Raw genomic sequence first — 117,478 nt, 5'->3', positions numbered from 1 at the left:
AATTTCAATGAGAGCTGTTCAAAGGAGGCAAATGTATTCTGAATGTACAGATCAGAAAAAGACCTAATACCCAAAGAGGCCCACAAATAAAAAGCACCATCAGCTAACGAAGGCTGAAAAGAGGGATTTTTCACAATGGGTGATTGAAGGGGAAAAAAGGTCAACTTAAAGTAACGACGAAATTGATACCATATTTTCAAGGTAACTTTGACAATAGAGTTATTATAAGAACCTGCACTCGGAGGCTGCTTTTGGGCATAAATCAGGGCTGGTAAAGAGGCTGAGACACAGGAAGAAGTCTCCAAACTGAGCCAGGCCGGGGCATTATTCGTGTCCTCCCCCTGTAGCCAATACCTGAGAATACGAATATTACATGCCCAATAATAGAACATAAAGTTTGGTAAAGCCATCCCCCCCATCTTTTTCGGTCTTTGAAGATATGTCTTGCGTATTCTGGGGTTTTTTTTGTTCCAGATGAACCCAGATAGAATCTTGTCTATTTTAACAAAAAAGGAAATTGGAATAAATACAGGGACACACTGAAAAAGAAAAGAAAATCTGGGGAGGATATTCATTTTAATTGTATTTATGCGCCCTGCTACAGACAGATGGAGTAGAGACCATCTGTCCAAATCCTGCCTAACTTTCTCCACAAGTGGGTCGAAATTAAGCTTGAAAAGAGCATGAAAATGACTTGTAATTTTAACCCCTAAATATGTGAAGTTGTCTGATACAACTCGAAAAGGCAGTGCTGTGCACTGATATTTCTGTGCAGCAGCATTCAGGGGAAACAGTTCGCTATTAGCAAGATTCAGTTTATAGCCAGAAATAAGGCTAAACTGTTCAAGTATTGAAAGTACCAAAGGGAATGAGGATGCTGGCTCTGAGATATAAAGAAGCAAGTCATCTGCATATAAGGAGACTCTTTGTTCTATACCATTTCTAAAAACCCCGGTGATACCTGGGTTTGATCTTAGCGATATGGCTAGGGGCTCAATTACGATTGCAAATAGCAATGGCGACATAGGACAGCCCTGCCTAGTCCCCCTAAACAGGGGAAAGAAGTCAGAGCATGTGCCATTTGTTTTGACAGCGGCAAGCGGGGAAGTATAAAGAAGTTTCAACCAGGAGATGAATATTTTACCAAAGCCGAATTTATCTAAAACATAAAAGAGGTATCCCCACTCTACCCTGTCAAAAGCCTTCTCAGCATCTAAACTGATCCCAAACTCAGGGCTGTTGGAGTCTGAGGGATTGTAAAGGACATTAAACAAACGTCTAAGGTTAGAGAAGGCGTATCTCCCTTTAATAAAGCCTGTTTGGTCCAGATTGATTAGAGATGGTAAGACTGCTTCTACACGCCTCGCTAGAAGTTTAGCAAGGATTTTATAATCCACATTTAACAAAGAAATGGGACGGTATGAGCCACATTGTAGTGGATCCTTATCCTTTTTTAGGATCAGGGATATAGATGCCTGCAGTAGAGAGGGTGGGAGGGATCCAACTTCCAGTGAGTGCTTATACATATTTATCATGAGCGGAGCCAGTTTAGGCATGAATTTACGATAGAACTCAACCGGAAACCCGTCCTGTCCGGGACACTTAGAACACTGCAGTTTGCTGATAGCTTGCATGATCTCTTCTACAGTTACTGGTCCCTCCAGCTGGAGGCTGTGTGTCTGATCGATTGATGGGAGCTTAAGATGATTGAAAAATGAGTCCAAAGCCTCCGTACTAAATGCACACTCAGACGCATAGAGAGATGAATAAAAGTCTCGAAATTGGTCATTAATTATTCTAGGATCCATAGAGACACCACTTAATGTCTGAATCCGAGGAATGGAGTGTGCAGCTGCTGCACTACGGAGCTGATGAGAGAGCAGTTTACTGGCCTTATCCCCATATTCATACTGGGAGTACTGACATTTCAGCAACATCTCTTCAGCCCGAGCAGAGGACAGGTGATCAAACTCAGTCTGCAAAGACAGCCTATCATTATAGACCTCTGGTGCCGGGCAAACGGCATACAACTCGTCTAATTGCGATATGCGTATTATGAGCTCGGACAATTTTGCTTTCCTTTGGTTTGCCTCAAAACCAGCATAAGATATAATATGTCCCCTGATAAAAGCCTTAAATGTTTCCCACAAAATAGAGGGTGATATTCCGGGTGTAGTATTTGTCTCTATAAATAAGTCTATCTTGGAATTCAGAAATGTGGTGAACTTATCGTCTGACAGCGAGCGTGTATTCAAACGCCATGGAGCTGGCGGAGAACATTGGCCCACTGCCAAATCTAGAGTCAACGGAGCATGATCTGAAATGACAATAGCACTATGAGAGCAAGAGCGAATCTGTGAAGTAAGTCGACTGTCCAGTAGGAAGTAATCAATACGAGTGTATGTATGATGAACAGGGGAGAAAAAGGTGTATTCTCTACGTGTAGGGTTGAGGAAACGCCAGGCATCAATAACAGAGAATTCTTTAAGGAACGTATTAATAATTTTGGAAGAGTTGGATTGCCTACCAGGCTTATTTGAGGATCGATCCAGCGGCCCGAGCCAGCAATTAAAATCGCCACCAAGAACCAAATAGTGGGAAGAGAAATCAGAAATTTTAGTGAAAAGAATACTAAGAAAATTTGGATCGTCCCAATTGGGAGCATAAACATTGGCAAAAATAAATTTAGTGTTCCAAATACTACCACTCACAATAATGAATCTACCATTCTGGTCCGCTATAACCTTAGAAGAAACAAATGGCACTGATTTGTGTATTAAAATAGCAGCACCACGAACTTTGGAATTAAATGTAGAGTGATAGAGTTGACCCACCCACCCCTTGCGAAGTCTAAAATGATCTGAAATTTTTAGGTGTGTTTCTTGTAAGAACACAACCTGGGCGCCCAAAAATTGCAAATGATGAAGGACCTTGCTCCTTTTAATAGGTTGGTTCAGGCCTTTACAATTCCAGCTACAGAACTTAAATGAGTAATCTGCTTGTTGATTATTAATATTTAATTGCGGTGCCATATTAAAACATAGGTTGAGAAAAGCCACAGCTGACCAATGAAAAACACGCAAAAAACAAAATCAGTGTACAGAACAGTACAACATAAAAACAAAAAACACCCAAACTTCCCCCTAAATGCTGAAGCATCTTCCCTAACAAGATGCGCGCACCCCTCGCTAAACACACCCCTGAGCACTTCCTCCCAACCATTCGAAGTCCCAGTTGAGTTTAAGCTCCGTGCATTACAAGGCAAAGACAAATCAAGGATTATATGAGAGTATATTAGAACGAGACACATCCTAAAAAAAAAAAAAAAAAAAAAAAAAAAATTATTTCAAAGAAATTAAGCAAGATGGACATATCAGCCCATGGACTAAGACACTTATGTACCCTGAGAGGCTGGGCCCCCCAGGATCTTATTGGCAAAGTCCGTGGCAGACGCAGGATCAGTAAACTTACGTATAACTCCATCTGGAAGTGTCACCCTCAGTTCCGCAGGGTAGAACAGGCAGAACTTGATCCCAGGACAGGAATGCAGAAGGCGCTTGACACCAGTAAACTGTGAACGCTTTTTAGCCACTGCAGGTGTAAAGTCTGGAAAAATGGAAATCCTTCTGCCCTGGTAAAGTAGAGGAGAATTTGCCCCTGCAAGACGTAGCAGCTGTTCCTTGACATGGAAGTAATGGACTCTAATGAGAAGTGGGCGAGGAGGCGTTCCCTCTCTGGGCTTTGACCCAAGGGACCTGTGAACCCGATCTAACAAGGGTGCTTCATTCAGTTTCAGAAGATCTTGCAGGAGATGGGAAATAAACTCCCTAGGGTTGGAAGACTCCAAACCCTCGGGGATGCCAACAAGGCGAATATTGTTACGCCTTGATCTTCCTTCTAGATCCTCACATTTAGCTTGGAGTTGTCTGACCTCCTCCGTTAGGACCTTTACAGCAGATTGAAGAGAAGTCAGGTCGTCACTGCAGGTTGTAGCTGAAAGCTCCAAATCTTTAATGGTAGTCCCTTGAGCATTAACGGTGGCCTGTAGGGTGGTTATAGCAGCTTTAAACTCAGCCTTCACAGATGATATTTCTGACCGCAGTGTATGGGTAACCGTGTCAATCTTGCATTCAAGCTTGTCGCAGATGTCCCGTTTCAGAGCCTCCAATGCTCTGGTAAATGTGGCTTCACCGAGCGGTGCGCCCGCACCCTGCTCGTAGCTGCTCTCTGTGATAGCCGCGTCACGTTGGGATTCGCGGCCCAGCTCCGGGCTCTGAGAACCACCCGCGCCGGCTTGACCCCGTTTTCGACGGTGCTCCCTCTTATCTGCCATTGTACAAAAAGAAAAATGAAGAGCAAATGGTGAGGCTTTTAGTGGGAGAACTTGATTGCCCGGACGCAACTGCTACGGTCACCACAGCCAACCAGGAAAGAAGCTCCTACGGCCTTTCCCAGAAGTTGTCAAAAGTAGGTTTCCCGACCTCAGAGAGTGAAAAAATAAAAAAAATAAATAAACGAGCGGATGCTCGGCGGCAAGAACGGTTATTTAGAGCCTACAGGGCTGATATAGTAAATGCGGATGCGTCTTAAACCAATATTTTTGTCATTGCTTTGCGGAGCCCCGGGAGACACGTCTTCACACCATAGTCTTCTTGCATTTCTGTGTGTTATATGTACAGGACAGAGAAACGGCGATGAGCTCATTACGATTACAGCACCAAATTCCAGTTGTTACATAACAAATCTGAACATTACATCTAGATGAGCTAAAGTAACCTTGTTTTTCTTTGTCAATCATCATTTTTCAGATGCAGCAGGCCTATGTAAGCCAAGACAAAGCAATGACTGTGAATAAGAGTTCAGAAAAAAGGGTGATTCACCAAACCAGATGCTTGAAGAGGCTCACTTTTCATCAATCAACTCTCTTTGAAGACACCATACCCAGATCTGGTAACTGGAAACCAGCAGCTGTAGTAAAAATACACAAGTTCAAAGAACTTTAAGGTGAAGTGGTATTTATTTATTTCTCATTTGGTCTTAGATAACAACAAGAAAGACCAAAGTGGAATGTCATCTGCAGCAATAATAACCTCAGGTAAATATTAACATTATATTGCACAATATGAACAATGTTAAGTTAATGAGTAAGTAAATGATTATTTTCTTAAAATAAAGAACAACTGGAGGAGAAAGAGATACAAGAAGAGTCTCTGGAGAAGATGAAGAGTGAAGACAAAGTAGGAGAGAGAAAAGAAAAAGTACAGCAGGAGCCTCTTAAGAAGATGAAGAGTGAAGCCAAAGTAAGAGAGAGAAAAGAAAAAGTACAGCAGGAGCCTCTGAAGAAGATGAAGAGTGAAGCCAAAGTAAGAGAGAGAAAAGAAAAAGTGCAGCAGGAACCTCTGGAGAAGATGAAGAGTGAAGCCAAAGTAAGAGAGAGAAAAGAAAAAGTGCAGCAGGAGCCTCTGGAGAAGATGAGGAGTGAAGCCAAAGTAGGAAAGAGAAAAGAAAAAGTGCAGCAGGAGCCTCTGGAGAAGATGAGCGGCAAAAGGAAAAGGAAGGAAGAAAAGATACAGGCAGAGCCTCTGGAGAAGATGAAGAGTGAAGCCAAAGTAGGAAAGAGACAAGAAAAAGTGCAGCAGGAGCCTCTGGAGAAGATGAGCGGCAAAAGGCAAAGGAAGGAAGAAAAGATACAGGCAGAGCCTCTGGAGAAGATGAAGAGTGAAGCCAAAGTAAGAGAGAGAAAAGAAAAAGTACAGCAGGAGCCTCTGGAGAAGATGAGCGGCAAAAGGAAAAGGAAGGAAGAAAAGATACAGGCAGAGCCTCTGGAGAAGATGAAGAGTGAAGCCAAAGTAGAAAAGAGAAAAGAAAAAGTACAGCAGGAGCCTCTGGAGAAGATGAGCGGCAAAAGGAAAAGGAAGGAAGAAAAGATACAGGCAGAGCCTCTGGAGAAGATGAAGAGTGAAGCCAAAGTAGGAAAGAGAAAAGAAAAAGTGCAGCAGGAGCCTCTGGAGAAGATGGGCGGCAAAAGGAAAAGGAAGGAAGAAAAGATACAGGCAGAGCCTCTGGAGAAGATGAGCGGCAAAAGGCAAAGGAAGGAAGAAAAGATACAGGCAGAGCCTCTGGAGAAGATGAAGAGTGAAGCCAAAGTAGGAAAGAGAAAAGAAAAAGTGCAGCAGGAACCTCTGGAGAAGATGAAGAGTGAAGCCAAAGTAAGAGAGAGAAAAGAAAAAGTACAGCAGGAGCCTCTGGAGAAGATGAAGAGTGAAGGGGGAAAAAGGACTCTGAAAATAAGGTGCAATTTATTCCATTGCTCCCAGTAAGCCCAAGAAATGCCTTATTTGAGGGCTTTTGCATTGTATTTGTTTTTGAAGATCCCACTTTTTTATTACATAAAAGAGTTGTTAATAAAAAGTGATCATCTAATACTGTGTCCAATGAGTTACTGTCACGTTTATTTTCTGGAATCACAAGTGCTCTCAGACTTGACATTATATATTTCCACCATATGTGAGATCAGTCAAATTAAGAAAGGAGACATGCTTCTTGAAGAAGTAAAAGTCCAAGCTTAAGACATATTTTCAGTATGTAAATGTTGAAGTTTTGGGGTATGTTGTACTATACAGTCAAACCATTTGATGCCATTTGGTCCTATATCTACACAAATTTCAGTTGTAAAATCACAAGGCTAATAAGTTCACATAAACTTCATAACTTAATCAGAATGTACATAGAGGTCCTACCACTGGGGGAAAGACCAAGCACCACAATCTACCACATTTTCTGAACCACTTGCTCTCATCCACATAGGGAGCCGCATTGAACTTGTTAATCTAACAAAAGAAAAAGTGACCTCAATTTTGCAGCGGTTTGCAGATTTGTTCTCCCACCTGCCCGACTTTAAATGGTAAATGGCCTGCATTTGTATAGCGCTTTTCTAGTCCTTAAGGACCCCAAAGTACTTTACACTACATTCAGTCATTCACACACTGGCAATGGCAAGCTACATTGCAGCCACAGCTGCCCTGGGGGGCACTGACAGAGGCGAGGCTGCCGGCCACAGGCGCCACCGGGCCCTCTGACCACCACCAGTAGGCAAACATGGGGTTAGTATCTTGCCCAAGTATATTTGGCATGCAGCCAGGAGGCAGCCTGGGATCGAACCACCGACCTTCTGATTAGTGGCTGACCTGCTCTGCCACCTGAGCTACAGCCACCCCAGAAACTTACTTTGCTCAAAGAGCGCTATTTTGAAACACAGCCTGGGGTGATAATGCACTCATAGCCTGACTCGAGCACAACAGGCAAATTGTTCAGAAGAAAATGGGCAAAATGTTGAAACTGGGAGTGATAGAAGAGTAACACATTGTGTAGTGTTTCCTCACTTGTAGGGAACAAAGATCCTATGGAACGCCAGGACTGCCATAATGAATTAATTAAATACACCATTAAATAATTAATTAAATGTGGCAATAATTAATTAAAATCAGAAATAATTAATTACATAAATATTTACGACACATGTAATTAATTAATTATTGACACATTTAATTAATTATTTATTTATTTCACTTGGGTTTTTCTCCACATCACTTGCTGCTTCACCATCTGTAGCTGTAGCGCCACTGTCACCTCATCCGCCTGCAGTCACCCTTCTGCCATCTTCTTCACCGGCTGCTATGTCGCCACCTGGACCTGCCCTGCGTGAGCAGGAGCTCGGCGAGCCGGAGGAGCCCGCGAGGCAGCAAGAGGAGCAGGAGCACCTCAGCGAGCAGGAGCCGGAGCTGGAGCTCAGCGGGCAGGAGCTCGGAGAGCGGGAGAAGCCCGCGCCGCCAGCTGCGCAGCTCAGCGAGCCGGAGCAGCTCAGCGAGCCACCAGCTGAGGAGCCAGCGCCGCTGCAGCTCAGTGAGCCGGAGCAGTGTGTTTGTGTAGATGAAACTACAGGGTTATTTGCTGTGCAGAGAACTGGCCATGGGTTCTCTGTGCCAGTTCACGTTCAGAGGAAAACATGGGGGATGTCTCACAATATCAGATGTGAGCTGGAGGAATGTCAGCAATACCAGTTGCTGGCCCAGCGGAGCGGACTAGGCTTCAGTTTATGTGAGCACCTTCGCTCACTAGATTACTGCCGAGAAACTGTAAAGGAGGTTTTTCTTCAAGAGCACATCGTGATGGAAATGGTGGACCTTAAATTTTTTGGAGAGGCCAAAGCTGCTACATGCATAAAGAGACAGAAAGCTGCCCAGATGGCATATGCTCCACTTTGTGTGAGGGTGGATTTTGGTGGATCCTCAACACAGATCTGTTTGTCTGTATTTGAGCCGGAAATACACAGTTTCTGCCGTCTTGGCAGAATATTTGTGACTTATAATGCTCTGAGGAACACCTGGCATTGTGCTTGTGCAAAGCCTCGAATATCATGTCCTCATAAAAACATAGCTAAATGGCATCTCTTCCAGACACAGAGAGACATCTTCAAATCAACTGTACCACTATCATCAGGCACCCCATCACAGATGACTCAGGAGAGTTCTTCCTTTGAGGACAATGCCGCAGAATTCAACTTGTCCCAGAGCTGAAAGGCTGGCTGAACAGTCAAGTTGTTGAACAGTTCTTTGCAAACATGAGGAAAAGCAATTACTTTTTAAGTAATATGAGTCCATCCACACATGTGTTTTTGATGAGAAATATAACTCATCATTATAACACTGTCACCAACAAGAAACTTCTGGAGAGGCAGCTACGACATGGTCGACTTGGAAAGATCAATATCTCATTGTCAGCACTGGGTCAAGCTGTTGTAGGTAAGTATATGCATTGTCTTATGACCAGAACGCTACCACACAAATACAAATCTTTTTTACACACACACAAATTCTTTTTACACATACAAAACTGATTTACAAGTACAAAATATTTATGACCACATTTTGACCCCTTGGATTTGTTCCTATCTGTGTGTGTATATTCTTTTCTTTGTGTACCTAGCCCCAAAGGTGTGCAATAAACCCAGAGAAACCACAGAAACAGTGTTGAACCCAGCACCTTCAATGTCTGGTGACACTGGTAAAATTTCTTATTTTGAATAGTGATTGTCATATATAGGTGAAATAATAATCTTGCATTCATTATCTTGTTGTAGTTGAGGGCTCATAAACGAATTTGTTACATGCTGTTTCAAATGAATTTCCTTCTATAAATAGTGCTCATTTTTCTTGCATTTGTATGCATTTAATATGCATTCTATGTAGTGTTTTGTCTGAAACCTGTTAAAAGCCCTATAGGACCTCAGGAAAGAGTTGACAACAAGAAAGCCAATACAGGGAGTGCAGAATTATTAGGCAAATGAGTATTTTGTCCACATCATCCTCTTCATGCATGTTGTCTTACTCCAAGCTGTATAGGCTCGAAAGCCTACTACCAATTAAGCATATTAGGTGATGTGCATCTCTGTAATGAGAAGGGGTGTGGTCTAATGACATCAACACCCTATATCAGCTGTGCATAATTATTAGGCAACGTCCTTTCCTTTGGCAAAATGGGTCAAAAGAAGGACTTGACAGGCTCAGAAAAGTCAAAAATAGTGAGATATCTTGCAGAGGGATGCAGCAGTCTCAAAATTGCAAAGCTTCTGAAGCGTGATCATCGAACAATCAAGCGTTTCATTCAAAATAGTCAACAGGGTCGCAAGAAGCGTGTGGAAAAACCAAGGCGCAACATAACTGCCCATGAACTGAGAAAAGTCAAGCGTGCAGCTGCCAAGATGCCACTTGCCACCAGTTTGGCCATATTTCAGAGCTGCAACATCACTGGAGTGCCCAAAAGCGCAAGGTGTGCAATACTCAGAGACATGGCCAAGGTAAGAAAGGCTGAAAGACGACCACCACTGAACAAGACACACAAGCTGAAACGTCAAGACTGGGCCAAGAAATATCTCAAGACTGATTTTTCTAAGGTTTTATGGACTGATGAAATGAGAGTGAGTCTTGATGGGCCAGATGGATGGGCCCGTGGCTGGATTGGTAAAGGGCAGAGAGCTCCAGTCCGACTCAGACGCCAGTGTTACAGGTACCGGGTGGCAGCACCTGTAGACAGCTATATATGTGTCCTGTAAACAGGAAAGAAATGATCAGACAGAGAGACGTGGCTTGCCGTTTCCTGAATACTCCGCCATTATGAGAAAACAGCGCGGAACATGCGCTTCAGGCTGCTAACAACAGGCCAAACCATGGTCTCACACTGCCACCTATTGGTATAAAAATGAAGTGTCCGCTACAAACATCCCAGGGTAGTTACCAAGTTTCCTGTTACAATTACTGTAGTTATTTAGGGCATTTCCAAATGGAAATATCACTTACATTGAAAGTGAAATTACTTAAATTAATTCACATAAATGTGATCACACATTAGTGGGTATCACACACTCCCTGACAAAAACAAAATGGCTCCCAACATTCACAAAATCATGACATTTTTAACTTTTGCTTCTCAAATTCTTATTAACTCTAATCAGTCCAAGAACTAGTTATGAAACAAGCAGTGGGGGTGGTGTGTATGCAGATGGGTTCAGTGATGCGTGATACTGGTATGGTGAGTATGGTATTGGGGTGCAGTACATTGGTGACTGTGACATACACACGGGCGGCACAATTGCCAATGGTGGGTATGGAAATACAGTGTATGATGGTATGGTTGTGGCAGGTAACTGTGGTGCTGTGCGTTCCCCAACTAGATTAACTGCCGCATGTGACTGCACTGAGGGTTTACCCAGTGATTCATAAGTCAGAAACTGTCGTGGCTTCCTGTGACGGGTAGCTCTTCTAATGTCCGTACAAGTATGTCCCGGTGGTTGAACCTGTACGTTAGACTGCAAATGAGTTTCACACTCCTCACCAGACCCTCTGGATTCAGATAGGTTGTCACTACCCACTTCCATTTCTTCCATCTCCTCTCTCAGAGAACATGGCAGGTGTGAGCATTCTCTCCCAGTTTCCTCTTCGAATTGTTCAATGCTGACGGATGGTGAATGCTCAGGCATAGTCAGTATGTCTTCCATCGTCTGCACAGGTGAATGTCCATTTTTTGTGTTTGTTGTCACTCTAATAGGTTCTTTGGTCTGGTATGACTGAGATGCAGGGTGTTGCTCATGGTCCAGGTTCTTTCTCACAGTCCTTTCAACAGGTGCTCTTAGCCAGTACCCCGAGCAATCACTCTCAGAACCGCTGTCAGAGATATCCCACATGTCTGTTTGTCTTTGTGCATCTGCCGATCTTTCCATCCTTCGTCTGTTGCGTGTTGTCTTTCCAATTGCAGGCTTTGCCAGGGGGGGAGTGACTTGAACAGGTAAGTCATTTACAAGTAACAGTAGATTGCGATGCAATGTTCGGGTTCTTTTTGGGTCTCCAGCTTCAGGATGGACTACGTAAACTGGGCTATCTGCTAGCTGCTCTTTTACTATATAAATAGTCCTCTCCCAATATGATCTCAACTTGCCAGGTCCTCCCTGCTCACTGAGGTTTCTGACCAGAACTCTGTCTCCTGGCTGAAGCATGACTCCTTTTGCCTTTTTATCATATGTTATTTTGCCTCTTGCACTAGACTTCTTGCTATTTTCACTAGCAATCCGATAAGCTTCCGACATTCGTTCGGCCCATTTCTTGGCATATCCTGTAGGTGAGTATGTTTCATTTTCCCCCTTCAATCCAAACAGCAGATCGACTGGTAGATGCGGGTGTCGTCCATAGAGGAGATAGAATGGTGAGTAGCCGGTGGACTCATGTCGAGTACAGTTGTACGCATGTACAAGATGTGGGAGGTGGTCTTTCCACTGTACTTTTTCCTTTTCTGTTAATGTTCTCAACATTTGGAGTATTGTCCTGTTGAGACGTTCTGAAGGGTTACTTTGAGGATGGTAAGGTGATGTTCTGGAATGTCCGACACCAGATAATTTCTGTAGTGTCCTGAACAGTTCATTCTCAAATTCACGACCCTGGTCGTGATGTAGTTTGGATGGGTATCCAAATCTGGGTATGAAATCCTGGAAAATCCGTTCAGCAGCTGTTTTCCCACTCTTGTTCCTTGTGGGGTATGCTTGAGCAAATCTAGTGAAATGGTCAATTACCACGAGAATATACTCATACCCTCCACGGCTGGCTTCCAAATGCAAAAAGTCAATACACACCAGTTCTAAAGGGTAGTCCGATCTTATACTACCCATGGGAGCCCTGACGTGTGTTACTGGTTTCTTGGACATGATACAGGGACACTTCTGGGTCACATAGGCTTCAATGTCCTTAGCCATAAAGGGCCAATAGAATCTGTCCCTTGCGAGATGTAGCACTCGGTCTGTCCCAACATGACCCATCGTGTCATGTAAATGTCTTAATGCTAAAGTCCTGTACTTGGCAGGAAGCACTAATTGTCTTCTGTCACTGGTACATCTATACAAGAGGTCATTTTCAAGATGTAACTTACCCCACTCATGGAGGAGTTTATGGGCAGTTCCTCTTACCATCTTGCGTATTTCATCTGTCAGTTTTGCTCCATCTAGTTTCAGCTTGAGGATTTGGCCAATGGCTGGATCCTCTCTTTGAGCTTTAACCAGATCATCATGGCTGATGCTCAGCGAGTTGATATGAGGCTGCTGATGGGGGTCCAGAGAAGAGATATTGAGCGTGGCTACTGTTGGGGGAAAACTCTGTAAAAGACCCAGGAGAAATAAAGACACAATGAGACAAGATCACTTTTTATGCTTTAACGTGCACACGGGTAAGCTGTTCAGAACAACTCACACCGTGTACAGAGGCTTGGCACTTTTTATAGGAAAGACAGTGAGAACAGGATAAGAAAATACAAAACAGATAAAATAAACAACTCCATATGTGGCGCTAGTCTCGTCAGCAGAGAGCTGGGAGAAAGCTGTGAGAGATAAAACAATCTAAAACGATATGTCCCAAAACAGTATGTCTTTGCTGAGAAAGTCTAAAAGGATAATTCTAAACTAATCTAACCATAGACGAAGGGCATCCAAACAATGCTTTGTACATTTAAAAGAAGGTAAAGAAACAATCATTTTTCCTGTAACAGCTACCCAAGCAACATCTTTCTGTCTGGCCACCTGGCTTCCATCCCAGACTGCCTGCACTGCCTCATCTGGAAATCCCTCTGTGCAAGCAGTTTCATATTTCTCTATATCCAAGGGGAGACGCGAAAGAGTGTCTGCGTCTACATTTGACTTTCCTGGCCTGTATCTGATGTCGAACCGGAAATCCGAGAGCTCTCCAACCCACCTATGTCCCACTGCGTTTAACTTTGCGGTACTCATTACATAGGTTAGGGGGTTGTTATCTGTATAAACTGTGAAGTGTGGGGCATAGTACAGGTAGTCACGGAATTTTTCACATACAGCCCATTTCAACGCAAGGAACTCTAATTTTCCACTATGCAGGTGGTAGTTGCGTTCTGCTTGTGTCAGAGTCCTAGATCCATAGCCAATTACTCTCAATTTCCCATGTTGACGCTGATACAGGACAGCTCCTAAGCCCTGGTCAGATGCATCTGTATGCAATGTGAAAGGCAGGCTAAAATCGGGATATGTCAGAACAGGGGGGTTGGTGAGGAGGGTCGCCAACTGTTCTAACGCTCTCTGGTGTTTCAGGGTCCACTCAACGTGCTCTCGAGAGGACAGCTGTGGGTGTTTGCTGTTTCTCACAGATTTCGGACACTGAGTTTTGCCTGGCTTGGTCTGAAGGAGTTCATAGATTGGTTTAGCTATTCGGGAAAAATCCTGGATATACGAGCGGTAGTAGCTTAGAAAGCCTGCCAGCTTCCTCACATCACCAACTGTTTGAGGTGTCTTAGATGTCAGGGTTTTGACAGCCTCCAGGTCTGCCGGGTCTATTTTGACTCCTTCAGCAGACACAAGCCGACCCACATATCGGACTTCTTGTTTGAAGAGGTCACATTTCTCCGGCCTCAATTTTACTCCATGTTCTTGGAGTGCCTGGAGAACCTTGCGGAGGGTCTCAACTAGAGATGGCACGATACCACTTTTTTATGTCCGATACCGATATCATAAATTTGGATATCTGCCGATACCGATATGAATCCGATATAGTGTTTTTTAATCAACAAAACTGTTTTTTTTAAATATCTTGCTGCATTTTGTATAAGTTCATACTCAAGTTTAAAACAACAACTACACTAAAGCTATTCTGTTATACCTGTATGCAAAAAAAAATATTTCATAGTTCAGCAATACTGATCAATCTAATAAACTTAAACCTACACCATCCTCCCTATTCTGGTATTTTAAAGAGTACTTAGCAGAAATATTAAGCAACCTAACTAATAGGGTTCCAACTCCCAGCAACAACAAAAATAAATAAATAAAAAATAGGGAACCACCCCTCATGCTCCACCTCATGATGCTTAATCGACGTAATCAACCTTACTTTGATGCAGTGTGAAATAAAATGCACAGAAATCAATTATTTTTCAAGAAATATTAAATAGATTCAACATCTTTCTTCAACAAAATTGCAGACTGCACAGATGGTACCTTCCCAAAGGAAAAAGTACTATAGCTTACTAGGGTATATATATTAGACTTAATAGTCACTATATACAGTAATTGACTTCTATTCCTTTTACATCAAATTAAAACTTTGGGTGTCAGATAATTATTTATTAAAAGCTAGACATTTTAAATGAGAATAAGAAAGAAAAGTATGTCTTTGTGCCCCTTTTCCCTGTTAATGCCCTATCGGCCCCCCTGGCTAAACTTTGCTAGATCCGCCCCTGCACAGTTACCAGCGTCAGCTACGTAGAAAAAGATCCTGGTGTAGAAAGTAATATTAAATACATTCTAACAACAGCTTATCAAGCTTAAACGTGCTGCTGTTGTTCAGCCGCTGGTTTCCTCTTTCTGGTGCAAAGTGGGCCAAAAACAAACCAGAGAGACGGACTCACGACAGAAAAGCCGATCAGCTGATCATTAAGCAGTTTCATGATTAAAGTAGCAGCAAGAAGAGGCAGTCGCTTGTTAAGCTTAACGCGGGAATGCTTTACAAACATTCAGAGATGGACTTACACACTTGCTGTACTTCTCTCGGGGATAACTTTGTCGGAGGTTGCTAGCTAAGCTCCAAATGCTATCCAGACCACCGACAGGTCCCGCATGCCACAGCCGCTCTATCACATGAGACATACTGCTCCGACGTGCTAACGTTCTGAGGTGAGTTACGGCGTGTTGCAAGTTTTGTGAGGTGCTTTCGTGATATTTAATGGATCGGATTACATTTTTTATTTTTCTCCGATATCCGATCCAGTAATTTAGGTCAGTATCGGACCGATACGGATACGTAATATCGGATCGGTCCATCTCTAGTCTCAACATGGTCGTCAAATGTTTTTGCATAGCAAAGTACATCGTCGAGGTATGGGACGCAACATTCATCTCTAAGAGAGCCAAGCATCTCTTCCATGCGCCGCTGAAAAGCAGCTGGGGCATTTGTGAGACCAAATGGGATGCGAACCCATTCATAAAGACCCCATGGTGTTACGAAGGCAGTGAGGTGGCGAGAGCCCTCAGCTACAAAGCCCTGGTGGTAAGCTTTTCCTTGGTCTAAGATGCTAAACCACGAGTACCCACCCAGAGTATCAATCAGATCCTGTATCCTGGGCAGTGGGTGTCGATCGGGAACAGTCTTTTTGTTCAGAAGGCGATAGTCTATGCATAAGCGTAAACTGCCATCTTTCTTTCTGACACAGACGACTGGGGCGGCGTACGGGGACTGAGACTTTACTATCCAGCCTTTTACCAAAAGTTCTTGTATGTACTCTTTAACCTCTTTAAAAAGTGGCTTAGGGATGGATGAGTAGGTTTTCCACAGGAAGGCCACCGCGCAGTTGGCTGCATGAAGAAAACAATACGTCAGGGAAACGGGAGCCGGTCCCTGTCACGGGACAAACCGTGTCCCACGCTCCGTCCCAATCTGACCTATGTAGTACTAGTGAGACTGTTGCTGTAAGTTTGGCAAAATGTGACGCTGACACCAAACATAATGTAGTGCCAACCCAGAGACAGAATAACCAAGAAAATAAATCTGCTATACTTCTTGGCAGTTCAACCAACAGTAAAAGTGAAAAATTAGCCAAACTAATTGGAAAAAAAGCTCTCACCCAGTGCCATCTAAATGGTTTAGCAGTTAGTGCTTTGTTGGACACGGGAGCTCAAGTGAGCATGATTGAAAGAGAGTGATAAATAAATATCTACCAGATACACCTGTAAGGTCACTTGATGAAGTCATTGATACTGAAGAAGAGTTAAAAGTCCGTGCTGTGAATGGTGACACTCTCCCATTTGATGGCTGGGTGCCAATCACAGTTAATTTGAGAGGGAATGAAGACCCTAATTTGTCAATAACTGTGCCTTTTCTTGTAAGCAGTTTTGTTTTGGAGAGACCGCTGCTGGGTTTCAATGTGATGGAGGAACTTGTGCAGGAACAACCAGGACGGTTCATGCCAACTCTCGTCACCCTGCTTTGCAATGCCATGTCAATACCAACAAAAAAGGCAGAGCTCCTGGTAAACCTCATCAAGGCTGATGAAGCCCCTGCACAATGTGGACGTCTGCGGACTGGCAGGTATGACACCCTCATTCCAGCGGGTCAGGTGATTTGGGTTAAGTGTCCAGTCTCACCTGCCATGAACCTGTCCGAATCTGTTTTCCTCTTTGAGCCTGATGTGGGCATGTACTGCTTAATTTTCTTAGAGAGCTCTTCGTAACTGAAGAGTATTTTTTGCAGTTCTATATCACGTTGGGAAACAGCAGTAGAGCTGGTATTCTGGGTCACACTGTCAGTTACTTCTGTACCACTATTATGACCATCTTCTAAAAACATTGCATTAGTTGGACTCACTTCAACACTGACATCATGAGGCTGAGCATTTGGACATAGATCACATGAATCATTACCAGTGGCAGCCTGTATCTGCAAATCAGAAACATGACCCTGGGTAACAGCATCAACAACATCTTTCAGTGACAATAAGTGTGACATGCCCTGATCTTCTGACTCTAATAAAGCCTTACTGCACATGAAACCACTGATGTACTCGAAGCAACTGTCTTCATCCCCTGACTTAAGGCAAGACTGATCCACTCCTGGCACTGGACCCAGAGATTTGGCAATCTGGAACAGTTCATCAGCAGAGAGGGCGAGAAGGTCTTTCTTGATGGCCCACACCAAGCTCCTCCTCTCACCTTCCGCTATGGTTGCTTCCCTATCCCTTGCAGTGGGTCACACAATGTCAGCTTTCGTACAGTTTTTGCCTTGATGGGCGATGGTCCGAGCACCAAGCAGCACCAAGCAGTCCTTATTTGTCTTTTTCCTTACTTCTTGTCCATTGTGCTAGTTGTGACACATGGCCAATGCATTTCCTGCACAATTAGTAGCATCTATTCTCCATCAGGCAGCAGCAGGAGGTGTCGGTAACAACCAGCAGACTGGAGTTGTTGGTGTTTTCTTGCCACTCTTGGCCCAAAGTACCGGTATTACTGGATCAGCTCCCAGCCTCAAAGGCAGGACTGATCCCGGACGAGCCCCCAGAAAACTGTTACAGGTACCGGGTGGCAGCACCTGTAGACAGCTATATATGTGTCCTGTAAACAGGAAAGAAATGATCAGACAGAGAGACTTGGCTTGCCGTTTCCTGAATACTCCGCCATTATGAGAAAACAGCGCGGACCATGCGCTTCAGGCTGCTAACAACAGGCCAAACCATGGTCTCACACTGCCACCTATTGGTATAAAAATGAAGCGTCCGCTACAAACATCCCAGGGTAGTTACCAAGTTTCCTGTTACAATTACTGTAGTTATTTAGGGCATTTCCAAATGGAAATATCACTTACATTGAAAGTGAAATTACTTAAATTAATTCACATAAATGTGATCACACATTAGTGGGTATCACACCAGCAAGGTGGAGGTGGAGTACTGGTTTGGGCTGGTATCATCAAAGATGAGCTTGTGGGGCCTTTTCGGGTTGAGGATGGAGTCAAGCTCAACTCCCAGTCCTACTGCCAGTTTCTGGAAGACACCATCTTCAAGCAGTGGTACAGGAAGAAGTCTGCATCCTTCAAGAAAAACATGATTTTCATGCAGGACAATGCTCCATCACACGCGTCCAAGTACTCCACAGCGTGGCTGGCAAGAAAGGGTATAAAAGAAGAAAAACTAATGACATGGCCACCTTGTTCACCTGATCTGAACCCCATTGAGAACCTGTGGTCCATCATCAAATGTGAGATTTACAAGGAGGGAAAACAGTACACCTCTCTGAACAGTGTCTGGGAGGCTGTGGTTGCTGCTGCACGCAATGTTGATGGTGAACAGATCAAAACACTGACAGAATCCATGGATGGCAGGCTTTTGAGTGTCCTTGCAAAGAAAGGTGGCTATATTGGTCGCTGATTTGTTTATGTTTTGTTTTTGAATGTCAGAAATGTGTATTTGTGAATGTGGAAATGTTATATTGGTTTCACTGGTAAAAATAAATAATTGAAATGGGTATATATTTGTTTTTTGTTAAGTTGCCTAATAATTATGCACAGTAATAGTCACCTGCACACACAGATATCCCCCTAAAATAGCTAAAACTAAAAACAAACTAAAAACTACTTCCAAAAACATTCAGCTTTGATATTAATGAGTTTTTTGGGTTCATTGAGAACATGGTTGTTGTTCAATAATAAAATTAGTCCTCAAAAATACAACTTGCCTAATAATTCTGCACTCCCTATAGAAGGTCAACAGATGCAACTTTTCCTGACGTGTGTGGACCACCGTGCGAAGCTCTGACAAAGCCTGAGAACATTTTGGCCAGCCGTTCATCATGGTGTATGTTGTAGCTTGTAGCTTGTATGTTAAAGTTTTCAGATGTCGCAAAGTGCAACTTTTAGTGCTTATCTGATTTTGTCATCCACAGTCTATGACAACTCTGTTTTTTTAGCTCAACTATGTTCTGGACATCAGCAGACCCAAAGATGAGCTGATTGTTGAAACGTCTTCTGGATGCCTCACGCGGTCAGGACCCAGTCGCCATCCTATATGGACCCGGACCTATAGTTAACAAAATATTAAATTATATTTAATTTTGACCGGCGATTCAATTTTAAGCGGTAACGTTACATTGTATTAGACCAGGGAACATACAAACCAATGGTGTGCGAGTTAAGCCACCCACGTGACACTACTTAGCCAATCACATCTGCGCATTCAAGGCGATCGCAACGCTGAGTGCAGACACAGACAGACAGAGGAAAGAGACGGTGAGAGGCGAATGACAAGCGAGACGATTAACGATACAGTGAGACAAGATGTGAGTGGGAGTCACAAGAGGTAAAACAACCATGGCGCTTTCAAAAAAGAGAAAAGTAGACATTGAAAATAGAACTTTCAAGACTGAATGGACCGACAGGTATGTAATAACGACAGGAGAGGTCTCAGTGTCTCACTCCAACTTTATTAACTGACTCTCAGAACTTCACATATAGTAAGCGCCAAAATCTCCACCCCAACACTTCCCTTCAACTTGGGTGTGAGTGGAGCCACCTGGTGGTCCGCCACACATACCCCCCCCCCCCCTGAACACACAGTTAGGTCTCTATTCAGTCCAGGACCCTGGGTCTAAGCAAACGACCCAAACGACTGAACCTGGGAGGGAGAGAACAGGCAGAGGAAGGTCCATCCTGTGAACGAGGCTGGTGAAGGCGAGCAGGAAAGGCAGGAGGAGGCTCAAACGCCGGTGGTCCGGGGGTAGTCCTGGGGGGAAAACCAGAGTCTGTCAACCCCATCGAAGGAGGACGGCCACGGCGAGGGGCCTGGGCCGGCACTACATTACTGTCCGGAAGAACATGTGCAGGTTTAAGTCTGTCAACACACACAGTCTCCCTTCGACCCCCAAAATCCAAAACAAAATGTTTCTGGCCCGGTTCAATAACCCTGAATGGGCCGTCATACAGCGGCCGCAGCATTGTCCTGTGGGCATCGTGCCTGACAAAAACAAACTTAGCAGTCTCTAAAGTCTTTGGAACAAAGGTGTCAGGCACGCAATGGCGCACCGGACCAGGAACCCGAAGCGAGTGCAAACGCGGGTTGAGAGATAGCACCGATGGATCGAAGCAAGGAGGAGGATTTTCGGGCAAGAATTCTCCAGGCATGCGGAGGGGCTGACCAAACACTAGCTCAGCTGGGGAAGCTCCTTAACCGCAGAGCGCAGCCCAAGCAAAACCCACGGGAGGCGGTCAACCCAATTGCCATCCTTTAAGGAGGTGTGAAAAGCAGCCTTAAGCGACCGGTGTAACCGTTCACACATCCCATTAGCTTGCGGGTTGTATGCGGTTGTGCGGTGGACTTTAGCCCCCAGTCCATCAGCCATGGCCAACCAAAGCTCGGAAATGAACTGGGGGCCTCTGTCTGACGCAATGTCCGCGGGTGGGCCAAAACACGAGACCCAGGTTGACAAAAACACCTTGGCCACCACTTCTGCGGTAGTGGACGCCAGGGGGACCGCCTCCGGCCACCTGGTGGTCCGGTCAACAACAGTCAAAAGGTGCGTAAAACCTTGTGACTGCGGCAGAGGACCCACCAGATCAACATACACATGATCGAAACGTTTGCCGGGTATGAAGAACGGCTCCAGGGGTGCCTTGGTGTGTTTATGAACCTTCGCGCGCTGGCAGGGAATGCACGCCGACGCCCATTCCTTAACAGATTTGCAAAGGCCTGGCCAAACAAATTTAGAGCTGACCAGTTTAACAGAGGCCCGGACCCCTGGATGAGAGAGAGCATGTACCGAGTCAAAAACTTGACGACGCCAGGAAGCGGGAACCACTGGGCGAAGGCGGCCGGTGGAAACGTCACAGACGAGGAGGGGACCACCGTCCTGCATGGTTCTGTCCTCTAGTATGAGGCCCGTCTGGGTGGATTTAAGCGCGAGGATGTCACCGCTCTGATCGGCAGCCATGGCGGAGTAGTCTATGCCGAGAAAGACGGGAGAAACCAGCGCACGGGACAAACAGTCAGCCACATGATTGGGTTTACCAGCCACGTGCCGAATGTCCGTGGTAAACTCAGAAATGGCTGCCAACTGGCGCTGCTGGCGTGCACTCCATGGATCAGAAACCTTGGACATGGCAAACGTCAAGGGTTTCTGGTCCACGTATGCGGTAAAGTGACGATCCTCGAGAAAAAAACGGAAATGACGAGTCGCCAGGTGGAGCGCCAGTAGCTCCCTGTCAAAAACGCTGTAATTGCGTTCGCTGTCACGTAGCGTACGGCTGAAAAAGGCGAGCGGTTGCCAGACACCCAAGATTCGCTGTTCCAGCACCGCACCCACCGCTATGTCCGACGCATCGGTGGTCAACGCAATCGGCGCTGAGGGGGATGGGTGGGCCAGAAGGGCAGCATCAGCTAACGCTGACTTAGCATCAGAAAACGCTTGGATTCTTTCCGGAAACCAGTCAACGGAGTCATTAGCTTTCTTACCTTTTAACGCGCCATAAAGGGGCTTCAGCAGATGTGCCGCTCTGGGGAGAAAACGGTTGTAAAAATTCACCATCCCCAAAAATTCCTGCAGTGCCTTAACATTCGTGGGATGCGGAAATTCCGAAACAGCTTGGACGTTGTCAGGCAACGGAACCGCGCCCTCGGCGGAAACACGGTGCCCAAGGAAATCGAGAACGGGCAACCCAAACTGGCATTTAGACGGATTAATAATCAGTCCATGCTCCGCCAAACGCTGAAAAACCTGACGCAGATGGAACATGTGCTGCTCCTTCGAGCTGCTGGCCACCAGTATATCATCAAGATATACAAAAACAAAGGGCAGCCCGCGCAAGACCGAGTCCATCAACCGCTGGAAGGTTTGGGTGGCACCTTTCAGGCCAAACGGCATGCGCAGAAACTCGAAAAGGCCGAAAGGTGTAATTACGGCGGTTTTGGGGACATCCTCCCCGCGCCCGGGAACCTGGTGATATCCCCGTACCAAATCGATCTTCGAAAAAACCGAGGTCCCCGCAAGATGGGCGGAAAAATCTTGGATGTGGGGAATGGGATAACGATCGTTCTCTGTGACATTATTAAGACGGCGGAAATCCCCACAAGGTCGCCACCGACCATCAGATTTAGGCACCATGTGTAACGGAGAAGCCCAGGCACTGTTCGAATGCTGCACGATGCCCAGGCGCTCCATGGTGGCAAATTCTTCCCGAGCGACAGCCAGTTTGGCAGGGTTGAGGCGGCGCGCGCGCGCGAACACCAGGGGCCCTACTGTAGTTATGTAATGCTCCACCCATGCTTCGTCACCGTGCTCGAGAAAGTGGGGACAGTGAGTGAGGGAAACTCAGAAAGCAAACACTGAAAAACGTCACCCAAATCTACTGAGTTAGCATGTACCACGGGCTGAGCACCCTGAGTCAAACAGGTAATGAGGAAAATAACACAGCATCAATTAAACATCTGTTAGCAACATCAACCAGCAGTCCGTGAGCACAAAGAAAATCAGCGCCTATTATAGCAGCAACAACAAAGTTCCACTGAAAGTCACGGTCATGAAAGCAAACAGTCACCAACCTTTCACCGAAAGGTTTTGATGGGAGAGCCATTATCCGCTGTTAGCAATGGCCCGCAGCCCTCAGCTAGCCTGTCCGAGCCAGCCGGGGGAAGAAGGCTCTTCTGTGAGCCGGAGTCCACCAGGAAACGCCTCCCCGAGCATGAGCCCTCTAAGAAAAGCAGCCTTTCCTTGCCAGCGGTCGCGGCTGCTACAGAGCGCTGACATGCCCGTTTCCCTGGGTCTGGAAACTGCAAGGCGGGAGACAGCGCCGTGCCTTCGCTCCAAAACGCTGGTGATAAAAACAAAGCCCTTTTCCGCGGTGCCGCTGTGCAGCGATTCCGGCCACCGTGGACGACTCGTCCACGGTGGCCGGAATGCTCCCGGAATGCTCCGGAATGCTCCCTCCGACTCGGAGGGCCCCTGGGGCATCGGTGAGGGGGCGGGGGAAAACGCTGGTGAGTTCTGAACAATCGCCTGGACGCCGAAAGTCCTGGTAGCCAGGAGGATGCGATCCGCCTCTTCCGCAAGGGAGCGGTAATCCTTCGTGGCCAATAGCGGGGAGTTGGCAAGGCCAGCGCGCATTGGAGCCGGCAGCTGTCGGAGAAAGAGGTGGGTGAAGAGAAATCCTCCGTCATCCGCGCCCAGCAAGGACAGCATGCTCTCCATGAGCTCGAGAGCGGTGCCGTCGCCCAGGCCCGTGAGGGAAAGGAGTTTCTCGGCCCGCTCAGCATCAGAGAGGGAGTAACGCCGCAGCAGCAGCGCCTTGAGGGCGGCATACTTGCCTTGGGCTGGGGAGTCCCGGACGAGAGTCATCACGCGGCGGGTTGACAGCGGGTCAAGTGAGGCCACCACATGGTGGTATTTAGTATCGTCGGCTGAAACTCCACGAAGAGCAAACTGAGCTTCTACGTGCACGAACCATGAAGGAGGATCGTGAAGCCAAAAATCCGGCAATTTAAGCGCCACAGCAAACGCAGCCATCGGCGGAGGTGAAAGTCCGGCGGTCCGATGCTTCCAGGCCGGAGCTGGCTTCGTCGTCGAGCCTTAGCATGTTCGCTACAGGGGTCACCAATGTGGAGGTATGTAATAACGACAGGAGAGGTCTCAGTGTCTCACTCCAACTTTATTAACTGACTCTCAGAACTTCACATATAGTAAGTGCCAAAATCTCCACCCCAACACTTCCCTTCAACTTGGGTGTGAGTGGAGCCACCTGGTGGTCCGCCACAATATGTTCATTCTTCCGGCCGCAAGCAGCAAACCAGTGTGTCTCATATGTTCAGAAACCGTGGCACTGATTAAAAGTGGCAATGTCAAACGCCACTATGAGACAAAGCACAAAGCTTTTGAACAATTATACCCACCCCAGTCTGAACTCAGGTCCCAGAAAATTAGCAGTCTCAGAGCCCAATATGATCAATCCACAAGGATCTTAACCAGTTCTTTCACCGCCCAACAACATGCTCATGAATGTTCCCTCAGAGTTGCTTGGATTTTAGGTCAACACAAAAAGCCCTTTGCAGATGCAGGTGTTGTCAAAGAGTGCATGAGTGCAGTAGCAGAAACATTACTTGAGGGTAAACAAAAAGAAGAGCTTTGTGACAAAATAAAGCAACTACCTATGTCAGCATCAACAGCCCGGCGGCGGGGTCTGTATATTCTCGATTACCGCTGTCGAGAAATAAAACAAACTTTTAAAAATCTGCTCCGGGTCGGGAGGGGCGGTATAACACACTTGGATTACTCCGTCACATCCTGTTATTCAAAAAATGGCGGATAATGCAACATATTGTTTACCTTCGGTTTTAAAACTTATTTCTCCGCAGTTCTCCCGGTATGCGGAGACGAAAATAACGTCGTCTTCTTGTTCTTCTTTTCCCCGCGGCGGCAGTGGAGGTTCTGCGGGTAGTATGGCGTCTAATTCGGCACGGAAAACGGCCGGATTTATGCTGCTACTCTCCGCACTATCGATAGCTTCTGTAAGTATCAGATTTTTTGATAAAACAAGTCTATCTAAACTTATTTAAAAAAATGATATATACTTATTTAATCGTACCGTAGTCCACTTGCGTGAAATCATTGATGTAGAAATCTAAAAGAAAGTAATCAAATTATTGACATCTCTGTTGATATATAATTTAAAGTCGTAAAGAAAAAAAAAAAAAAAAAAAACTTACCGGGGTGAGGTACGAACAGATCTGGCGAGATGGCCCTGGCGCTCTGATCGGCGGCGTTGTTTGAACGGGATGCTGACATAATATTCACGGATTCTTCCTCGCGATTGGTAGAACTTTCATAGTAGGGGCCGAGCAGATATCGGCTCTTTTGACTCCCCTCCCGTTTCTTCTCTCATTTTATCCTCGTCTAGCGAGGCATCTGTTTTTTCGCATCTTTCTCTTGACAATATTGTCAGTTAGAGAGGGTTTTTTTTTTTTTCCTCATCCTTCGGGTCTCTCTCTCTCTCTGTGTGTGTGTGTGTGTGTGTGTGCAGTCGGGAGAGTTGAGGTATCCAATTTCCTTTTTTTGAATACCTTCTTGTGAGGGCTGTCTGTTTTCCGCATTCTGCAACGGTAAAATACGACTTAGAGGCGGATATTTGTTTTACCTTATGGGCAACAGTTGTTCTTGTTCGCCTCCTGTTGACAAAACTCGCCTCATGGTTTAAACTTGACTCTGAGAAAAAAAACTCTTTCCCACAGAGGGGGTGCTTTAATAAACTTATTCGAATATGAGCTTTTTTCCACTAAGGCTTATTTTAGGGGAGGAGATGTACGAAATTATTTACCGGGTTACAAGCAATGATAATATCGGCTGTTGACTCCTCAGTGTCATCATTTTCTGTCTATTGAGAAAACCCATTGTAAAAGTAGCTAAAAGTAATGAAGAAAAAAACTCTACCAAGGAGCAGGCTGCGCAAAACCTACCTCATATAGATGTTTTAATAATAATAATAATATTTTTTTTGGGGGGCGCAATATAGGTTATAAGCATTGAGAAAAAACTGATATCTGCTGTCTCATTCCTCCTTGACCCGCGGGGTGTGTGTGTGTGTGTGTGTGTGTGTGTGTGTGTAACAAGATCGCCTGTCACGGCAATTATGGTTTGTTTTTCAGTCACTTGTAAAAGGGACTATCAAAAGGAAAAGTAGTATTCACTAAGGGATATTTATTCATTTTTACACATACGAGGTAGGCAGCCTGTAGGTTACAAACGGATAGAAAGTTCTTCTTTTCATCACAAGCTATGGTGTATCTTAAAGGTTTTTTACTGCGTCTGTATTATAGGAAAATAAAATACTATTGAAAGAAACGGTTCTCTACAGGCAATAAGAAGTCACTCTTTTTTCCCATTACACGCGCCGGTGCAGCTTAAGAAAGTAAAATTACATCCGCTATTGTAAAAAAAAAAAAAAAATACAGAGAAAATTGACAAAATATTGAAACAGAATTCAAACTATGAGTTTGTGGAAAACTAACTGCCGCTCTGTCTCTCTATACAGCACAGAATCAGCTGCTGCATCACCGCTCTGCTTTTATTCCGCTCCCATGCTGCAGACCCTCCCTCCCTCTAAAAACTTTTTTCTTTTTTTTCCAACAACAGGTTTCCCCTCCCTTCTCCGGATGCCGGGGGTTTCCCACCCCTCCCTTCTCCGGATGCAATTCGTCACGCTTATTACACACTTCCGGGGGGAGGGGGGAGGTCAAAAGGTCATGATTAGGGCCATCAATCAAATCGATTAAATTTTGTCACATACTGTAGGGAGTATCTCTCTGGCAATTTATAATCAAACAGTTTAAGCTTTCCCCATGGTGTCTTGAAGACCATATTGTTTAAAAGTCTGCAACTGTGTGCTAGCTTTATGATAAGAATTATCAGCCTATATTGATGGTTACAAATTATTGTGTGGGTGTGCATGTGCAATCTTTTATATAAAAAAAAACAAACAAAATTTGATATTTTGTAATGTAATATTGGACTGACTTGCTTTGAAATGCCAGGAATTACAAACTCAGATTTATTGATTAATTGAATGCAGAAAGTGAGAGACAGCATCTAGGTCTAAATCTTGTGCTGCAAATGATGACAATAAAAGTCTCAAATATAACAAAACCAAAGATTATAGATACTCAACAAATACAGACTTTTCCCATCACTTAAACCCAAACAGATCCTCAAAGTATAACTGATTGCATTCAATTTGCCTCCAAAACAACAACAACAACTAAGCTCAAACAACAAAAATGAGTAAATAAGATTTCCTATGCAAACTGGGCCTTTTTATCTTTAAAGGTAGAAAAGCTGGTCATCCAGTTTCATATTGGGCTCTTTGTGGATGCTCTGACCCACAAGGAAAGCCAACTTGTGGGCGTACTGGCAGGGAGCAGGCACTCTGATGATCCCCTAAAGCACAAAGAAAAACAATCAGGCATGACCAACACAATGCCAAAGTCAGTGACATTTACACAGTCGGGGAAAATTATTTGATCCTGCTGAATTTATACGTTTGCTCACTTACACAGAAATGAAGTCTAATTTTTAATGGCAGTTTTATTTTAACAAATATAGAAAAAAAAACATTATATCAGAGTTATGAATGGATTCACATGTCACTGAGTGAAAAAAGTATTTGATACACAAGTAAAACACAAGTGGGTACTTTGTGAAGGAACTCTTGGCCAGTACAGCCGTATAGTCTGTCACCAGGTTTGCACACATCTCTGGAGTGATTTTGGCCCGGTCCTTTTTACAGAAACTAAGTCCTTTAGGTTTCTCAGTTGCCACTTGGGAACTCAAAGCTTAAGCTCCCTCCACAGGTTTTCTATACAATTGAGGTCTGGAAACTGACTAGACCACTCAATGACCTTAATGTACTACTTCTTTGGCCGGTATGTTTTAGGTCATCATCATGCTGGAAGACTGATTTGGACTAGGGCTGCCACGATTAGTCGACTATCAAAATCGTCGACGACTAATTTAATAGTTGATGTGTCGTTTGAAGCTTTGTAAGATCCCAAAAGACGCAGGAATAAGTAGTAGTATTTAAGGGTGTAATAACGGACTGAAGCAGAAGATGGCAGCAGTGCATGTACAAGGATGCCAGCTGCCGTTAAACCTTGAAGAAGAGGAAGCCTTGTCCCAGAATTCGTAGCGCAGCCCTGCTCAGTTTCCAACAATGGCGGCAGCTAGTTAATTTTAATGTTACCCTTATTATTCTTTCTGGGTCACAAAATAAACGTTTAACATATTTTCAGGCGAGAATGTAGCTGTGTAAACTTCAAATATCTGCTCAGTTTATCCGTGTATTTCCGTGGTGCTGATGCTGCGCTGAGCAAAAACCTCCTGAAGCTTTTGAAGTGTGAAAAATCAGGGTGAAAAAATGCAGCAAAGACCTGACACAGGACCTGAGAGATGCATCTGGGCTTGCAGTTGATCCATATACTGCTTACTGAAGCCACATCAGAAATGGTGTCATTGTGAGGGTGGCTGTCAAAAAATTACTGTTAAGGAAGAGAAATTGGAAGAAAATGTTATGGTATGCCAAATGACACAATAACCAGACTGAAAATCCCTGTGAGCCCTGTTGCAACAGTGCTTATTGAGTCATAGTTTGACAGAGAATAAACAAAAACAGCCAACATCCACATAAAACTCTTGGATTACTTAAAGAATTGACCTGAAAGCTTGCCTGATACATAGATTTCTTGGAATATAAAGGTCATCTTACTGAATATTGATATACAAGATAAGGGGTATATAGTCTCAATGACACGGTCATCTTTGTATTGCATTATACTGAGTTGTTTCTCCTCATAAGCTGTTTCACAGATGAGCCATTAAAGGAAAAGCCACCACATATCTCTAAACGGCTCACACAACATAATCAGAGTGATATTCTTTTAACCAAATTAACCCGCAGTGTTATTTTTAGTGTCTTGTATTTGATCATTATTTCTGCAAGTTTTAGTTCACACTTACATCCTGTCAATGTTGTCTTTTTAAAACCTTTCTGAGACACACACAACAGTTTTAAAAAATTCTTTGGCAGTATAATAATCATAATGTAAAGGGGAAGTCTGATAAACATGTGTGCGTGCATGTTTGTATGTATTCCAGCAGGTTTGGCTGGATCCATTTCCAGTCGCAGCCATGTGCCCTTGTGCCCCAGGCTGTGCTCCGGCTCATCAGCCTACATTCTTGCTCTCAGGCTAGGCTTTGTAACATTGGGGACCAGCCGCATCCTACTTCTGAAAATGTCTGTCAGATTACCTGACAGTAAACACATGCACACAACTTTTATTTTTCACATCTGGATAAATAGATTTAAAAAACAGTGTTAATTTTTCTGGCGTGCATTACAGTGATGTGTTGGCAGCTTGCTCAGTACGTGTCTTCACATTTTGTTCTGTTTGCAGAAAACAAGTATGACTTCCTCCCAGCATCTGTAAATCTGCTTGCCGAGGCTCTTCTGGTCATGTCAGTCAGGGTCATAGTCCAAGGTAAACTTTGATAGCATACTGCTGTTCTCATTTGAAGTCATGCTGTTGTCTAAAAATTGTTTGCCTCATTCTGATGTCTTTTCAAAAAAAGGTTGCCATGGTTACACAGGCATGAGGCACATCGCCATTCTGAAGCTGGTTGGCACACAGTTGCCAGATATGGGCGGAGTCTTGGAGCTCTATCCTATCAATGGTAAGAATTTTTAATACAAAATAGTGAACAGATATATTTTCTGAAAGCTAAGGTCTCTACTTTTTTGGTATCTGAGTTCAGTGTGATAAGTTTAGAGGAAGAGGAAAATGTCGATGTGCTACATCTATTGTGAAATTCACTCTTTAATAGGTTGTTCCTAACCTGATCCTCTGGTCCATCCAGGGAGTGCTACCGTGGAGCGTGAAGGGCTCTCAGCTACCCTCGTGAAGGACATGAGAAACTACTTCCAAATCAGCCCAGAATACTTCTCCATGCTGCTGGTGGGGAAGGACGGCAATGTTAAGTGCTGGTACCCCTCACCCATGTGGTCCATGGCCATTATCTATGACCTGGTAGACTCTATGCAGCAGGGCCGTGCAGAGAGGTTTAAAGGGGCGGGTGCTCAAAGTTAAAAAGGGGCACATTGAACCAGGCTGAATAACAACAACACACATTCATCAAGAATCTAATATGGGAAGGGCAGGGCTGTGTTGATCTGAGACTGTAGACATTAAAAAGTCCAGAGGAGAGATGGTAGCTGATTAAACAAGTGTCATGAGATAATAACAAAATGCAAAGATTGGTGACAGCGCTTGGAACCATAAGGCAACAAAAAACTGTGAGAAATCATTTAGGCTCTGCCTGTGAATCACTCTTCCTTCTTCTTCCTTCCATCATTTCATATATCACTCTCCACTTGCTATGTGAGAACAAGGCACAACTTGCTATTGCAATAAACTATAATCTAATCATCCACACCTAACAACTCTTGCACTTAATCTATAATAAAATGATGACAGAAAAATGTTATAGCACTGCCTTTAGTAGCTTCACACAGCTCCTGCTGTTTCCTCCTCATGTCCTTCTTCAGAATACTGTATATACTATGGGCATCATGGTGCTGATCCAGAATCCTTACATTATTATTTATTACTAGAGTTACAATAATAAAGCAATGAGGAGGGGGAAGTAATAAATATGAAATAATGTCATTATGATGATTCCATTTGTTTCACTATCCACTCTGTGCAGGGCAAAGCTTATTACATGTTTAAACTGTAGAGATACAATAATTTTACTGCTGTAAAATCCAACTTTTGTCTTATTTAAAATATAAATCTAATATAATCTGCTTCTTAATGTATGTTCTTTAAAATACAGCGTGTGTTTTTAATATATTATAATTATAATAATGCATAATTATGTGGACATGCATATTAAATTGTTTTTTAGTGAAATATAATCCCTCCAGAAAGGCAGGAAAAGCCCGGAAACTTACTTTAAAACTAAATATGTTCCCTAAAACGGTGACAGAGCTACAGACCCATGACAGCCTTACACAGGTAGCCAGCAGCTGTGACCAGCACTACATGTGCAGTTAATAAAAGGACAGGTAATGTTTGTCGCGCTGTTGCACACACAGCACGCTCGTTTGTTTCAGTTCGTCAGTTGCAACAAGACAGCTTACCAACGTGTACGTAATAAATCAAAAATCAAATCAAATCAAATCACTTTTATTGTCACATCACATGTGCAGGTACACTGGTAAAGCACATGTGAGTGAAATTCTTGTGTGCGAGCTTCACAAGCAACAGAGTTGTGCAAAATACAATAATGTAAACAAGCAAAATACAAGAATGGCTACATCTGAAACTAATAAATATATGTACAATATATAATAGTATATGCATTTCGTATAATAGTATATGCATTTAAGCTAATAAGCTAATACTCCTGTGTGCTACACACTACAGTGCACGCTGTACACCTACTTACTGGTTGTGTCGCATCAGTCTGTGTCTCTGAGTTAACTTGTGTTTCTCCTACAGCTCCGGACCGCTAAAAATGCGCGTGCTCTTTGTGAGCTCGTTCCCGGCTCGTAACCAGCGCGTTCTGCCGTCAAGGGCGATCATTGGTTAAATGTGATCATGTGACTGATGCAAGCCAGATCCTTTTATTTAGCAAAACTGTGATTAATAGTTAAATATTATTGTTGAGGGGCACAGACAGGACTCCGCACACACACATTAAAAAAAAAATATATATATATTTTTTTAAAAAGTTGCCTCAACAAAAGGGCACTTTGGGCACCCATCAGGAAAGGGGCGGGTGCTCAAGCCCCTCTAGCCCCCCCCCCCCCTCTGCACGTGCCTGCTATGCAGCTCCGCAGACAGGAGATGGCCATCCAGCAGTGGCTTGGCATGCGCTGCCCTGAAGACTAATATGGTGGCTATGGTTACCATCAACGAACACGGTTATCAGGATGGCTATCACCAGGGGTATGGTGATAAAAGGTGCGTGCATTCCAATGATGCACACTGGCCTGCAGCTGGTCCTTGGTGCTACCTTCCTTTGGCCCAAAACCTTTGTGTGTCTTTCCCATCTCCCACCGGGCAGTTGGCACAGACGACTATTTTGTAGCACTTAGTGAAGGGAAGAAAAATGCTTTCACATATCCAGTTCTTTAACATTCCCTATATAGCATAGTACGCTGCTTTATACTTAGCAGCGTCAGATCTGGTTAGTCAGTAAATTTATGGATGAACCTGAAGGTTCAGAAATGGATTGCGTACTTTAGTTTTTGCCGGGTTTGTTTTTTTTTGTTTATTTCAACTTAAAACATTATTGCATCGTGTGTCATCTCTAACAGGCTTTTTTAGATCAGACTTACATAGTTTCAGCACACACGTTGATTTTGTAGATAATAGAACATTTTTATTGGACATCTGTTGCATTTGAAGTGCAGTTACCAATAATATTATTAAAAGCATCACATTATTTCTCTTTTGTAAAGTTTCTGTTGCTATACATTGTTTCTATTTATTCTTTGTTTCTATATGGCTATATGAAAATAAACATTTGTTTACTACCAGGTCCTTTAAATTATTTGTCTCACTTTCAGTGCCAATGCGCTGCAATAATCTTTTGAGCAACACCTCCCCCTAGTGGCAAAAGTGGAAAAATATTTCCAAGTATATTTTAGTGGTCATGTAATGATTGAAACAACCTGCCGTACTTGTAATATCTACAGTAGTTTTAGACCTTCTCAACTTACTGTCCCCTCAATGCAATCACATTTGCAAAAACACTTTGCGAGTAAGAAGGGCTTGAATCCACCTACCCATTTTCTTCCACTTATCCAATTAAGGGCATGGGGAGGCTGGAGCATCTCTCAGCTGCCATAGAGCAAGAGACAGAGTTTGTATTAAACATGGCCAAAGTGTATGTACAAGTGAGTCTTGTTCATTTAAAGCTTAGACATCAGACTGCGTTACAGTCTCTTTTCTCTTGGATCTGTATAATGTTAGTGGGTGTGGAACACTGTTATTCAGCAGGTGGGTAAACTATCTAAGAGTTGGCTTAAAGGAACTGATAGGGAGCTAAAACAGCTATCAAGCATGTGCAAAGTAATAGAAGAAAAACATGGAGTTAGAGCAGCTAGTACCCTTTAGGTCTTCCTCCAGAAAACCTCAGTATTTAAATAAATGCACAAATTTATGACAAGACATCAGCGATTGTATTAAATTGCATTACTTGCACAGAAGTAAAACAACTTGCCATTTATTTTACAAGAAAATGCATTCACACGTGAGGATTTTAATGGCACAAACAACAATCTTTAGACAATGTTATTTTACAGTTTAACAAGAAAATATTCAAGCCCCAAGTAAGAGAGGCAGGGAGTTTGTGGTGCTGACAGAAAGTCAGGCATTAGTGGCAATTATGTCAATGCCACTTATTCTGGCTCAGAAAATAAACAAATAAAAAAATAAACTGCCTCTTCCACAGTACAATACAAACTGAATTCATCATAGTGTGGATAAAGATTCAAAATCACCACAATTTCAAACAAATCTATTATCAAAACAATCCTGAAACTGCAGTTTCTGGTCCTTAGACGTCCAGCACCAGCAAGCAGTCAAATAGCAGCATGTACAACAGGAATCATGTAAAGAAATACACTGTCCATAAAAGGAATCCATAATGAATCCAAAAGTATCACTTATTTTCCAACAAACAGCGTTGCTGGTACTTTCCCCCATATGAATGACAGCAGTCATCCACAGACAGGCACGTTTCCAAAATATACACATTTCGCTAATTCTGTTATTAAACACTTTGTTTTTAATTCTAGGAGTCTATCATATAATCTATCAACAGTATCTTTCACCGTTTACCTGCTTATCACTGTTCAAATAAATGCTTTCACAGACAATCTGTGACCATGTTCCATCCAGTCAATTGTCCAGTTCGATATCAGCAGCAGGAAAGATGCAGAGTATCCTCTGGATACTTGGGAGTGAGCTCTATCATTACTACAAGGACTCTTCATCAGAAACACTGTCTGCATTTGCCTTTGTCAGGAGCTCGAGCTCCTCACTGTCCTGCAACACAAAAAAGAGACAAGGCATCAGAATGAATGAACAAGTGATCAAATCCAGTGGACAAATCTGCAGACATTGAGGCACTGTGCACATCTTTTTTCTGTCTTCAGAAAGTGGAGGGCAGTATTTACTCCCCGAAAAACACCGGGGAAGTACCGTGCATTTTAAAGCCACGGCTGCCAATGGAGAGGGTATTTTTGTTAGTGCTCTAGCAAAGAAACAAACACCTGAAACCTGGCATTTCACCTGATTTACAGGGTTTCTTCAATACAGAACAGGACGCTGGGGATGAAAAGAATTCCAGGATAGTATCCCCACAGACTACTGTATTGTTAAATAGCTTCTTCCATCAAAAAACACTTGACTACTAAAGGAATTCTATGAAGTAAGGCTCCAGCATGAGCCTGGATGCTATTTTCATAGCTGGGAATCAGGTTTCCTCTTGCACTCAAGAAATGACATTACAGAGAAACAAGAGCCAAGTTTCCTGCAGAGCACTTGGTATGTGGGCGGGAGTAGAGGAAGTGGATATACATCGGGGTTAGGTGAGCGAAGTTGTGTGAGGAAAAGGAGTGTGTGGGCTTGTGTGCGTGACTACTGAGGATTTGTGGTTTGTCTCCTACCCCTCTTGACCTCTCAAACACCTCCCCGTTGATGACCCGTAGTTTCTCCCGCTGCAGGCTATATTCCAGGTCCTTGGGCCAGCTGGCATTGTAGATAAAGATGGCCAGCAGGACCGTGGGTGCCTGGAGGAAGAAGTCCAGCGAAGGGTGGAAGTCAAAGAGGAAGAGGGAGAGGCCTGTGACCAGAACAGTAGTGAACTGGCCAGTCAGCACATGGAACATGTTGTCTCTGAATTTTAAGATGAAGGCCACGGATAAGCCCAGGGCAGCTAGGGAGAACACAGAAGATTATGAGTTCTTCAAATGCATACTAGAGATAGATAAATGAACTAGTCCAGTTAATAACAAATTACACCCAGCAGCTGGATTAGTGTAACTTAGCACTGATGCCAGAAGCAGGACCAAATACCCACCAGGCTCTGTTCAAAGGCATAAAACAACTCAAGTACCAGCAGCTTACAAGATCACAAGTTAAGATGATTTTGTCTGTAGACGACAGAAATTGTACAAAGTAGTGGTTTTGCATGCTACAGTCTTTTGGAGCCCCCACCCCAACCCCTCCTCTATTTACGCCAGCTTTCATCTGATTGGCTGCCCCTACATCTGAGCTTCTACAAACAGAACCAGGTGCTGCACCACTTCCTCTGCTTATCAATTTGACAGACTTCCTTCAACCCAGCCATGCCTTCCAGCTCATCCTGGAGGACACAGTATTCCCCAAGCCCGCTGAGACCTCCTCCCAGTAGGACATGGCCAAAAACACCTCACCTACCTAGGAGTCCAGGAGGAATCCTGGTTAGATGCCCCGAGTACCTCAACTGTCTTCTTTTGATGAACATATTTTCTCTTCCTCAAGCAACTTATATAATCCACATGGACATGTTTGCATATAATTCAAAGCAGCAAACTAATTAAATTAAATTAAATTAAATTAAATTAAATTAAATTAGAGTGGACATCTCCAGCAACAGAAATGACAGTAGGAGATCTCAGTTCAATAAACATCACACTTATGCCTGCTTGATATTCATCTTCCAGTCATATGCTGTATAAAACAGTATTCAAATGTCCCTCTGATGTGAGAATGATGCACTACAGTGCTGACTGAAGTTATCAATCTTGTGATAGGCAGAAACACCAAAAGTTAAAAATGGAACAGTCAGGTCACTAAACTGCTGAGACTGGAGTGGGGCTGGTGGAAACTGCGGCAGACCAGGGCACTGAAACATAGACAGACAGTTCTTTTGCAATGAAAAACATAAACACCCATGCTCCCGGTAGGTTTCCGCTGTGTCAGCTGTTTACATTATAGGTGCTTATGCAGTAACCATGGTAACCACGGACTCTGAGCGGCTGGATCGACGGAGGTCAGACAACAATTTTACATATATGATCTTCAAACAGGACACAGCCATTAGCCGTCCTGGCCTCATATCAAATGTGAACGCAGACTGAGTCTATGTTTGACGTTTTCTTTATATCTAATCTTCCTCTCAAACATTTAAACAGCAGCGAGTCTGCAGCTGAGGGAACACAAACTCAAATTCTCGGATTGAACAGGTTTGCTCGTTTCTTGCGTGTATTCATTTGGTGATTTATTAAATGTGTAACTGTTATTCTAATCTGCTGCTGAGTCTCGTACGCTGATGAAAATGCAGAAAACTTAAAATAATAGAAAACAATAGAAAGAAAAATATTCTTGTAACAGTGCACATTTAGTGCATTTAGTACAATTGGCTTCAGTTGAGGTATTATTTCAGCTTTTCTAATGCTAATCAGCTGCTCCCGTTTGTAAACCCGCTTGTTCCCATGATTACGCATCTTAACTCATCATCATTATTAAAATATGTATTACTTTTATGTATTAGTGATCTATTTGTTGTAATCATCTATCCTTGCAGTTGTTTATTACACAAAATAAGTTATATTATCACTTCTGGCCACATAGCACTGATATTCACTGCACATGCCCATATTAACTTTTTCCAGCCAGGTGTTTTCCTTTTCCCATTCTTCCCTTTCTCTGAGGGGAACAAACATTGCTGCTCTAATGCTGGGCTTACACTGTGCAGTTTTAGGCCCATTTTGAGCCGTTTTTTAAGTGATCGAACCGATTTTGGCCTTCATCGTGCATCGTGTAGTATACGTGGGGTAACGAGAAGTGATTAACACCTCACGACCAGCTCCCGACCATCAATCGCTCGTGAGGGTGTCACCGTAGCTATTCACACTGCTCACGCGCAAACACGTAAACGTCGGTGAAAAAAATGGAGCAGCACGGCTGTGCAGCGTGTGATCTGGACACAAGCGATGGAGGCACAACTTGTAGAACTTTGGAAACCTCATCCGAGCCTTTTTGATGTGGCATCACAAAATTATCATGACCACAACAACCGTGAAAATAGTTGGATTTACATTGCTGCTCAATCACAGCTGCCTGATCATGTTTTTCATTAGCAATTTAGCAAAGTTGATGGTGGTGGTGTGTCTGTGTGAGTGAAAGACAGAGAGGGAGAGCGAGCGACAGATTTTCTGTTATAACCTTCATGTTATGGAGGCACAGTGTGAGCACTCAGGTCGCATCAGAGCATCGGGCGGTATAGTGTGAGACTCTGCATCGTGACCTACCAACTTCTAACCCCTGCGAGTCAATCGTGCAGTTTGAGCAGGAGCTGAATAACGTGACTGAAGAAATCGCACAGTGTCTGCCCAGCTTTAGGTGTACTGTCGTCCGAGACTTGCACCGCAGTGTCGGCGTTTGTTTCCCTGTTGGCCATGCTTCTTGTTGTGGTCATCTGTTGTCTTCCGGTATTTTCTCCGTAAGCGACCTTTCCTCGACCAATGAGATAAGCGGTAATCTGAATTGTCATACTCGAATTGTCATAAGTGTGCTGTCAGCTCATTGGTCACAAAGCAGGAGAGGGGCTGGGAATTATGTTTTCAAACAAAGCGTTAATTCCATTAAAAGTTATAGACTACTTTTGATTATCACTGTATTACGGGACAAAGTGCGTCCCTTATTAGCTCAATACGGGACGTGTGCTTTTGTTTCTAAATACGGGCAGTGGCGTGTCTAGAAAATTTTTGTTGGGGGGGCCAGGTAGGGGCACAGATTTGGAGAAGGGTGGCAGATTTAATTGGCAGATAATGTTTTAAAAAAAAATTCTACCAACCCTTAACCATAATTCAATAATCCTATAAACCTAATAACCAAATGCACTTTTAACTCTTATTAGAATGAGATTTTAACCACTACGGTGCAAAGTTTTTAGATACTGCGTTGATAAAGTACAAGAGATACAATCAGTGCTTTGTCAGTGTTTACTCAGCAGTCAAGGACAACAATATTTGCATAGTATTTTTACTGACATATAGTGCACATATGTTTTGGGCAAAAACATTTTTGAAAATTAAAATACGAACATTTGTAACAAACAATTGACAAATTAGCCAATGCCAATGCAAAACTTTATCTGCCTGTTAAAAAAAGAAGATAATCTTCTCACAAACTGGTGTTTGATTTTGAAACAGGAAAAAAGTGGGGAAACAACTGAAAAGACTAACATTTGAATAAAACCTGAAAGCAAGTAAATACTTTCTATGCTGCCTTATGGTAAACTTTGGTAATATTGATAAAGAACAACACTGGCTGATGATAAAATACAGTCAGCTGGCATGGTGACACTGCCAGTATTAACCTGCAGGGCTGGACTGGGACAAAAAAATTGGGCATTTTTACTACAGACCGACCCACCAGGTAGTAAAGCCATAAAGACTTTGACTGAAAACAAACCCTGTTGTGACAGTGATGTACAGTCTTGTTGGTATATGTATGATTTCTATACATTTTACGTCAGATAAAAACTTTGGTTGTAAGATTTAGATAATTATTTAATAAAAACTAGGTATTTTAAATGAGAATAAGAAAGAAAAGTATTTCTTTGTGCCCACCTTTCCCTGTTAATGCCCTACCTGGCCCCCTGGCAAAACTTTGCTAGACCCGCCCCTGCACAGTTACCAGCTGTCTGCTACATAAAAAAGGATCCTGGTGTTATTTGTCTCTCAGAAACAGTTCATAACTTCCCTTCAACTCATTCATGTCACCTAAAAGGTAAACCTGTTTCTCCATCACCTGTTCAGCTCTGATGGTTCAGTAAGGACCTCTCCTGGTTTCATCTTCATGTTTCCCTCTCACCACATATCTAAACAGACATCATGACCAGCAGCTTTACAGCTGTGGCTCCAGCACACATCAGCTGATACTAGAAATTAATATTAAATACATTCTAACAACAGCCGATCAAGCTTAAACGTGCTGCTGTTGTTTAGCGCAACATCTGCTGGTTTCCTCTTTCTGGCGCAAAGTGGGCGATAAACAAGAGAGAAAAGCCGATCAGCTGATCATTGATCAGTTTCATGATTGAAGTAGCAACAGGAGAGGGAGGGGGAGAGAATGAGAGAAGAGGCAGCTGTGCAGCATAAAGACAGAATAAATCCAGCTTTGTGTCTTTTTTCCATTCTAGCTAAAGTCCGGGACAAACTGCGTCTCTTCTCAGCTCAATACGAAACGCGTAATATTTTCTCTGAATGAGGGACCATTCCATTTTTTTAAGGAGCCGTTGGCAACTCTACTAACCTTATGAATAAAATAAAGTTCACTATCAGTAACATCATAGCACCCACCCAGCTGTATAAAAACTCCGTCAAACTGGCTAGAACGCAGTATGAGTTATTGCAACTGACAGTAAAAAGTCAGCAACATGAAAATAAACTCCACCTAAACTTGGTTTATATCTGACCCAGATAGACTGCAGGTCATAACTTCTTACCTGAAGTTCAGTTCACCTGACACTCGGACTGGTGGCTGCTTCGGGTCTCTCCTCCTGCCTCCCCTTCCCTCATCCACCTGTTGCCTCTGTGGAAGCCCCGTCATAGCCACCACCAAACAACGGAGTTATTTCTACACATCGACCTGCATCTGGCCAATCCACCACCTCTCATTGTTCATGCCATTACAAAAAAAATAAGTCACTGGGGATATGCCCGGTATGCCCGATGGCCAGTCCAGCTATGTTAACCTGCAACCAAATCTGCAGCTCCATACAGCAATGTTACGACTTAGATTATATCTTATAACGCATAACTCTTATGTTAGCTGCCCTCAGTAGCATACTGTCTGAAATATTCCACAGCTGCAATAATTCTTTAAGTGTTATTTTTTTCCTTGGTATTCTAATTTCACCGAAGTTTACTAAACTCAACAAACTTGATATTACTTACCGGGACATTTATTCTGTCCTCATTTTCTTTCACCGAAAAATTGTTTCCTGCAGTGCCATCTTTCGCGCTTGGCTCTCCTACCTTTGCTAACGTGATGCGCGCTGCATTCACTTACACTCGGATATCTGAGCGTCACCGTGAAAACATAATCGGACATTTGATATTTGATTGAATTTTATTGTTTTGCCTTTGGGGTGGCACCTGGGGTGGCCAGTCTGGTTTGGGGGGTGGCCTGTGCCCCCCCAGGCCACCCCGCTGGACACGCCATTGAATACGGGACGATTCCGTTTTTTAAGGGACGGTTGGCAACCCTAGCTACTATCCAGGATAGATGCCTTCGTTTGGTAATATCCGATACACAAGCTGCCTCATGTTGCTTCCAGGTTGGGAAAGAATGAAAAGATAAACCACTTTCAAGCTTATTCTCTTGCCGGTCGTGCGATCGAACATTGCAGCCGACCACACAGCAAATAGGAACCATGGCTGTTGTGTGTGCCTTCGCTCCGCTCTTGTGGGGGGGGGGGCTTTTTTCGCTTGCGCTTTATTTTGACCACGAAAATGGCGCATCAGGCCAAAATCCTTTCCACGCCCACCCCGTTACATCACGCTCCAAAGCCCTATGGTAACTAATGTTATAAAAATGCTCCGCCTCTAATGAGCATTTGAGCAGCCAATCAGAATCATCTATGTCATGTGATCATGAGTACGGCAGCGGATATTTCTGGTGAGAGTTTCGAAGCACCATGGATGACGAATTTGAAGGTACCAGCTCTCAGGTATGAAGCTAACCTTCAAAAGTTACATGAATACAAACAGGTACCTTGTCGGGTTTTTTTTCGTTTGTTTGTTTTTGTGTTTTTGGTTGTTGTTTCTTTTGCTTTTTTTTGTTGTTTTTTAACCCTGTCCTGTCTGGCAGGTATTGCAATCAGACTTGTGATCTGAATGCATAGTCATTGTGTTCTTAGTGAATTTGAATTAACACAATAACCTCTGCGGTTGACAGACGTGCCCGAAATCACATGACCAATTTAAGGCGTCAGAACAAAAAGATGGAGCGACCCAGGCTTATGGCGTTATTTTTGTGCCAGTTTTCTGAGCGCACGAAAAAAAGGTTTGCAAGTGCAAATGTTGCATTTTGAGGGGAAATTTATTTTGAATGAAGAAAAGCTGAATTTGAGTGAACAAAATTCATTCATGCGTGCAAAAAATGTATTTCAGTGTTTGCTATTATCCATACACACAACAGCAGCCCCTCTCCCTCGGTTTTTCCATTTGCGCTCGCTCGCAATGTGTTGCTGGCGCTCTCAACATTTCTGCCTGTGCGCGCTCAACTCTTTCTCTACACCGTTATATTTGTGCCACAAAAACAGCCAATCACAGACTTGGATGCAAAAAAATCTGATTGGCTGTTCTGGTCTCCAATCAGCTCGAAGTGACGAAATGCAATATCCCAGAATCCATTTCAGTTAAAACTCAAACGAGGCAGTGGCGGAGGACCACAGAGTGGCAGAGTTTGAAATATTACTCTTTCTGGGTCACAAAATAAACTTTTAAGATATTTTCATGCGAGAATTGTGCTGTGTAAACTTCAAATATCTGCTTGATTCATCAAGACATCACATATTTCCATAAGTGCTCTAAAGTTTTTTAAGAAGATAGAGAAAGAGTTGAGCGCCCCCCCCCTCTTTCTTAAATAGATAACTATCATATCTGACATCATATCTCACAGTACAATAATATTGAATGGGTTGCATTGTTGTACCTTGTCATGTTTCTCAGGTCTTTGTCTGAATTTCTTATGAACATTACTTGTCATGTTCTTATGTTGTTGCTAAGGATTGTCTTATTGCACTGGAGTCACACTGGGTTAAATTTTTACACTTGGGTTTTAAGGGGTATTTATTATTTTCTTCATTATTGTATTTATGGGTTGTATGGAAGCCCCAAACACAATTTCATTGTTCCTGACAATGACAATAAATACTTAAATCTAAAAAAAAAAAAAAAAAAAATCTAATCCTCATACTCAATACTCAAAGCTTCATAGAACTGAAACAAACATTTATTTTTAGGTCCATTCTGCTGCTGATACATACTTTAGGTTTCTGAATATTAAACTTGTTGCTGCCTTTCACAGTGTTTAACTTGAAGACCCTGAGTACTTTCTCCCACAAATTATTATAAAATTATTTTAACATTACCTAATAAGACTGATTCAGGACAGACGGTTAGTTATTGTAAACTTTTCTAGCAGTCAACCACAAACAGGGAACAGGCTGTCTATTCTCTCCATCTGTCAGCTGCTGCTGGCTCTTCCTCCTCCTCCTCTACAAGTGTAACTTATAAATACATGTTCAGACTTTTATTACACAATCAGAGAGAGAGAGTGCAGGACAGACAGACAGGTGACAGTCTCAGGTGTATACACTGCTACAAAACAGCACCAGAGAAGGAGGATTTAGTGTTTGTGTTATTACGAGTGCTAAACAAGAAGAGTTCCCAGATGGTACAGTGGACACATGTGTGACTCCTGTGATTAAAGCATCTTTCTTTCAGCTTAACGAGTGAACCGTCAGCTCGTTCAAACACACGTTAAAGTCCGTTTGGCTCGACACCACCGAACAGAGGCAGCAATATAACATAGCTAACATTAACAGTGCAGTGAATCCTGCTTGTGCCGTGATATTCAGGACTGCAAACCGAGCAGCATCACTGACTTTCAGCTTGTTGTGTTTGTGGATATACGACTGATTTTAATTATCTATCAAATCATCACATTCTCTGTAAGATTAAGGTCAACTATATATATATTTAGAAGTAGAAGCTTTAAAACCAAGTTAACGCTGAAAGTACAAACATCACTAATGTCACACAACTTTGCCGACATGCGGCCAACACTAATGTTTCAATGTTCTTCATTATAAAACATTCGCACATAAATAAGTGACATAATATTCAGTACTTACTTTTGACAGTTTACTCTTCAGCTGCTGCCTTCTGCCGTATTATGCGGCAAAATTATCCACACCCATGGCCGCGCTATGAATTGCGGGATATATGGGACCACGAAGCGTGCACCGGACCACGCTTGATATTTGGGGAAATCGACGGCGCATTTGGAGTACACTTCGAGTTGGGACAGTCGTCACGTGGCGGTGACGTAATCACACTCAAAATGCGTACTTCAAGCGTGCGGTCTCTGAATTGGGACACAGCCCCAGTCTCCATTTCAACTTGTGTTGAAAGTGCGGACTTCAAATGATATTCTCTTAATTGTGTTAATAGGTCACGTAAAACCAGAGTTATGATTCGAAACAGTACAAACGGTGTTTTCTGAGGACAGCGCTACCAAACACTCTCCGTTGGCGACCAAAATTTTAAAAACAAAATTAAAAAAAAAAAAAAGGATGCATGTCTGCCATTACCTGCCAAAACCGGAAGTAACATAATATTTCGTGGGAAACGTAGTTTTTCCCCTCAGGGCCTTGGTGAACCTATACTGGTGGTTTTAAGTTATGTCTGACATATGTCTGTGCAGTTTCTGGGATGCTTAGACCTCAAAATGCACTGTTGGAAATTATTTTATTTTCTATGTTTTGTTTTGTTACGTTTCTTAAAACAGATGGTGATCTTTTCTAAAAGCGATAGGACAGGTGTGGAGGAGAGTGAAGCAAGAGAATGGGTTCCTAAGGTGGGCAAGAAAAATCCAGCAAAGTTTCTTCTCCTGTAGTTAATGATGTAAATATGTTGTTTCCACACATCCATGGAAAATGAGCAAAATATATATTTTTCTGCTCTAATAACAGTCTGTGAGCTCATCTGAAGATGATGGGACAGATGACTGGAAACCCACACAGGATGAATCTGAAGGCTATTCAGAAGAGGAGGAAGAACAAGAACGTAAAAGGATTCCTAAGGTAGCCATGAAAAACAAAACTGGGTGTCCTATGCCACAAAGAGATGTGAAATTCATCCTCAGTTTCACTGCTTCCACAATCTATCCATCAAAAATGAGCCAAACATATTGTTGTCTTCTCTTAAAACAGATGGTGGCAGCATCTGAAGAGGATGGGACAGATGACAGCAGACCCACACAGGATGAATCTAAAGATGATTCAAAGGATGAAGCAGAACATTTGGGACAAATGATTCACAAAGTGGCCATGGAAAAGGTAAAATTTGTTCTCAGTTTCAATGCATTCAACAAAATATGTCTTTGTATTCTTCTGCGTCAGATGGTCAGCTCATATGAAATATGCAAGGAGTAAAGGTATTGAAGGTACATGAGTTTAAATACCTGGAGTCAAGCATCCAAAGCAACAAGCAGTGCAAAAGGCCAGGCAGGGGATGGCAGGGCTCAAGATGCTAAGATTTTGTTTGGGAGTGACCAGAATGGAGAAGATTAGAAATGAGTGCATCAGAGAGACAGCTCATGTTGGGTGGTTTGGAGACAAAGTTAGAGAGGCAAAGCTGACATGATTTGGACATATGTAGAAGAGGCATAGTGAATATATTGTTCCATATGGAGCTGCCAGGCAGGAGGGAAAGAGCAAGCCCTTAGAGGGAGTTCAAGGATATAGTGATGGAGGATATAGATAGGGTTGGTATGAACGAGGAGGCGGCTATGGATAGAATAAGATGGAGGCAGATGATCCACTGTAGTGACCCCTAAAGGGAGGAGCCAGAAGAAGGAGAAGAACTTAGCTCATTTGAAGAGGATGGAACAGATGATGGGAAACCTCCACCAGATAAATTCAAAGACAATTGAGAAAAGATGAGTTTAAGGAAGAGGTGAGTTAGCTCCAGTCCATTTTAGTGAGGTCATGAGGAGGAGTAGTAGTGGGTTTCGTACACAAGATTAATTCAAAGACAGTATATATATGTTCAAAGAAATATAAAGGTCAAATCAAAAGTAGTCAGAATTACTAACAGTACTGCAGATAATTTATTTTCATTGGCATTTGTAAATATTAAGTAAGAGTAAGACAAAAAATAAAACTTTTTTAGTAGTTGTATGCGTCTTCTTTTTGTGTACAGGGGGCGTTCGTGAGCAGTGAGTTGCCACAGAGGACAGAGGAACGGCAACAGGTTGCTGTCGCCTCAAAGACTCAAAGGCATCACTATGTCAGAAATGGACACAAGTGTCCCATATGTGGACATGTATATACTGATATTGTTCAGCACCTAAGAGTCACAGAGCAGGTTGTAAATAAAACTGAGCTGACTCTTTTGAGCCAATTTTCTCATCGGCAGTAAGTGTCTTAATAAATTCTGAAAGATAAATTTATATTTACTGTCCCTACACATTTGTTCTAAGCACTGCATTTATTTGATACAGTGGTTTTTAACCTGGGTTCGATCGAACCCTAGGGGTTCGGTGAGTCGGTCTCAGGGGTTCGGCGGAGCCTCCGCCATGACATGCATGGCTCATTTTGTGCACCAGTAAAAAAATCACATTTTATTTTTCACTAAAGAGGGGTTCAGTGAATGCGCATATGAAGCTGGTGGGGTTCGGTACCTCCAACAAGGTTAAGAACCACTGATTTGATACAATTATCTTACACATCCAATTTCTATTTCCTCCTACTCAGAATTTTTTTTACTATTTTTACAGCTTTTCTACAAATCTGGACTGTCCAGTCCGCTTATGTCAGTCAAAACATCTTAATCGGCTTGACAAGCACCTGGAAAAGGTCCACAAATTACAGGTATGTTATTGACTTTGTGGTGTTTCTGTGTGGTTTTTGTGTGTTGGTGAGGCAGCCTTGATCTCTGGAATCAGATGTTTATGTTAAAGGGACTTACATTTAGCACCTTGCATTTTACATATTTGTTACTCTGGTGAAATGAAAGTCTTCCAGTTTCTATAGAAGAATACGGTGGTTCTTTCTTTGTCCGTATGCTGCATTTATATAATGTTCCTCGAGCTCTAGAAAGCATGTTGTGTGCATAGATAAAAACATGAAGGATGCCCAAATAAGTAAAATACTGACAGTTTTGATATATGGTTACTAGGGGTGCAATGATACACAAAATTCACGGTTCGGTTCGATACTTTGGTGTCACGGTTCGATATTTTTTCGATACAAAAAAAATGTTCATGCCTTTTTAATTTGTCATTTATTAAAATTATAAAGTTTTACAGTTTTTAGATTTTATGTTGCTGAAACAAAAAAGTAATAAAAAAAAACATATCTCAGGGCTCGCAAAATTTCAAAATCCCTGGTAGCCCTTTGGGCAGGGACTCTTCAGTTTTTGGTAGCCCAAAAGAAAATTTAAGTAGCCTGAATAAAAAAGAGAGCAATTTTTGATTTATGTTTTGTTTCCTGTTTTGTTTCCTTTACAATATTATACATTAAAGTATAATATTGTATAATTATATAATATTAACTTCTTTTCTTGTGCGTGTTTTTTATTTTGACAGCGAATGCGCACCTGCGGACCACTTATGTGCAGCCCTGGTTATTTAGCTCATCATATTGCAGCCACAGAAATTCTTTTGTCCATGAAACCATAAAGCTGCACTTTCTTTTTGCCTTATAGTCTGATTTGTCATAACTTTTCCGTTTTGTGGTAAGCTTTTCTTTGGCTGTCACTTCTTCACCCTGACCTGTCTTATTTGGCTCAGCAGAACTAAACAATACAATATGCTTCTTCTGGGCTATATTCTCAGCAGCATATTAAACATATTAGGTCCCCATAAGGAGAATCATGTGCTAACGGCTGTCTAAATGACTCGGGTAAAGTTTGTAGCATGCATGCTTGCTGTTTTTGTCTGCTTCCACTTGTCTTTTGCGCTAGGATGATGTTGGAGTAAATGTGCAGTCATATTCGTTGTGTTCCCACTAGTGCTGTCAGCGTTAATCTTGTTGAAATGACCTTAACGCCACAACACGGCAAATCTCCGTTAACGAGCTACCGCGGATCGCCCCGTGCCTGGGGCTGGACAGCCAACACGTTAACGAGCTAACTGCGCTAACACACTAGTTCCCACCCCATGTAATTGAGCATTGTGTGGCACATCCAACATACTGTTTTACTTTAGTCCATGACGCGCTTACCTTTAGGGTCATACTTCACATGAAGACCAAAATAGTTCCAAACACCAGATCTGAATGAGGGTGGGGGAGGTTCAATTTGCCATGGTGCAAGGAGAGCTTAACTTCTATCTGGCTAGCTTGCCCTGCGCTCAGTGAATCTGCATTCGACTACTCTGCCTAGGCTGCATTGTCGAGCGCAGATCCACTGAGCGCTTAACACAGACAGCATCGTCAGAAGGAAAGTTGATAAAATAAATTAAAAATTTTATATTGTTCGATACATATGCGTACCGAACCGAAAGCACTGTATCGAACGGTTCAATATCGATATGAGTATCGTTGCACCCCTAATGGTTACACAGAAAACTGTTTCAATTTAACCCTAATCACATCTAATACTAACTTTTTCAGAAACCTATGATTAAACTTTACATGCAAAAGGCCAAGGACAGACACGTTGCTAAAGAACTGGCACTTCTGAGGGCATCAAATCCCACACCACAAATGGTCTCACACATGGATGAAGTGGATGATGCTGTAATTGAGGAGGGCATCTTTAGGGCACTGGAGGAAGGGTCAAAGGTTGCTTCTGCTATAGCCTCTTCCAGCGAGGCTCCCAGTGACCATGCTACACTGATCCACCTGCCTGCTCCTCCCTCTGACAGCGAGGCTCACAGTGACCATGATACACTGATCCACCGGCCTGCTCCTCCCTCTGACAGCAAGGCTCACAGTGACCATGATACACTGATCCACCTGCCTGCTCCTCCCTCTGACAGCGAGGCTCCCAGTGACCATGATACACTGATCCACCGGCCTGCTCCTCCCTCTGACAGCAAGGCTCACAGTGACCATGATACACTGATCCACCTGCCTGCTCCTCCCTCTGACAGCGAGGCTCTGGGTGACTCTACCAGACCAAACCTACAGCCTCCTCTCTCTGCCAGTGACACTCTCAGTGACCACACCATCCCAATTATGCAGCCTCCTTCTATCTCCAGCAGCAAGGTTACTTGTCATTCAACAGTGGTATCCCCTGATGTGTTAATCCCAAGCAGTGCACCTTACTATGCAGCAAAGCAAAGGAGGGGACGTCCTCTCCCGAGGACACCTGCTCCTGGTTGCAAACACTGTCAGATACTGTTCACTGAGCTACAGGTGGTGAAGCAGTTGCTAGAGTGTGAACTTGAAAGGAATCATGAGCTCAAGCAGATACACTCTTCAACCAAGCGTGCAAATGTGAGTATTGTTTATCTTGTATGATTGTACACCTCATTGTGAAACATTCTTTCATTTGCTTTTGATAAACAAATCTGCTTAATGATCCTTTTTATTTCAGGTTAAATATAGCAGACGTAAACGGTTTTCACCCAGCAAAGCCCCTCACTACGGTAAATAATATATCTTATCAAACTTACTACTGTAAAATTTCAAGTTTCATGTTTTATTGTCATGTACAGATAAACATTGTAGCCACAGCTTTACATGAACATATAGAAGTGAGCAGTTATATTAAAGAAGAAAATGTATTTATTAATAATAATAATAAATAACAAAATACTAAAGTATTAATATTAAGAGAATTTGTTTGGAATTTACAGTTGTGCAAAAACTTGTGCAGTAAGGATTTAAATTGGTTTATAGTGACAGTTTGTAGAGTCCAGTAGTTGTAGTGAGTGTGTAATGGTGTGTGCCGAATGTCTGCAGTTCAGAAGTCTGATAGCTTGTGGGTAGAAACTATCCCTGAATGTTCCTGAACCACCTGCCGGTCTGTGGCTGGGGTGGCTGTGATCAGAGAGGATCTGCTGCATCTTCCTCCTGCATGGCTGGCAGTTCAGTCCTGTTGATGCGCTGTGCTTGAGAGAATCTTGCATCGTATGACTGACCATCCTGGGATAGCGATCCCTACTCGATTCATTTATGAAGAGTCAGTTCCTCTAGGCTAGGGGTAGGCAACCTTTCTGATGACGAGTGCCGTCTAAAATTTCCTCAGAAGTCAATGTGCCATATGATTGCATTAGCAAAAAATGTAATAATGCTCTATGTTAACAGTTACACACTATATAGAGCAACTTTATAGAATTATATTATAGTGTGTAAATGTGTGCGTGAATGGGTGGATGACTGGATATGTAAAGCGCTTTGGGGTCCTTAGGGACTAGTAAAGCGCTATATAAATACAGGCCATATTTATTATATTTATTCTCAGATGTTGGCAGCTATCAGTGAATAGTTATCAGCTATTTTGAAACAAAAAAAGACACTTTTTATCCATAACAGCAAATGAACTGTACAACAGAAAATACAAATGCTATTTATGGTGTCCTCACAACAATGATAAGAAAAATAAACTGGGCCAATATGGCATGTTTGTTAATAAAGAGATACACATGCTCACACAGATATGTAGAGACAAATACTGTCAATAAGGCCTCTGCAATGTTTTGAAGACAGTTAAACTTGTCAGGTTGTGATGTCCAGCAGGTGAAAATGCAGCTCCATGACCACGCACAGCTATGGATTCCAGTTAACCAATACAAATGTACTTTGATATGACGTCTGTTCTTGCCTCATCAGTAAGACTGGTGGAAGAATTTAGGGCCCATGCAGAAGGTGTGAACCCTAGCAGAAAAATACGTGACAATGCAAAGCAGCGAGCCACTCATGTCATCCATTTTCTGGAATTCATGGCAGACCCAGCGATTCCAAACGTTGACCTTCTGTTTCTGAGGAACCATGGAAAAGTCCGTGAGTAAGTGTTTAATTTGAAGGATTATTAGTTTCTATATACATGTGTGCATATACAGTTTAACACATGAACTAATTTGTATTTTTGACTTTGGAGTTTTCTAGCACACCTGCAAGCAAAAGGGTTTAAACCAACAACTCAGAGAGCTTATCTCATGGATGCTATTGCTTTCATGAAATATATATTAAACATGTCACCACCACAAGTCAGACTTGGAAAAAAAAGGTTCAACGCCCTTTTGGTCGAACTGAGGGCACGTAACAGAGATGTTGGCCGTGAAGTAGTCGTGCACCAGCTGAATGTGCGGAGATCTAAGTCTAGTACGTATATAATACACATCTATACCTCTACCTACTTTAATGACATGATGTTAATAATAAAGTGTCTAAGGTATTGTGCTTACATTTTTTTTTAGAAAGACTTGTCAAAGCAGAAAAACATGCTTTGTTCATTGATGAGGCTCCCCAGAAGATTGCTGCCGCACTGGGTATGGATCACTGCAATGATCACAATGACACTGAATGTTCATTTTACTTAAGAGTGATTATACAGACTTCAGATCTGGGTTAAGACAAAGCCCCTACAGATCTTTACATCACAGTGACCCACACACTGAAACTGAGCTTATGTCTTTTCTGTCTAATGTCCAGTTTAAATTTAAGAATAATGTGCAGCTTGGTCAATGTAATGCACATGAAGCCAGAGCTAAAACACATCACCATTGCAGTGAAATATGTGCAGCTCTGCCTTAAGATGGAGCCCTGTACATTTTGATCTTGTTATTTCTGGGATGATTGTAAAGATAATTTTCATTATTATGGCTAGAATAAAGTGTAAGAGGTATTTGCACTTACAAAGAATAAGACTTTTACTTTTATTGTTTCATAAAAGGTGTCCACAATTTAAACTTTAATTGCAGGAAATTTAATTAAATAAGAATAAGGAAAATAAAATAATCACAAAACAATAATCAGATTACTTAAACTCTACTTATCTAACTAAGATGCTCTAAGCTAATGCTAAGTGTGTTCTTTTCTTTGGTGAGGAGAGGTTGGAGGAAGGATGTAAATCAAAATCCTTCTAAATTAACCGCCTAACACAGCAACAATGAGCAGACAAAAAGGAATGAATTCACAGGTTGGACAGGTTTTCAACTGTGAACCTCTTCGATCCAATCTTTTGGGCTGCTCATCTTGCAGAAGACAAAAAAGAAAAACACAAAATCTCTTCTTCACCTCACCTGTTCACCACCCCCCCCCCCCCCCTCCCTTCTCCTACTGGACGTCATATCTTCCCACACCTTATCTATCAATGTGTAGCTTTTAAAATTGTGAATGCTTCATTACATTTTCATTGTTATTCTTAACATAGAGCATTCATATTCAATCACTTCATGTTTCATTCAGTTTATGTGATTCTACTTCAGTTAGATTTGTCTTTAGGACATTTTCACAAGAACATCCATTGTAACTTAATCCCTTTCCAATTCGAATGCTTTAAAACTCAGTTAATTACCATTTATTTCTCTAGTTATTTTATGATTTAATGAAAACATACATTTTGTTTGTCAGATATTCTTTGAGATTATTAGCTCCACTGTGTCACATTATACACAACACACAGAAACACACACACCAAGGTCAGACACTCTGTGAGGCCTGTTATTAGAATCACTGTTATTCTACAGGGAGTGCAGAATCATTAGGCAAATGAGTATTTTGTCTACATCATCCTCTTCATGCATGTTGTCTTACTCCAAGCTGTATAGGCTCGAAAGCCTACTACCAATTAAGCATATTAGGTGATGTGCATCTCTGTAATGAGAAGGGGTGTGGTCTAATGACATCAACACCCTATATCAGGTGTACATAATTATTAGGCAACGTCCTTTCCTTTGGCAAAATGGATCAAAAGAAGGACTTGACAGGCTCAGAAAAGTCAAGAATAGTGAGATATCTTGCAGAGGGATGCAGCAGTCTCAAAATTGCAAAGCTTCTGAAGCGTGATCATCGAACAATCAAGCGTTTCATTCAAAATAGTCAACAGGGTTGCAAGAAGCGTGTGGAAAAACCAAGGCACAAAATAACTGCCCATGAACTGAGAAAAGTCAAGCGTGCAGCTGCCAAGATGCCACTTGCCACCAGTTTGGCCATATTTCAGAGCTGCAACATCACTGGAGTGCCCAAAAGCGCAAGGTGTGCAGTACTCAGAGACATGGCCAAGGTAAGAAAGGCTGAAAGACGACCACCACTGAACAAGACACACAAGCTGAAACGTCAAGGCTGGGCCAAGAAATATCTCAAGACTGGTTTTTCTAAGGTTTTATGGACTGATGAAATGAAAGTGAGTCTTGATGGGCCAGATGGATGGGCCCGTGGCTAGATTGGTAAAGGGCAGAGAGCTCCAGTCCGACTCAGACGCCAGCAAGGTGGAGGTGGAGTACTGGTTTGGGCTGGTATCATCAAAGATGAGCTTGAGGGGCCTTTTCGGGTTGAGGATGGAGTCAAGCTCAACTCCCAGTCCTACTGCCAGTTTCTGGAAGACACCTTCTTCAAGCAGTGGTACAGGAAGAAGTCTGCATCCTTCAAGAAAAACATGATTTTCATGCAGGACAATGCTCCATCACACGCGTCCAAGTACTCCACAGCGTGGCTGGCAAGAAAGGGTATAAAAGAAGAAAAACTAATAACATGGCCACCTTGTTCACCTGATCTGAACCCCATTGAGAACCTGTGGTCCATCATCAAATGTGAGATTTACAAGGAGGGAAAACAGTACACCTCTCTGAACAGTGTCTGGGAGGCTGTGGTTGCTGCTGCACGCAATGTTGATGGTGAACAGATCAAAACACTGACAGAATCCATGGATGGCAGGCTTTTGAGTGTCCTTGCAAAGAAAGGTGGCTATGTTGGTCGCTGATTTGTTTTTGTTTTGTTTTTGAATGTCAGAAATGTATATTTGTGAATGTGGAGATGTTATATTGGTGTCACTGGTAAAAATAAATAATTGAAATGGGTATATATTTGTTTTTTGTTAAGTTGCCTAATAATTATGCACAGTAATAGTCACCTGCACACACAGATATCCCCCTAAAATAGCTAAAACTAAAAACTACTTCCAAAAACATTCAGCTTTGATATTAATGAGTTTTTTGGGTTCATTGAGAACATGTTTGTTGTTCAATAATAAAATTAGTCCTCAAAAATACAACTTGCCTAATAATTCTGCACTCCCTGTATTCTCAGATTCATTACACTGGTTAACTTACACATTTTCTTTCCTTTGTTTCATTTATTTTCAACATGCCAGAAACTGAGCATAACTAACCCTCAGTAAAACAAGTTACAAGTTATGGTATCTGGAACAGATTTACATTCAATATTTAGAGTTATATTTTGGACACACACACACACACACACACACACACACACACACACACACACACACACACACACACACACTCAGCCATTATAACAGCCATTTCTACTACTCAAACACATTTGCATTTGTTATCTATATGTAGAGGCGGCAAGGGGCGTGAGACTTTTATCTCTTTCTATCTTCTATCTTAAGACACATTACAGGGTTTTGTAATTGGAAACTGGGTTTTTTGTATGGTTGGTCTGGAAAATTTGTTTGATACTTTGTGGTACTTGCATGGTCCTTGAGACATGGTGCTTGTAAAATCCCTCTATAATCTGCACAAGGGACTGGACATGTAAATGCAGTGTATGTGTTAGCATAGCATATTAATACATGTAGTGTTCTCTTTGTGTTTTTACAGATGACCTCGAGAAGCAACCCCAGAGCAGAACAATATTGAAATTGTTTTTTGGACTGTTGGGCGGATATATTATTGCCATAACTGGTCACCGAAAGGGAGTGATCATCAACATGACTACTGAGGAGGTTGAAATGGCAGAAAAAGCTAAGCAGGGTGCCCGCATCATCCGTGTATGTACTAAAACGATATAAATCTAAGTATACATAGACATTTTTTTATTCAGCTGAATAAAAATGTATTTTCATGTATTAGGTTAAACAGCACAAAACTCAAAGATATCATGGGCAAGCAGCTGTCCCCCTGTACAAGAATGAGTATACCTGGTTGCAGCGTTACAATCATATCAGAGAGTATGTTGAAGGCGGTTCGGAGGCACCGACTTTTTTCCACAGTTCTAGTGGAGGTGTTCTTCATAGACTACCGGTATTTTTCAAGGCAGCCTGGGAGATGATGAATCTGGGGATTGCCCCCACCTTCAACATGCTACGTTCCTCCTGTAGCACTTATGTGAGAAAACTTTTCATTTTTATTTTTTGACACACAATGAAGTAGGTTAAAGTGTCATGGGTTTTATTCATGTGGTTTCTTTTTAAAACATTATTCTTTCAGGCCAAGCGACAGTTGGGACGTAAATCTTACGACAGAGTGGCAACATTTATGTGCCATGATGCCATCACAGCCAAAAGATTTTATCAAGGTTATTTAAATAAGCTAAAGTGAAGTCATATATTTATCTATACACTTACATTTATTCATATTTAGTAATATTGCTTTGCACAGCTGAGGACCCTGCAGAGGACACACTCCAGAGCCGAGCACTGACCACCAATGCAATTGCAACATATGCAGCAAATAAAAGGAAAAGGAGAGAGGACAGAGGATCTGTGCAGGACGAGGACAGTGAAGGATCTGACAAGGAAGAGCAGCAGTCATCAGGAACAGAGGAGCTTTTAGACAGAACGCTCTTCCAGTGTAGCAGTAACAAGGTATGTGTGCCCTGATTCCCTTGGTAAGAGTTTTGATTGGTTGCACTTCTTTCATATATAATCATTTACTCCATCATGAACAAAACATATTTAATTTGTACCATAAACAGATGGTGAGCCCAGGTCAGGGTGAGGTTGCCTGTAGTGCCGGAGCCACAATAAGAGAAACTAAACAGGATTTGAAAAAGGGGGTGGAGCATCTACAAAAAGTGACATACCAGTTGCGCAAGAGAAAAGTATGTAATGTATGTTCTTGTGCTTGTTTTTAGTGTTTTCACTGATTACTAATCTTTTACCTTTTTACTTTTACTTTTCTAAAATCAGATGGTGGTCTTTTACAAAAATGATAGGACAGATGTGGGGAAACTCACACAAGAAGACAATCCAGAAGAGGAGGAGGAGGATGAAGCGAGGGAATGGGTTCCTAAGGTGGGCAGGAAAAATCCAGCAGAGTTTCTTCTCCTGCAGTTAAAGATGTAAGTGTTTTGTTTCCACACATCCATGAAAAATGAGTAAAATATATATTTTTCTGTTCTAATAACAGTCTGTGAGCTCATCTGAAGATGATGGGACAGATGACTGGAAACCCACACAGGATGAATCTGAAGGCTATTCAGAAGAGGAGGAAGAACAAGAACGTAAAAGGATTCCTAAGGTAGCCATGAAAAACAAAACTGGGTGTCCTGTGCCACAAAGAGATGTGAAATTCATCCTCAGTTTCAGTGCTTCCACAATCAATCCATCAAAAATGACCAAACATATTGTTGTCTTCTCTGAAAACAGATGGTGGCAGCATCTGAAGAGGATGGGACACATGATAGCAGACCCACACAAGATGAATCTAAAGATGATTCAAAGGATGAAGCAGAACATTTGGGACAAATGATTCACAAAGTGGCCATGGAAAAGGTAAAATTTGTCCTCTGTTTCAGTGCATTCAACAAAATATGTCTTTGTATTCTTCTGCGTCAGATGGTCAGCTCATATGAAATATGCAAGGAGTAAAGGTATTGAAGGTACATGAGTTTAAATACCTGGAGTCAAGCATCCAAAGCAACAAGCAGTGCAAAAGGCCAGGCAGGGGATGGCAGGGCTCAAGATGCTAAGATTTTGTTTGGGAGTGACCAGAATGGAGAAGATTAGAAATGAGTGCATCAGAGAGACAGCTCATGTTGAGCGGTTTGGAGACAAAGTTAGAGAGGCAAAGCTGACATGATTTGGACATATGTAGAAGAGGCATAGTGAATATATTGTTCCATATGGAGTTGCCAGGCAGGAGGGAAAGAGCAAGCCCTTAGAGGGAGTTCAAGGATATAGTGATGGAGGATATAGATAGGGTTGGTATGAACGAGGAGGCGGCTATGGATAGAATAAGATGGAGGCAGATGATCCACTGTAGTGACCCCTAAAGGGAGGAGCCAGAAGAAGAAGAAGAACTCAGCTTATTCGAAGAGGATGGAACATGATGGGAAACCTCCACCAGATAAATTCAAAGACAATTCAGAAAAGATGTGTTTGAGGAAGAGGTGAGTTAGCTGCAGTCCATTTTAGTGAGGTCATGAGGAGGAGTAGAAAGCTGCAGTAAATCTAATGATCGTGCTCGTGTATGTATAATACCAGCAGTGAGTTCTGAGGACTTGGACGGTCCAAAAACTATTTGCTAACAAATCAGCACAGGCACTTATAGTGGTGCACTATTACAAAATGCTTTTACTCACAAATAGGGGGCTAAAGTTCATTCCTTGCAGTTTGATTTGTTTCTAAAACAATCAATACCAACATGAAACTGGTTTATAATTTTTTTCTTGTTCTTGCATTTCTTTTTTTTTTTTTTTTATTAAAGTTTTTGCATCGACTTTTACAAAAGATAAATTGAACAATATGCCGTTTTCTTTTTAAAGAACATAAAGCAATATAAAACATACATTCCCACCTCATGATTATAGCAGTACCAGTGGGTGTACAAACAGAAAAAGGAAAAAGTCCAATCTAATAATACTAGTAACAAACCCAAGGGTACAAGACAACAGTTCCTGAGTGTACAAAGGAGATGTGGAGAGTATCCAGAACCCACACCCCCACACAGACACATAAAAACCAAAACACACAAAAAAAAAAAAAAAAAAAAAAAAAAAAAACCACAGATGATAAGTGGTCAGCTTAGTGATAGGGATAAGTCAATTCTGTTAGAGAAAACAAAATATGTATAAAGTAGTTAAATAAATACTAGGGCGCAGGCACAATAGAATCCATATACTTAAACTTAGGCCTCTTACTTAAACATAAGATAAGAAAAAAATAAAATATGATAGAGTCTGAGCTGGCTAATTGGGAGCATTGCGAGACCGCAAAGTCTGAACATGGTCAAAAAAGGGTTGCCAGGTCTTAAAAAATTTGGCCGTAGACCCGCGTAGGGTGAATTTAATCTTTTCGAGTTTGCTAAAGTGCAAAACGTCTCTGATCCAGATTTCCCAGGATGGGACGGAAGGGGACTTCCAACATAACAATATTCTGCGTCTTGCCAATAAGGTGAAAAATGCTACCAGATCCGCTTGAGGCGTCGGCAAGGCAACTGAATCAGGAAGAACCCCAAACAAAGCAGTTAAGGGCACAGGTTGGAGGGTTAGCTGGGTGATCTTAGATAAAATCAAGAAAATATTAATCCAGTATTGTTTGAGGGATGAACATGACCAAAACATATGCATTAAAGAGGCAGGTGTTTGATGACAACGGTCGCAATCAGGGCTAAGATTGGGGTATATTTGAGCTAGTCTGGCCTTAGTCCAATGTATACGGTGCAGAATCTTACATTGAATCAGCCCGTGTTTGGCACAGAATGAGGAGCCATGGACCCGGTAAAGAATTTTATCCCAAGAGTCATCCTGAATCACACACCCCAGATCCTGCTCCCATGCCAATTTAATAGCCGAGATTGAAGAATTGCCAAAGGAGCATATTCTCCCATACAAACAGGAGATCAGGCCCTGTAATGAAGGGGGAGGCGATAGAAGGTTATCAAAGTCATGATAAGAAGGTCTAGATGGAAACTGAGAGGATTTCTCCTTAACAAAACTCCGGATTTGTAAATAGCGAAAAAAGTGACTTTTTGGAAGGCCAAATTTCAATGAGAGCTGTTCAAAGGAGGCAAATGTATTCTGAATGTACAGATCAGAAAAAGACCTAATACCCAAAGAGGCCCACAAATAAAAAGCACCATCAGCTAACGAAGGCTGAAAAGAGGGATTTTTCACAATGGGTGATTGAAGGGGAAAAAAGGTCAACTTAAAGTAACGACGAAATTGATACCATATTTTCAAGGTAACTTTGACAATAGAGTTATTATAAGAACCTGCACTCGGAGGCTGCTTTTGGGCATAAATCAGGGCTGGTAAAGAGGCTGAGACACAGGAAGAAGTCTCCAAACTGAGCCAGGCCGGGGCATTATTCGTGTCCTCCCCCTGTAGCCAATACCTGAGAATACGAATATTACATGCCCAATAATAGAACATAAAGTTTGGTAAAGCCATCCCCCCCATCTTTTTCGGTCTTTGAAGATATGTCTTGCGTATTCTGGGGTTTTTTTTGTTCCAGATGAACCCAGATAGAATCTTGTCTAATTTAACAAAAAAGGAAATTGGAATAAATACAGGGACACACTGAAAAAGAAAAGAAAATCTGGGGAGGATATTCATTTTAATTGTATTTATGCGCCCTGCTACAGACAGATGGAGTAGAGACCATCTGTCCAAATCCTGCCTAACTTTCTCCACAAGTGGGTCGAAATTAAGCTTGAAAAGAGCATGAAAATGACTTGTAATTTTAACCCCTAAATATGTGAAGTTGTCTGATACAACTCGAAAAGGCAGTGCTGTGCACTGATATTTCTGTGCAGCAGCATTCAGGGGAAACAGTTCGCTATTAGCAAGATTCAGTTTATAGCCAGAAATAAGGCTAAACTGTTCAAGTATTGAAAGTACCAAAGGGAATGAGGATGCTGGCTCTGAGATATAAAGAAGCAAGTCATCTGCATATAAGGAGACTCTTTGTTCTATACCATTTCTAAAAACCCCGGTGATACCTGGGTTTGATCTTAGCGATATGGCTAGGGGCTCAATTACGATTGCAAATAGCAATGGCGACATAGGACAGCCCTGCCTAGTCCCCCTAAACAGGGGAAAGAAGTCAGAGCATGTGCCATTTGTTTTGACAGCGGCAAGCGGGGAAGTATAAAGAAGTTTCAACCAGGAGATGAATATTTTACCAAAGCCGAATTTATCTAAAACATAAAAGAGGTATCCCCACTCTACCCTGTCAAAAGCCTTCTCAGCATCTAAACTGATCCCAAACTCAGGGCTGTTGGAGTCTGAGGGATTGTAAAGGACATTAAACAAACGTCTAAGGTTAGAGAAGGCGTATCTCCCTTTAATAAAGCCTGTTTGGTCCAGATTGATTAGAGATGGTAAGACTGCTTCTACACGCCTCGCTAGAAGTTTAGCAAGGATTTTATAATCCACATTTAACAAAGAAATGGGACGGTATGAGCCACATTGTAGTGGATCCTTATCCTTTTTTAGGATCAGGGATATAGATGCCTGCAGTAGAGAGGGTGGGAGGGATCCAACTTCCAGTGAGTGCTTATACATATTTATCATGAGCGGAGCCAGTTTAGGCATGAATTTACGATAGAACTCAACCGGAAACCCGTCCTGTCCGGGACACTTAGAACACTGCAGTTTGCTGATAGCTTGCATGATCTCTTCTACAGTTACTGGTCCCTCCAGCTGGAGGCTGTGTGTCTGATCGATTGATGGGAGCTTAAGATGATTGAAAAATGAGTCCAAAGCCTCCGTACTAAATGCACACTCAGACGCATAGAGAGATGAATAAAAGTCTCGAAATTGGTCATTAATTATTCTAGGATCCATAGAGACACCACTTAATGTCTGAATCCGAGGAATGGAGTGTGCAGCTGCTGCACTACGGAGCTGATGAGAGAGCAGTTTACTGGCCTTATCCCCATATTCATACTGGGAGTACTGACATTTCAGCAACATCTCTTCAGCCCGAGCAGAGGACAGGTGATCAAACTCAGTCTGCAAAGACAGCCTATCATTATAGACCTCTGGTGCCGGGCAAACGGCATACAACTCGTCTAATTGCGATATGCGTATTATGAGCTCGGACAATTTTGCTTTCCTTTGGTTTGCCTCAAAACCAGCATAAGATATAATATGTCCCCTGATAAAAGCCTTAAATGTTTCCCACAAAATAGAGGGTGATATTCCGGGTGTAGTATTTGTCTCTATAAATAAGTCTATCTTGGAATTCAGAAATGTGGTGAACTTATCGTCTGACAGCGAGCGTGTATTCAAACGCCATGGAGCTGGCGGAGAACATTGGCCCACTGCCAAATCTAGAGTCAACGGAGCATGATCTGAAATGACAATAGCACTATGAGAGCAAGAGCGAATCTGTGAAGTAAGTCGACTGTCCAGTAGGAAGTAATCAATACGAGTGTATGTATGATGAACAGGGGAGAAAAAGGTGTATTCTCTACGTGTAGGGTTGAGGAAACGCCAGGCATCAATAACAGAGAATTCTTTAAGGAACGTATTAATAATTTTGGAAGAGTTGGATTGCCTACCAGGCTTATTTGAGGATCGATCCAGCGGCCCGAGCCAGCAATTAAAATCGCCACCAAGAACCAAATAGTGGGAAGAGAAATCAGAAATTTTAGTGAAAAGAATACTAAGAAAATTTGGATCGTCCCAATTGGGAGCATAAACATTGGCAAAAATAAATTTAGTGTTCCAAATACTACCACTCACAATAATGAATCTACCATTCTGGTCCGCTATAACCTTAGAAGAAACAAATGGCACTGATTTGTGTATTAAAATAGCAGCACCACGAACTTTGGAATTAAATGTAGAGTGATAGAGTTGACCCACCCACCCCTTGCGAAGTCTAAAATGATCTGAAATTTTTAGGTGTGTTTCTTGTAAGAACACAACCTGGGCGCCCAAAAATTGCAAATGATGAAGGACCTTGCTCCTTTTAATAGGTTGGTTCAGGCCTTTACAATTCCAGCTACAGAACTTAAATGAGTAACCTGCTTGTTGATTATTAATATTTAATTGCGGTGCCATATTAAAACATAGGTTGAGAAAAGCCACAGCTGACCAATGAAAAACACGCAAAAAACAAAATCAGTGTACAGAACAGTACAACATAAAAACAAAAAACACCCAAACTTCCCCCTAAATGCTGAAGCATCTTCCCTAACAAGATGCGCGCACCCCTCGCTAAACACACCCCTGAGCACTTCCTCCCAACCATTCGAAGTCCCAGTTGAGTTTAAGCTCCGTGCATTACAAGGCAAAGACAAATCAAGGATTATATGAGAGTATATTAGAACGAGACACATCCTAAAAAAAAAAAAAAAAAAAAAAAAAATTATTTCAAAGAAATTAAGCAAGATGGACATATCAGCCCATGGACTAAGACACTTATGTACCCTGAGAGGCTGGGCCCCCCAGGATCTTATTGGCAAAGTCCGTGGCAGACGCAGGATCAGTAAACTTACGTATAACTCCATCTGGAAGTGTCACCCTCAGTTCCGCAGGGTAGAACAGGCAGAACTTGATCCCAGGACAGGAATGCAGAAGGCGCTTGACACCAGTAAACTGTGAACGCTTTTTAGCCACTGCAGGTGTAAAGTCTGGAAAAATGGAAATCCTTCTGCCCTGGTAAAGTAGAGGAGAATTTGCCCCTGCAAGACGTAGCAGCTGTTCCTTGACATGGAAGTAATGGACTCTAATGAGAAGTGGGCGAGGAGGCGTTCCCTCTCTGGGCTTTGACCCAAGGGACCTGTGAACCCGATCTAACAAGGGTGCTTCATTCAGTTTCAGAAGATCTTGCAGGAGATGGGAAATAAACTCCCTAGGGTTGGAAGACTCCAAACCCTCGGGGATGCCAACAAGGCGAATATTGTTACGCCTTGATCTTCCTTCTAGATCCTCACATTTAGCTTGGAGTTGTCTGACCTCCTCCGTTAGGACCTTTACAGCAGATTGAAGAGAAGTCAGGTCGTCACTGCAGGTTGTAGCTGAAAGCTCCAAATCTTTAATGGTAGTCCCTTGAGCATTAACGGTGGCCTGTAGGGTGGTTATAGCAGCTTTAAACTCAGCCTTCACAGATGATATTTCTGACCGCAGTGTATGGGTAACCGTGTCAATCTTGCATTCAAGCTTGTCGCAGATGTCCCGTTTCAGAGCCTCCAATGCTCTGGTAAATGTGGCTTCACCGAGCGGTGCGCCCGCACCCTGCTCGTAGCTGCTCTCTGTGATAGCCGCGTCACGTTGGGATTCGCGGCCCAGCTCCGGGCTCTGAGAACCACCCGCGCCGGCTTGACCCCGTTTTCGACGGTGCTCCCTCTTATCTGCCATTGTACAAAAAGAAAAATGAAGAGCAAATGGTGAGGCTTTTAGTGGGAGAACTTGATTGCCCGGACGCAACTGCTACGGTCACCACAGCCAACCAGGAAAGAAGCTCCTACGGCCTTTCCCAGAAGTTGTCAAAAGTAGGTTTCCCGACCTCAGAGAGTGAAAAAATAAAAAAAATAAATAAACGAGCGGATGCTCGGCGGCAAGAACGGTTATTTAGAGCCTACAGGGCTGATATAGTAAATGCGGATGCGTCTTAAACCAATATTTTTGTCATTGCTTTGCGGAGCCCCGGGAGACACGTCTTCACACCATAGTCTTCTTGCATTTCTGTGTGTTATATGTACAGGACAGAGAAACGGCGATGAGCTCATTACGATTACAGCACCAAATTCCAGTTGTTACATAACAAATCTGAACATTACATCTAGATGAGCTAAAGTAACCTTGTTTTTCTTTGTCAATCATCATTTTTCAGATGCAGCAGGCCTATGTAAGCCAAGACAAAGCAATGACTGTGAATAAGAGTTCAGAAAAAAGGGTGATTCACCAAACCAGATGCTTGAAGAGGCTCACTTTTCATCAATCAACTCTCTTTGAAGACACCATACCCAGATCTGGTAACTGGAAACCAGCAGCTGTAGTAAAAATACACAAGTTCAAAGAACTTTAAGGTGAAGTGGTATTTATTTATTTCTCATTTGGTCTTAGATAACAACAAGAAAGACCAAAGTGGAATGTCATCTGCAGCAATAATAACCTCAGGTAAATATTAACATTATATTGCACAATATGAACAATGTTAAGTTAATGAGTAAGTAAATGATTATTTTCTTAAAATAAAGAACAACTGGAGGAGAAAGAGATACAAGAAGAGTCTCTGGAGAAGATGAAGAGTGAAGACAAAGTAGGAGAGAGAAAAGAAAAAGTACAGCAGGAGCCTCTTAAGAAGATGAAGAGTGAAGCCAAAGTAAGAGAGAGAAAAGAAAAAGTACAGCAGGAGCCTCTGAAGAAGATGAAGAGTGAAGCCAAAGTAAGAGAGAGAAAAGAAAAAGTGCAGCAGGAACCTCTGGAGAAGATGAAGAGTGAAGCCAAAGTAAGAGAGAGAAAAGAAAAAGTGCAGCAGGAGCCTCTGGAGAAGATGAGGAGTGAAGCCAAAGTAGGAAAGAGAAAAGAAAAAGTGCAGCAGGAGCCTCTGGAGAAGATGAGCGGCAAAAGGAAAAGGAAGGAAGAAAAGATACAGGCAGAGCCTCTGGAGAAGATGAAGAGTGAAGCCAAAGTAGGAAAGAGAAAAGAAAAAGTGCAGCAGGAGCCTCTGGAGAAGATGAGCGGCAAAAGGCAAAGGAAGGAAGAAAAGATACAGGCAGAGCCTCTGGAGAAGATGAAGAGTGAAGCCAAAGTAAGAGAGAGAAAAGAAAAAGTACAGCAGGAGCCTCTGGAGAAGATGAGCGGCAAAAGGAAAAGGAAGGAAGAAAAGATACAGGCAGAGCCTCTGGAGAAGATGAAGAGTGAAGCCAAAGTAGAAAAGAGAAAAGAAAAAGTACAGCAGGAGCCTCTGGAGAAGATGAGCGGCAAAAGGAAAAGGAAGGAAGAAAAGATACAGGCAGAGCCTCTGGAGAAGATGAAGAGTGAAGCCAAAGTAGGAAAGAGAAAAGAAAAAGTGCAGCAGGAGCCTCTGGAGAAGATGGGCGGCAAAAGGAAAAGGAAGGAAGAAAAGATACAGGCAGAGCCTCTGGAGAAGATGAAGAGTGAAGCCAAAGTAGGAAAGAGAAAAGAAAAAGTGCAGCAGGAACCTCTGGAGAAGATGAAGAGTGAAGCCAAAGTAAGAGAGAGAAAAGAAAAAGTACAGCAGGAGCCTCTGGAGAAGATGAAGAGTGAAGGGGGAAAAAGGACTCTGAAAATAAGGTGCAATTTATTCCATTGCTCCCAGTAAGCCCAAGAAATGCCTTATTTGAGGGCTTTTGCATTGTATTTGTTTTTGAAGATCCCACTTTTTTATTACATAAAAGAGTTGTTAATAAAAAGTGATCATCTAATACTGTGTCCAATGAGTTACTGTCACGTTTATTTTCTGGAATCACAAGTGCTCTCAGACTTGACATTATATATTTCCACCATATGTGAGATCAGTCAAATTAAGAAAGGAGACATGCTTCTTGAAGAAGTAAAAGTCCAAGCTTAAGACATATTTTCAGTATGTAAATGTTGAAGTTTTGGGGTATGTTGTACTATACAGTCAAACCATTTGATGCCATTTGGTCCTATATCTACACAAATTTCAGTTGTAAAATCACAAGGCTAATAAGTTCACATAAACTTCATAACTTAATCAGAATGTACATAGAGGTCCTACCACTGGGGGAAAGACCAAGCACCACAATCTACCACATTTTCTGAACCACTTGCTCTCATCCACATAGGGAGCCGCATTGAACTTGTTAATCTAACAAAAGAAAAAGTGACCTCAATTTTGCAGCGGTTTGCAGATTTGTTCTCCCACCTGCCCGACTTTAAATGGTAAATGGCCTGCATTTGTATAGCGCTTTTCTAGTCCTTAAGGACCCCAAAGTACTTTACACTACATTCAGTCATTCACACACTGGCAATGGCAAGCTACATTGCAGCCACAGCTGCCCTGGGGGGCACTGACAGAGGCGAGGCTGCCGGCCACAGGCGCCACCGGGCCCTCTGACCACCACCAGTAGGCAAACATGGGGTTAGTATCTTGCCCAAGTATATTTGGCATGCAGCCAGGAGGCAGCCTGGGATCGAACCACCGACCTTCTGATTAGTGGCTGACCTGCTCTGCCACCTGAGCTACAGCCACCCCAGAAACTTACTTTGCTCAAAGAGCGCTATTTTGAAACACAGCCTGGGGTGATAATGCACTCATAGCCTGACTCGAGCACAACAGGCAAATTGTTCAGAAGAAAATGGGCAAAATGTTGAAACTGGGAGTGATAGAAGAGTAACACATTGTGTAGTGTTTCCTCACTTGTAGGGAACAAAGATCCTATGGAACGCCAGGACTGCCATAATGAATTAATTAAATACACCATTAAATAATTAATTAAATGTGGCAATAATTAATTAAAATCAGAAATAATTAATTACATAAATATTTACGACACATGTAATTAATTAATTATTGACACATTTAATTAATTATTTATTTATTTCACTTGGGTTTTTCTCCACATCACTTGCTGCTTCACCATCTGTAGCTGTAGCGCCACTGTCACCTCATCCGCCTGCAGTCACCCTTCTGCCATCTTCTTCACCGGCTGCTATGTCGCCACCTGGACCTGCCCTGCGTGAGCAGGAGCTCGGCGAGCCGGAGGAGCCCGCGAGGCAGCAAGAGGAGCAGGAGCACCTCAGCGAGCAGGAGCCGGAGCTGGAGCTCAGCGGGCAGGAGCTCGGAGAGCGGGAGAAGCCCGCGCCGCCAGCTGCGCAGCTCAGCGAGCCGGAGCAGCTCAGCGAGCCACCAGCTGAGGAGCCAGCGCCGCTGCAGCTCAGTGAGCCGGAGCAGTGTGTTTGTGTAGATGAAACTACAGGGTTATTTGCTGTGCAGAGAACTGGCCATGGGTTCTCTGTGCCAGTTCACGTTCAGAGGAAAACATGGGGGATGTCTCACAATATCAGATGTGAGCTGGAGGAATGTCAGCAATACCAGTTGCTGGCCCAGCGGAGCGGACTAGGCTTCAGTTTATGTGAGCACCTTCGCTCACTAGATTACTGCCGAGAAACTGTAAAGGAGGTTTTTCTTCAAGAGCACATCGTGATGGAAATGGTGGACCTTAAATTTTTTGGAGAGGCCAAAGCTGCTACATGCATAAAGAGACAGAAAGCTGCCCAGATGGCATATGCTCCACTTTGTGTGAGGGTGGATTTTGGTGGATCCTCAACACAGATCTGTTTGTCTGTATTTGAGCCGGAAATACACAGTTTCTGCCGTCTTGGCAGAATATTTGTGACTTATAATGCTCTGAGGAACACCTGGCATTGTGCTTGTGCAAAGCCTCGAATATCATGTCCTCATAAAAACATAGCTAAATGGCATCTCTTCCAGACACAGAGAGACATCTTCAAATCAACTGTACCACTATCATCAGGCACCCCATCACAGATGACTCAGGAGAGTTCTTCCTTTGAGGACAATGCCGCAGAATTCAACTTGTCCCAGAGCTGAAAGGCTGGCTGAACAGTCAAGTTGTTGAACAGTTCTTTGCAAACATGAGGAAAAGCAATTACTTTTTAAGTAATATGAGTCCATCCACACATGTGTTTTTGATGAGAAATATAACTCATCATTATAACACTGTCACCAACAAGAAACTTCTGGAGAGGCAGCTACGACATGGTCGACTTGGAAAGATCAATATCTCATTGTCAGCACTGGGTCAAGCTGTTGTAGGTAAGTATATGCATTGTCTTATGACCAGAACGCTACCACACAAATACAAATCTTTTTTACACACACACAAATTCTTTTTACACATACAAAACTGATTTACAAGTACAAAATATTTATGACCACATTTTGACCCCTTGGATTTGTTCCTATCTGTGTGTGTATATTCTTTTCTTTGTGTACCTAGCCCCAAAGGTGTGCAATAAACCCAGAGAAACCACAGAAACAGTGTTGAACCCAGCACCTTCAATGTCTGGTGACACTGGTAAAATTTCTTATTTTGAATAGTGATTGTCATATATAGGTGAAATAATAATCTTGCATTCATTATCTTGTTGTAGTTGAGGGCTCATAAACGAATTTGTTACATGCTGTTTCAAATGAATTTCCTTCTATAAATAGTGCTCATTTTTCTTGCATTTGTATGCATTTAATATGCATTCTATGTAGTGTTTTGTCTGAAACCTGTTAAAAGCCCTATAGGACCTCAGGAAAGAGTTGACAACAAGAAAGCCAATACAGGGAGTGCAGAATTATTAGGCAAATGAGTATTTTGTCCACATCATCCTCTTCATGCATGTTGTCTTACTCCAAGCTGTATAGGCTCGAAAGCCTACTACCAATTAAGCATATTAGGTGATGTGCATCTCTGTAATGAGAAGGGGTGTGGTCTAATGACATCAACACCCTATATCAGCTGTGCATAATTATTAGGCAACGTCCTTTCCTTTGGCAAAATGGGTCAAAAGAAGGACTTGACAGGCTCAGAAAAGTCAAAAATAGTGAGATATCTTGCAGAGGGATGCAGCAGTCTCAAAATTGCAAAGCTTCTGAAGCGTGATCATCGAACAATCAAGCGTTTCATTCAAAATAGTCAACAGGGTCGCAAGAAGCGTGTGGAAAAACCAAGGCGCAACATAACTGCCCATGAACTGAGAAAAGTCAAGCGTGCAGCTGCCAAGATGCCACTTGCCACCAGTTTGGCCATATTTCAGAGCTGCAACATCACTGGAGTGCCCAAAAGCGCAAGGTGTGCAATACTCAGAGACATGGCCAAGGTAAGAAAGGCTGAAAGACGACCACCACTGAACAAGACACACAAGCTGAAACGTCAAGACTGGGCCAAGAAATATCTCAAGACTGATTTTTCTAAGGTTTTATGGACTGATGAAATGAGAGTGAGTCTTGATGGGCCAGATGGATGGGCCCGTGGCTGGATTGGTAAAGGGCAGAGAGCTCCAGTCCGACTCAGACGCCAGTGTTACAGGTACCGGGTGGCAGCACCTGTAGACAGCTATATATGTGTCCTGTAAACAGGAAAGAAATGATCAGACAGAGAGACGTGGCTTGCCGTTTCCTGAATACTCCGCCATTATGAGAAAACAGCGCGGAACATGCGCTTCAGGCTGCTAACAACAGGCCAAACCATGGTCTCACACTGCCACCTATTGGTATAAAAATGAAGTGTCCGCTACAAACATCCCAGGGTAGTTACCAAGTTTCCTGTTACAATTACTGTAGTTATTTAGGGCATTTCCAAATGGAAATATCACTTACATTGAAAGTGAAATTACTTAAATTAATTCACATAAATGTGATCACACATTAGTGGGTATCACACACTCCCTGACAAAAACAAAATGGCTCCCAACATTCACAAAATCATGACATTTTTAACTTTTGCTTCTCAAATTCTTATTAACTCTAATCAGTCCAAGAACTAGTTATGAAACAAGCAGTGGGGGTGGTGTGTATGCAGATGGGTTCAGTGATGCGTGATACTGGTATGGTGAGTATGGTATTGGGGTGCAGTACATTGGTGACTGTGACATACACACGGGCGGCACAATTGCCAATGGTGGGTATGGAAATACAGTGTATGATGGTATGGTTGTGGCAGGTAACTGTGGTGCTGTGCGTTCCCCAACTAGATTAACTGCCGCATGTGACTGCACTGAGGGTTTACCCAGTGATTCATAAGTCAGAAACTGTCGTGGCTTCCTGTGACGGGTAGCTCTTCTAATGTCCGTACAAGTATGTCCCGGTGGTTGAACCTGTACGTTAGACTGCAAATGAGTTTCACACTCCTCACCAGACCCTCTGGATTCAGATAGGTTGTCACTACCCACTTCCATTTCTTCCATCTCCTCTCTCAGAGAACATGGCAGGTGTGAGCATTCTCTCCCAGTTTCCTCTTCGAATTGTTCAATGCTGACGGATGGTGAATGCTCAGGCATAGTCAGTATGTCTTCCATCGTCTGCACAGGTGAATGTCCATTTTTTGTGTTTGTTGTCACTCTAATAGGTTCTTTGGTCTGGTATGACTGAGATGCAGGGTGTTGCTCATGGTCCAGGTTCTTTCTCACAGTCCTTTCAACAGGTGCTCTTAGCCAGTACCCCGAGCAATCACTCTCAGAACCGCTGTCAGAGATATCCCACATGTCTGTTTGTCTTTGTGCATCTGCCGATCTTTCCATCCTTCGTCTGTTGCGTGTTGTCTTTCCAATTGCAGGCTTTGCCAGGGGGGGAGTGACTTGAACAGGTAAGTCATTTACAAGTAACAGTAGATTGCGATGCAATGTTCGGGTTCTTTTTGGGTCTCCAGCTTCAGGATGGACTACGTAAACTGGGCTATCTGCTAGCTGCTCTTTTACTATATAAATAGTCCTCTCCCAATATGATCTCAACTTGCCAGGTCCTCCCTGCTCACTGAGGTTTCTGACCAGAACTCTGTCTCCTGGCTGAAGCATGACTCCTTTTGCCTTTTTATCATATGTTATTTTGCCTCTTGCACTAGACTTCTTGCTATTTTCACTAGCAATCCGATAAGCTTCCGACATTCGTTCGGCCCATTTCTTGGCATATCCTGTAGGTGAGTATGTTTCATTTTCCCCCTTCAATCCAAACAGCAGATCGACTGGTAGATGCGGGTGTCGTCCATAGAGGAGATAGAATGGTGAGTAGCCGGTGGACTCATGTCGAGTACAGTTGTACGCATGTACAAGATGTGGGAGGTGGTCTTTCCACTGTACTTTTTCCTTTTCTGTTAATGTTCTCAACATTTGGAGTATTGTCCTGTTGAGACGTTCTGAAGGGTTACTTTGAGGATGGTAAGGTGATGTTCTGGAATGTCCGACACCAGATAATTTCTGTAGTGTCCTGAACAGTTCATTCTCAAATTCACGACCCTGGTCGTGATGTAGTTTGGATGGGTATCCAAATCTGGGTATGAAATCCTGGAAAATCCGTTCAGCAGCTGTTTTCCCACTCTTGTTCCTTGTGGGGTATGCTTGAGCAAATCTAGTGAAATGGTCAATTACCACGAGAATATACTCATACCCTCCACGGCTGGCTTCCAAATGCAAAAAGTCAATACACACCAGTTCTAAAGGGTAGTCCGATCTTATACTACCCATGGGAGCCCTGACGTGTGTTACTGGTTTCTTGGACATGATACAGGGACACTTCTGGGTCACATAGGCTTCAATGTCCTTAGCCATAAAGGGCCAATAGAATCTGTCCCTTGCGAGATGTAGCACTCGGTCTGTCCCAACATGACCCATCGTGTCATGTAAATGTCTTAATGCTAAAGTCCTGTACTTGGCAGGAAGCACTAATTGTCTTCTGTCACTGGTACATCTATACAAGAGGTCATTTTCAAGATGTAACTTACCCCACTCATGGAGGAGTTTATGGGCAGTTCCTCTTACCATCTTGCGTATTTCATCTGTCAGTTTTGCTCCATCTAGTTTCAGCTTGAGGATTTGGCCAATGGCTGGATCCTCTCTTTGAGCTTTAACCAGATCATCATGGCTGATGCTCAGCGAGTTGATATGAGGCTGCTGATGGGGGTCCAGAGAAGAGATATTGAGCGTGGCTACTGTTGGGGGAAAACTCTGTAAAAGACCCAGGAGAAATAAAGACACAATGAGACAAGATCACTTTTTATGCTTTAACGTGCACACGGGTAAGCTGTTCAGAACAACTCACACCGTGTACAGAGGCTTGGCACTTTTTATAGGAAAGACAGTGAGAACAGGATAAGAAAATACAAAACAGATAAAATAAACAACTCCATATGTGGCGCTAGTCTCGTCAGCAGAGAGCTGGGAGAAAGCTGTGAGAGATAAAACAATCTAAAACGATATGTCCCAAAACAGTATGTCTTTGCTGAGAAAGTCTAAAAGGATAATTCTAAACTAATCTAACCATAGACGAAGGGCATCCAAACAATGCTTTGTACATTTAAAAGAAGGTAAAGAAACAATCATTTTTCCTGTAACAGCTACCCAAGCAACATCTTTCTGTCTGGCCACCTGGCTTCCATCCCAGACTGCCTGCACTGCCTCATCTGGAAATCCCTCTGTGCAAGCAGTTTCATATTTCTCTATATCCAAGGGGAGACGCGAAAGAGTGTCTGCGTCTACATTTGACTTTCCTGGCCTGTATCTGATGTCGAACCGGAAATCCGAGAGCTCTCCAACCCACCTATGTCCCACTGCGTTTAACTTTGCGGTACTCATTACATAGGTTAGGGGGTTGTTATCTGTATAAACTGTGAAGTGTGGGGCATAGTACAGGTAGTCACGGAATTTTTCACATACAGCCCATTTCAACGCAAGGAACTCTAATTTTCCACTATGCAGGTGGTAGTTGCGTTCTGCTTGTGTCAGAGTCCTAGATCCATAGCCAATTACTCTCAATTTCCCATGTTGACGCTGATACAGGACAGCTCCTAAGCCCTGGTCAGATGCATCTGTATGCAATGTGAAAGGCAGGCTAAAATCGGGATATGTCAGAACAGGGGGGTTGGTGAGGAGGGTCGCCAACTGTTCTAACGCTCTCTGGTGTTTCAGGGTCCACTCAACGTGCTCTCGAGAGGACAGCTGTGGGTGTTTGCTGTTTCTCACAGATTTCGGACACTGAGTTTTGCCTGGCTTGGTCTGAAGGAGTTCATAGATTGGTTTAGCTATTCGGGAAAAATCCTGGATATACGAGCGGTAGTAGCTTAGAAAGCCTGCCAGCTTCCTCACATCACCAACTGTTTGAGGTGTCTTAGATGTCAGGGTTTTGACAGCCTCCAGGTCTGCCGGGTCTATTTTGACTCCTTCAGCAGACACAAGCCGACCCACATATCGGACTTCTTGTTTGAAGAGGTCACATTTCTCCGGCCTCAATTTTACTCCATGTTCTTGGAGTGCCTGGAGAACCTTGCGGAGGGTCTCAACTAGAGATGGCACGATACCACTTTTTTATGTCCGATACCGATATCATAAATTTGGATATCTGCCGATACCGATATGAATCCGATATAGTGTTTTTTAATCAACAAAACTGTTTTTTTTAAATATCTTGCTGCATTTTGTATAAGTTCATACTCAAGTTTAAAACAACAACTACACTAAAGCTATTCTGTTATACCTGTATGCAAAAAAAAATATTTCATAGTTCAGCAATACTGATCAATCTAATAAACTTAAACCTACACCATCCTCCCTATTCTGGTATTTTAAAGAGTACTTAGCAGAAATATTAAGCAACCTAACTAATAGGGTTCCAACTCCCAGCAACAACAAAAATAAATAAATAAAAAATAGGGAACCACCCCTCATGCTCCACCTCATGATGCTTAATCGACGTAATCAACCTTACTTTGATGCAGTGTGAAATAAAATGCACAGAAATCAATTATTTTTCAAGAAATATTAAATAGATTCAACATCTTTCTTCAACAAAATTGCAGACTGCACAGATGGTACCTTCCCAAAGGAAAAAGTACTATAGCTTACTAGGGTATATATATTAGACTTAATAGTCACTATATACAGTAATTGACTTCTATTCCTTTTACATCAAATTAAAACTTTGGGTGTCAGATAATTATTTATTAAAAGCTAGACATTTTAAATGAGAATAAGAAAGAAAAGTATGTCTTTGTGCCCCTTTTCCCTGTTAATGCCCTATCGGCCCCCCTGGCTAAACTTTGCTAGATCCGCCCCTGCACAGTTACCAGCGTCAGCTACGTAGAAAAAGATCCTGGTGTAGAAAGTAATATTAAATACATTCTAACAACAGCTTATCAAGCTTAAACGTGCTGCTGTTGTTCAGCCGCTGGTTTCCTCTTTCTGGTGCAAAGTGGGCCAAAAACAAACCAGAGAGACGGACTCACGACAGAAAAGCCGATCAGCTGATCATTAAGCAGTTTCATGATTAAAGTAGCAGCAAGAAGAGGCAGTCGCTTGTTAAGCTTAACGCGGGAATGCTTTACAAACATTCAGAGATGGACTTACACACTTGCTGTACTTCTCTCGGGGATAACTTTGTCGGAGGTTGCTAGCTAAGCTCCAAATGCTATCCAGACCACCGACAGGTCCCGCATGCCACAGCCGCTCTATCACATGAGACATACTGCTCCGACGTGCTAACGTTCTGAGGTGAGTTACGGCGTGTTGCAAGTTTTGTGAGGTGCTTTCGTGATATTTAATGGATCGGATTACATTTTTTATTTTTCTCCGATATCCGATCCAGTAATTTAGGTCAGTATCGGACCGATACGGATACGTAATATCGGATCGGTCCATCTCTAGTCTCAACATGGTCGTCAAATGTTTTTGCATAGCAAAGTACATCGTCGAGGTATGGGACGCAACATTCATCTCTAAGAGAGCCAAGCATCTCTTCCATGCGCCGCTGAAAAGCAGCTGGGGCATTTGTGAGACCAAATGGGATGCGAACCCATTCATAAAGACCCCATGGTGTTACGAAGGCAGTGAGGTGGCGAGAGCCCTCAGCTACAAAGCCCTGGTGGTAAGCTTTTCCTTGGTCTAAGATGCTAAACCACGAGTACCCACCCAGAGTATCAATCAGATCCTGTATCCTGGGCAGTGGGTGTCGATCGGGAACAGTCTTTTTGTTCAGAAGGCGATAGTCTATGCATAAGCGTAAACTGCCATCTTTCTTTCTGACACAGACGACTGGGGCGGCGTACGGGGACTGAGACTTTACTATCCAGCCTTTTACCAAAAGTTCTTGTATGTACTCTTTAACCTCTTTAAAAAGTGGCTTAGGGATGGATGAGTAGGTTTTCCCCAGGAAGGCCACCGCGCAGTTGGCTGCATGAAGAAAACAATACGTCAGGGAAACGGGAGCCGGTCCCTGTCACGGGACAAACCGTGTCCCACGCTCCGTCCCAATCTGACCTATGTAGTACTAGTGAGACTGTTGCTGTAAGTTTGGCAAAATGTGACGCTGACACCAAACATAATGTAGTGCCAACCCAGAGACAGAATAACCAAGAAAATAAATCTGCTATACTTCTTGGCAGTTCAACCAACAGTAAAAGTGAAAAATTAGCCAAACTAATTGGAAAAAAAGCTCTCACCCAGTGCCATCTAAATGGTTTAGCAGTTAGTGCTTTGTTGGACACGGGAGCTCAAGTGAGCATGATTGAAAGAGAGTGATAAATAAATATCTACCAGATACACCTGTAAGGTCACTTGATGAAGTCATTGATACTGAAGAAGAGTTAAAAGTCCGTGCTGTGAATGGTGACACTCTCCCATTTGATGGCTGGGTGCCAATCACAGTTAATTTGAGAGGGAATGAAGACCCTAATTTGTCAATAACTGTGCCTTTTCTTGTAAGCAGTTTTGTTTTGGAGAGACCGCTGCTGGGTTTCAATGTGATGGAGGAACTTGTGCAGGAACAACCAGGACGGTTCATGCCAACTCTCGTCACCCTGCTTTGCAATGCCATGTCAATACCAACAAAAAAGGCAGAGCTCCTGGTAAACCTCATCAAGGCTGATGAAGCCCCTGCACAATGTGGACGTCTGCGGACTGGCAGGTATGACACCCTCATTCCAGCGGGTCAGGTGATTTGGGTTAAGTGTCCAGTCTCACCTGCCATGAACCTGTCCGAATCTGTTTTCCTCTTTGAGCCTGATGTGGGCATGTACTGCTTAATTTTCTTAGAGAGCTCTTCGTAACTGAAGAGTATTTTTTGCAGTTCTATATCACGTTGGGAAACAGCAGTAGAGCTGGTATTCTGGGTCACACTGTCAGTTACTTCTGTACCACTATTATGACCATCTTCTAAAAACATTGCATTAGTTGGACTCACTTCAACACTGACATCATGAGGCTGAGCATTTGGACATAGATCACATGAATCATTACCAGTGGCAGCCTGTATCTGCAAATCAGAAACATGACCCTGGGTAACAGCATCAACAACATCTTTCAGTGACAATAAGTGTGACATGCCCTGATCTTCTGACTCTAATAAAGCCTTACTGCACATGAAACCACTGATGTACTCGAAGCAACTGTCTTCATCCCCTGACTTAAGGCAAGACTGATCCACTCCTGGCACTGGACCCAGAGATTTGGCAATCTGGAACAGTTCATCAGCAGAGAGGGCGAGAAGGTCTTTCTTGATGGCCCACACCAAGCTCCTCCTCTCACCTTCCGCTATGGTTGCTTCCCTATCCCTTGCAGTGGGTCACACAATGTCAGCTTTCGTACAGTTTTTGCCTTGATGGGCGATGGTCCGAGCACCAAGCAGCACCAAGCAGTCCTTATTTGTCTTTTTCCTTACTTCTTGTCCATTGTGCTAGTTGTGACACATGGCCAATGCATTTCCTGCACAATTAGTAGCATCTATTCTCCATCAGGCAGCAGCAGGAGGTGTCGGTAACAACCAGCAGACTGGAGTTGTTGGTGTTTTCTTGCCACTCTTGGCCCAAAGTACCGGTATTACTGGATCAGCTCCCAGCCTCAAAGGCAGGACTGATCCCGGACGAGCCCCCAGAAAACTGTTACAGGTACCGGGTGGCAGCACCTGTAGACAGCTATATATGTGTCCTGTAAACAGGAAAGAAATGATCAGACAGAGAGACTTGGCTTGCCGTTTCCTGAATACTCCGCCATTATGAGAAAACAGCGCGGACCATGCGCTTCAGGCTGCTAACAACAGGCCAAACCATGGTCTCACACTGCCACCTATTGGTATAAAAATGAAGCGTCCGCTACAAACATCCCAGGGTAGTTACCAAGTTTCCTGTTACAATTACTGTAGTTATTTAGGGCATTTCCAAATGGAAATATCACTTACATTGAAAGTGAAATTACTTAAATTAATTCACATAAATGTGATCACACATTAGTGGGTATCACACCAGCAAGGTGGAGGTGGAGTACTGGTTTGGGCTGGTATCATCAAAGATGAGCTTGTGGGGCCTTTTCGGGTTGAGGATGGAGTCAAGCTCAACTCCCAGTCCTACTGCCAGTTTCTGGAAGACACCATCTTCAAGCAGTGGTACAGGAAGAAGTCTGCATCCTTCAAGAAAAACATGATTTTCATGCAGGACAATGCTCCATCACACGCGTCCAAGTACTCCACAGCGTGGCTGGCAAGAAAGGGTATAAAAGAAGAAAAACTAATGACATGGCCACCTTGTTCACCTGATCTGAACCCCATTGAGAACCTGTGGTCCATCATCAAATGTGAGATTTACAAGGAGGGAAAACAGTACACCTCTCTGAACAGTGTCTGGGAGGCTGTGGTTGCTGCTGCACGCAATGTTGATGGTGAACAGATCAAAACACTGACAGAATCCATGGATGGCAGGCTTTTGAGTGTCCTTGCAAAGAAAGGTGGCTATATTGGTCGCTGATTTGTTTATGTTTTGTTTTTGAATGTCAGAAATGTGTATTTGTGAATGTGGAAATGTTATATTGGTTTCACTGGTAAAAATAAATAATTGAAATGGGTATATATTTGTTTTTTGTTAAGTTGCCTAATAATTATGCACAGTAATAGTCACCTGCACACACAGATATCCCCCTAAAATAGCTAAAACTAAAAACAAACTAAAAACTACTTCCAAAAACATTCAGCTTTGATATTAATGAGTTTTTTGGGTTCATTGAGAACATGGTTGTTGTTCAATAATAAAATTAGTCCTCAAAAATACAACTTGCCTAATAATTCTGCACTCCCTATAGAAGGTCAACAGATGCAACTTTTCCTGACGTGTGTGGACCACCGTGCGAAGCTCTGACAAAGCCTGAGAACATTTTGGCCAGCCGTTCATCATGGTGTATGTTGTAGCTTGTAGCTTGTATGTTAAAGTTTTCAGATGTCGCAAAGTGCAACTTTTAGTGCTTATCTGATTTTGTCATCCACAGTCTATGACAACTCTGTTTTTTTAGCTCAACTATGTTCTGGACATCAGCAGACCCAAAGATGAGCTGATTGTTGAAACGTCTTCTGGATGCCTCACGCGGTCAGGACCCAGTCGCCATCCTATATGGACCCGGACCTATAGTTAACAAAATATTAAATTATATTTAATTTTGACCGGCGATTCAATTTTAAGCGGTAACGTTACATTGTATTAGACCAGGGAACATACAAACCAATGGTGTGCGAGTTAAGCCACCCACGTGACACTACTTAGCCAATCACATCTGCGCATTCAAGGCGATCGCAACGCTGAGTGCAGACACAGACAGACAGAGGAAAGAGACGGTGAGAGGCGAATGACAAGCGAGACGATTAACGATACAGTGAGACAAGATGTGAGTGGGAGTCACAAGAGGTAAAACAACCATGGCGCTTTCAAAAAAGAGAAAAGTAGACATTGAAAATAGAACTTTCAAGACTGAATGGACCGACAGGTATGTAATAACGACAGGAGAGGTCTCAGTGTCTCACTCCAACTTTATTAACTGACTCTCAGAACTTCACATATAGTAAGCGCCAAAATCTCCACCCCAACACTTCCCTTCAACTTGGGTGTGAGTGGAGCCACCTGGTGGTCCGCCACACATACCCCCCCCCCCCCCTGAACACACAGTTAGGTCTCTATTCAGTCCAGGACCCTGGGTCTAAGCAAACGACCCAAACGACTGAACCTGGGAGGGAGAGAACAGGCAGAGGAAGGTCCATCCTGTGAACGAGGCTGGTGAAGGCGAGCAGGAAAGGCAGGAGGAGGCTCAAACGCCGGTGGTCCGGGGGTAGTCCTGGGGGGAAAACCAGAGTCTGTCAACCCCATCGAAGGAGGACGGCCACGGCGAGGGGCCTGGGCCGGCACTACATTACTGTCCGGAAGAACATGTGCAGGTTTAAGTCTGTCAACACACACAGTCTCCCTTCGACCCCCAAAATCCAAAACAAAATGTTTCTGGCCCGGTTCAATAACCCTGAATGGGCCGTCATACAGCGGCCGCAGCATTGTCCTGTGGGCATCGTGCCTGACAAAAACAAACTTAGCAGTCTCTAAAGTCTTTGGAACAAAGGTGTCAGGCACGCAATGGCGCACCGGACCAGGAACCCGAAGCGAGTGCAAACGCGGGTTGAGAGATAGCACCGATGGATCGAAGCAGGGAGGAGGATTTTCGGGCAAGAATTCTCCAGGCATGCGGAGGGGCTGACCAAACACTAGCTCAGCTGGGGAAGCTCCTTAACCGCAGAGCGCAGCCCAAGCAAAACCCACGGGAGGCGGTCAACCCAATTGCCATCCTTTAAGGAGGTGTGAAAAGCAGCCTTAAGCGACCGGTGTAACCGTTCACACATCCCATTAGCTTGCGGGTTGTATGCGGTTGTGCGGTGGACTTTAGCCCCCAGTCCATCAGCCATGGCCAACCAAAGCTCGGAAATGAACTGGGGGCCTCTGTCTGACGCAATGTCCGCGGGTGGGCCAAAACACGAGACCCAGGTTGACAAAAACACCTTGGCCACCACTTCTGCGGTAGTGGACGCCAGGGGGACCGCCTCCGGCCACCTGGTGGTCCGGTCAACAACAGTCAAAAGGTGCGTAAAACCTTGTGACTGCGGCAGAGGACCCACCAGATCAACATACACATGATCGAAACGTTTGCCGGGTATGAAGAACGGCTCCAGGGGTGCCTTGGTGTGTTTATGAACCTTCGCGCGCTGGCAGGGAATGCACGCCGACGCCCATTCCTTAACAGATTTGCAAAGGCCTGGCCAAACAAATTTAGAGCTGACCAGTTTAACAGAGGCCCGGACCCCTGGATGAGAGAGAGCATGTACCGAGTCAAAAACTTGACGACGCCAGGAAGCGGGAACCACTGGGCGAAGGCGGCCGGTGGAAACGTCACAGACGAGGAGGGGACCACCGTCCTGCATGGTTCTGTCCTCTAGTATGAGGCCCGTCTGGGTGGATTTAAGCGCGAGGATGTCACCGCTCTGATCGGCAGCCATGGCGGAGTAGTCTATGCCGAGAAAGACGGGAGAAACCAGCGCACGGGACAAACAGTCAGCCACATGATTGGGTTTACCAGCCACGTGCCGAATGTCCGTGGTAAACTCAGAAATGGCTGCCAACTGGCGCTGCTGGCGTGCACTCCATGGATCAGAAACCTTGGACATGGCAAACGTCAAGGGTTTCTGGTCCACGTATGCGGTAAAGTGACGATCCTCGAGAAAAAAACGGAAATGACGAGTCGCCAGGTGGAGCGCCAGTAGCTCCCTGTCAAAAACGCTGTAATTGCGTTCGCTGTCACGTAGCGTACGGCTGAAAAAGGCGAGCGGTTGCCAGACACCCAAGATTCGCTGTTCCAGCACCGCACCCACCGCTATGTCCGACGCATCGGTGGTCAACGCAATCGGCGCTGAGGGGGATGGGTGGGCCAGAAGGGCAGCATCAGCTAACGCTGACTTAGCATCAGAAAACGCTTGGATTCTTTCCGGAAACCAGTCAACGGAGTCATTAGCTTTCTTACCTTTTAACGCGCCATAAAGGGGCTTCAGCAGATGTGCCGCTCTGGGGAGAAAACGGTTGTAAAAATTCACCATCCCCAAAAATTCCTGCAGTGCCTTAACATTCGTGGGATGCGGAAATTCCGAAACAGCTTGGACGTTGTCAGGCAACGGAACCGCGCCCTCGGCGGAAACACGGTGCCCAAGGAAATCGAGAACGGGCAACCCAAACTGGCATTTAGACGGATTAATAATCAGTCCATGCTCCGCCAAACGCTGAAAAACCTGACGCAGATGGAACATGTGCTGCTCCTTCGAGCTGCTGGCCACCAGTATATCATCAAGATATACAAAAACAAAGGGCAGCCCGCGCAAGACCGAGTCCATCAACCGCTGGAAGGTTTGGGTGGCACCTTTCAGGCCAAACGGCATGCGCAGAAACTCGAAAAGGCCGAAAGGTGTAATTACGGCGGTTTTGGGGACATCCTCCCCGCGCCCGGGAACCTGGTGATATCCCCGTACCAAATCGATCTTCGAAAAAACCGAGGTCCCCGCAAGATGGGCGGAAAAATCTTGGATGTGGGGAATGGGATAACGATCGTTCTCTGTGACATTATTAAGACGGCGGAAATCCCCACAAGGTCGCCACCGACCATCAGATTTAGGCACCATGTGTAACGGAGAAGCCCAGGCACTGTTCGAATGCTGCACGATGCCCAGGCGCTCCATGGTGGCAAATTCTTCCCGAGCGACAGCCAGTTTGGCAGGGTTGAGGCGGCGCGCGCGCGCGCGAACACCAGGGGCCCTACTGTAGTTATGTAATGCTCCACCCATGCTTCGTCACCGTGCTCGAGAAAGTGGGGACAGTGAGTGAGGGAAACTCAGAAAGCAAACACTGAAAAACGTCACCCAAATCTACTGAGTTAGCATGTACCACGGGCTGAGCACCCTGAGTCAAACAGGTAATGAGGAAAATAACACAGCATCAATTAAACATCTGTTAGCAACATCAACCAGCAGTCCGTGAGCACAAAGAAAATCAGCGCCTATTATAGCAGCAACAACAAAGTTCCACTGAAAGTCACGGTCATGAAAGCAAACAGTCACCAACCTTTCACCGAAAGGTTTTGATGGGAGAGCCATTATCCGCTGTTAGCAATGGCCCGCAGCCCTCAGCTAGCCTGTCCGAGCCAGCCGGGGGAAGAAGGCTCTTCTGTGAGCCGGAGTCCACCAGGAAACGCCTCCCCGAGCATGAGCCCTCTAAGAAAAGCAGCCTTTCCTTGCCAGCGGTCGCGGCTGCTACAGAGCGCTGACATGCCCGTTTCCCTGGGTCTGGAAACTGCAAGGCGGGAGACAGCGCCGTGCCTTCGCTCCAAAACGCTGGTGATAAAAACAAAGCCCTTTTCCGCGGTGCCGCTGTGCAGCGATTCCGGCCACCGTGGACGACTCGTCCACGGTGGCCGGAATGCTCCCGGAATGCTCCGGAATGCTCCCTCCGACTCGGAGGGCCCCTGGGGCATCGGTGAGGGGGCGGGGGAAAACGCTGGTGAGTTCTGAACAATCGCCTGGACGCCGAAAGTCCTGGTAGCCAGGAGGATGCGATCCGCCTCTTCCGCAAGGGAGCGGTAATCCTTCGTGGCCAATAGCGGGGAGTTGGCAAGGCCAGCGCGCATTGGAGCCGGCAGCTGTCGGAGAAAGAGGTGGGTGAAGAGAAATCCTCCGTCATCCGCGCCCAGCAAGGACAGCATGCTCTCCATGAGCTCGAGAGCGGTGCCGTCGCCCAGGCCCGTGAGGGAAAGGAGTTTCTCGGCCCGCTCAGCATCAGAGAGGGAGTAACGCCGCAGCAGCAGCGCCTTGAGGGCGGCATACTTGCCTTGGGCTGGGGAGTCCCGGACGAGAGTCATCACGCGGCGGGTTGACAGCGGGTCAAGTGAGGCCACCACATGGTGGTATTTAGTATCGTCGGCTGAAACTCCACGAAGAGCAAACTGAGCTTCTACGTGCACGAACCATGAAGGAGGATCGTGAAGCCAAAAATCCGGCAATTTAAGCGCCACAGCAAACGCAGCCATCGGCGGAGGTGAAAGTCCGGCGGTCCGATGCTTCCAGGCCGGAGCTGGCTTCGTCGTCGAGCCTTAGCATGTTCGCTACAGGGGTCACCAATGTGGAGGTATGTAATAACGACAGGAGAGGTCTCAGTGTCTCACTCCAACTTTATTAACTGACTCTCAGAACTTCACATATAGTAAGTGCCAAAATCTCCACCCCAACACTTCCCTTCAACTTGGGTGTGAGTGGAGCCACCTGGTGGTCCGCCACAATATGTTCATTCTTCCGGCCGCAAGCAGCAAACCAGTGTGTCTCATATGTTCAGAAACCGTGGCACTGATTAAAAGTGGCAATGTCAAACGCCACTATGAGACAAAGCACAAAGCTTTTGAACAATTATACCCACCCCAGTCTGAACTCAGGTCCCAGAAAATTAGCAGTCTCAGAGCCCAATATGATCAATCCACAAGGATCTTAACCAGTTCTTTCACCGCCCAACAACATGCTCATGAATGTTCCCTCAGAGTTGCTTGGATTTTAGGTCAACACAAAAAGCCCTTTGCAGATGCAGGTGTTGTCAAAGAGTGCATGAGTGCAGTAGCAGAAACATTACTTGAGGGTAAACAAAAAGAAGAGCTTTGTGACAAAATAAAGCAACTACCTATGTCAGCATCAACAGCCCGGCGGCGGGGTCTGTATATTCTCGATTACCGCTGTCGAGAAATAAAACAAACTTTTAAAAATCTGCTCCGGGTCGGGAGGGGCGGTATAACACACTTGGATTACTCCGTCACATCCTGTTATTCAAAAAATGGCGGATAATGCAACATATTGTTTACCTTCGGTTTTAAAACTTATTTCTCCGCAGTTCTCCCGGTATGCGGAGACGAAAATAACGTCGTCTTCTTGTTCTTCTTTTCCCCGCGGCGGCAGTGGAGGTTCTGCGGGTAGTATGGCGTCTAATTCGGCACGGAAAACGGCCGGATTTATGCTGCTACTCTCCGCACTATCGATAGCTTCTGTAAGTATCAGATTTTTTGATAAAACAAGTCTATCTAAACTTATTTAAAAAAATGATATATACTTATTTAATCGTACCGTAGTCCACTTGCGTGAAATCATTGATGTAGAAATCTAAAAGAAAGTAATCAAATTATTGACATCTCTGTTGATATATAATTTAAAGTCGTAAAGAAAAAAAAAAAAAAAAAAACTTACCGGGGTGAGGTACGAACAGATCTGGCGAGATGGCCCTGGCGCTCTGATCGGCGGCGTTGTTTGAACGGGATGCTGACATAATATTCACGGATTCTTCCTCGCGATTGGTAGAACTTTCATAGTAGGGGCCGAGCAGATATCGGCTCTTTTGACTCCCCTCCCGTTTCTTCTCTCATTTTATCCTCGTCTAGCGAGGCATCTGTTTTTTCGCATCTTTCTCTTGACAATATTGTCAGTTAGAGAGGGGTTTTTTTTTTTTCCTCATCCTTCGGGTCTCTCTCTCTCTCTCTGTGTGTGTGTGTGTGTGTGTGTGTGTGTGTGTGTGTGTGTGTGTGTGTGTGTGTGTGTGTGTGTGTGCAGTCGGGAGAGTTGAGGTATCCAATTTCCTTTTTTTGAATACCTTCTTGTGAGGGCTGTCTGTTTTCCGCATTCTGCAACGGTAAAATACGACTTAGAGGCGGATATTTGTTTTACCTTATGGGCAACAGTTGTTCTTGTTCGCCTCCTGTTGACAAAACTCGCCTCATGGTTTAAACTTGACTCTGAGAAAAAAAACTCTTTCCCACAGAGGGGGTGCTTTAATAAACTTATTCGAATATGAGCTTTTTTCCACTAAGGCTTATTTTAGGGGAGGAGATGTACGAAATTATTTACCGGGTTACAAGCAATGATAATATCGGCTGTTGACTCCTCAGTGTCATCATTTTCTGTCTATTGAGAAAACCCATTGTAAAAGTAGCTAAAAGTAATGAAGAAAAAAACTCTACCAAGGAGCAGGCTGCGCAAAACCTACCTCATATAGATGTTTTAATAATAATAATAATAATATTTTTTTTGGGGGGCGCAATATAGGTTATAAGCATTGAGAAAAAACTGATATCTGCTGTCTCATTCCTCCTTGACCCGCGGGGTGTGTGTGTGTGTGTGTGTGTGTGTGTGTGTGTGTGTAACAAGATCGCCTGTCACGGCAATTATGGTTTGTTTTTCAGTCACTTGTAAAAGGGACTCTCAAAAGGAAAAGTAGTATTCACTAAGGGATATTTATTCATTTTTACACATACGAGGTAGGCAGCCTGTAGGTTACAAACGGATAGTAAGTTCTTCTTTTCATCACAAGCTATGGTGTATCTTAAAGGTTTTTTACTGCGTCTGTATTATAGGAAAATAAAATACTATTGAAAGAAACGGTTCTCTACAGGCAATAAGAAGTCACTCTTTTTTCCCATTACAAGCGCCGGTGCAGCTTAAGAAAGTAAAATTACATCCGCTATTGTAAAAAAAAAAAAAAAAAAAAAAAAAATACAGAGAAAATTGACAAAATATTGAAACAGAATTCAAACTATGAGTTTGTGGAAAACTAACTGCCGCTCTGTCTCTCTATACAGCACAGAATCAGCTGCTGCATCACCGCTCTGCTTTTATTCCGCTCCCATGCTGCAGACCCTCCCTCCCTCTAAAAACTTTTTTCTTTTTTTTCCAACAACAGGTTTCCCCTCCCTTCTCCGGATGCCGGGGGTTTCCCACCCCTCCCTTCTCCGGATGCAATTCGTCACGCTTATTACACACTTCCGGGGGGAGGGGGGAGGTCAAAAGGTCATGATTAGGGCCATCAATCAAATCGATTAAATTTTGTCACATACTGTAGGGAGTATCTCTCTGGCAATTTATAATCAAACAGTTTAAGCTTTCCCCATGGTGTCTTGAAGACCATATTGTTTAAAAGTCTGCAACTGTGTGCTAGCTTTATGATAAGAATTATCAGCCTATATTGATGGTTACAAATTATTGTGTGGGTGTGCATGTGCAATCTTTTATATAAAAAAAAACAAACAAAATTTGATATTTTGTAATGTAATATTGGACTGACTTGCTTTGAAATGCCAGGAATTACAAACTCAGATTTATTGATTAATTGAATGCAGAAAGTGAGAGACAGCATCTAGGTCTAAATCTTGTGCTGCAAATGATGACAATAAAAGTCTCAAATATAACAAAACCAAAGATTATAGATACTCAACAAATACAGACTTTTCCCATCACTTAAACCCAAACAGATCCTCAAAGTATAACTGATTGCATTCAATTTGCCTCCAAAACAACAACAACAACTAAGCTCAAACAACAAAAATGAGTAAATAAGATTTCCTATGCAAACTGGGCCTTTTTATCTTTAAAGGTAGAAAAGCTGGTCATCCAGTTTCATATTGGGCTCTTTGTGGATGCTCTGACCCACAAGGAAAGCCAACTTGTGGGCGTACTGGCAGGGAGCAGGCACTCTGATGATCCCCTAAAGCACAAAGAAAAACAATCAGGCATGACCAACACAATGCCAAAGTCAGTGACATTTACACAGTCGGGGAAAATTATTTGATCCTGCTGAATTTATACGTTTGCTCACTTACACAGAAATGAAGTCTAATTTTTAATGGCAGTTTTATTTTAACAAATATAGAAAAAAAAACATTATATCAGAGTTATGAATGGATTCACATGTCACTGAGTGAAAAAAGTATTTGATACACAAGTAAAACACAAGTGGGTACTTTGTGAAGGAACTCTTGGCCAGTACAGCCGTATAGTCTGTCACCAGGTTTGCACACATCTCTGGAGTGATTTTGGCCCGGTCCTTTTTACAGAAACTAAGTCCTTTAGGTTTCTCAGTTGCCACTTGGGAACTCAAAGCTTAAGCTCCCTCCACAGGTTTTCTATACAATTGAGGTCTGGAAACTGACTAGACCACTCAATGACCTTAATGTACTACTTCTTTGGCCGGTATGTTTTAGGTCATCATCATGCTGGAAGACTGATTCGGACTAGGGCTGCCACGATTAGTCGACTATCAAAATCGTCGACGACTAATTTAATAGTTGATGTGTCGTTTGAAGCTTTGTAAGATCCCAAAAGACGCAGGAATAAGTAGTAGTATTTAAGGGTGTAATAACGGACTGAAGCAGAAGATGGCAGCAGTGCATGTACAAGGATGCCAGCTGCCGTTAAACCTTGAAGAAGAGGAAGCCTTGTCCCAGAATTCGTAGCGCAGCCCTGCTCAGTTTCCAACAATGGCGGCAGCTAGTTAGTTTTAATGTTACTCTTATTATTCTTTCTGGGTCACAAAATAAACGTTTAACATATTTTCAGGCGAGAATGTAGCTGTGTAAACTTCAAATATCTGCTCAGTTTATCAAGACACCACGTATTTTCAAAAGCGCTCCGACGTTTTCGGAGAAGTCTGTTACCCACCAGCTCGATAGCGAGCCGGGGTTCAAGGCTCACCAGAGCCGGTGAGAACACCGGACTCCCGGCAAATCGTTTTCAAACCCAATGCCGTCTTTCACTACTCAGGTTAAACATATATAAGTCAGTTAGATAACTTAAAAATGTTATCGTTTAGCTTTTTGTTTTAGTATTTTATTTGTTCCTGAGTAAATCGGTTTGGCTGAGATTAAAGTTATAGTTTTTACACAGCTGAATAAACATCAAGCAGACAGCTGATTATCAGGAGTGTGAGATGCTCGAGAATATACTCCGGTGTCCTGTTATATTTTAGATAGCAAGGAGCAACGGCTGAGTTTATTATACTCCACCGAAACAATCTGCAGATTTCATTAAACTTTAATAAACTATCATCTAGTCTTTATTTTTAGTTAGCACATACCATAAACACTTAAAGCTGTAAACTAATGATAGTTATATAAGAGCAGATGCTGCTGGTGCAATAAGCGGTACGTTTTACGTCCAATGGATGCATGATCTGATTAGTCGACTAATCGCAAAAATAATCGGTGACTAGTCGACTATCAAAATAATTGTTTGTGGCAGCCCTAATTCGGACCCACCTTTAGTCTTCTGTGCTCTTATCGGAAAAACACCTCCAAAGTACAAAGTTTCCACCTTCATGTTTGACTGCAGAGATCATGTTCTTTGGCAATACTCTGCATTTCTTGTCCTACAAATACAGCGGGTTGAGCTGATGCCAAAGAGCTCAATTTTGGTTTCATCTGACCGCAGCACTTTCCAAGCCTTCTCTAAATCATTTAGTTGTTCACTGGCGAACTTAAGATGGGTGTGTCATGTGCCTTCCTGGTGTCCGTAGTCCCAGCTGCCTTCAGATCTCTAACACGCTCCTGGCATGTAGTTTTGTGCTGATGACCACCTTTCTTGTGCACCCCATGAGCAAAGATCGTATGTGGAGCTCCAAACCGAGGGCAACTGATGGTCATTTTATATTTCCAGATAATTGCACCAGTAATTGTCACCTTCTTACATCCCATTCCCCGTTTGTCCTTTGACAGCTCTTTTTCAATTACTGAAAAATATAATTAATTGAAGAAATTGATTCTGTAGACAGGTGTGCTTTATAATTAGACACTCTTCAACTCATTGATTGTAATTTGCCAATTTGAGTCAGAATTCTGGCTGGGTTGTAGGGGATCAAATAATTATATCACTCATTGATTTTTGACTGATATTCTCCCTCCATTAAAATTAAATTGTATTGCTTTGTAAATTTTTAAATTAGAGTCGATCATTCAAAAACGTCATCATTTAATGAAAACTCCTTAAAAACACTGAGGAGAAAGACGCCTGATTATGACCGGTTTAGATGAAGACAACATTTTCAGTGTAGAAAGATTTCTACTCAAAAAGGTCACTCTGATGCCAGCCTACCTGCCAGTTGTAGTACATGTGGCAGAGCTTGTAGGTGAGCCGCTGCATGTGATCTGGCTTGAGTCCACTGGTGTCATACACGACATTGTAGTGGGTTGGTGAGACACTCCCACTGCGAACAGCCTGGCTCACAATATAGAAGTCATACCTAGAAAACAAACGTGCAACAGTACTGTCACAATACAACTGCTCCTATGTAAATATCAAAAGACCGTTAACAGCTAAAAACAAAAAACCAACAAAAACCCCGTCCCCCTCAAAACAAGACGTACCACTCTGGCCGGGTGACCTCTGCGTCAATGATGGTGCCAGGAGGAGGATTGGACACCTTGCCATTTATGTGGGCGAAAAACCTGCTGCTTATGCGCTTCCTCACCACCACCACACTCAGCTTTGGGCTACAACAAAAAGACAGAGGCTCTGGGAAAACCTGACACTTCTACTAAATAATCTCAACTTTGTTCTTTAGATGCTCAGGAATAAATACTAACAGCACTACAAAAACGTCCATGTTCCAACCAGTCATTTTACTTTACTGTCCTTACAATTCTCAAATCAAAGGAAGGAATCATGTATGACCATTTGTATTATCAATAACCCCACAGTGCAAATTTAACTGCCTCTGAGGGCAACGGTTTTTAGAGATTTAAAAAACACCATAACTGTTGGAGATGTAAAAACTCACTTGTAGTCTTGCCCCATTGACTTGATGGAGTCCATGATCTGCTGAACCTCATAGTTCACCACACTGTGCAACTGCCCATCCCCCACTCCGTCTCGGTAAACGATGATGCGTGAAGGCAGACAGCCATTGAACCTCAAATACTCTTTCAGGGCAGCTGGAAAACAAAGTGTTAAGACAGTTTCTGAGATCCTCTGTGTATTTAAAAGTAAAAGTTTTTGAAATGACAAAAGAAACTTGCCACTCAAAGTCTTCTTCAGCTCATCCATGATCTCCTGACCTTTGTGTTGCAGCACACACTTTGAGAACCACCTTGAAAAACATTTGAATCATTAACTGTACTATTGCATTTAAAGGCTGGGAAACCACACACACACACACACACACACACACACACACACACACACACACACACACACACACACACACACACACACACACACACACAAACGCCAAGTGAGGCCTTGTTTGCACATGTTGAACATAACCGAGAGCATTGCACTGCTCCCAGTGTGAATTCCCACCTCAGTTACAGAAACCAACCTGCTCATGCTTTGGTTGAGACTGGCCACTAGAGCACCAATAGACCTTTTCCCAGCAGCGGTGTCATGGTAGCAGTCGATGCCCACGATCATCAGCTGTTTGAGCTGCACAAACATGACAATATCACAAGGGGTTGCCACAGCAGGTAGCTCCGGATGTATGACTTAGCAGATTTTCTTTCTTTTTCTTAATGTTGGACAGCTACAGAACCATAGATGATTTCTGCACCTCCAGAGATCAAACTGGGGATCTATTTTTAAGAAGTCATCCCAAGGACAGTCAGAGGCATTGTGAACCCAATCAAACCAGTTTTGGATGAAAGGAGAAAAAAAAATACATTCTCATCTAAAGCACCAGAAAGTTTAATCAATTCAAAAGTTACTACTCTTTGCTTTCCAAAACACCTTAAACTTTAATCTCTGACATCTGAAGTATTTAGTTTGTGCGGGACTTACAGGGATTTCCACACTCCAGAGTTCCCCTCCCATCTTGCAAGCCATCTGCAGAGCAATCTTTGTAGCTATAGTCATGAGTGCCTGAGGTCGGCTGAGGGTACGGGCCACCACACACTGGCTGGGAGTGGGGCGGTCCACACAAAGGAACTTCTTAACGCTGTCATACCTATCCTTCCTGTTGTTGGGGAGGACTACCACCACCTAACAAACAGAAACACCCTGAGGTCTGGTACCGCTTTGGGAAACGTCGAAATTAAGATCCCTGATGACAAAAATGCATTGTGACATAACTACAATACACTGACCTGCAGTTTCTGTCAGTTATAAAAAAAATGGCTACAATTCGAGCATTTAAATGCAAATGTGGTTCATAAAAAACATTTTAGACCTGAAAACTGAAAAGTAAATGTACAAGTGTGTGCACTTCACACATCACCAACCATCTCTATCTGGGGTCCGACACTGTGCCGCAGGGCTGCGAGGAGAGACTCCTGATGATCTTCATACTGTATCCTACAGAAAAACAAGGATGCACGATAACGTTTGTGAATTAAAAGACAAGAAAAAAAAACCTACAAGTGTTACAGTCAAAAATTTCACTTTACATACATGACAGTCCATTGTGATAAAAAAAAAATGTGTTGCAGAAATACTTAAAAATGCTAAACTCACATGACAGGTTTTCCCATGGTGATTCCCAGTGGGCCTGAGACTCTGCTGAGGTTCTGTAGAAGAGAACTGGCTTCATTGCTGTTACGACGGGTGTGAAAGAGGAGCCAGTTGTTCAAGGGAGGAGCGCTTATCACAGCTAATCCACGCATCTCTTTGGCCCAGTCAGCGGCCCAGGGGTTGTAGTCATACTATGTGATAATTATATTAAACATATTAAACGAGCCCTTAAATGTATCTGTTTAATTAACTGAGAAGAAGAAATTATACCGATCTTGACCGTTGGTAAATCCTCTCCACAGGGAGGACTCTGCCAGCCAGATTTAGAAGTTGGTTATCAAAGCTGAGTCCCCACTTATCCAACTCGGCTTGCGCGTCAGCGTTCCTGTGAAATAATTTAAGCTGTAAATCAAAGCCAGGAATCTTACAGACAGAACATAATGACGAAGAAATTTGCAGTCAACTTTTGAGTATATTATCAGAACACCCAAAGTGTGTCTGAGATGAAGACAACTTCTAGGGGAAAAAAAAAAAAAATCAGAGCTTTAATTGTCATAATCAATTGAAAATATATGCCTCAAAAATCACCTCTCCTCTTAAGCACAGTATAGATGTGACAAGTCCAGTGTTAACACTAAATCATTGTTTTATATATTATTGCCTAGCTATTAAAGACCACCTAGGCAATAACTCAAAACAATCCGTTTATTTCTATTCTGATTGTGATTATACTAGTGACTGTCACCTACCTCTGTATATTAGTGATAAATCTGTTGAGGCGTCCCTCCCTCTGCTCTGGGGTCAGTCTGGTGTGGGTACTCAAGTCCTTCATGATGCTGAAATCAGCCCGCATCTTATCAGTCAAGCCTGTTAAACACAACCAATCAAAATGTAAAATATCAAATTCCTATAAAAAGTTAGTTATAATAAAACAACTTCCTTGTAAAACACATCTGAGGCCAATGTTTCAGGTATCAGAATAAACAAACTAAATACCTTCTTGTGGATTACTATTAGTGAATCTAACTGCTAACATTTCTGACTTGTACCTTGTTGAAAGTGGTACATACATGTTTGTAAGATTAGCATTGTAACTTTAATGCAGACGGACTGAGGTCCTTAGACGTGACGCTGGAAAGTGGCCGGGGCCCCGAACAGGCCAAACGGAAGTGTCACGAACTGGTACAAACCGTACGGAGTGGAGAAGGCCGTTTTCTCCCTGGCCTCGGCAGACAAGGGAATCTGCCAATAGCCCTTGGTTAAGTCCAGTGTCGTGAAAAAGCGGGCCGTGCCTAACCGGTCCAGGAGCTCGTCGACCCAAGGCATGGGGTAGGCATCAAAGCGTGACACTTCGTTCACCCTGCGATAGTCGACACAGAACCGTATAGACCCATCCTTTGTCGCCACCAGAACGATGGGGCTACACCAGGCGCTGTGCGACTCTTCTATTACTCCCATCCTCAGCATTTCCGCCAATTCCCTCTGCACGATTTTTCGCTTATGCTCCGGGAGCCTGTAGGGCCGTGAACGCACCGTCACGCCGGGCTGCGTCACAAAATGGTGCTCGATGAGGGACGTCCGGCTGGGCAGGGGAGAGAACACGTCCGCAAAACGCTGTTGCAACGCGACAACATCCGCTCTCTGGGCCTGTGTGAGATGGTCATCACAAGGGAGGGAGGTGGGAATGATAGAATTTGGCACCTCAGGCCCCAACTCATCTCTCTCCTTCACCAAGCTCACCAGAGAAGCGGTTTCAACCTCTCGCCACAGTTTGAGGAGATTGAGGTGATAAATCTGCGTGGCTCCTCCCCTGTCCGACCGAGCGACCTCATAGTCCACGTCCCCGACTCGCCGTGTGACCACAAAGGGTCCTTGCCACTTGGCGAGCAACTTTGAGCTGGAAGTAGGGAGTAATACAAGCACTTTATCTCCCGGTGAAAATTGCCTGAACCTAGCCCCTCTGTCATACAGGCATTGCTGACGCTGCTGAGCCTGGAGCAAATTCTCCCGTGACAACCTCCCCAAAGTGTGGAGTTTTGCTCTCAGGTCCAACACGTACTGAATCTCATTTTTGGCGGGGCTCGGACCGTCCTCCCAGCTTTCTTTAATCAGGTCGAGCACCCCACGTGGCCTCCTGCCGAACAGCAGTTCAAAGGGAGAAAATCCCGTGGAGACCTGGGGCACCTCCCGCACTGCGAATAACAGAGGGTCTAGCCAGTGATCCCAATTGTGTTCATCCTCGTTAATGAACTTCCGAATCATGGACTTTAAAGTCTTATTCAGCCGCTCCACCAGCCCGTCAGTCTGAGGGTGGTAGACGCTGGTCCGAATAGATTTAATGCCCAGTAATTCGTACAGTTCCCGCAGTGTACGAGACATAAACGACGTGCCCTGGTCAGTCAGTATCTCTTTCGGGATTCCGACTCGGGAGATGACCTGAAACAGTGTCTGCGCCACACTCTTTGCAGAGATGGTGCGCAGCGGAACTGCTTCCGGGTACCGCGTTGCGTAATCCACCAGGACTAACACAAAGCGGTAGCTGCGTGCACTCCGGTGAAACGGCCCGATGAGGTCCATGCCGATGCGCTCAAACGGGACCTCAATGAGGGGGAGAGGGCGCAGCGGCGCCTTCGGTATGGCCGGCTGGTTAACAAGTTGGCAGTCCGGGCAGGACGCGCACCAGCGGCGCACATCCGCTCGGATGCCCGGCCAATAAAATCGGGCCGTTATTCGCTCCAGAGTTTTCTCATAGCCCATATGCCCTGCCATGGGGTTATAGTGGGCCGCCTGGAAAAGCGTTTCCCGGCGGCCCTGCGGCACCAACAACTGGGTGTGTGTTTCCTCTGTCTGAGTGTCACGACTCACTCGATATAATCGGTCATTTAATAAGACGAAACGTAGGTCTGCGCGGCCTCAGGGCGCACCACGTGACCATCAATAGCCATCACTTGGTCAAAGGCTGAGTGTAGGGTGCCGTCACGAGACTGCTCCAGTGGGAAATCACCCATGGGGGACACTTCCGGGGCCGGCGGGACGTCCCGTGAGGGACCCGCCGGCTCCTCCCCCCCGGAGTCGGTGTCGGACGACCCCGCGTCACCGCTGCATGCCGCGCACACGCTACACCCCGCTTCCGGTCGTGATCGCACCCCCGCGTACTGCCCCAGTAGCCGATGAAACCCCGGCCAATTGGTACCCAGAATCAGGGGGTGCGACAGGCGCGGGCTAACCGCCGCCGTTACTCTATGTGTTTTGCCCTTATACTTTAATAACAGCGGCACTCTGGGATACCTGTGAACATCACCATGCACATGTAACACACCCCAAGCAAGAGGGCGGCTGACAGATTATGTCTGGTTCTGAAAAAAACAGATAAATTATGAGATGGACGACAGGTAGTGTGTTTCCTCTCTCGCTTCTGCCAGATCTTTATTTAAACACATTCATGTGTTCACAACAGGTTGCAAAAACTTCTTAACATCTCTGTCTCACATTCCCAAAGCCCAAAATCAGAATAAACTAAAATAGTATAATAATAGTATAAACAAAAATCTAAACAGTCATCTCTGTTGTTTGTTACTAAGAGCTATAAATCACACTTTTTTTCACACATCGTTTGATAAAGCAAACATTCCAGTATTGTACCATATACTAATGGCGTATCTGTGTAGTGGAAATCTCCACATCAACATTGCAGAGCGATCAGAATTATTATAGGTTATTACACTAACTTTAGACAATAACAGTGACAACATATCAAACTGTCTCTGCGAACACATTAACTCAAATATACAGGAGCCGTGGTGTACTTTTGTTACAAGAGGGTGCCTTAAGTTTAGAAAACAACAAAGCTAACAGCTACTCTAGGATGTGGCGAGCTAAGCTAGCTCCTACTCTCGATCGTAACACATTTCAATGAGCAAAACAGACGAATACAGATCCCAGCAAAACAAACTGCTGGTCAGGTTTTACCCTTATTTGGCATGTAAATTATGTGGACCACATGTGTGGCCTTATTACTTACTAACCTGAAAAAAACAGATAAATTATGAGATGGACGACAGGTAGTGTGTTTCCTCTCTCGCTTCTGCCAGATCTGAAGACGAGCAGTAGCGTCACACTAAACCATCTCACTGGGGCGGAAGTGCCCCCTTGTGGCGTAACTAGGGATCACACCACATGTTGGATCTCCAACAAAAATCACAAGATTAAGGCCCTTCCTTAACAAAACTACACCTAAAAGCTTAAATCACATAATGTGACCACACATTACAGTGTGTCACACGCTCCCTGACAAAATAAGAATGGCTCCTGGCATTCAAACCTCAATTTTTCTCAAAAACATTGACACATACACTTATTCAATATAACAAAGGTGTGTATATGTAAGGTGTGTAAGCATATGAAAGGTGAGGTGTAAAGCATGTGGGTGTTGGAATATGATAAGGAACTGTCTATGGTGGCATGTAGGGTGAGGAGAGCGTTGCAACTGTAGGATGAGGCTGGTACGATGGTTCACCCAGTGTTTGGTATGTCAGCATCTGCCTTGGTTTCCTCTCCCTAGTCGACCTTCTCATGTCGCTAGTAGAACATCGTGGAGGGGTGCGTGCAGACAGTTCGTCCTCATTTGGAATTGACAGTTCATCATCTGCACTTTCTGATGGAACTGGGTCATGTAGTGAAAGCGCCTCTGGAAAGTTGTCTCCTAGACTGACTTGATCTTGGCTGACTGGCCGGCCAATACAGCTTTCTTCCCTGATGGGTACCTTCGCATGACTGTTTTCTTCACCGGAGGCTGGGTGGGGCTGTTCTGCAGTAGATATCCTATGGTAAGTCTTTCCTTTGATGGGCTCTCTTTCTTTTACAGGAAGCCTCAACCAGAATTTTCCAGTACTCTCTTCAGAGTCTGAGTCACTTGTTTCAGTCTGTTGCCTCCTCCTGCCTCTGTCCCCTGGCAGGTTGTTTGATTTTGTTTGTCTCTTTGGTGTAGGTTCAGGAATGTGCTGTGGGGCCTCAACTGGTAAGTCATTCACAAGTAGTAACAAGTTACGGTGAAGCACTCTAGTCTTATCCTTATCTCCTGCTTCTCGGTAGACGACATACACGGGGTTGTCAGCTACTTGTGCTTTGACTACGTAGATACTCTTTTCCCAGTATGACTTGAGTTTTCCAGGCCCACCTCTTTCACCAAGATTTCTAACGAGGACCCTGTCCCCAGGATGCAAGACGACACCCCTGAGTTTTTTGTCATAGTAGGATTTGCCTCGTGCGCTGGACAGTTTACTATTGTCACTGGCTATCTTGTACGCCTCAGTCATCTTTTCTGCCCACTTTTCAGCATAATGTTTGTGAGACACAGTTTTTTTCTCCCCAACCAGGCCAAACAACAAGTCTATTGGGAGACGGGGGTGATGCCCATACAACAGAAAGTAAGGGGAATACCCTGTTGACTCATGCCGTGTACAATTGTAAGCGTGCACTGTTTGCTGAAGGTGATCTTTCCAGCATTGCTTTTCTTTGTCGCCGAGTGTCCTCAGCATCTGCAAGAGAGTCCGATTAAATCTCTCGGCGGGATTACATTGGGGGTGATACGGTGTGGTCCTTGAGTGTCCAATTCCAGCTTTCTCTCTTAAAGTCCGAAAGAGCTCGTTTTCAAACTCACGACCCTGATCGTGATGCAGCCTGCCGGGATATCCAAAACGCTGGATGAAATCACCAAAGATGCGCTCAGCTGCTGTCTTGCCTGACTTATTTTTGGTCGGGTATGCTTGAGCAAACCTTGTAAAATGATCTACTACGACCAGGATATATTCATATCCACCTCGGCTGGGCTCTAGGTGCAGGTAATCTATGCATACAAGATCCAAAGGTGAGTTTGAAGTGATTGTGCCCATTGGGGCACGGACATGTCCAACCGGTTTTTTTTGTTTTATGCAGGGACACTTCCTTGTGACATAGTTTTCAACTTCCTGTTTCATAAATGGCCAGTAGAACCTCTCTCTAGCTAGGGCCAGTACTCGGTCAGTACCAATGTGTCCCATGTCGTCATGGAGGTATTTTAGTACCTTGGCCTTGTAAACTGCTGGGAGAACAAGTTGCTGTCTTTCAGTAGTACGTCGATACAAAAGTCCATTGTCAAGGCACAGTTTGCTCCATTCATGAAGCAATCTCCTTGCAGCTTTACCTACTGTTTGTCGTATCTCGTTTGTCATTACAGCATTTGTCTCTTTTAGCCGAATGATTTCTCCCACTGCTGGGTCTTCCCTTTGAGCCTTCACCAACTCCTCACTGCTTATGGTTGGAAGTGAAGTTGGGGGGTCTTGGTTCGTGTTAGCAGTAAGAGCCAGGATGGCGACCCAAGCTACATCCTGTTCCTGGGCTGCTTTGGCCCCACCCCATGTGGTTTGCACAACTTCATGAGAGAGCCCCTCAGTACATGCTGTCACGTACTTCTCAATGTCAAGGGGCATGCGGGACAACGTGTCAGCATCTATATTTACCTTTCCTGGTCTGTATTTTATCTCAAACCGGAAATCTGACAACTCCCCAACCCAGCGATGCCCAACAGCATTAAGCTTAGCAGTGCTCATTATGTAAGTCAGAGGGTTGTTGTCAGTATAGATGGTGAAGTGTGGGGCATAATAGAGGTAGTCTCTAAACTTTTCACACACCGCCCATTTAAGCGCCAGAAATTCTAATTTCCCACTGTGCAGGCAATAGTTTTTCTCGGCTGGAGACAGCGTTCTGGAGCCATACCCAATAACCCTTAGCTTACCATCTTGCTGCTGATAGAGTACAGCGCCAAGGCCTTGCTCTGAGGCATCTGTGTGTAGCAAGAAAGGTAAGTGGAAGTCTGGGTAGGCCAGGACTGGAGGGTGGGTGAGCATGTCAATGAGTTGCTCCAGTGCCCCCTGGTGTTCACCAGTCCACACCACAGGAGTATTGGAAGACAGCTGACTGCCTTTGGTTTTCCTCTGGTGAGGTGGTGCTCGTGACATGTCAGACTTGGCTTGGAGAAGCTCATACACAGGCTTTGCGATACGTGAGAAGTCCTGAATATAGCTACGGTAGTAGCTGAGGAAGCCCAGGAGCCGCCTCACATCGCCAACAGTCTGCGGTGTTTTGGCCCTGAGTGACTGCACAGCCTCTAGATCCTTTGGGTCAATTTGCACACCCTCTGCTGATACAAGGCGACCCAAATATCTTACTTGTCTGCAAAAGAGTTCACACTTTTCAGGCCTTAGCTTCACACCGTGATGCTGAAGTGCTTTCAAAACTTTGCGGACGCCCTCAACATGCTCCTCAAAGGTTTTGGCATAGCAGAGGATGTCATCTAGGTAGGGAATGCAACATTCATCCCTAAATGCATCCAGCATCTCCTCCATACTCCTCTGAAAGGCTGCAGGCGCATTGGAGAGGCCGAAGGGTATTCTGACCCACTCATACAACCCCCAGGGAGTTACAAAGGCTGTGAGATGCCTTGAGCCCTCTGCCATAAACCCCTGGTGGTACGCCTTTCCTTGGTCAAGAATACTGAACCAGCAGTGGCCCCCCAGCGTATCGATCAGATCTTGGATACGGGGCAGTGGGTGCCTATCAGGTATGGTTTTCTGGTTTAGTAACCGGTAGTCGATGCACAGGCGTAATGTGCCATCCTTTTTGCGGACACATACAACAGGGGCAGCATAAGGAGATTTTGATTTGATTATCCAGCCCTTTGCTAGAAGGTCCTGGATATACTCCTTTACTTCGTTGAATAATGGCTTTGGAACTGAGCTGTAGGCTTTTTGCACAGGGATGTCATCTTTAAGATTTAGTGACAGCTCTAGGCTTGTAATACAGCCTATATCATTAGCATCCTTTGCAAAAGCAGCTGACTCCTCAAACAGCATTTTCTTTACAACTCCCTGCTGCTCCTCTGTGAGGTGATGTACATCAACGGGTGGATGCCACAATAGAGTGGAACAACTTGCAGTAGGTGGTGCAGTGGTAGGACTCTGAATCTCCAGGTCTCTGTTTGGGAGTGAGTCAGTCTCAACAATTTTCTTGATAGGCTGGATACTGCCAATCAAAGCTTTTCGAGGTAGAATAATGTCGTGTTTTGTCTGGTTTCCTAAAGGCAAATTTACATGTGGAGTTCTGCCCATCTGAACTTCTAAGAGGCCCTCACCCACATCTAGCTGTTGTAACTGTGGGCAATTTTCCTCAGGTTCGAACAGCACTAGTGGGTCGCCAGAGTCAAACTGTGGTGGTACTTTACATTTTACCCAGGTTACGCTACCAGCTGGGATGACTTTGTCTTTCGGACCTGTTCTCAGGCGCCCCTGAGCAGAAACAGGTTTTTTTGTCTGCACAAAATGGACAATAGTCTTTGCTGTGTCATCTGGGATGGACATTGCCCCACCTAGGAGGCGACTTAAAGTGGAAGCTAGCCTTTCTGGTTTTCCCTGAATCACTACTTCAACCACATTGAATCCCAAAAGTGGCATTTCTAAGGGCAACGAGCTCACCAGGAAGGGTACACTGACTGATAAATCTGGGTCCTCATTTCCTGGTAAGTTCAGGGTTATGATCACCCAGCCATCAAAGGGGATTAGCCCTCCATTGACCGCATACACTTCCAGTGTCTTTTTATCCTCCATGAGCTCAATTAGCTCAGTCAGGGGGCGAACGTCAAGATCAGGTAAGTACTTGTCTCTCCAATGGCGGTCTATTATGCTGACTTGGGCCCCAGTGTCCAAGAGAGCATTGACTGCGAGGCCATTGAGAATACACTTAGTCAAAGCTTTCCTACCTATTAATTTGGCAACAGGTTCATTGGTAGGCATCGTGTCTTTTAGGGGGTCAGCAGCAGTTCTCTCACGGCTATGCTTTTTGTTAACAGCAGCTGTTTCAATAGTTGTTTTGAAACTACTGTTCCCCGTCACCTTGTGGGTGGTGTCTGTTTCAGCTCCCCTGTCTGTGAATTGGGACTTGGGAAGGACTCCGGTTACTGTTTGTCCCCCCACAGCAACCGGTTCACGTTTCCCTGCTGCTTAGGGTTTTTTAGGCAACCCACAGCTCTGTGTCCCTGTTCGCCACAAGAGAAGCAGTGTTTACAATCTTGTAACCCCTCCTGCACACATTTTGGACAACCATAACGGCTTCCTCTTCTGGTTGCTTGTGGCTTGGGGGGTAGACAGCTGTATGACTGGCTCCTCTCCACTTTCTCTGCTAGGGTGTCTACTAATTTGGTGAGCACATCTATTTTCTCTGCAAGCTTCTGTACTTCATCTGATTTAGCTCTATGCTCTGTCATGTCTTTCTTTATATTTGCCTGCTTAACCTGTTCTCCCTCAACCTGTAGACTATGTGCAGCAGCTTGTCTTGAGCGTTGTGTTGACCCCAAACGCCTTTGTCGTTCACTTTCATCACTTGTTACCCTCATGACATGCTTTAGGATTGTCTCATCTGTAACTGTGTTGTCTGAAAGTAAAGGTTTAAGCTCCCTGCGAATATCGTTGTACTTGTGTCCTATTCCCTGATACACTGTGTGTAGGAAGACATCTTGTACTGTATCTGGGCTATACCTGATATCAGTCCCTGGCTGTTTTGACCCAAACAATATTCTTTGCTTCAGTCCAATAACACGGTAGAGGAACTGCTGAGGGGTTTCATGCTCATTTTGTTTGGCACACATTAGTTCTTGGAATAGTTCTGTGCTATTCCTCTCACCTAAGTGCGACTGGAGGAACCCCTTGAGCTCAGCCACAGTCATGTCTTCTTTATTGACCAGCATGTCCTTGAAATCTCCTGGCTTTATTATCCTTAGCACACCTCTCACGATCTCAGACTCAGTGAGATTGTCCTTTATCCCCTCCTCTATCTGTCTGCAAACACTGTTAAAGCTTATATCGGATGAGTGGTCTCCAATTTGGCCTCCTTGAACTTTGAATTCACGGCGATGGATGTAGGACAGATCCTTCAATGATACTACTTGTTCGGGTCCTCTGTGTCTGGAAACGTCCATCTGTGTCTCAGAGTGATGTGGGACTGAGAGTGTAGGTTGTGCTGTAGCTTGAGGTGTGGGAATGTGCATCAGCCTACCAAGCTTTCGGCTCAAATCCTCATAGTCTAACAGCATCTTTTGGACATTCTCTGGTGAAACGTCACAACTGAGTTCATTAGTTGTCTCAGTGATTAGCTTGGCGTTTGCTGTTACAGGAGTGGTTACATTTGTTACATCAGAAAATAGTACATCAGTGTTAGCTGGTTGGGCTGATGCAGTAGGTGGGACAGTGATAAGTGGGGACATTGGCTTTGTATTTACACTTGACCCAGCAGGTAAAATTACACTACTTTGAGACTGAACAACCTCATCGACAACATCTTTTAGGGCTAGTAGTTCTCCCATGCCCCTATCCTCAGCATCTAATAAGTTCTTACTGTACATAAAGGCGTGGATGTACTCGAAACATCCCTCTGCGTCTCCGCTGGAAAGCTCTGCAGCATCTTTGCCTGGAGCAGGGCTGACTGTAGAAGCAATCTGGAAAAGTTCGTTTGATGACAGCGACAGTAGGCTTTTCCTGATGTCCCATACCAGGCTTTTCCTCTCCTGGTCTGCCATGACGACGTCTTCCCCAGTCTCTCGCAGTAGGTTGCTTTTGGGTCCAGCCCTCTTCCTCACTTGGTCTCAGCTTGTCTCACACAGACAGCTCACTTTGGGGCAGCCGGCATCACGCTGTCAGCTTTACCAGCACGAGGTGTTGTAGGTTGTGGGATTAGCTCATGGCAATGTGGAGAGCCAATCCCGGACGAGCCCCCAAGAATCTGTAACACACCCCAAGCAAGAGGGCGGCTGACAGATTATGTCTGGTTCTGAAAAAAACAGATAAATTATGAGATGGACGACAGGTAGTGTGTTTCCTCTCTCGCTTCTGCCAGATCTTTATTTAAACACATTCATGTGTTCACAACAGGTTGCAAAAACTTCTTAACATCTCTGTCTCACATTCCCAAAGCCCAAAATCAGAATAAACTAAAATAGTATAATAATAGTATAAACAAAAATCTAAACAGTCATCTCTGTTGTTTGTTACTAAGAGCTATAAATCACACTTTTTTTCACACATCGTTTGATAAAGCAAACATTCCAGTATTGTACCATATACTAATGGCGTATCTGTGTAGTGGAAATCTCCACATCAACATTGCAGAGCGATCAGAATTATTATAGGTTATTACACTAACTTTAGACAATAACAGTGACAACATATCAAACTGTCTCTGCGAACACATTAACTCAAATATACAGGAGCCGTGGTGTACTTTTGTTACAAGAGGGTGCCTTAAGTTTAGAAAACAACAAAGCTAACAGCTACTCTAGGATGTGGCGAGCTAAGCTAGCTCCTACTCTCGATCGTAACACATTTCAATGAGCAAAACAGACGAATACAGATCCCAGCAAAACAAACTGCTGGTCAGGTTTTACCCTTATTTGGCATGTAAATTATGTGGACCACATGTGTGGCCTTATTACTTACTAACCTGAAAAAAACAGATAAATTATGAGATGGACGACAGGTAGTGTGTTTCCTCTCTCGCTTCTGCCAGATCTGAAGACGAGCAGTAGCGTCACACTAAACCATCTCACTGGGGCGGAAGTGCCCCCTTGTGGCGTAACTAGGGATCACACCACATGTTGGATCTCCAACAAAAATCACAAGATTAAGGCCCTTCCTTAACAAAACTACACCTAAAAGCTTAAATCACATAATGTGACCACACATTACAGTGTGTCACACACACACCTCACCTCCACCCATTCTGCCTCCAGCAATGCCCCGGGGCGAACCAAGCTTTGGTGTACGAGGGTCTGCGTGCAGCCCGTGTCCACCAACGCCTGGTCCCCTCGAGTCCTTACCGGAATACTGTATGTCCCTCCTGGACCGGGGGAGGGTGCTGGGGCGCCAGCAACGCGAAACACCTGCCCCACTTCCATAAGCGGACAATCCCTCCTCAGGTGCCCCGGCTGCCCGCACTTCCAACACTCCGGCCCCGGCGTCTGTGCTGCTCTCCGTGGCTCGGGGGCGGCTCCACTTGGCTCGGCTCCCCTGGACGGCACCAACGCCGCGAAAGGGTTAGTGGGGCTCAGCGCCGGCAGCCGCTCTGCCTGCCCTGGTGCCGGCACACGGCGCCTCGGGGCCGGCACTGGGGCCTGTTTGTTCGGCCTCCGTCCGGCGTCCCCGGGTTCCCCTGCTCCAGCGGCAAGGTGGTCCTCCGCCAGCGTCACCGCTACCTCCAAGCTTGCGGGCCGGTGGCACCGGACCCATCTCGCCGTCTCCGCTGGCAATCCCTCCGTGAACTGCTCCAGCACCACCTTGTCCACCAGCTTCGTCTCCCCCTCCGATGTTCCCGGTTGCAGCCAGCGCACCGCCGCGTCGCGCAGCTGCCGGGCCCAGGCGAATGGTCGGTCCGTTGTAGCCAGCCGACAGGCCCGGAACCGCCGGCGATGGTCTTCGGCGGTGAGCCCCAGCCTGTCCATCACCGCCCGGCTCACGTCCGTGAAGCTGCTCCTCGACGCCGGAGGCAGACTCAGGGCCGCTGTTTGTGCCTCCCCGGACAGCAGGGGGAGCAGCCGCGGAGCCCACTCCTCCCGCGGCCATTGGCAAGCCTCCGCCGTGGCACGGAAGGTCTCCAAAAAAACCTGTGGGTCGTCCCCGTCCCCCATCCGGGGCTCCGCCACCGACAGTGGCGAGGGCTTCGGCGTGGCAGCGGCCCCGAACTCCAGAACTTGCGTCTGTCGGTCCGTCTGCTCCCGCAGCGCGGCCAGGTGGGCACGCTGGTCGGCCGCCTGATCCCGGCTCATCGTCGACATCTCCGCCAGCATCTGCGCCAAGAATTGCAGAGGCTGGGCGGGTGGCGCGGCCTGTGGGTCGGACATTTCCCCACCGGCACTTTCCTGGGTTTCGGCACCACTTGTGGAATACACCAGGCACAGACGCACACACAGGTAGGTACAGCCAACTTCCACATTTATTGAAGTGATGTTGTTTTGACAGCTGACTCAGTCACACAGTCTGACAGCTCACGAGCCCAGCTGATCTCTCTCTGGCCGCTCCTCCTCGTCTCACTATAAACACAGCGGAGGGAGACCATCATCAGTCCATAAACAACATCAGCTGTTCTTACCGGCCTCGCAGCGCCGCCCTGTTGAGCCTTCCGCTCCACTCCTCCCCTGCAGCTGCGCCCGGGGCCACTCCTCCGCCACAGTGACATGAATGCGGGGGCTGTTTGTCAGATTCCGGGAGCATGGCGTTGTTTCTTGGAGCAAACCGTCATAGTGTACATTCCTGCGGTCACACAATAATTCCAGCAGAAATTTAAGTAGATAGGGCGGGTTGCCACTTAATTTTGTGTTGTGCACATGCGCAGAAACAACAGGTAGGATGGTTTGTGAGGTCGCATGGATTCCCAGAACACATTTCTCTCATTTTTTTGTGAAGTAGATGTTCTCATGACCTATCGAGTGATGCCACTGACCAGCCAATCAGTGGCATGCTGTCCGATGACGTAATAGTTTAATACCTGCTCGGATCGCTTGGAACCCGTCCGAGCAGGTACTAAAGCAGTACCAGGAACTAGTGATGTGACGTTCTGTGTCGAGGCTTCAAAGCTTGTGTCGAGTAATTGAGGGGGCGTTTCCGCGATGCGCGTATCGAGGCTTGCTTCATTTACGGGAGGAGCTGAAAAGACAGTGTCACTATAATTATCGTGCGAGTTACAGGTTTTTCACAATTTGCCTCAAAGTGACACAAGGTCTAAAAACTCCCCATTCAAAGTCTCAGAGCTAAAATACTGAAACTGAAGGCATTTTCTGTAACTTTATTGCAGTTTATTGTTTGATAACAGCATTTTGGTTATTTTGTAAGTGATTTAAGTGTTACTCACATCCTGTCACTGCTGAGATTTCTTCTGCTATGATGGGTCATTGGAGTTTAACTGCCTAACAGTTACATTTATTTCTGTACCTCAATAAATCATGCTCAGTTTTTCCACATGATCTCTCCTTATTGAACTGCTTTTGTAGATAAGCTTCAAGCCAGAAAGCAACAACACCTAAACCAAAAATATTATCATCAGAAGTGAGAAAGTGTCTGGACTATCTCCAGCTGCGTTGCATGTATTAAAGATAACTTCAGACACTGTCTGGTTGTCATGTCTGAAACAGGCTGTACAGTCACACAGATAAAAGACAGCAGTCATGTTTCTAATATTACAAATCAACCAGAAAGATTATGAAGATAAAAGCTGTGAGACCCCACTAGAGAACGGATGGCTTGTTATCATTACATGAAGTGATTTAGAAATAAGCTGCCAAGTGGCTGCTGTGGCTGCTGCTGCTGTTGCCTTTCTAAGATGCCCTCCACAATCTTCTCTATTGAGACTTGTGTCAGTGGTGTAGACAGGGCAGGAGGAGGCGGGTTAAAGACGGCAGGCTCTACGGTGACTACAGGGACACTAGTTGTTTCACTGCCTTCAGTTAAAGACTGCCACAGCAGCTGCTGGGCAGCCACAGGTTTTGGAACAGAGGGTGGGGGCTGAAGGGCAGCTGGTTCATCTTTTCTCAGAGTTTTGTGTTTGTCCCAGTTCAGAGGGACTGGACAGCAGCCTGGCTCTCTGTATTCAAGCCCAAATTGCTCTCCAGTGTCTCTGTCAGAGAGGTGAAGTGCAGTGTACTTCTCCTGACCAGTCACTCTTCTGGAGGCTGCATTAAACTCCACCACTAGAGCTGGATCAAAAACACAAGGTAGCATGACACCTGGCTGCTTAAGGTCCACCAGTCTTTGGTAGTTCCATCGTGCCACCCCTGTCATGTCCTGGGCCTGGAATAGTTCAGTGGAAACGTGAGTCCCGGTGATCCACTGGGCCTGGTGGAAATGATAACCCTCCTGCTGTGAAGTGCCTCGGACAGGAATCCAGATGGGGACCTTGGCACCTTCACCAGGGACATGGTTAAGCTGAAGAGTCCCACCATACCTAAACATTACACCCTCTGAGAGTTCAGGGTCACTTAGGCAGCCACGCAGAATGTGCACTGCGTCACGTCTTCAGCATGGATGGCTTGAAGAGTGGGACGTTGTTGGGGTCTGTGGCCAGGTGAAAATGGTTCAGGACCTTTTCCACTCTGTTCAGCAGCTCAGTGGGTTGTGGTATTTGGATCCTGCAGTGCTCCCTTATGTGTTGCTTTGTGGGATTAGCAGGATGGATGCCACAGAACTTATAAGCATCCTGGAGCCTCTTCAGGTCTGCCTGATCAACCACTGAGAATGCCGCAGAGAGAAGCTGGCAGAAAGTGCTGAACAGAGGAAGATGCTCAGAGGTACACTCCCACAAAAATCGCCTCAGGCAGTGGAACAGGTCCAGTTTTACAATAATGTTCTTGTTGTAGTGGGTTCGAGAGGCACAGCTGTTTGCCACTGGTCCAGATGTGGCCGCAGCAACAACAGCAGGAGTGGTTTTTCAGGCATCCCACGATAGATTTTCGACAGGGATGCAGTCTGGGATCTTAAATGGAGCACAGCAATCCCTAAATGTAAGAAATACAAATACATGTAAGTATATGGAATATTATGTGTGTGCATCAAATTGATCTGAAAAAGAAAAACTCAGTTTTTCCAGACAGATTAGCAGTTTGAATGACAACGATGATTACGGTTTTTACCTTTCCACCCAGTGGTAGCCGGCCTTTTCCACTCCTGCATCACTGTACCTCTTGGCCATTCCCTGGTACATGGGCTCCAAGGACCTTTCTGTGTCAGACTGAACCATGACCCACGAAACAATCAGCCAGTTTTCATTCATTATGGAATAACTGGACATGACCCCAGATGCCAGCATGACTTTTCGTGCCACCTTCCTGATGTGGTCAGACCTGGAAATGTGGCCAAAAGTGCCCTGGAGGAGTTTGGATATGGCTGGATGTTGACGTCGGAATTCGTCGAGCAGGCAGTCAGTCAGGTAATGGCTTGACACAGAGACGCCACACCAGGCATGTGGGTCTTCATAAGACCTGAACTCCTGTGGCTTATTTTCCTTCCTCAGGAACTGCCCAATGGTCCTCTGTCCATGAGCTCCTGCCTCAGAATCCCAGACCGATCCTGTGGCATGGAGGTACGTCAGGTGAGCTCGCTCGTACTTGAGGTGCATGAGTTCATTTATTTGGTTTGCCATGTCTGTTGGAGATTTGCCAGTCCTCCTGAGCTCATCCATAACAGACTTGCAGATGGCCTTTTTGTTTGTAAGAAAAGCAGGGAGAAGGTTGGTAAACCTTTGGGCAGTTTCTCCAGCCATCGTGGATTGTCAGCAAACCAGTTCCTGCGACAAGCCCTGCAGCAGAGTCGTGAAGACAGGATGTAATACTGACCACTGGTGCCAACAATTACACGTGGCCTGCCCACACCAGCAGAGACCACTTGTGAACGAAAGCAACCATGGAGACATGGCAAGATATAATTGTTTCTTAACCTGACCATGATAGCACTCTCAGGTTTCATTTTACATTTTATGCACAGGGCGATTACATCTGATTGGGTCACTTCCAAACTCGTCCTGCCTTTGTCATCATCATCATCATCATCATCATCATCATCTTCTTCATCCGCTTTATCCGAGGCCAGGTTGCGGGGGCAGCAGCCTAAGCAGAGAGGCCCAGACCCTTATCCGGGGGAACACCAAGGCGTTTCCAGGCCAGCCGAGAGATATAATCTTTCCAGCGTGTCCTGGGTCTGCCCTGGGGCCTTTGTACACAGCTTAAATATTTCTGATTGGATCTCACATTTTTTATTTTTTTTTAGACCAAAGTATCAATATATTCCATTGCACTTTTTTGTCTCGTGCACTAGTTTTTAGTTAGTTATTGTTTCCCTTTCATCATGAAAACAAAGGTAACTGACAAAAATTATGACAAAAATAATTGGTCAGTGAAATTAACACTGGATAAGAGCACCCATGCTGATGTAGCATTAACTTGTAGCTTAAAAATAGCACGCACAAACCATTCCATAGGTGCAAGATTTGCATGACAAATTGAGGTATTCAGTACAGTTTCTATTACAACATTTTATTGAGATTGATGCCATATATAGGTTGTTCCCCCAAGGATCAATATAGTCTGTGTAGTTGGAATTACTGGGTGGTCCCATCATGCTGTGTCCACATCAGTCAAATATCTGTTGCAGTCAGCTGGACCACAATTAAATAATTCTGAGCAGCACTTGGCAGACTGCAGCAGCCTGCATGTGTGTGTTCCATGAAAATCAAAAGTAACAGAAACCCTGCCATTCCTCAAGCCTGAATCATTTCAGTCACATTTTCGCCTGGAGATGTCTAAAGACAGGCTGTCTTTTGTTGCCATAGAGACCTGAATCCCCCCCCCCGAACACAGTGTAGAGATCTGGCAGGTTTTTGACCATAATTGCGGGTTGTCACCCTCTGGCAGTAATAGGGGGAATATGTAGCACACAAGCACAAACTCCTTGTCTTGGTACAGAGCTCTCACTGCGGGACCAAAGTGCCACTTAAATCCAGACTCAAATTTTCTGTGATTGCAGGTTCCGATGGAGACATCGCCTGTTCATCATCTCCGCTCCCAACGACGAGGAGTGGGCCTATCAGCAGCAGCCTTACGCCCTCAACAGCCAAGCCTGCAATCTGGGTGAGTCACCAGAAGTCAACCAGTTTCACGTTTCAGAGGTCACTTCAGTTGCTAAAAGCTCAAATATGCTCGCCACCCAAGCTCTAATTGTGTCTCTCTGCTGCTAGGTGCTGTTTAGGTGGTGTAGGTTTTTTTCTCCAAAATCTGCTGCCTGCTGCAACCAAAAAACAAATCTATAAGAAACACAGTTGCAGGCTCAATGAACCGATTGTTAGTGTGATTAACACTTCTTAGTCTAATTTATCGTAAACGGTCATGATGTGCCTGTTCACTGTACTCTGTACCCTATAAGAAATGTTGTAAGAGATTGAACAACTGACCTTCCGATTAGTGGAAGATGCCCAGCCGCCCATAACAATCTTCTGTTTCTGCAAGTCCGAAAGTACAAAGATTCATTTACTGGGAAACAAGCCTGATCCTGATCCTAAACTCCACATCACACTGATCAGATGGCGATGCCTTTCACCCTGGTTTATCTCTGACATCAGCACCAACTATTCTGTTGTTCTTATAATTTTTTCCTACATTGCAACATAACTTTGTATGTCCAATACCCAGATAAGAAATTAATCCAACTATAAATTGTTATCTACAAATTATATTAAGCTGTTACGTTCCTGCGGTTGTTAATTTTGATTTACATGTAGTTAGTGTACTGCTGTCAATAAGTTCATAACCACGTCTGTTTGAAGTTATTTTATTGGAGTATCTACCAGCAAGAATTTGGAAAATCAAAGATCATTTTAACAAGCTGTGATTTCAAAAGAGTTAAACATTGCACTAACACAATTCCTAAAAGCTGTTGATATATTAATTTAATTATATTTAGTTTATTTTTAATTGCATAAAAGATTCCAAACGAGTCGTCTTCCATTCCAAGTACTGGTGCCTGTTCTTCGTACCTCGCTAAGTAAGTTAGCTGGATTAGATTGTTGACGATTTCGCGTGATCCTGGATCGTTCGGTTCCCCGAAGCTCATCCGGGACTTGCTGTCATAGCAACAGAGCCGTAAGCGTAAACCTGCTCGGGAGCAGGTTTACTTTATGTAAACAGGATTAGATCGCGGCCACTCAGGTATGTCCGCTTCATTTACACGAAAGCAACAGTGATATTCCACCACTGTTTCACCATAAATAAATAACATCAATGTAACTAAAGATAATGCAGCACTTGATCCTTTTATTGATGTCACACAGATACATACAGGTCATTTCCTAAAAAAGGGAAATGTACTATTAACATTCTATTACATGTATGTGATTATTACAGATGTAATTCATATTTCAGAGTAGCAATTGTAAATTACTTCGTGTAATCAAGATGAGAGACCACTGCTATAAAAGCGAAGGTGGATTTGGGAAGTCTGTCACAGCCATGTCCTGTCCGTATACGCGAGCCACCCATTGCAGAAGGTGCAAGATTGATAAGGAGAGTCCTCAGAATTCAGCGTATATTGCGGGACAGACAGGATCCTTTAGCTCAGCGCGACAGTGTGCTCATTGAGAGATATCGATATTCCCGTGAGGGTATTATTCACTTAACCAACATGTTGACGAGGGGGTGCAGGACCACCGCCTGTCTTTTTTTGCTCTGCCCTTTTCTTGGTTGCTGTTATGAACAAACAAACAGATTATTTCAGGGTCTCTTTCCAAGAGACGAAAAGCAATATAAGTGGTAAATATTAGCATTCTGTAGAATATTCTTATATTTCACTTTTACTTGTTCCCATGTTCTAGTGGGTCCTGTTGTGGCTCTAATGTGAAAGGGGATATAATATGACAATATAATATAATGTAATATAATATTGGATAATATAGTGTAATATAATAAATCTATAAATAGGCTAAATAATAAAGTGACTGAATAGTGGTATTGTCATGCGCTTTGGGTGCCTTGAAAAGCGCTATATAAACCCACTCCATTATTATTGTTATTATTAAATTACTTACGAGTTTGATTTGTCAGCAACTTTCTGCCAGCCCTCTCTCCTTGCTTTTGCAGCCTTTGCAGTGTTCCCTTGCGTTTTAATTAAACTCTGAAACTCCTGAAATCCCGCACTCAAGAGTTCTTGCTCTGCTGCCGGAAAATACCGAGCACGCCCCTTCGACATTTTCGTCGAACAATCAGCGGGTTGCCGATCAATGTTTCTACTATCGATGCGTAGCCCCTTTTACGACACCCAGTGATGTCACATTACTGCGTCCAGCTGTACTAATGGTCAACAACAGGTGGGTTCGGGGAACCGGATTAGCGAGCTCACGGTTAGCGCGATCGTTTGATCTTGGATGTGTCATTTGATCTTGGATGTAGTGAGCGACGTACGAAGAACGGGCCCCTGGTACCATCAACTATGTTGGTAAATTAGATCATGTGATTGGCTGAAGGATCTGATTCGTCATGAACTTTGGGGGAGGAGCAATAACGTCAGACTGTGGTGAGAGTACAGCAGACTGGCAAAGATTTGTTTCAAGGTAAGTGCAATCCTAACCACTAATTCTTTCCTTTTGTTATGATCCTAATCCTTAGTCCTTCCAATGATACAATGCAAATAGCTAAACTTCCATAATTTTCATCCCTGTCCCTGGACATTCCAGCTATGTAATATACATCACTTATGCTTCCAACATTGTGCTGATGTCCTCTGCAGTGTGTCTTTGGAAACAAGCCACGCTATGTGCACCAAACATCTGAACTGCATTTAATGTTTTTGTTTATATTTTATGTATTTTTAAAAATAATTTCTCTTTCAACACAGTATTGCAAGTACTTAGTCAAGTGGGCTCCTCACAAGAAGAGGAAAATGGATAGAAGAGTGTGATGGCATCAGCCACACATGGGTAAATCAGTCCATTTGTTCACTTTATTAGTTTGTTTTGCAGTTTTCTTCATTAATATAATTCATTAATCATTTGGTTAAACCTAACATTGGTATTATGAGGCGCGCACATAGTAACATTGTGTGGTTTTTCTTAAATGTTTTGTTATATTAATTATGTTTCTCTTTCTTTGAGTTACCTGGGTTTGGGCGGTGGCTGTTTCCTGTCTGGGCAAAAGGCGTGGCTGAGGACTCTGGGAACAAAATGCCTGCTCAGCAGGACCAACCATGGGCTTACCAGGAGGAGGGGTGTTTTAGGTTTAGTTCGGTTATGCTGTGCTTAGTTAATATTAGTGTGCGTTTTTGTTTCCCCCCTATTGTGTGTAAATGGTTTGGCCAAATCATTATAAAAGCTACCCTCATGTGTCTTTGTAATTAGGTCAGTTTGTCAGTTAAGTTGTGTCTCACTTTGTTTTGTTTAAGTTTCTGGAAATTACTTTTCGTAGAGTTATATTTAGTTGACCTCTTTTATGGGCCTGCAAAGTATGTTTTTGAATTTTGTTAATTTTGGACTTTTTGAGGGTTAAAATAAAGAAAATAAAAAGTATTTCTGGCTTACATCTATCTTCCACAAACCTGTCAAACATGTCAGGTTGTTGAGATTCGCAAAGTTGAGACAAATGCCTCTTTTTGAGATGTGCGATAATAACTTTCAAGTTACTGTGGAAAAGTTGACTAACTGGCCGGCTGAAAAGTCTCCTGCCAGGGGAGGAAAAGAACAACAGTTCAGATTTTGGCCAGTTCCGTCATCTGGGATCCTTCTCCACATCCGCTGGTGAACATGCATTAACTCACACATAGTGCTCATGTGCATAAACACAGGCTGATAATGTCTGGAAAGTTGCAGTAAACAAAAAAACATTACTTGTTCATTTGATTTCATTGCTTCTTCATTTGATTAACATATTCATGAATATTCTGACTAACATTTTGGCAAGCAGGGACATGACACAGGCCCGTGTGAAGTGAAGGAATAAACATGTCATCAAAGGGAAGTTTCATAAAGAGTTCTGCTCTTTTAGCTATCTCTTCCCAGGAAATGAATCTTTGTACTTTCGGACTTGCAGAAACAGAAGATTGTTATGGGCGGCTGTGCATCTTCCACTAATCGGAAGGTCAGTTGTTCAATCTCTTACAACATTTCTTATAGGGTACAGAGTACAGTGAACAGGCACATCATGACCGTTTACGATAGTGATGGCCAAATGAAGCTTTCCGAAGCACTGAAGCTTGTATTGAAAAACGGTTCATTACTCGAAGCTTTTCAACACAGTCCTCTCCGGTGACATCTGGTGGTGAAAATTTTGAAGAGCAGCTTGAATCTGCAAAATAAAACGGACTGCTCAATCATCACTGCTCACTCAAGAGTGGCGTTCTCTCCGATATTGGGCCACCGTTCCATTGCTTTGAACATGTAATTGGTTTTGTTTTCTCGATTGGGGGGCTGAAAAAAATGTAATGCGTATTTGCGTAATACATTTTGATCAATAAACTTTCCCTATTTAAACATGCACTATGGTGTGGCCTTTCTTTGCTCATAACTCCTTGATGTTGGTAAATACAATAAGTGAGCAATATATATAATATACATATGATAACGCACAGCACATTATGGAGTATGCCCCTGCTGTGGAGTCCTGCCTCCATCTACTTGTCATTTAATCACAGCTGGACAGGTTCATACAAAATATTAGATGAGGCCAATTGTCCTATACATATGTGGAGCAGGGAAATTATTTTACTGCTATTGTTAAATAATAAATATAATCTGCAGCATGGATATTGCATTCAGAGGTTTAAACAGTGTGTCTTTCAGAAAGGCTAAAAGTCACAGGCTGACAGGAAACAGGCTTGCAGAGAGTTTGCAGAAGTGAAAGCAGAAAGTTATTTTGAGCAGCAGGCTAAGACGATCATGGCTGTAACAATGTAACAGATGGCTTTAAGAAGGCCTTAAGATGTTAACTTTGTATTTTTTATACACAATGCATATCTGTGCTTATTAAAGAGTTGGAGCTCGGTCAATTAATTGGAGGTTGTAAGCTTTGTTCGGCGCGATGTCCGGACAATCTATTGTGTAAGTGACTTGGAGCTATAGAAGGTTAAAACTGCGTACATGCTTACAAAAAACTTATATCAGGTCATTTTATATTAAGGTTTTAGTAGAGGTTCTTGGTTAAAACATTTATTTAGTAGATGACATATACATAGTCTCAGTTAGGTTGTAACACATAAGGATGAGCCTCCGTTCTGGTAAAAGGTCAGAAGTGCAACAGGTGAATTGAGAAAGAGCATTTGAGGACGAGACACAGACAGTTAGTAGGTGAAGAGGTGACACAAAGAGCATGTGAGGTCAACACACACACACACATGAGTTAGATTTATTTAGAGGAGAGGTTAGTCATGTCTGGCTGGAACTGCGAAAGTGTCTCGGTAAAAGAGGAACAAGACAAGAACTGAAAGGTAGACAGGAAGTGCCAGCCATGAAAATAGAAGATGATGTTCTTTCGAATGGTGGTAAAAGTCATTGTAGTTTTGATATTGACGTATGTCTATATCCTGTCTGTGACGCATGAAGGGGCGTCAGTAAATCAAACCCTGATGCTATAAAAATCTGTGTATGCTTTGATTAAGTCGAAGACCAGTTCCTGTCTGCGAACAGAGCTGTTCTTCCCACACATGTGTATTCATTAAAAATCATTGTTTGACCAAGATCTTCTGGACCAATGGTGGTTTGTACTCTCCTTCCTCAATATTTGAACCTTAACATTTTGGGGGCTTCGTCCGGTGGTTGAGGAGGGAGAATTGGAGGTGTAGATGGAGAAATTTGGTTTTAGGTGGTCTGACGGGCAGACATGAATTCCAGTGGTCGAAGTGAATGGGCATAAGCCGGCTTATCCAAAGGTAAGGCACTACCTGTTGAATTATTTCCAAAGTGTGCCAAATTGGACATGATAAAATTTAAGTCTACTCACTGAAATTACTGGTGGATGTCTGTTTTGATTTTGATGAGAATCTCATGACAGTACTGAGGATTTAAAAGCAGTTGGACTGCTGAAAATGATTGAATACGGTTGGACCGTAAAAAGCAGTTGGACTGCTGGTAATGATTGAATGCGGTTGGACCGCTAAAAGGATTTAATACGGTTGGACTGTGGAAAGCAGTTGGACTGCTCAATGATTTTAGTATGTTAGGGAATTTGGTTATTTTTTGGTTATAAGGTTGGACCTGCTTCAGTCATACACTTGTTTTGGGTGTTGATTGTTGTTTCAAAGTATTATAAATTATCTTAGAACGGAACCGTGGGGGTTCTAGGAAGCGCAGTGCTCAGAGGTAACGCTTGCCAATGCCAGGGACGCTTAGGCATTGTCCTCTAAGAGGGATAGTCAGTTGGTCACTGTGGAGCTTGGGGCACTCCAGAATAACTAGTGGTTGGACCACTTTACCGTTTGGAACGGTAATCTGCGCTTTTTTGGGCAGCAAAGGTTGGACCTTGGGTGTTGGACACTTTTAAATTGAGTTAGGGACTTTAGAGATGAGGCCAGAAACTGTTGGACAGATACTGGTTAATTGATTACAAAAAAGTTGGACTTTTATCGGTTGGACCGTTAACTTAAATTTGTCGAAATTGGTTAGGCGCTAAAGCTGACAGATCTGACAGTAATTGTAAATATAAGACGTCTTTGTAATATAAGGGATCTCTGTGTGAAAGGAGTCTGAGGCAATGCTGGAGCTATTTTTAGACGGAGTGTGTGTGAGTGTGAAAATGCAAATTAGTAAGCAGTGAACTGTTTAAACCACAGTTGGTTTTACAAATACTGCTGCAAACATTGTTGAGTGTGAGTTTCAAATGCCATTTATGTTCATTAGAGGACTATAAATAAAGTATTGAGTTGCCGTAGTGGATGTATAGTAATTGACTAAGTTTGGATGTAGATATATAAATATATTGAGTGCACTATATATACTTAAAACTAACATACTACTTCTCTCCAGCAGTAGTTGCTGGTGTGTTTTATTTTTTAATTTCTTGTGTGTGCGGTGAGAATTAATAGAGGTATTCAATCGTTTTTTCTTTGTTTTTGTTTACTTGCTCTTTCTGATTATGACAAGCATGTCTAAAATACTCTTAGGAAAGTGTGTTTTGAGTTATATTCCTCAACTCTGGTCACAGTTTAAGTGTGTGAAGGCGGTGACTAGAAGGTTTTGAATGATGAATAAAGGTGTGAGAGGTATTTCTTTGGTGATGTAAAGTAGGATGTTTTAAAGTTTGAAAGTGTTTTTAATTTAAGAGATGCATGAGTGATGTTATAAGAGTTTGAGTTTCTTTTCTTTCAGTTTAAAAACACATACGTACATACACTTGATACACCCGTTTACTCTTTGACTTTATTAAAACAGACGGTGTATTTCAGTTTGAATTTCAGTAATTGTATGTTGATATGGTAATTTAGTTTATGTTAGGTGAAGGAGATGTCCATCTCCGCGTCTGGTACTGAGTGAAAGTGAGCACGTTGAAGGCTGTGATGTGAATGCTGACAAATGCAAAGAGTTTAGTTTATTTAAAAAGGTGTGTGTGTGAGAGGATTATGAAATCATTGTGTGAATGATGCTACATTTTAGATCAAAAGTTAGTAGAATTACAGAGGGTTTGTAGATTGTAAATACAAAATAAGTTTGATTAGCCTGGAGAAACAGAAAAGCAGCTTGAGCTGCTCTGAGAAGCTGCGTCCTGTGTGTGTGTGACAGGAAGTTACATGCCCATAAAAGGAAGTCTGAGAGAGAAGTGTGTGCGTAGGCAAACTGCAGAGTGTGTGCGTGAAATAAGGGTGTTGTTTTTACATCAGGATTTAGTAGAACTAAAGTAGAACGTTATAAACAAACAGATAAAAAAGTAAAATGAAGAGAGAAAATAACTGATAATTACATTAATGAATAGAAAACACACATACACAAAGTGCCATATGTGAAATTATTCTAGGAAAGAATCAGAAGTGAGATAGTTTAATATAAGATGCAATGAAGGAAGCAGCTTACACTCCAGAGCCAGTGTGTTCCCTCCCCTCATACCCCTGCCCACTTGGCCCCCGTATCAGGCGAGTATGGAAGGCTGGATAGCCCATGACGGGTAAGATCCCACCTCGAAACCCTGGGACAACCTAAGGCAGGCACAGTCACGATTACTCGGCGTCACTCAGTCCCGGTGAGCTCAGACTAACGGGTGAGATGAAGTGAAGAAGATGGGACCCCAAGGGTAAAGCCGCTGGGCTAAGGCAGAGGTGGAAAGTGGCAAGTGGAGCCCTAACTTCTGGCTGAGGACAAGGAATGCTGCTATTTAAGGTGGGAAATCAGAATTTGGGTTAGCAATCACAGGGTGCAGAGTGGGGGTCACCCAGAGTCATAATCCAGTGAGATATCTGTGTCACCTCTTATAGTTTTCCTGTAATCTGAGCTCAAAGATGAGAATATATAGAGTACAGTAGAGTAAATTGTGCAAAGTTTACTATCAATTTTCTCAAAAACCGTACAGTAATTTTGGCTGTGGATCACAGGGTGAAGAGTGGCGACAGCCTAGAGTCAGAATCCAGTGAAATATCTGCGTCACCTCTTACAGTTTTCCTGTAATCGGAACTCAAAGATGTCAATATGTAGAGTACAGTAAAGCAAAATGGGAAGATTTTACTATCAATTTTCTCAAAAACTGTACAGTAATTTTGGCTGTGGATCACAGGGTGCAGAGTGGAGACAGCCTAGAGTCAGAATCCAGTGAAATATCTGCGTCACCTCTTACAGTTTTCCTGTAATCGGAACTCAAAGATGTCAATATGTAGAGTACAGTGAAGCAAAATGGGAAGATTTTACTATCAATTTTCTCAAAATCCATACAGTAATTTTTGCTGTGGATCACAGGGTGCAGAGTGGAGACAGCCTAGATTCATAATCCAGTGAAATATCTGCGTCACCTCTTATGGTTTTCCTGTAATCTAATCTCAAAGATGAGAATATATAGAGTATAGTACAGTAAATTGTGCAAAGTTTACTATCAATTTTCTCAAAATCCGTACAGTAATTTTTGCTGTGGATCACAGGGTGCAGAGTGGGGGTCACCCAGAGTCATAATCCAGTGAAATATCTGCGTCACCTCTTACAGTTTTCCTGTAATCTGAGGTTAAAGACGAGGATATTAAAAGTACAGTAGAGTAAATTGTGCAAAGTTTACTATCAATTTTCTCAAAAACCGTACAGTAATTTTGGCTGTGGATCACAGCATGCAGAGTGGGGGTCACCCAGAGTCATAATCCAGTGAGATATCTGCGTCACCTCTTACAGTTTTCCTGTAATCTAAGCTCAAAGATGAGAATATATAGAGTACAGTAGAGTAAATTGTGCAAAGTTTACTATCAATTTTCTCAAAATCCGTACAGTAATTTTGGCTGTGGATCACAGGGTGAAGAGTGGAGATGGCCTAGATTCATAATCCAGTGAAATATCTGCGTCACCTCTTATAGTTTTCCTGTAATCGGAGCTCAAAGATGTCAATATGTAGAGTACAGTAAAGCAAAATGGGAAGATTTTACCATGAATTTTCTCAAAAACTGTACAGTAATTTTGGCTGTGGATGACAGGGTGAAGAGTGGCGACAGCCTAGATTCAGAATCCAGTGAAATATCTGCGTCACCTCTTATAGTTTTCCTGTAATCTGAGCTCAAAGATGTCAATATGTAGAGTACAGTAAAGCAAAATGGGAAGATTTTACTATCAATTTTCTCAAAAACTGTACAGTAATTTTTGCTGTGGATCACAGGGTGCAGAGTGGGGGTCACCCAGAGTCATAATCCAGTGAGATATCTGCGTCACCTCTTACAGTTTTCCTGTAATCTAAGCTCAAAGATGAGAATATATAGAGTACAGTAGAGTAAATTGTGCAAAGTTTACTATCAATTTTCTCAAAAACCGTACAGTAATTTTGGCTGTGGATCACAGGGTGCAGAGTGGAGACAGCCTAGATTCATAATCCAGTGAAATATCTGCGTCACCTCTTACAGTTTTCCTGTAATCGGAGATCAAAGATGTCAATATGTAGAGTACAGTAAAGCAAAATGGGAAGATTTTACTATCAATTTTCTCAAAAACTGTACAGTAATTTTGGCTGTGGATCACAGCATGCAGAGTGGGGGTCACCCAGAGTCAGAATCCAGTGAGATATCTGCGTCACCTCTTTCAGTTTTCCTGTAATCTAAGCTCAAAGATGAGAATATATAGAGTACAGTAGAGTAAATTGTGCAAAGTTTACTATCAATTTTCTCAAAATCCGTACAGTAATTTTGGCTGTGGATCACAGGGTGAAGAGTGGAGATGGCCTAGATTCATAATCCAGTGAAATATCTGCGTCACCTCTTATAGTTTTCCTGTAATCGGAGCTCAAAGATGTCAATATGTAGAGTACAGTAAAGCAAAATGGGAAGATTTTACCATGAATTTTCTCAAAAACTGTACAGTAATTTTGGCTGTGGATGACAGGGTGAAGAGTGGCGACAGCCTAGATTCAGAATCCAGTGAAATATCTGCGTCACCTCTTATAGTTTTCCTGTAATCTGAGCTCAAAGATGTCAATATGTAGAGTACAGTAAAGCAAAATGGGAAGATTTTACTATCAATTTTCTCAAAAACTGTACAGTAATTTTTGCTGTGGATCACAGGGTGCAGAGTGGGGGTCACCCAGAGTCATAATCCAGTGAGATATCTGCGTCACCTCTTACAGTTTTCCTGTAATCTAAGCTCAAAGATGAGAATATATAGAGTACAGTAGAGTAAATTGTGCAAAGTTTACTATCAATTTTCTCAAAAACCGTACAGTAATTTTGGCTGTGGATCACAGGGTGCAGAGTGGA

At 43.7% G+C, this 117,478-nt stretch overlaps 5 protein-coding genes and 1 pseudogene across 6 annotated transcripts; 3 read left to right on the top strand and 3 right to left on the bottom strand.

Moving 5' to 3' along the window:
* The first annotated feature begins 4,344 nt into the window (after positions 1-4,344).
* Positions 4,345-6,383, top strand: LOC146649016 (uncharacterized). Its single transcript, XM_085387027.1, has 4 exons — positions 4,345-4,467; positions 4,809-4,950; positions 5,042-5,095; positions 5,176-6,383. Exons 1-4 carry the CDS (start codon positions 4,360-4,362, stop codon positions 6,318-6,320), a joined length of 1,449 nt encoding a protein of 482 aa, XP_085243153.1. The 5' UTR covers positions 4,345-4,359; the 3' UTR covers positions 6,321-6,383.
* Positions 6,384-32,818: 26,435 nt separating this feature from the next.
* LOC146649015 (UDP-sugar transporter protein SLC35A5-like) lies at positions 32,819-35,239 on the bottom strand. The gene is made up of 3 exons (XM_085385831.1): positions 34,727-35,239; positions 34,314-34,582; positions 32,819-33,690 (listed from the first exon to the last, which is right to left on the bottom strand). Exons 2-3 carry the CDS (start codon positions 34,533-34,535, stop codon positions 33,622-33,624), a joined length of 291 nt encoding a protein of 96 aa, XP_085241957.1. The 5' UTR covers positions 34,536-34,582; positions 34,727-35,239; the 3' UTR covers positions 32,819-33,621.
* A 5,097-nt stretch (positions 35,240-40,336) lies between these two features.
* Positions 40,337-63,593, top strand: LOC146649013 (uncharacterized). The gene is made up of 8 exons (XM_085386484.1): positions 40,337-40,369; positions 43,216-43,284; positions 43,400-43,510; positions 54,697-54,807; positions 54,936-55,061; positions 62,076-62,217; positions 62,309-62,362; positions 62,443-63,593. The coding sequence occupies exons 1-8, from the start codon at positions 40,337-40,339 to the stop codon at positions 63,528-63,530; spliced, it is 1,734 nt and encodes a 577-aa protein (XP_085242610.1). The 3' UTR covers positions 63,531-63,593.
* On the top strand, positions 47,066-54,632 carry LOC146649014 (uncharacterized). The gene is made up of 10 exons (XM_085387493.1): positions 47,066-47,872; positions 47,973-48,024; positions 49,211-49,385; positions 49,479-49,702; positions 49,798-49,869; positions 53,167-53,336; positions 53,419-53,673; positions 53,776-53,863; positions 53,947-54,152; positions 54,477-54,632. Exons 1-10 carry the CDS (start codon positions 47,066-47,068, stop codon positions 54,630-54,632), a joined length of 2,205 nt encoding a protein of 734 aa, XP_085243619.1.
* A 19,498-nt stretch (positions 63,594-83,091) lies between the features above and the next one.
* LOC146649012 (piwi-like protein 1) lies at positions 83,092-93,103 on the bottom strand. Of its 2 annotated transcripts, none has more exons than XM_085385820.1 (12): positions 93,047-93,103; positions 89,771-89,888; positions 89,292-89,406; positions 89,025-89,212; positions 88,793-88,865; positions 88,353-88,553; positions 87,898-88,001; positions 87,596-87,666; positions 87,358-87,511; positions 86,945-87,070; positions 86,673-86,820; positions 83,092-84,291 (listed from the first exon to the last, which is right to left on the bottom strand). In XM_085385820.1, exons 2-12 carry the CDS (start codon positions 89,872-89,874, stop codon positions 84,175-84,177), a joined length of 1,401 nt encoding a protein of 466 aa, XP_085241946.1. In that variant the 5' UTR covers positions 89,875-89,888; positions 93,047-93,103; the 3' UTR covers positions 83,092-84,174. The 2 variants fall into 2 exon arrangements, with proteins under 2 accessions (XP_085241946.1, XP_085241945.1); XM_085385819.1 differs by lacking the exon at positions 93,047-93,103 and adding an exon at positions 90,212-90,471.
* Positions 93,104-101,906: 8,803 nt separating this feature from the next.
* Positions 101,907-105,705, bottom strand: LOC146649011 (uncharacterized; annotated as a pseudogene).
* Between the last annotated feature and the right edge of the window lie 11,773 nt (positions 105,706-117,478).

Source organism: Rhamphochromis longiceps, linkage group LG17, assembly GCF_057381845.1.
Source record: "Rhamphochromis longiceps isolate RC_006_pf linkage group LG17, R_longiceps_female_GT1.1, whole genome shotgun sequence".
Lineage (NCBI taxonomy): Eukaryota > Metazoa > Chordata > Actinopteri > Cichliformes > Cichlidae > Rhamphochromis > Rhamphochromis longiceps.
Note: the sequence above shows the minus strand (reverse complement) of the source record. Positions and strands in the feature narration are given on the sequence as shown.

What these genes read in the sequence shown, in the direction of transcription:
- LOC146649013 (XM_085386484.1), top strand. Translation starts at nt 40,337, where the DNA reads ATGGATGACGAATTTGAAGGTACCAGCTCTCAG. An exon ending in CAAGAGAATGGGTTCCTAAG is followed by an intron (nt 43,285 to 43,399) that starts GTGGGCAAGAAA and finishes CTCTAATAACAG; the next exon opens with TCTGTGAGCTCATCTGAAGA. An exon ending in AGACACCATACCCAGATCTG is followed by an intron (nt 62,218 to 62,308) that starts GTAACTGGAAAC and finishes ATTTGGTCTTAG; the next exon opens with ATAACAACAAGAAAGACCAA.
- LOC146649012 (XM_085385819.1), bottom strand. Translation starts at nt 90,347, where the DNA reads ATGCCTTGGGTCGACGAGCTCCTGGACCGGTTAGGCACGGCCCGCTTT. An exon ending in TCTGGAGTGTGGAAATCCCT is followed by an intron (nt 88,002 to 88,352) that starts GTAAGTCCCGCA and finishes ATGTTTGTGCAG; the next exon opens with CTCAAACAGCTGATGATCGT. An exon ending in TCAATGGGGCAAGACTACAA is followed by an intron (nt 87,071 to 87,357) that starts GTGAGTTTTTAC and finishes TTTTTGTTGTAG; the next exon opens with CCCAAAGCTGAGTGTGGTGG.
- LOC146649016 (XM_085387027.1), top strand. Translation starts at nt 4,360, where the DNA reads ATGGTGAGGCTTTTAGTGGGAGAACTTGATTGCCCGGACGCAACTGCT. An exon ending in TTTCCCAGAAGTTGTCAAAA is followed by an intron (nt 4,468 to 4,808) that starts GTAGGTTTCCCG and finishes ATCATTTTTCAG; the next exon opens with ATGCAGCAGGCCTATGTAAG. An exon ending in TGCAGCAATAATAACCTCAG is followed by an intron (nt 5,096 to 5,175) that starts GTAAATATTAAC and finishes CTTAAAATAAAG; the next exon opens with AACAACTGGAGGAGAAAGAG.
- LOC146649015 (XM_085385831.1), bottom strand. Translation starts at nt 34,535, where the DNA reads ATGTTCCATGTGCTGACTGGCCAGTTCACTACTGTTCTGGTCACAGGC. An exon ending in TGTTTGAGAGGTCAAGAGGG is followed by an intron (nt 33,691 to 34,313) that starts GTAGGAGACAAA and finishes TTTGTGTTGCAG; the next exon opens with GACAGTGAGGAGCTCGAGCT.
- LOC146649014 (XM_085387493.1), top strand. Translation starts at nt 47,066, where the DNA reads ATGCAAAAGGCCAAGGACAGACACGTTGCTAAAGAACTGGCACTTCTG. An exon ending in TGTGCGGAGATCTAAGTCTA is followed by an intron (nt 49,703 to 49,797) that starts GTACGTATATAA and finishes ATTTTTTTTTAG; the next exon opens with AAAGACTTGTCAAAGCAGAA. An exon ending in AGCCAAAAGATTTTATCAAG is followed by an intron (nt 53,864 to 53,946) that starts GTTATTTAAATA and finishes TGCTTTGCACAG; the next exon opens with CTGAGGACCCTGCAGAGGAC.